We start from the raw sequence: 121,896 nt of genomic DNA, 5'->3' as shown, positions 1-121,896 counted from the left end.
GAGTCTCTCATAGCCCAGGCTTTCCTGGAATTCTAAATGTAGCAGGGAAGGACCTTGAACTTCTGATTCTCCTCCCTAAGTAGCCCAAGGGCTGTGGTTACAAGCCTGTGCTACCATGTCTGGCTTTAGACTAACTCCTGAGAAGCCGGAGTTGGGATTTTTTTATGTACAAGTTCCCACATTTAAATACTGATCATTAATTCAGAAAAGAGTTGAAGTATTATGTAGGTCAAACAAAGGTGTTTCTATCACCTCTTCAATAACAGCCGCAGGCGGCAGGTGAGGTACGGGGAGTTGCCCGTGGTCACATGACCAGTAGCTTCCAGCTTCCACTGTCCATCCTAGCACACCTCTGTCACCTCTCCAGTTCTCCAGGCCACAGTGCGGAGGCGGTGCACTTCTGACCTCAGAGGAGTAGCAAGCAGTGCATCAGACACCAGCGGCAGGCAGGAAGACCGTCTCCATTTATTGACCACTTGCTTAGAGTGTAAGGCTATCCTCCCCCCTCGTGGAAGTCACAAAAGCCGTGGAGTCTCAAGGGGTTTCAGAGTCCTGCTGAGGTAGTGGGTGGCCCAGTGGCCTGGCCTAATGTCCTGAAGTACCCATCCCTGAGCCCCTAGGCTTGGCTTCATACCTTATACCAGGAAAGAACAGATGAGCCTGAACTGTCCAGGATCAAACTAGCTCCTAAGCCTGGGCTGAAAGTCTTTGGAAGGGAGGGCTGCCTAATTAACAGAGGGGAGAACTGAGGCTCTTGCAGGAGGGGGCTTCATGCTGAGGCCTCGGTATGTCCCACAGCCCTGACCATTAGGCTACTGGGCCAGTCAGTGTTCTCCCATCCCAGCCCAGGGCATAAATATGCCCTGGCTTAGCTGCTCCAGATATTTTTATAAATGCTTTTGAAAAAGGTACTGAGCATTCAGCCCAGGGCTTCACACACGCTAGGCAAACACTCTACCACTAAGCTGTATCCCCAGCCCTTTTTGACCTTTTGAGACAGGCTCTTATTGAATTACCCAGGCTGGCCTTGAACTTGCCATCCCTCTGCCTCAGATTTCTAAACAGCTATGAGGCCTATACTATTAGCCTAGCTTTATGTTTTTTAAATAGTAATAAATTAGGTCTTGAACTTGCCTGTGGTCCCTTGGCAAGCTGAGTGTTATGTGATACGAACAGCATGTCATAGGTGGATTCCTGGTCCCATGTACTGCCATTTACAGTGCTAAGAGCCACTGACCAGGTGCCACACTACAAGTTCCATGTAATGCCACATATGACCCATTCTGTCACGAGTATGACCTTCCTACGTCGAGGTCCTAGCGCACCATAGCCTTCCCTGTCATATATCATACGTCATAGTACTCCCATTGTGCCAATGTCCCACTGGTAACACATGTCATGTATGATGTATGATCCTCTTTTGGTTAAACAAAGCACCCAGTCCCCAGGAAAGTTCTCCCTAAGGACTGTGACAAGACAAATTCCCTCTTCCCTCCTGGGGCATTCACAGGATGCTGGGCACCAACTGAAGTTCTTCTGAGCCCCCTTTCCCAGTGGGTGGTGTGGTCATCACTGGGCTGGACCCAAGAGTCTTGAGAGGTCCATCAGGTTCCTCAGAGAGCCCGGGGCTGCTGGTCAAAGAAGGAGAAGTCCATCCTGGGCTCCTGGCTCTGTAGACTCTGGGCCACATCGGCAGGAATGGGGTTGTTCCAGAGGCTGTGGGTATAGACATGGGCCTCAGCTCCAGAACTGTCCCCTCATCCTCTAGCTCTGCTCCTAACCTACCCACAGGGTCACAGATCAAGGCCTAAAGCTGAAGAGTCATCCATGTCACCCAGTGGAGGCAGTACACACCAGTGCAGCCGCCTGAGCATGATGCCCCCAACGGGGAGTCAGCTGTACCCCAGCTCTGTGCCCTATCCACTTTTTAGTCCTCACCACCCTCCCAGGCAGGGAAATTGGGGTTCAGAGACATGAAGTTACAGATGCCAAGTTAATGCAGTTGGCAGATAGCAGAGCTGGGATTTGATCCAGGTCCACTAGCTGCTAAATTCCTAGTGGAATAGTCTAAGTCTCCCTGGATAACCCTCAGCCCAGGCCCTGACCCTGCCCACAAGAGGCTGATTCAAACTGTGGGGTCTATATGGCCTTCCACCGCAAGGCCCAGCCCTTCATTACCGAATGACTGGAACACAGGAGCCCCGGGCCAGCCCGTGAGCCAGGAGTTGGGCTCCACATGCTGTTATCCGGTTCTTCTCCAAGCTGTGCAGTGGACAGTGGCAGGGGAAGAGGAGAAGAGAGGCAAGAATGAGGCTGGGGGCAGGGTTTCCTTCTCCATGTCCCATGCTAGCAAGACAAGGTCGCCTCCTCCCACACTGCCAGCACATGGCAGTGGACTCTGAGTCCTGGCAGGACAGTAGAAAGGCTGAGGACCTGAGCACGCGAAGAACTAAGATTGGCAGGGGCTTGGGACCAGCCAGAGTGCTCCAGGACACTGGACAGATTCCTGGGAGGCAAGGATAGCCCAGTAACCTCTGGGCTTATTTAGGAGGAGGGTCCCTTCTGCATTCCCCACCCAAGGGTGTCATACTCCACTCTCTTCAGCTGCCCCATCTGCGGCAGGACCTGGGCCAGCTCAGCAGCCACCTCATCACCAAGGAGGTTCCAGGACAGCCTGCAAAGTGGAAGAGGGGCAAATTCAGAGGCAGGAGGGCACCGAGGCAAAAGGACAGCAGGAGGTAGCACCAGGTGCCAGCAGCAGCAGGTACCAGAGATGTTACCCGCCAGGTGCTTCAGTACCTACCCCTGAAGAACTCTCAGGGCACAGGTGGTTCCTTCCTCCTACCTGCCCCCATCCTCTCCCCATTCCTGAGCAACATGTTCCTCAGAAACCACAACATGAAGAATGTGCACCAAGCAAGCACCTCGCTGCGATGTCTGCTTCCCACGTGATAGTGTGGGTCATATTTTTCAAACCTCCCCCACATTGTTTTTGCTTTAAGAAATTAATCTTCAATGGAAGCGTATGTCTCTACTGTCAGTGGAAGCTCCATGGAAAGGAAGGGAAAGTATTGAAGACAGTGGTGCTGAGGGCAGAATTTCCATTGGGGACCCAGGGTGCTCAGCCCCTTGCTCTGTTCCCACCGGTTAAAAGGGGAGGGTCAAAATCAGCGAGTGCTGACCTGTGGCATAGGGAGGAGGATTAAGAACTGAGGACCGTGAGGACTGAGGGTGTAGCTCAGTGGCATGGTTCTCATCTGACATGCATGAGTTCTGTCCCCAAGACAGAAAAACAAATGTCCCCAAACTCTTTAGGATGCCGATCTAGAAATCCTCTTGCATTCTGTGCCCTGTACTTGGGGAGTTAGAATTTTCTTCTTTTCAATGCCCAGGACCTCAAGTCTTGGCAGTGAGCTCTGACAACTTCACAGTGCTGCCGGAATCTGAGGTCTGAGGCAGTGGGATGGCCAAAGAGGTCACAGCCAGTGTGTTTTGTGTGTGTGTGTGTGTGTGTGTGTGTGTGTGTGTGTGTGTGTTTGTCCATCTGTCTGTCTGTCTACCAGCTTCTACTGTCTGCATTATCAACAGCTATTCACAAGCAGTCTCCATAAACCATGAAAAGTACCCACAAGGGAAGGTGAAAGACAAAAGCCCTTCGCAGACCATGTGGCCCACCTCCCTTCCACCCCACAGGTAGAGAGACTGGCAGGGGAGGTCTGGCAGGGGAGGTCCAGCGACTCTGTCCTGGGAGTGGTTCTGCACATGGGAGTAAGACTGGGGGAAGAAAGGGCTTCCCATCTGCAGAGCGGAGGACCAGCTGAGAGGCAGGGCCAGCCCCAGAGGCATCTGCTCGTCCCAACTCAGGGCCCTCCCAAGCACTCACAAGATTTCTTCCAGGGCTGGGCAGAACATGAGGCTGGTGGCCAGGTGCTTGGCAGCTTGGTCATCAATTTTGCAGGAAATCAGGCTGGGATGGAATGGTGACGGCCCTCTGAGACACGGGCCACCACCAGCAGGACCCCCTTTCCCGTAGTGAGAGCAGGAGGGACCAGAGTGGCCTGGCCAGGGCCAGGGGGTAAGTCTTAGAAAATCATCCTCCCACCCCCAGCCCTAAGTCCCATCTCTTCAATGACCCTCCTGGGCGTAAGACTTCCCTGAAAAAGAGCTGTGTTCTTTTTCAAAAGCAGGGCCCCAGACAACCAGGGAAGGCTACTTACTCAATTTTTCTGAGCCGTGGGAGACTCTTGCAGAAGTGTGGGACCTTTCCAGCCAAGTTATTCTCTGCCAAGCTGTGGGATAGGGTAGACACAAGTCAGAACTGCCCCAGACCCTCCCCAACCTGTGCCTCAGTCCAGGCAGGGCCCCACCTCACCTGAACTCTTCTATGTATGGACATTGCTCCAGGGCCTGGGCCAGGCACAGGGCCCCCCCTGGACCCAGATGGCTGGATGGCAGACTGGAAAGGAAAAGGTGAGAGGAGCCTGGGCCAGCTCTGGGGTTGGGAGCCTTCCCTAAGCCTCACGTTCTTAACTGTGCCTCAGACTATAGCAGCAACCTTTGACCCTGTCCCTGCCCACAAGGAACACAGTGGATGCCAAGGGCCCTCCCTGACCTAAGGGTCTGAGACGCTAAGTCCAAGCCTTGGCTTCATTGCGTGTTAGGAAGTCAAGTTTTCCATACTGTTCCTAGTCTTAGCTCTCTTCCCCAGGGCTTCATGGGAAGCCATGGACTTGACCTGTAGAGAATGGAACAATGCGCTTGTAGTTTTTGCGTGTGGCCTTTTACTGACATTTATCCGAACACCTTTAGAGACTTGCTTTCAGGCAGGACAGCTTGGCTTGGTGACATCTTTTTACAAATGAGGGAACTGAGGCTCAGAAGGGGCAGAAACATGACTAGAGGTTCACAGAGACAACGTGCAGGGTCAATAGCAAGTTTAATCTGGGAACGGGGAGGGGGTGGCAGCAGAGGGGCCATGCTGATCTCAGGCTGGGCTGCTCAACCCATGGCTTGCTTGGCTCCCACTTCTCCTGGGTCCTTTCTCCACTGCTTTGTATGCACAGTTGGCGGGAGGACACTTACCACAGTACCCTCAGTTGTGGAGGCAATCTCTGAGCCAGCCCCAGGGCTGTGGGATCCCCCAGAGCATTGCTGCCCAGTCTGAGAGAAGAAAGGGCGGAGTCATTGAGTATGGGCAGCCTGCTCAGGATCCCCACCCTGCCCTGTTCTGAAGGGACAAGTGGGCCGGGGGCCCGTGGGGTACCCCACCTGGGTAGATACTCACATGATCTCCTCCAAGCACTTGCAGTGGGTGAGAGACTTCGCCAGCGGCACTCCCCCAGCTGGGCCAATGCTGTTCCCTGACAGGCTGTGGAAGGCGAGGTTATTGGACCCTCTTCTCCCTCATCCCTCTACCCTACATTTGTACGAGAGATGCAGCCACGCCTCCCTCCTGATGGAACACCAAGACCCAGAGAACAGGTCCTAGGAGGTCACAGATTCCCCTCGTGGGCACCAAGGCTGGGAGAGATTCCCCTGTCCAGTGCTGGTCTGGGTCCCCTCGTGGGCACCAAGGCTGGGAGAGATTCCCCTGTCCAGTGCTGGTCTGGGTCAGGGGCCTGTGTCTCCCGTGTCTCCCGGGAGCATGGTGTGGTCCCTGCAGGTTCTTTTCAGTAGGGCCACAACTCACTCTAACTTCCTGAGGCCTGGAAGCCTCGGCAAGATGGCAGCCAGGTTCTGGGTACCCACGTCTCCAATCTGGTTGTGTCTCAAGCTTGGGGAGAAAAGCAAAGACGAAGAGCCATCAGCTTGCCGCCCATCCCACCTTGCCCACATCCCACCTTGCCCACATCCCTCCTGATCAAGACACACAGAGAAAGGCCGCAGTTTGTAGGAGTTTCATCACCCCACATTTGGATGGGATTCCCAATCCTTGGGTCTATTTAGGATAGTCCCTTGCTGTCGTCCTAAAATCTTTCCTGATACTCCTGCACACCGTCTTTGGGAGTCCAAGGCTCTCCCTGCAGTGTGGAAGTGTGTGAAGGGGACACACTAAGAGGTGAAGGGCTTTCTTGAAGAGATCCCTCTCCTCATCACTGTTCCCTGATGGGGGAAGGGCAGGCAATCCGTCCCAGCTCCTCCTTGCTGTCAGCAGCTCTGAAGTGATGGCGTCAGCCATCATCACCAATGCCATTCCTGCTCAGCCTGGAGACACAGAGCACAGGCCCAGCGGAGCACAAGGCCTTTCGCAGGTGCTGTGTGCAGAACTCTGCAGACTGCCAGGCCCGTACCGGAAGCTCACATGTCACTCATAAAGCCCCTGGAGGAAGCAAGCGGAGTGGCAGTGACGAGGCTCCCAGTGTCCCAGGTAAGAAACCGGGCTGCTAGAGGCTCCCAGTGACCGCAGGCAGGGGTGATGCTTTACAGCTCCTGGCCTGCAACAGACACTACACTCCTTGTTTGCCTTGTTTGCCTGGACCCCCTCAACAGAGTTCCCCAGGCGAGTCTGGCAGGATGGCAAGCTCATGGGAGTTCCCCTGTTAAAGGCATCTGAACTGAATGTGAGCTTTCTCTGATATCATTTCTGCCACCACCACCACCACCATTACCACCACCACCACCACCATTACCACCACCACCACACCACCACCACCACCACCACCATCACCACCACCACCACCACCATTACCACCACCACCATTACCACTACCACCACCACCACCACCACACCACCACCACCACCACCACCACCACCACCACCACCACCATTACCACCACCACCACCACCACACCACCACCACCACCACCACCACCACCACCACCACCATTACCACCACCACCACCACCACCACCACCACCACCACCACCATTACCACCACCACCACACCACCACCACCACCACCACCACCACCACCACCACACCACCATCATCATCACCACCACATCACCACCACCACCACCACACCACCATCATCATCACCACCACATCACCACCACCATCACCACACCACCACCACCACCACCACTACCACCACCACCACCACCACCACCACCATTACCACCACCACACCACCACCACCTCCACCACCACCACCACCACCACACCACCACCACACCACCACCACCACCACCACCACCATCATCATCATCATTGCTGCCTTTTCTGCACCTGGACTGGTCTTGCCTGTGTGAGAGGCAAGAGCTGAGCTAAACTAAATGTAAACTAAACTGCCCAGGGAAATGTTTTGCCCTCTTGTTATGAGGGCTGTTCTCTTTCATGCACTGAGCTTTAGCCAACTGCCTTGCAGTGGATTGATTTGGGATCCTGTGTGCCACATCCTTCTGCATGCTAACCGCAGGTCCTGCCAGAGCCAGGTGGTTCTGTGACAGAACCGAATGCCCGTGGCACAGCTGGGGTTTGTTTTAGTCACAAGAGTTTGTGTTTGGGGGAAACCATGTCGTAAGAGAGTGTGGCATTCTCTTGTCAAGGCAGCAGGGCCAGTGTCACAAGTGAGCTCTAGTCCAGCCCCTCACTTCACAAAGTGTGGTCTCTGGCTGTCATCACTACAGTGCTCGTTGGAAACAGTCTGGGCACCTGGACCTGTGCAGTTCCGACTCCCATCTTAACACAAATCTACAGAGAATCCTATGCACATGCAGGGCTTTTGTGGGGCTCCAAGCCCACCCTGCCAGGTCACCTTTGTATCCAGGAGGACTCTGGTGGCACTGGGAGGCAAGGACAATGAGCACTAACCCCAAAGAGCATAGGGATGACGTGACCCCAGAGGGAGTCAACCAGGTTCCAGAGGAGGTGCCCAGCATTTCCCTGGATGATGTCCCAACATAGCTGAGCAGTGGTCACTAATTACTCACCTCAGGTGCTGCAGTAAGGTCATGTGGCTTAGTCCTTGAATGAGCAAGGCCAGAGAGGAGGCTTCCAGTGGAAAGTGACTGAGGCTAGAAAGAGGAGGCCGGGTGAACTCAGCATCCCTGGGATGCAGACGGTAGGGTGAACTTAGCATCGGTGAACTCAGCATCCCTGGGATGCAGATGTCCAGGTGAACTCAGCATCCCTGGGATGCAGATGTCCAGGTGAACTCAGCATCCCTGGGATGCAGATGTCCAGGTGAACTCAGCATCCCTGGGATGCAGATGTCCAGGTGAACTTAGCATCCCTGGAATGCAGATGTCCAGGTGAACTCAGCATCCCTGGGGTGCAGATGGTCAGGTGAACTCAGCATCCCTGGGATGCAGACAGAGGCTCTGTCTAGACAGACTCGTGAGGCCTCCACACTTAGCATACCCACAGCCCTTCAATGTAAAGTGTGAAAAGCAAATGGCGCCCAGAAATTGTGCATGGATTACTGAGTCACATTGCCGGTGGTTCTGTGTTCTCAACCACATGCTTAGACTGAGCAATAACAGAGATCCCTCAACAGTGGCCAAAGACTGGGCTCGGGCCTTCTTGAAAGGTAGGTACACTACCATCCCCATTCTACAGATGAGAAGCACTGAGGCTCAGAGAGGAAGGGGGCCTACTCGGGGTCACAAGAGAAAGCAGCAGCAGCAGCAGCAGCAGCAGCAGCAAGAATAGAACCCCAGGACCCCTTTGGAGGGGCCCAGCCATGTGTTACCCACTGGCTGGTGATTCCAAGGTCTCCAGCCTGAGCGCGGAAGGGAAGAGTGATAGCGTTAGCCAGGCTTCCACCAAGCGAATGCAGCCAGCCTCTGCTCACAGCACTCAGCACGCATCATTTCACTTAATCCTCATGATCCCCGAAAATCAAAGCTCGGAAAGAGGACTTAGCCTAGAGAGGTGAAGAGCGTGCCCAAACCAGCATGGCAACGTGGCAGCGGGACTTGGCCGACTGCCTTGGTTTCCTAGAGCCAGGGTTATTAAGGACACATAATCGGTGCTGAAGCTGACAAGGCCTCAGCCAAAGAAGACAGTCAACAGTCTACTAAGAGCCTCTCCACCGTGCCTGATGGTGCGGCCCTGCCCAGGGTCCACTTAGAGCCTCTCCACCGTGCCTGATGGTGCGGTCCTGCCCAGGGTCCACTTAGAGCCTCTCCACCGTACCTGATGGTGTGGTCCTGCCCAGGGTCCACTTAGAGCCTATCCACCATACCTAGATGGTGTGGTCCTGCCCAGGGTCCACTTAGAGCCTATCCACCATACCTAGATGGTGTAGCCCTGCCCAGGGTCCACTTAGAGCCTACCCACCATACCTGGATGGTGTGGCTCTGTGCGGGGGTCCACTTAGAGCCTATCCACCATACCTGGATGGTGTGGCCCTGAGCAGGGTCCACTTAGAGCCTATCCACCGTACCTGGATGGTGTGGCCCTGCGCAAGGTCCACACCCCTAACCTGAGAAGGCAGTGAAGACCACTGGAAGAAGTTGGCTGGGTTTGAGGGGAGCTTCCAGTGGAAGAAGACATGGAACTGACAGATCTGTACATTGAGGACCCATCCCCTTCTTCCAGAGAATAAGGAAGGACATGGTAAGGAGAAGCCTGAGTGTCTGGCACTCAAGACCAAGGATGATGGGCAGGATGGTCCATCCTGCAGAACTATCAAACCCCTAGCCCTGGCCAAGGCTTCAGGGCCACACAGATGAGTGATCCAATGGGTGACCTTTAATCTTTAACCTTATTGGGTCTTTAACTCCTCAGATAAAGCTTCTGGAAGATTCCAGAAAGCTGAGCAATCAGAGAGGACCTGGGAAAAGCCAAAGCAATAGCTCCATGGAAAGATGGAGGTTCATGGTGGCGGGGCTTGGTTTCCTAATGGTCCAAAGTTTCCTAGTGTCTCCCATCCTCACCATTTTCCCCTGGATGAGCTAGGAGGGACAGGCTAGGGTCGTGTCATAGCTTGAGATGAAAGACGGGGGCTGTTTTTCAACTATGTGCAGCACATATGTGGAGAAAAGTCTGGAAAACAGTTCACAGACTGACTGTTCTGGGAAGTTTTCTGAAGGAGCTCATCTCCAGGGGATTTCACCCTCTTTGTTACATATTTTTGAAATTATGGAGCTTTTTATAACCAGGGTGTATTTTGGGTCATCAGAAAAACAGATTCAAAGCAGAAAATGGAGTTAAATGTGCTCACGAGATGCTGCCTAAGCCGGGTCTATGCGGGAGGGTCTATGCGGGATGGGCTTTGTGGGGGGGCTGTTTCTGGCATCTCTATGAATTTAATGATTGCAAATTACTAGGGAGAGTAAAAGTAGAAAGTTACTGTGGCTGGCAAGATGGCTCAGTAGGTAAAGGTGCTTGCTGCCAAGCCTGAGGACCGGAACTTGGTCCTTGAATCCCATGGCGGAAAGAGAGAGCTACTCCCTAAAGTTGTTCTTCAACCTCTGAACCTTCACCATGGCATATGAACATGCACACACACACACACACACACACACACACACACACACACACACACACACAATGTTGCAATGTTGGAGGGAAAGGAGGAAGGGAGGGAGGGAGGGAGGGAGGGAGGGAGGGAGGGAAGGAGGAGAGAAGGGAAGGACCGTGCTGATGCCGGGCACACAGGAAGGGGTCCTGCCGAGAGAGTTTTGCGTCCTCTCTTCTGTAACAGCATCTAAGTTATCACTCTTTCTAAGTCCAGAGGACAGGGCAGGCCTTAGATCTCATTTAGCCAATGAGTCAACTGAGAATTTAGAGGCAGGCATGTGACCTGAACTCACTCAATACATCTCCAACTGAGCACGGGGAGAAATGTGCTCCTTATCCACCAAGAGAAAAGAAGGATGTGGAGGGTGCTGCGTGGGACAACACAGACCAGTAACTGGCCAATGGATCCAGCTATGCCTCCAGCTAGTTGCCTTGTAGTTTTCTTAAAAAAAAAAAAAAAAAAAAAAAAGGAAGCCAGCCAACTCCTGCCTTGGCTGCTTTGGTTTGGGGATTTTGTTTCCAGAGACCAAACATCCCGATGACACTCAGCTGGGCAGGGAAGCAAAAGATGGGAGGATGTCATCCAGAGACTCACAGGTACATTCAGAGGGGAGGGGGCAGTGAGTCCTGAGCATGTTTCAGATACTCCTCTGCATGGACCCCACTCCTTCTCCTCCCCGTGAACTCCCTGAACTCCCATTCACTCTCCCCCCAGCCGACCTCCTTACCGCCATGTACTCCCCGTTTGCTCCTCTCCCAGCGCTCTCCACTCCCCCTCCTCCTCCCCCTCCTCCTCTTCCTCAGCTCCCCTCACTTACTGTAGCTTCTTTAGCCTGCAGGTCCCCTGAAGGGCTCCCATCAGTAGCTCGATGTTCTCCTCACAGAGATAGTTGTTAGAGAAGCTGTAGGGACCAAGCAGAAGGTTCCATTCAGTCAAGTGCCCTGGACAGGCACTTTACCCAGGCCTTGGAGAGACACTATTCTACCTGTTCCTTGCCCCGTGGCCCTGGGGAGGTTGATTGGGGTTGCAGATAATAGGCTAGGTTTTCTGTCGAGCCTCTACCCCAGGGGCATTCCTGCCCCCAAGGGCCGAGCTCTAGGGTCCCTGCAGGAGGGGTGGCAGTCCCAGCTGGATCGGATAAGGAGGATGCCAGGTGAAGGCTCCAGAGAGGATGGGGGACATGCAAACATACAAGGACTCTGCTGTCCCTCTCTGCTTCCTGCGCCCTGGCACTCATCACCAGCTGAGGCAGAGGCAGACTCAAGTCCCATTTTTGACAAATGCGCGGTCCCAACCCAGGGAGGAAGAAAAATCTAGGGTCCAGGGTAAAGGCAAGACCAGGAACACAATGTTCAGCCTGGGGACTGCTAGGCTTGGTCGGGGAGAGACAGGTGGAAGAGCCTCTGTCACCCTGCCAGAGGCAGAGCTGTCCTCTCAGTCCTGCCCGTGGCCAGCCATCCCGACTTACTCCAGCTCTTCCAGATGCTGGCAGTGCCCCAGACCAGATGCCAGGTGGGTGAGGCTCTCTGCGCTGACACAGCTGGAGGTCAGCCTGTTGGGGACCAAAGAGAGGCAGGTCAGGCAGAGCCCAGGCCTCCCGAGGTCTGCAACTGATGACAGAGGCTGGGAGTGGCTTTGGGGGCAGTGGGTAGGGGACACCTGTCCTCCATAAACCTCTCTGCCCTGGACTAATTAAGTCAGGACGTGCTGGAGGCAGTAGCGGGCTGTCCTCTAGTCCCCCTTAGCCACAGTTGGTTGCCATGGGAGTACCCAGCTGACACTGTACAGCTCTGCACCTTCCGGGGTCCAAGTCTGATAGCTCCAAAGAGGCTTTGTTTGTTTTTGCTTTTCTGGGACAGGGTCTCTCAATGGATGTCCTGAACTCACAGTGTAGACCAGGCTGGCCTCGAACTCACAAAGATCCACCTGCCTCGGCTTCCTGAGTGCTGGGATTAAAGGCGTAAGCCACAGAACTGAGCTCAAGTTCATGAGGGTTTTTTATTTGTTTTAAAATGTTCCTCCACTTAAAATGTTTTCATGTCATTCTATGTATTTATTTATAAAAATTTATTAGGGGACAGTAAGGACAACTCCTGAGAGTGGGGGAGACTCCAAGGGAGGAATACCAAGTTTCTCTATTATTTCAAAACTACGATTTTATTTATTTATTGAGTGTGTGGGTGTGTCTGTGTGTGTGCATGCACATGCCATGGTGTGTAAACATGTAAGTGAGAGGACAGTTTTGGGGAGTTCTTCCCTTCCTCCATGTGGCTCCTGGGCATTGAACTCAGGTCCTCAGGCTTGGCCTTTATGCACTGACCCGTCTCACCAGCTGAGAGTTTCTTGATGTACTCAGTTGCACTGAACACAAAAAACTCCATTTGAGTTGGGCATGGAGGCCTATTCTAGTGATCCTAGCAATCTGAGGCTGGGACAGGAGGATGGAGAGTTTGGGGCTAGCCTGGGTTACATATTGAGACCCTGTCTCAAAATCAAACCCAACCCAACCAGACCAAAGCTCCATTCTGCAGTCTTCATTCTGATAGTTAACTCAGGCAAGATTTACCAATGGAGGCTAAAATCTGTGGATGACAGTCTGGAGAACTGGATATTGATAGTCTGAAGTGATCTTTCTATAAGACGTGTGTCAATCCCAAAGAGAAACAGTAATTTTGCAAGTGAAGGAACATGGCAGACACCACCTTTACCAGGTGACACCGTTAGTGTCTGCAGTAAAAGGGCACATCCATTGTTTGCCTCCGATAAAAGGTGAAGAGGTGATGTTCCTGTGACCAATGCTCTAAAGCTAAGACACAGGCTTAAAGAGATTCCTGCCTGTAGATGTCAAAGACAGTGTCTAGAAAGACATGGTCAGTGGGAGGGACCACACACACACACACACACACACACACACACACACACACACACACACTTGTTTTTAGAAAGACTATAGTAGCTGGTATTCAGTGTTTAAATTCCTGAAGTTCATACTTTCACTAGATTACAGCAAATGATGCTCTCATTCTTGGGAGAGTCACTGAACCCCTTCTAATGGTTAAAAAGAAAAAGAGGATAAAAGGAGGAGGAGAGAGAAGGGAGAAGGAGGGAAGTGAACAATGTGGAAATATTAACAGAGATTTAGGGTAAATTCCCAACCCTATAACTTTCTTTTTGAGACAAGATTTCCAGGATGCCTCAGCCTTCTAAGTGCTCTGCAACCTTTTATTTGCAATTATTCCAGAAGGAAACAGAACAAAACAGAGTATGGAGAAGGGAGTACATTTTTAGGTGTATGGCTGTGTCCCTGAGGTCACATTTAGGACCTCATAGCCCTAGTATCGTGTCCAGGACCCTGGGGCCTGAGCACAGGGTGGGACCAGCATCCTCTGGGCCGGGAGCTTAGGATCAGGTGGGGTGGGCAGGCAGGGGGTAGAGGGGGGCGCTCAATGCAAGTACAAGTCCACATACCGGAAGCTCTTGAGCTCACAGCTACACAGCAGGAGGTTCTGTAGCAGCCTGGACCTGGTGTCGTCATCATCACTGAAGTTAACCTGAGACAAGCTGAAAAGGGCCAAGAATATTCCAGAAGACTGTAGGTTGGACACACTTTGAGGGTCCAACACTTCGAGGGAGAGAGAAGGACCTTCTAAGGGCTTTCCTGGACAACCCTGAGTCTCTGGCCCTTGGCCCAAGTATGAGTCCCAACCCCCGGGAAGTGAGAATATGGCCCGGAGAAGACATTGGAGTAACCAGTGAGCCTGAAGCCACCACAAGTGGTGGCAGTGCCAACCTGAGCTGTTGCAGTCTGGCACACGTCTCCATCAACTGTGTCATAAGAAGACTGTGGTCGGTCCCCAGGTCACAGTGAGCCAACCTGGAGGCAGAGAGGGCAGCTGCAGTTTCTGAGCTCCTGGCTCACGATGGGGTCCCATCCCTGCCTTCACGCTCATGGCGTAGGGTAAATACACGTTGATGAAAGAAAGTCCGAGTTTACTATCCAGCTATAATCACCCCTAGGAAGGATGGCCAGGTGGGCAGCTGGCATGCCCAAGCAGATTGTGGACTATAAGAGGGTGGGCGTGCGGACAAGTAGGTAACTTGGGGCTGAGATCCAGACATGCTCTAGTCCCCAGAATGTATGCATGCAGAGCTGTGTCCACTCAAAAGAGGTGGCACTTTAATTTCCAAAAATACGACATTTGGATGGAGAGGTCATAAATCCAGGCATCTCCGAGGGTGGAAAGCGGGAGGACTTGGCCAAGTCTTGGCTGTCAGGGGTCACGGTTGAGATGGGGCATTTAAGCTGAGATGTGAAGTATGAAAAAGCATAACCAGATAAGAGAGGAAGAAAGTAGGGTAAGGAAAAGCCATTCTGGATAGAAAGAAGAGCCTGTGCAAAGGGCCTGAGGTCAGAGAGGGCAAGGTGGTGTTGGAGGAATTGGAAGTTGATGGGGATAAGTTGGGTTGTTGGGTTGGAGTGGGGATGGAGAGTGAAGGAGCAGACCTCCCAGAACGTGGAAAGACCAAACATCAAAAAATGCTGAGCAGGGGCATGAGAAACACTGATCCCAAGCAGGGCCACCTCCTGCTCCTTGCCACCAGCCACTCCCTCGACGCTCCTGCTGCTGGGTCCCACCTGTTTGCCATGGCCTCAGATTTGTCTTCTTGGTGACGAAATTCCAGCTGGAGCCTCAGCTGCTGCTGGGTCTCAGAGAGGCTGAGGGAGAGAAAAGGGTGAGGTGAGACACATGGCAGCCTGTCTTGGCAGCTTGAATAGGCCTGCGCCTGCCTGCTCTCTGACTCGGATCGTGGTACAATGGACCCTCCAGCCTCAAACAAAGGCAAGAACACTTCGAAAATGGGAGATGATGCCGAGAGCAGCTGGCACCGTGGTGAAATCTGTTACCACACATGATCCAACCAAAACCTTGCTCCCATCACTGTTATCTATAGGACATGTTACTGCACCCCAGGACCACTTCTGGGTAACCAGTATGGATTCCCAGCCATGCCTGCCTGGACCTTTAACCCTGAGTTTTCTTCTTCTGCCATTGTGGCCTGCCTATAGCACAAGACTACACAAATATATACAAATATGTATATATAAATGTGTGTAGCTCTTCAGACATGCCCAGGAGTCTTTGCCAGTGACAAAGCTCTTGATCTACAGGACAAGACACCAGTGTCTAGAGGACTGAGGGTAAGGGAAGGGTGCAATAGCCATAGGAAGGTGAATTCCCAGGGCTCTTCTCGGGACTCACCTTAACTCAGTGAGACATCCTGAGGCCTGGGCACAGACTTCCATCACGTCTGGTAAGCTGACATGGCCCACCCAGGGTTCTTCCAACCTGTCATGGAAGGGACACAGACAAGGACCCGTGGGGTGAGCATCAATCTAAACCTGGGGAATACCTGGGGGGGAGGGTAGTGCCACGAGGAGCCTGGAGGAGTTTGCGTGTTCGAGAGAGAGAGAGAGAGAGAGAGTGTGTGTGTGTGTGTGTGTGTGTGTGTGTGTGTGTGTGTGATATTTTTAAATTATAAAGTCGGGACTGAGGATGTACTAAATTGGTAGAGTATCTGCTTAGAGTGCACAGGCCTTGGGTTCCGTCCCTAACACCACAAAAACTGGGCGTAGTGGTGCATATCTGTAATCTCACTACTCAGGTGGCAGAGGCAAGAGGATCAGGAGTTAAAGGTTATCCTGGGACACATAAAATGCTGTCTCAGAAAACTAAGCAAAACAAAAACCCCAGATAATGGGGGTATGAATATAATAAAAACATTATAAACATGTATGAACATGTCATAATGAAACCTATTGTTATAATAATTAATATATGCTAATAAAATATAAAATAAATTTATGCATTTAGTCACATGTGTTATGGGCCCTGCACGCTTCTACTGCACTGCTCTGCTAATGTCATCTGCATTAAAAGGGAGATTAATTTAAGAATTCTTTTTAAATTAATAATGATATTTTTCCTTTTGAGACATGGTCTTTTTATGGAAATCGGGTTGGACTCAAACCTGAAGCAATCTCCCTGTTTCAGCTTCCCAAGTGCTAGGATTATAGATGCTCGTCACCAGGCCCGGCTCAAAAATATTTGTTTATGAGCTTCTGTGTGTGTGTATGTGTGTGTGTGTGTGTGTGTGTGTGTGTGTGTGTGTGTGTGTGTGTGTTCTTGTGTTGTGAGCATGCCACAGTACATATCAGGGTGTGTGGAGGTCAGCAGATAACCTCAGGTGACAGTCCTCATCTTCTATATTGTGTGACACAGGACCTCTTTGGTGTTCCCCACTCCATGCGCCAGGCTAGCTGAGCGGAGCGCTCAGGGATGCTCCTGTCTCCAGCTCCCGTCTTCCTTAGGAAGGGATTTCAGGGATTGCAGAGGCACAGTACCAGCAGCCTTACACAGGTCTGGAGATCTGAATGCAGGTCCTCACATTTGCAAGCCATCTCCCCAGCCCAAGAATATTTTTTTGAAATAATATTTTTCAGATTTAACACAATTTGTTATGTGGGTAACGAAACCTAAACATACCTAAACTACAATTCCAATTTTGTATTTAAAAGAAGGAAAATGTGTATAAAGAGAAAGAAGTGGAGTTGGATACAAGGAAAATGTATGGACTATCCTTGGCATTTTCATGAGTTATTTTATTTCAATTTAGGTTTTCTTCTTTTTAAATGACTTATTTATTATTTTAATTTTATGTGCATTTGTGTTTTGCTTACATAATGTCTGTGTGAGGGCATCGAGTTCCCTGAACTGGAATTATAGACAGTTGTGAGCTGCCATATGGGTGCTGGGAATTGAACCCAGGTCCCACGGAAGAGCAGCCAGTGCTCTTAACCACTGAGGAATCTCTCCAGCCCTCGATTTTGGTTTTCTACATTTTTCTAAACTTTGTTGTTTGTTTTTTCAAGACAGGGTTTCTTTGTGTAGTCCTGGCTGTCCTGGAACTCACTTTGTAGACCAGGCTGGCTTTGAACTCAGAGAGAACTCACTTTGTAGACCAGGCTGGCTTTGAACTCAGAGATCCACCAGCCTCCACCTCCTGAGTGCTGGGACTAAAGGTGTGCACCACCACTGCCGGGATCATTTTCTAAACTTTGTACAAAATGCACAAATAAATTTAGTAGTATGGAAAAGAGTTGTTTAAAATATTCCTGCCAGGCAGCGGTGATGCATGCCTTTGATCCCAGCACTTGGGAAGCAGACCCAGGGGGATCTCTGTGGGTTCAAGGCCAGCCTGTTCTACAGAGGGAGATCCATGACAGGCACCAAAACTACACAGAGAAACCCTGTCTCAAAAAGCCAAAAAACCAAAAAACAAAAACAAAACAAAACAAAAAAAACAAAAGCAAAAAACAAACAAACAAAAATTCCTGTTTTACATTTCAGTTGCATTATTTTTTTTAAACATTGTTTTCCTTTATGCTAGTCTGGATTTTCTGCCAATTTTTAAAATGTTACTTTTGGGCTTGGAAAGTTTAATTTTAGGTGTTATTTGGGTGATCTAGAAAAGAACTGAACGCAGGGACACAAAGTCATATTTGTGCACCCACATCACAGCACTTGGCTGGAAGGCGGAAGCGCCCCAAGTGTCCATCAGCAGCTGAAGGAGTAAACTGTGGTAGACCCATAGGCTGGGCTACTGCTCAGTCTGAAAAGGAAGTTCTCACACCCAACAACATGGGAGAACCTGGAAGACACGCCCTGTGAAACGTGGCAGTCACAAAAGGGCAGATACAGAGGATTCTACCAACAAGAAGCAACTGGGAGAGTCCGTTTCACAGACTGTTCTTGCCAGAGGCTGGGGTAGGTGGAACATGAGGAACTGTTCACTGGAGACAGAACTTCAGTTTTGCAGGATGGAGACTGACATCAGGGCAAAAGTCTTTAATACTACTGAGCTGTCCACCTAACTGTGTTATGGTGGTTAATTTCTTTTTTACTTTTTTTTTTTTTTGGTATTTCACTTTTTCTATCTCTCTCTCTCTCTCTCTCTCTCTCTCTCTCTCTCTCTCTCTCTCTCTCTCTCTCTCTCTCTCTCTATTTAGAGACAGGGTCTCATGTAGACCAGGCTGGCTTCGAACACTCTAGGTAGTCAAGGCTGTCCTTGATCTTCTGATCCAGGGATTACAGACTCATGGCTGATTTTACTATAATTTTTAAGAAACATGATTTCTTTTTTTTTTTTTTTTTGGTTTTTCAAGACAGGGTTTCTCTGTGTAGCTTTGCGCCTTTCCTGGAACTCGCTTTGGAGACCAGGCTGGCCTTGAACTCACAGAGATCCGCCTGCCTCTGCCTCCCGAGTGCTGGGATTAAAGGTGTGCGCCACCACCGCCCGGCAATTTCTTAAATCTTAAAAAAAAAGATAAAGAGAATAATCAGCTCTTATGTGCCTTTCTTTGGGCTATAGTCAGTGTGGTGCAGTGCTGCCCATGAAGCCAGGCTTTGGGGTACAGATTTGTTAGTTCATCTCATGAACTCTTTTGACATAACTACCGCTTTAGGAAAGCTGGTGGTTGGCCCCAGGGCACATAAGGAAGTGGACAAGCACAGCCCTACCTGTGATGTGTAGTCGCAGCCCAGAGCCATGGACCAGGAGTGTCCAGGAGCCTGTGTGGACTTGGACCCCACAGTCAGCTGTGTAAGGACCATGTGTGAATTTCACATTAAACCAGATAATGCATGGTCCTAAGGATTGCCAGTAGACTCCTTAGGTGTCCTGGCTGACTACAGTCCTTGTTTACTTGTATATGTGTGTTTATGCCCTCTGTGTGGTGGCTTGGATGAGAAGAGTGTCTCCCATAGGCTCGGGCATTTGAACTCTCCAGCTGTCACTGTTTGGGAAGGTTTAGGAGGTATGACCTTGTTAGAGGATGTCACTGGAGGTGGGCTTTGAGAGGTCAAAGTTCTTGTCCTCTGCTTTGTGCTTGTGGTTTATGACGTGATATCTTAGCTTCCTGGAACTACCACATCTGTTGCCATGTGTCCCCGACATGATGAACTCTTTTTTTTTTTTCAGACAGGGTTTCTCTGTGTAGCCGTGGCTGTCCTGGAACTCATTCTGTTGACCAGGCTGGCCTTGAACTCACAGAGATCCACCTGCCTCTGCCTTCTGAGCGCTGGAATTAAAGGCATGTGCCACCATCACCTGGCTCATGATGAGCTCTTATTCCTCTGGAATCATGAGCCAAAATAAATTCTTTCTTCAAAGTTGCCTTTGGTCATTTTTTTTTTTGGTCATGTTTTATCACAGCAACAGGAAAAGTAACTAACACATGTGTGTTCATGTCCCAGTGTGTGCGTATTTGTGTGTAAGGGTGAGTGCATGTGCACATGAGCATACCGGCATTTGGAGACCAGAGGACAACCTTGATGCTGATCCTTAGGACCATCCATCTTGTTTTTAGAGGCAGGGTCTCACTGAAGCTTGCCCAGTAGGTTAGGCTGGCTGGCTAAGGAGCCCCAGGGTCCTCCCGTCTCCATCTCCTCAATGTCGGGATTGCACCCCTCTTTTCTTTCATGGGGTTTCAGTTCTGGGTTTGAACTCGGGTCTTTGTTCGGCAAGGCAAGCATTGCCCCGACTGAGCCACCTCCCAGCCCCTGACCCTTACTTTTAAAGAGATTCACAGTGAGATGTTTAGAAGAGGTATTTTTTTTTGAGATCTGTGTTTTACTTTAAAATACTTTAGCCAAACAAATGTGAAGTAAATATGGAAGAAAATGAGCAATTATCAGACCCAGAAAATGGAATGTGGGTTTTTGAAGATGACTCTCTCTCCTTTTTAGTGTGTTCTTTTTCTGAATGCTTTTACATTATGATGAACGTATAAGCATATTTATTTTATGTTCCATTAGGTGTCCTTCAGCACTTTCTTCAATTATTTTTAATTGATTTTAATTACTTCCTTTGTGGTGTTTGAGATGAAATCCAGGGCTTCATATATGCTGACAAGCACCCTATCAACTGAACTATACACAAAAAGCATGATTTATTTATTTTTTTTAAAACCCAAAGCACAGCCTTCCTCCCCTCAGGGACAGTGTCACTGTGTGCCTAGGATGGCTTTGGGGTGGAGACATGGGCTCTTGAGTACAGGGAATGGCCAGGCTGTGACTGTGGGGGCCCATCTTCCTCAGATTCCCCACTCCCCTTCCCAGTGATGGAGGGTACCTGAGGCCCAGCAACCCTGCTGGTCGATTCACCAGATTCAGGAGGTGGGTCAGCTGTGGCAGGTCCAAGTGGCACCTGGTCAGCCTGGGGACGGAGATCAGTTATTGGTATGGCTCAGGCAGGCAGGATGTCCCACCTATCCATGTCCCCACAGGCTGGGCTTGTCACTCACGAGAGCTCTGACAGGTGTCGGGCCTGGCTCAGGCTAGAAGCCAGTCTGGAGACGTGTTCTGGGCTGAAGCTGCACTCACACAGCCTGAGGGGAGAAGGCAGGGCAGATCTGAGGTTCCAGCTGCTGGCCTCCCCTCCCGCGCGTGCGCGCGCGCGCGCACACATACACACACACACACACACACACACACACACACACACACACACACACACACCGGCTCCCCAGAGGACACAGGCCTGGGTTGGGGCCTATGCAAACTGACAGGTGCTGGGTACTGCCTTAGGAGCTGGGAGTCAGTCACTTGTGGAGCTTGACTGCAGGCACACAGCGCCAGCCTCCAGGCACAGGGTGCCTGCCTGCTACGCAGCTCATTTAGATCTCATGGTACATTACAGGCAGCCACTGACTGGCCCCAGCACACAGCTGCTGGGTTATTTCTGGGGAGGAAAAGCTGGCTTTGGCAGGGTCAGCCTGACTCTGTGACTAACGGGGTAGTTCAGGCTCCCTGTGTGGAGGGTGAGCCTGGGCATGGGCTGTGGCCCTGTCCTCCACGGCTTACAGGTAAGCTAAGACTGTTGTCCCTGAAAAGGGACTGCAGGACTCCAAAAACATTCACTTTGATATCAGGCCACTGGTGCCTCAAGGGCCTCCAGGAGGGGCTGCCATGTAAGCTGGCCTTAAAGGGTTAGGAGAATGTTCTCTGAGAAGCAGCGGAAGAAGAGAATGCCAGACTCAGGGCCTGTCGTGAGCAGTACAGGAAGGCCTCATCGGGCAGGAAGTGCTGGTGGATGGAGAGAGAGCAAAGGCCGTGTGTGTGTGTGTGTGTGTGTGTGTGTGTGTGTGTGTGCATTGTATGAGAGTGTATATGTATGTAGTGTATATTTTGTGTGTAGAGTCTGTGTGATATGTGAGATAGTATGTGTAGGGTATGTGCATTTTGTGTATGTAGTACATGTGTGTACTTTCTGTGTTGTATAATATGGTATAATGGAGTTTCTGTGATGTTGGGGATGGGATGGGGACATCAGTGCTCATCAGGAGACCAAACCTGGGTTAAAAGTCAGAAGCAGGCCATCTTAGGAGAGAACCCAGTTGAGGAAGCCATGGGTTCCTCACAGATCAGAATCCCTGTCTTTGTCCGGCTCCACACCCCACCTAGGATTACCTCAGTGTTGTTCTGGCTTCTTCCTCTTTGGACATGCGTATCCGGAAGCTCTGTTTGGAGCCCAGACTGTGAGAAAAGAGGGCAGGGAGGCATCAGCTAGCGCTCTGGGCACCCAGGTCACCGAGCGGGGGCAGAAGAGACAGTGCAGGGAACAGGTCTTGGTCACACACTCTACGAGGAACAGGTTCTGTACACCTGGCCTTCTCCACCCTGTCGGCACCCCATTAGGGACAGGCTCAAAACTACACAACATAAAGCTGCAGTGTGGGGGGCTTGTACCCCCACCGTCAGTCAGTGGTTAGCAGCTTACCTCACAGAGATCTCACAGACACGAGGGCAGGAAGGCAGGGTCTCCAGCAGGCACAGGACCCCTCCCTGAGAGATACTGTTGTGACTGAGGCTAGGAGAGAAGCAAAGCTCAGCAGGGTCCCTGCCCCCTTGTCTCCCCCTCCATTTCTATGTCCAAGCACCCATTCTCCAGATGTTGACATTGAGAGAGAGAGAGAGAGAGAGAGAGAGAGAGAGAGAGAGAGAGAGAGACTGAGAGAGACTGAGAGAGAGAGAGAGAGAGAGAGAGAGAGAGAGAGAGAGAGAGAGAGACTGAGAGAGACTGAGAGAGAGAGAGAGAGAGAGAGAGAGAGAGAGAGAGAGAGACTGAGAGAGACTGAGAGAGACTGAGAGAGAGAGAGAGAGAGAGAGAGAGAGAGAGAGAGAGAGACTGAGAGAGACTGAGAGAGAGAGAGAGAGAGAGAGAGAGAGAGAGAGAGAGAGAGAGAGAGAGAGACCCAGAAGGGACACTACCCTGTACAGGAAAGGCACCTGGCCCTGAGTCCTCGAGAGCTGCCCCTACTGAGCCTGCTGTTCCTGTGGCGTGGGACACTGAGAAGCCTGATCAGGCACCCCATCCCTAGCAGGGCCAGAGACTCCCAGAGTACTAAATTCAGTTGCCTAGCAACAGGCTGTATGAGGAGACGGAGAGAGTGGATGACTTCCTGAGAACCCTCCCTTGCTGCAGGTCCTTTTCCAAACCTGTGCCCCACAGATGGAGTTAGAGGGGTTCTCAGGAGTGGGATAACTAGGAGCTGGCTGCTGCGGCCCCACCTCACTTGGTAGGCATGGACTTGCTTCCCATCTCAAGCTAGCTTGCTGCGGGGTACATGATGGAAGGGAAGGTCTACTTTACCACAAGCCCTAACTTATCTTGAGTGTCTGACACAGGATCTGCCCTTGGTGGGGATGAGAGAGGAGGTTGTCAGGGACAGGTCCAGGTAAGAGCCACCCCTTCCCATCACAGGCTCTTCTTCTCCAGTTCCCTTGAGGTGTTCTCTGAGGAGACTCACTTGGGCTCTCGTTGAAGGGGGATCCCCCTGGCTGTCTCAAGGCTCACTTACTCAAGCCATCCAGAGATGGGTAGCTGCGGCAGGCATTCCAGAAGGCACCTGAGCCCACTGTCATGCAGCAGGTTGGCCTGTGAGGCTACAAGAAGTAAGGAAGAGTGTTAATGATCCAAGCCCTAGCTCTGCCTCCTCCTCATGGTCCCCGTAGCCACTAAATTGGCTGCCACAGCTGCTCGTCATCACCATGGCACCAACAGCCCCACCACCGAAGCACCAGCACCACGCTGAGCTACCGTGCCCATCACCTCACTGTGAGCATCACACCAACAGCCCTACAATCCCCACGGGTCCCTTCTCCAGCACCACAGTAAACCTGTGTTCACTGTGTCCCCATCATTCCCTCCATTATCTGTGGCACTCACAGGGCTCAGCTTCCTCTAGCAGGCTTTTGGTAGTTAGAAAAAAACTGATGAGTTTTCCCCTCCCCCTCTCCACCACCGGCTGCTGCCAGCTAGAATCCACAATTTTCCAGCAAGAATGAGTAGAGGAAGGGACAACTGCTTGGAGGTTGCAGTCACCTAGTGGAGTTCCTCCTGTGATTTAGGAATGGGACATCACCAGAAACTACCTGCATACCATCCCTACTCCCTCTCCCGATGGCATCCTGGTCTCAGCCACAACTTCAGAAACATAACCATGGTGTCCTGAACATCTGATTTCCTATCTACATTTCTGACACTTAAAAAAAAAGATTAATTTATTTAATTTCTATTTAATGTGTGGGGGTGTTTGCTTACATGTATGTATGCCTACGACACGTGTGCCTGGTGTCTCTAGAGGGGCCAGATTCCCAGCCAACTGACAGCTGCCATGTGGTTTCTGGTAACACAATCCGGGTTCTCTGCAAGAGCAGCAAGTGCTCTTAACAACCATTGAGCCTAAATCCCTATCCAGCCCCATATCCCTGACACTTGTTTATCTGGAATTTTCTGGAGAATTTTCTTTTAAAAATTGCTTTGTAGAGGTCTGAGAGACGGTCCAGCAGTTAAGAGTACTTGTTGCTTTTGCAGAGGACCAGGGTTTGGTTCCTAGCACCCACATAGTTGGCTCAACCACCCATAACTCCATCTCCAGGAGATCCAGCACCTCTTTTCTTCCGGCCTCTGTGGGTATCCACGTGTGTGAGATGAGAGAGTATATGTGCACGAGCATGCACACACACACACACACACACACACACACACACACACACACACTCGCAAGGGGAAGGGAATTGATGGATTTTTAAAATCGCTTCGTTTCACAAAGCCAATTAATATAGTGACCTGCATTTGATTTTTATGGTACTTGAGTTTGAGTCTGGCTTTGTACATACTAGACAAGTACTCTAGCACTGAGCTGCACCTCCAGTTCTAAAATGACCTTTAAAACAAGACAAGTTTTCCTCTACCATGAAACAGTCTTCCTTCTTCTTAAAAAAAAAAAAAAACTGCTCATTTTTATTTTATTGGAATCTTGCCTATATGTATGCTTGTGTGAGGGTGCTGGAGGAGTTACAGATAGTTGTGAGCTGCCATATGGGTGCTGGGAATTGAACCCAGGTTCTCTGGAAAAGCAGTCATTGCCCTTAACTACTGAGCCATCTCTCCAGATCCACATTCTTCTTTCTTAAAACACATGTTCCCCGCCAGGCGGTGGTGGCACATGCCTTTAATCCTAGCACTTGGGAGGCAGACCCAGGCAGATCTCTGTGAGTTCGAGGCCACCCTGATCTACATGAGCGAGATCCAGGACAGGCACCAAAACTACACAGAGAAACCCTGTCTCAAAAAACCAAAACCAAAACCAAACAAAACAAAAAAACCAAAAACAAACAAACAAACAAAACCCTCCACATATTCCCATCAGCCACAGTTCTCCTCTGGCCAACACTTTCATTGAAATTTGTTTGTTTTAGTTGAGATAGAGTCTCATTATGTGACGCCTTGAACTTGCTTTGGTGTCCAGGCTCACTTGGAACTTGAAATCCTCCTGTCTCAGCTCCAAAGTGCTGAAATTATGTATCTGAGAAATTGCATATAAGAGAAATTTAAACTATGTAGTTATTATTTATTTATTTTTACAAGACTTCTTTATTTCCCAAAGGTTCTAGGTTGGACTGTCAACTGTACACGCTGGAGTAGCTGTGGGGTGCTGGCAGGTTCTTGAACTCTGTGCTCTGAGTTTCTTATCTACGAACAGGACAGTCACAGTAACCAGGCTTCTGAGAGGGTAACGAAAGCTCCTGAAGCGTTTACAATATGGAGGAGACTCTCATAGGCGTTCACTGCTGTTGTTTTCCTGCTGGGGGTGGGGGCTGTCCTGTTTGGACACTCAACAGAAGCCACAGACACGTCACTTCACAAGTCCCCACCCTGGCTGGCTCCAGGTTCTTCTTCAGCCTAGCCATTTGGTCTCTTTTACCACCAGCTGGGCCAAACAATGCTCCTCTCATTAGCCACCTGCCTTCCAACATCTACTGCAAGCTTGGATGCACTGGGCCACACCTGGCTGAGGGGGTCCTGGCAACCCCTCTGAAGAGCTGCCCAAGTTACAGAATGTGATGGTTAATCTTCATTGCTGACCTGACTGGATTTGGAATCACCTAGGAGGCACACCCCTGAGCATGTCTGTGATGGCATTTTCAGAGAGGCTTAACTGAGGAGAGAAGCTTCCTCACGCTCCCACCACACCACTGTGCCTTCTCCACCATGGTGGAATGTATCTCACTCAAGCCAGGAGCTGAGGCTAGGTGGGGGAGTGCCCACCTGTAACCCTAGCACCCTGGAGGTGGTGACAGGTGGATCCAAAGTTCACCACCATCCTTGGCTACATAGCAAGTTTGAGGCCAATCTGGGCTACATTGGACTTGGTCTTAAAAACTAAGCCAATCAACCACATGGCCCATAAGCCAAAATAGACCCTTTCTTTCCTTACGTTACTTCAGTTAGGTACTTGTCACACAGTGATGAGAAAAGGAACAAACTTGGCCTCAGTGGGAGTAGGGTAGAAGAGAAAACACAGACTGGGGAGACTCAGAGAGGAAACCCAGAGTCCCGCCCATCCCCCAACAGCTCGTCCCGAGTTCTGAAGTGGGGTGGGCACACGAGGGTGCCTGCTCTTAAGGACTCTCATGTTCTTGCACCAGCCCCATCCAGATGTGCTCCACTCCACCTCCTCCTCCCAACTTACTCAAGCTGGCTGAGGACTGTGCCCCTGCTCAGTGCACCACACAGTGGCTCCATGTGCTCGGGGCTGAGGCTGCATCCTGGAAACCTGCGTGTCCGATTGGGGACAAGAAAGAGATGAAACATTCAGATCCTCAGACCACTTCCAGATCAGCTTCTTCTGCATTTGGCCTCTGAGCTCCAGGGGTCCTTCCCAAAGCTGGAACCCTTTGAAAACACCCGGCACCCGTAGCTCCTGCTCCCTGCAGGCCCCTTTCGGTGCCTATGTACTCCTTCTGGGAAGGGCGCTTCTCCACCTGGTCCCTAACCAGTCACATCAGAATCACTCGGGAACTCGGAATGTGAATCCTGGGTCCCCCACCAAATCTGCAGATCAGAAACTCCAGACCAAGGTCAGGAGATCCCAACTCAAGTTCAAGACCTCCAAATCGTTTTAGTAACTGGACTCTCTCTCTCCAATAAGGAAACTCAGACTGAGGAGGGAGAATAAGGATGGCATCTGTTTTTGCAGAGGTGGGATGTGAAGTGACAGTTGGCCTGACTGTTTAAAAATGCCTACAGAGAAATTTCATAGTTAAATGAAAGGGCCATGGTCATCCAGCAATCTTTAAATACACACACATACACACAAACAAAAAAACAAGCTCTTAAGTCAGAGAGTTGATAAAATTGCTAGCTAATTTTTAAAAATCATTATTACTATCCTTAATTAAAACAAATCTTTTTTTTGTTTGTTTGTTTTTTGTTTTTTGTTTTTTGTTTTTTTAAGACAGGGTTTCTCTGTGTAGTTTTGGTGCCTGTCCTGGATCTCTCTCTATAGACCAGGCTGGCCTCGAACTCATAGAGATCCACCTGGCTCTGCCTCCTGAGTGCTGGGATTAAAGGCGTGTGCCACCGCTGCCCAGCAAAAAATTCTTTTTTTTAGATATGGATTTTCTATGTAGCCCAGGGGGACCTTGAACTCACGATCTTCCCACCTCTGTCTCCTGAGTGCTGGGATTACAGGCATGTGCTATCACGTGTGACCTCATTATTTACTATCTAGCCCTTTGCAGAAAGGCTGTGTCTGCCTCTGGGTTTGAAGCAGTCAGCAGCCAGAGCTCAGAGCCCGCCCCTTCTTCCCACTTTATGACTGCATTTGGGTGCCCAGCAAGTGCCAGCTAGTCACTGATTGTCATTTTACAGCAGAGAAGGTGGCAACCCAAAGGGATCCATCCAAGGTCTCGCAGAGAGCGAGCGGCATTCGGCTGCCTCTGCCTTCAAAGGCTGTCCTCCTGCCCTTCAGTACGGCAGGGTCAGCAAGGCAGGGTCACTGGTGTCTGGATATGCCTGATGCCTTACATGTAGGTTTGTGCCGCTTTGCAGATGTTCTGCAGTTCCATAGCTCCCTACTATGTCTGAGGAAGCCAAGAGTTAAAGGGTAAGCAGCTTGCCCAAGGCCCCAGGCCCTGGTGCCACTAGGTCGGATAGCAGGAATGGTGGGCAGGTTGTGAGGCCCTTTCTGCAGATCCAGCCTATTTGGACACAGGCTCTCTGTCAGCTTCTGGACCCAGCCCAGCCCTCTCTGGGCCTTTGATTCTCCCTGCTGGAGGAACTAGCTCACATTCGGCAGGAGGCATCCTGCACTCTCCCCTGGCCTCAGGACTTAGGTCTAATCCCCACGGATGTCCAGGATGGTTCAGGAGACTTACCCAAAGCACACACCCTCTTGCTCTTCCTTGGAGCCAAAGTGCAGGACAGCATGGCAGAGGGACCTGTAGTGTCAGTAAACACTCAGTCACCCTTGGCCATTGCCTCAGGGTGCCCCCAGACTTTGGCTAGGGTACTTCTGCTCACACACACCCTCCAAACACCAGGTTCCACCCTCCAAGACTAGCCCCAGGGCTCCCAGCATGATGCCCACCTGAGATTGACCTTCTGAACCCGTGGGCACAGGTTGAAGACGTCGGCTAGCAGGAAAGGGCTTCTTGAAGATAGGACGGTGTTGTTCAGCCTGAGAAAGAAAGGGGCGGGGCCAAGCAGGGCTACTGGTCAAGAAGCAGCTGTGCTGGAGGGGCAGGAAGAGGAGTATATCTTGGCTGCCAGCTCAGTAAGGTAATATGGAAGACAACAGGGACTCATGGAGGAGGGGGGAGGGGACAGGGGTGGGAGCAGGCTGACAAGGGTTTGCGTTCCAGTTCTCTTTGCTAGCGGTGTGACCTTGAGTAAGCCTCTGAGTCTCAGGCTCCTTATGGGGCAAACGAGACTAATTGTGGTATTCTTTCCTCTCCAGCAGGCACCCTGCCTGGCATGCAAGATTGTTGCTATGGTTTAAATTTTCTTTTAAAGATTTATTTGTGTTTATATGTCTCTGAGTGTGTGTCTGTGTGGGTGTATGTCACCTGTGTGTACGGAGGAGACAGGGTACCCAAAGTGTGCAGAAGAAGACATCAGATCCTCTGGAACTGGACTCACAGGTGGTTGTTAGCCATCTCATGTGCCACCCACCAAACTTGGTTCTTTGCCAGAGCAAGAAGTTCTCTTAACCACAGAGCCATCTCTAGGCCCTTACATTTATTTCTTCTTTTCTGTGTGTGGTGTTCATGCACGTGTATAGGCATGTTCTCAGGTGTGTGCATGTTCTTGTGTGTGGGTGCAGGTGTGTGTGTGTGTGTGTGTGTGTGTGTGTGTGTGTGCGCGCACGTGAGCACACTAAGATTGCTATCCCAAATCTTTGATCTCTCTCTCCCACAGTATTCTTTGAGGCAGAGTCTCTCCATTAAAGCCAGAACTCACCGATATGGCTGGTCTCACTAGTTAGCTAGGCCCCCTGTCTTCTTTCCACACAGATCACAAGCAGCAAGAAGTGAGGAGAGCCAGACATTCTAGTGACAACCCAAGGGACAAAATTACCACGTGCTGCAAACTTGGGCCTTAGAGACCTGGATGCGGGTGCGTCCTGAGTGGGGCACAGCCCCCTCTCTACCAGTTGCAGCTCTTGTCCCTGAGTCTCTCTCTACTCAGCAGCCATCCTTAGCTTTGGAAAATTCAAACCACTCATCTGTCTTTCAAATTCCTGGGAGTGAAAACCCAAACCCTCTCTCTGGCTCCCAGGTCCTGTGACCAGCCCTGACTTCTCCCTCCATCTTGCTTCCTGGCTTCTTCCTGTCAGCCTGTGGCTCTGTTCTCATGCGGATCCAGGCTGTTCCTGTAACCCATCAAGCTAATTGTGCTTCCAGGCTGCAGACATGCTGTTCCCCTTCTGGAATGTAGTTCCCTGCCCTTGACAAGCTCCCAAAGCCAGATCTCTGTCATCTTGGTTGTAGCTGTCCTGATTACGCCCACTGTGGTGTTTGAATGTAACTGGTCCCCATAACCTCACAAGGAGGGGCACTATTAGGAGGTGTGGCTTTGTTGGAGTAGACATGGCTTTGTTGGAGGAAGTGTGTCACTGTGGGGGCAGGTTTTGTGGTTTCCTATGCTCAGGATACTGTCCAGTGTCTCGGTTGACTTCCTGTTGCCTGCAAGATGTAGGACTCTCAGCTACTGCCGCCTGCAGGCTGCCATGCTCCCCATTGTGATGATAGTGAACCGAACCTCTGAAACTGTACGCGAGACACCCCAATTAAGTGTTTTCTTTATGAGTTGCCATGGTCATGGTGTCTCTTCACAGCAACAGAAACCCTGACTAAGACAACTACATCTGTGTTATCTGTGTTGGCTCTCCAGCTCCTTACCACCTAGAGAAGAGCACCTTGTCATTGATTACATCCACACATTGTTTGGTTTAATCCCCCCCCCCATCTCTGTCTGAGGCAGGGTTTCACTCTGTGGCCAGGCTAACCAAGAACTTGAGATCCTCTTGCCTCAGCCTCCCCAGGGCTCGGGTTCTGTCTGATGCCACCCGGTTGTATCATTTGATGTCACTGTGCTCCTTGCTTGGCAAACACCAAGAAGGCAAGGGCCTAGTCATTTGCTTTCACTTCCCGTGCCCATAGCTCCCCAGGCAGTGCCTAGTCAACAGCAGTGAGGGTGAGTCAAATGAAACAAGGGCCCAAAGGCAGAATCGGGGCCGACGCTGTGTGACTAATCATCCCGTCTCTGACCATCTCACATCTGCACGTCTCCCTCCCCACTCTGCACAGCATCAGAAGAGAAGCCAGGGCCCAGAGGCAATGTAAGCAGTCTTGGACATGTCCAGAGCTCAGCCTCGGTGCTCTTAGTGCCACTATTAATGCTATGATTTAATTTCCTGTTGTATTTTTCTTTTCCATCTCAGCTGTGGATGTTTCTCCCCCAACCCCCTCTGCTAGAAGCATATTTAAAGTAAATCCTTTTTAAATTCTAACCAGTCTGCACTGAAATTAGAAAACTGAGTTTTAAATACTTTGATGGATGCGGCTTAAATTCCTCCCTTTGACAGAGTTAGAGGGTGACCTTTAGAAACATGGCATGTGACATATACATGGCCTACATCTGCTTGGGCCCTTTGTAGGGGTAGGTGACCTTCCCATAGGCAGCAGATGCATGATGGACTCTTGGCCACACCCCTCCCATGCTTCATGAGCTTCTGAGCACATGGCCTATTTGATTCCCAACCTAGAGTAAGATCTGGGATGTGAACCCCATTGTCAGAACACAAAACTGAGATCCCCAGGAGACAAAGAACCAGGGTGATGCTGGATGATCTGGGTCTCAGATGTGAGGGGTGAATAGATGTAGTGGTGGGAGAGAGGAGGGGAGGAGGGGATAAGAAGGGCAGCCCTGTCACACAGAGCCTGGGGGACGTGCTCAGCTGGACAGAAGGACTGGAAATCCAGACTTACTGCAGCAGGCTGAGCTGGGGCAGCTTGGGCAGGCACTCTAGCAGGGTCTTCAGGCTTTCATCACTCAGGGTCTTGCAGGACAAGCTGTAAAGCAAAGGATTTGAATGAGGTGGGGGAACCTTCTAGAAAGTGGGCAGCAAAGCTTTACAGCCCGAACCCTCAAGAGATGAGATGACATGTGTTGCTGACAGCATCCTCTCTCAAGACTGGGTCAGGTCAAACACATCTTAGAAACATTAGATGGAGCAAATGAAATTGTTCTGTGTGGCTTTAACAAGCTGCTGGGCATTTTGGATTTCCAAGGGACTCCTGGTCTAGGAGACTCTCTCCACAAACTCCACGGACTAGCAGAGTTGTGAGTGGAGGGGTCATCAACTACCTCTACCACAGTGACAAAGCAGGTGGAACCTGTGAGTTGTCATCCCACTGGAGAGATGTGGGTTTCTGCGGCCCATCTAAACCCACCAATCACTGCATCGAGGGTACAGATAACGTGAGAGATCCAGCAGACACAGGAGACAGTCCAAGCACCTATCCTTGGGCCACTGTGTGTCCTGAATATGTGGAGAGTCCCAGGGCCCTCCACTAGGTCTGGAGTCACTTGCTGTCCCCAGAGCCCTTTGGGCTGTGTCTCCCTCCTGCCTTCACCCCTCTACCCAACCCTATACTCTCTCCTCTGTCCCTTTCCCTTTGTGCCTGAAGGCTTCTGGCCTCAATCCCACTGTACTCATTGGTTGGCTGGGAGGAGAGGGTAGGACAGCATTGATGTGGGTGAGGAGTGGAGGGGCAGGAGCAGCCTGTGGTCTGAAGCTGAGTACCTCTAACGGAGCCCGGCTTCAGGCTCAGACTAGCTCTTTCTGGCCTGGTCTAGCCAGAACCCAGGGCAGTGTCTGAGTGGGGCCTTCACTGAAGGAGCTCTTTGTACAGCACCTCCCCATGTGGGGCTTCCCCACATCCCTAGTCCACAGCCTCTGGGTCTACACACATTTTTAAAGCAATAGACACATGACCCATTCCAACTTATCACAGGTCCACCAGTAGGTAGAGAAGGAAGTGGGCCTGCAGCAGGGGAACTGATCACCTTTCCTGGCCTCTAAGGGAGTCCCAGGTCAGCCAATTGATGCTGGGGGAGGGAACCCTGAGATACTACTTATTCTCCGTACCCCCAGCTCTGCCTGTCTTTCTTATGAAGCATGGGCAAGGTCTGCAGCTCCTAGCCCTGTGTAACCCATGGCCTGGTATTCAGTAGGTGCTTAACAGGTACACAATGCTGAAGCGCTTTGGGAAGCATTGCTGTGACACCACAGGAATGCCTGGTATAGCCTGTCTGTACAAACCTGAATGGGTTTTCAGCATCCTGCTACAGACAGCCAAGGTGCAAAGGCATTGAGAGTCAAACACTCTGCACAAACACCCCAGGCAGGCCACTGAGTACTGAATGATGTATTTGATGATTGCAGGACATTATTATTAATATTTGAGGTTTGTTTGACAATATTTTTGTGGTTACATTAAAATAAGAGTGCAGGGCATGATGGGGCACACCTTTAATCCTAGCACTTGAGAGTGATTTCAAGGCCATTCTGGTCTACAAAGTGAGTTTCAGGCCAGCTAATGCTACACAGTAAGACTTTGTCTTAAAAAAGCTTAAGACTGGGCGGTGGTGGTGCAGGCCTTTAATCCCAGCACTCTCTGTGAGTTTGAGGCTAGCCTAGTCTACAGAGTGAGATCCAGGACAGGCACCAAAACTGTGCAGAGAAACCCTGTCTCAAAAAAACAAAAAACAAAAAACTTAAGTAAGTGCCGGGCAGTGGTGGTGCACGCCTTTACTCCCAGCACTCTGGAAGCAGAGGCAGGTGGATCTCTGTGAGTTTGAGGCCAGCCTGGGCTACAGAGTGAGTTCCAGGAAAGGCGCAAAGCTGCACAGAGAAACCCTGTCTTGAAAAACCCAAAAACAACAACAACAACAACAACAACAACAACAACAACAACAACAAAAAACCCAAACCCAAAACCAAACAAACAAACAAAAACAAAACAAAACCCTAAATATAAAAGAGTATTTACAAATAAAACTATAAAGTGTCTGGAAACTACTTCAAAATCATTGAGCATGTATGCATGTGTTTGTGCATGTATGCCTACATGTGTGTGCACCAGAATTTTTGTTGTTTTGTTTTGGGACAGGGTGCCATTGTGTAATCTTAACCGGTCTGGAGCCAGCTGTGCGGCCCGGTCTGGCCTTACGTTCCCAATACTCCTGCCTCAGTCCTGAGTGTTGGGATGGCAGGCAGGTACCACTGTGCTCAGCTGTGGGCTGTGGTGTATGGGGAGGGGGTAGGTTAGGAGCCTGTCACTCCTGGGAGAGGAGGGAGTACCTAAGTTCCTTCATTCTCTCTAATTTTATATATGCCCGCAGTCTCTAGAATAAAAGAGCTGTTTAAATGACAAAGTATCCTCACAGTGAGGAAGTGTGACAGACAGCCGTGGTCAGGTCGTCAAAGGGGATGAAAGCATGACAGCATGCCGCGCTAAAGCTATACCATGAAGTAGTTGGGCTGGTGGATGCTTTTCCCAAGTCCAGACCTGGAGAAAAACAGCCAAACTCAACCAGCAAATACCTGCCTGGGGGCCCTCCAAACCAAGGAGGACATGGAAAACAAAGAAAGAACTGCAAGCTTCCAGGGAGAGGGGAGACTGAGAAGCAACGCTGGACCGCACTGGGGGTGCAGAGTTCTGTCTCGGTGGAAAGAGCGATAAAACTCCAGTCAACAGCTGTCTGTCTCGGGTGGTTTCCTCACTGTGACCAACACTATGTAACAAGAGACGATGACTCTCTGCACTCTGCAACTTTTTTGCAACACAGTCTAAAATTATTCTAAAGGGGTTTGTTAACGAATTGAGGGCCAGTGAGATGGGAGATGGCTCCCTGGGAGCTACACCATGAGGCGAGAACTGGTAACTGTGAGCTGTGAGCTGCTCGGACTTCCACAGAAGCATCATGACATGCACACCCACATGTGTACACAAAATAAATACAATAACCTTTAAAAAATGAACCGAGGACTGGCAGGATGGCTCAGAGGGTAAGGCCCTTGTCATCATGCCTGAAATCAACCCCTGGGAATTGACTCCTGAAACTTCTGACCTCCACACACAGGCTGCAGCATGTATATACACTCCCGCCCCACATCATAAATGAACAAAATGTAATAAAATGTTTTTAATGAATTGGCCTCACATGACTTGACCCTCGGGGAAAGCCACACTGTCACTGTCACTGAACAGTAACTAGATGCAGGGAGATCTCGCATGCCCAGATCTCATCTTGTCAAACAATGCAAACCCCTCCGTCCCGGTGTTGGCCATGGAGAAGAGCATAGGAAACACACGCTGGGGTCTACATGGATTATCTTGCCCAAAGGGCTGATACCGCCAATTTGAGGTGGAGCCAGAGGTCAGGACATGAGACTGTTGCCAACTGGGAAGGCAGATGTGAGCCTGGTGTGACTGTAGGTAGGCTGCACCCGTCTAAGACTGCAGACCTAGGCAGAGTGGCCCTAATCTGAAAATCCAAAATCCAAACTCTGAAATAGTTTGAGCACTGACACCACACTGCAAGCGGAAAATTCCAGTCCTGACAGGTCCCAGCCCCCAAGTGCAGGCTCATTATAGACACTGAATTTGACTTGAAGGTTATGGGCATAGGGCTTACACGAAACAAATGAATTTGTGTTTAGACCCGATTCCCTTTTCCAAGGCACCTCGTTCTGCATATGCAAACATTCCAAAATCTAAAGAAAATTCCAAAATCCAAAGCCCTCCCAGACCCGAGCATCCTGGATAAAAACTATGCAATCAGAAAGTAAAAAACCGGAGCATACAGTGAGCAAGAAGAGGACTGGACTGTGACAAATGGCACCATGATTCAGAGAGGGGAGCGCTTGTTTAGTGAGGGGGCTCCAGCCTGGAGTCCTTTAAAGGTTATTTTTGTAGAAGAATCACAACACTGATTCTCAAGGGAAGGCTCACTGTCTGTTCCACGGAAGCAGAAACTGAGTGAGGCCCAGGGACTTAAAAGCCAGAGTCAGCTGGCTTCCGGCAGCTGAGTAACTCCTGGTTATGGGCTTGGTCTCTGGCCACAGACCTGGCTGCTCTGAAGTGGGTGAGCTAGTCCAGGGACAAGGGAGGGGCTCAAAGGTGATGAGTTTAGCCCTAGACGCAGGATGGGGGAGGGACTTGTGTGGGGCTCTGGAACAGGACCCCATGCATCCCAGTACTTGAGGCTAGGGCTCCTGGGAGATGGCTGACCTTCAGTGGGTCTCATAACTCCCGGCGTGGGGCTAATGGATCTGGTGAAAGAAGACCAGGAAAGATTCAAGTCCCCCCTGTAAGCCCTCTGCCGGGTTTCTGCACAGCAACCCACACTGTCCCTCAGGGATGGGTCTTGTCACTTACTGGACTTCCAGAGGCCCTGGGCACTTCTCCAGAGTGGCACAGAGGCAGGCAAGGCTCCCGGGTTCCAGCTGACACCCCTGAAGGCTGAGAAGGGACAGGGGACAGGGTAGAGGATTAGAGTATACCCTCCCCCAGAACTGCAGGCCTGAGGCTCCTCTCCTGTGCTCTGCAGGGCACACTCCCCTCCCCAAGCTCTCCTCCAGCCCCTTCCTGTGCCCACCATGATGACATCCACATTAAAGCTGCTCCATGTGGATCAAGGCCTTTCCATCCAGTGCCTGAGCCCAGACACCATTGTCACTCGCTTGGATCCCTTACTACCGCCTGGTTTCTACTCTTGATCTCATGATCCTTCATCACCCTCCAAAGGTCTCATCTTTCTAATGTGTTAAAATGTGTTTTGCCTGCATGTATATACATGCACCAAGTACATGCCTGGTGCCCATGGAAGAGGGTGTCGGATCCCCTAGAACTGCAGTTATTGATGGTTGTGAGCTGCCGTGTGGGCACTGGGAACCGAACCCAGGTCCTCTGCCAGAGCAGCAAGTGCTCTTAACTGCTGGGTCCTTTCTCCAGTCCATGTCTTATTTTCAACACTGCAGTCTCATGGGGCCTCTCCACTGCTTAAAACCTTCAGTGGCTCCCTAGTGTCCTTAAGCAAAAGACAAATGCCCTGCCCAGGCTCTCCTGCTGCGCTCACCGGATACACTGCAATGCTTCCCAACATGCCCTCACCCTGGCTTTTGCTCCTTGTCTCTCGTGCCTGGGGCATGACAACTTTTCTCTGAGTAGCTCTGTTGACGCCCACTTAGGTATCTCCTCGGGGAGAATGTCAGGGTTCAGAAGCGTCTTATAGCCCCTTGTGGTACAGTTGGGAGTTACCCAGACCATACTTTTCCCGGGTGTGAGGTAAACCTCCTTCTAGAAATGAAAGTCTCAAAAGCAGATGGCAAGCCAGGGTAGGGAATGGCTGGGTTTCCAGTGTGTTTCACAGGTATGACGTCCTCTGTAAGGAGAATTCAGGCCTTGGCCCCACTGAGGTGACCCAAAGGGCCCAGCAGCCCCCAGCGCTGGCCTCTGTATCTCGACTCTTTCTTTTCCCATTTCTCAAACTCTCCTCCCTCCACCTTAATTTATAGCCCTGACTTCCTGGCTCTGCCCATTCCTTAACCCCTGAACAAAAGTGGGATACAGTACCAGAAGCTCCTGGAGCTGTAGCGCGGACTGAACTCCAGTTCCGGGGCTCCAGCCGGGAACTCTGGTCCACATCTGCCAGCTAGGGCATCCCTTGGAGGGAGGAAACATAGCTTGAACCACACCCGAGTGACTCCCACACCCAGAGGCAGAACTGGACGGGATTCTGGAGATTTGACCCCAGCCAGGCCCCTCATTGCTCAGGTGGAGAGAAGCTAGAGCAAAGAAAATCAGCAGTTCACACCTCTCCAGGTCAGGCCGCAGCCAGGTAAGTGGAGGCAGAATAGAGTCCCTCCCCTGACCGCCAACTGGACAGGAGCATACATCTGCCTCCCTGTTTCTCAATTCTTTTGCCTTCAGATCCCAGAGGCTCTCCACAGAGATCTCAGTTTGGGAACCAAGAGCATCTAGCCTAGGACTAGCCTGGCTTCAGACTGCCTGGCACATGAGCTGTGGTGAGATCACTGCCCAGCCCCTCCTTAGGTCCCACTCCGAGGACAGCCCCCAAGGGTCAAGGCCATGACGCCTTTTACCACTAGGGGGCAGCTGGGAGCATCTGTGAAGTGCTAAATTAGTTTATTTTTAAGGAGTTAGCCTGGCTTCTCAGGGATTTGCAGATTAGATAGTGCGGCTGCCCCAGAGACCAAACCAGACCTGGGGGGGGGGGCGGGCATTCTTGGGCATGAGTGTGTGTGTCAGGATGGAGATGGGGCATCCACAGAAAGCGGGAATCAGAGCCACAGGCAAGCCCGACCACCCAGACTTCTCCTCACCTGTCAGTCCCAGCTCCTCGAAGGAGGATGTGGTCACTCTCAAGGCTGAAAGTGAAGAGGAGGCAGCCGGTTGAGAAAGGCGAAGGGTCCCCTCCCCAGAAGGGCTTAGGGACCTGGAGGTGGGATGCCACTCAGAATATAATAACAATGGATCAAATGACCGCTACGGTGATCCAAGACTCTTGCAGGTCTCAAGGACCATTATTTCGGCGCCCTCTGGTGGTGAACCGGGAGAGAAGACAGGCTTCAGCGTTTTATCCAAATGAGGCCTAAAGGCGCTAATGAGGACAGACACCAAGCTTGTCCACCTGCCACCACCTTTATTCTTAGGGTTCGCGTGGAAGGAGGAATGGGGCAAAGTGTTCCCGAGACTACGGGCTTTCTGCGTGGAGGGATTCGGGGCTGTGAGGTGGCTGATGCCTTCCTTCCCAGCTTCACCAGCTCTGGAGACGCCACAGTTAGGCTAGTTCCTGAGCCCCAAAGGCCACCAGCCAGCTCCCAGCTTGCTTAGGAGTGTCTAAGGGCCATCTGGAGAGTAAGCAAGAATTGAAAAACTTTTGTCCCAAGGAGAACCTGGAGAAATTTGATTGTTTCTGGGACCATGTGGTCACAATTTTCACTCTCACTCGCTCACTCATTCATTCATTCCATGCACTCACTCCTAGCACATGCTCACTGCACCTGGTATTACCTAAGACCCAGGGTGACCTGTAAAAGAGGGGCCTCAGTGGGAACTGATGAGGGGAGGGAGAAGGGAGGGGACAGGGCAGTCACTCACCTGACATCTAAGTGGAACACCCACGGAACGGAAGACATGCATGGGATTAAGTCAAACACAGCGTCCAGGGACACGCCGTTCCTGCTGAGGCTGAGGAGCATACAGGTGACAATGGTGAAGCCATCATGGACTCAGACATGCCCTCTGCATGTCAGAGCACAGGGCCAGGGATGGGAGTGTCTCTGACAGCAGACGACAGATCCTGTTGAGCCCCAGGTGACCAGCGAGTAACCCTCCAACTTCACCGCACAGCTGAGATGATCTAGACAGGCAGGAACTTGCTCAAGTGACAAGCTGCGTTGGTGACCGAGCTAAGATTGGAACCCAGAGCACCCCTGAGCTCTACTTCTCCACCCCTTAAAGGAAGGGTGGCTTTCAGGGTAAGATAAAAATGGGGAGGGGACTCCCATCCTGAAGCAAGAACAAAGATTTCTCTTCTCTCATAGTCTCTGTCCACCTGTCATGGGGTTTTTATTTGCCATGTAATGTCCCACTGGGACCCAGGGTGCTCCTCACAGGTACCTTGTCACCCAGGTTAAGGACACCCGCAAGAATCTGCCAGCAAATTCAACCTGCATGTCATTGTCTGCAAAAGAAAGGCCCCCTTCCTGCCTGTAAGCACCCCTAGCTGTCCCCCTCTCCCCAGGATCAGAGGCGACCTTCTTTCTCTGCCAGCCTCCTCAGAACACAGTATTCTAGCAAGAAAGGCCCTGGGCCACAGTTCTCATCCTAGAGATGATAGCCCCAGGCGGAGACTACAGCTGATTCATATGCATTTACTGACCCAACCAGGAGCTTCAGTTTATGCCATAACTTCCCAAGGCCACACAGCGCATGGGCAGCACAGAGAGCAAAAACCCAGGGCCTGCAGCTTCTTTCACGGGATCCTCTTATTTCTGCCCAAGAAAGCTTGGGAACAGGAGGGCGCTATGAGAGCCAAAAACGCCCGAGGCCTTTGTTCGGGAATGTGGTTGGCTGCAGGCAGTGTGTGTGGGATCTTGGCCTATTGCCAAGGTCTTCCTTCCACGCCGGATGCCTCGCACTTCCCTATCAAGTCATCAGAACACTTGGGCTGCCCTAGACACCTTGCTTGGTGTCTTCTCCAGCATAACTCCTCCCTGTCCACTAAGACCAAGTTTCATCAAGCCGCCTCTCTCCATAACCAGGTATAGAAAGGCTGCTGGCGGCTGTTCATCACTTAAGGCTTCCTCATGCTTTCACTATGCTTCCCATAGAAACCCATGATCCCCTCGTACTACAGGGGCCTGCATAGCCCAGGTGCCTTGGGAGCCCATGGAGAGACATGCTGACTTCGTGGAGAAGGCCGGAAGCAGAAGCTAGAGCACTGAGCTCCGTGGGGAGAGTCAGAGCTTAGTCAAGCCAGGGTGAGCAGAGCACGAGCTGGGCCCCTGCCGAGCATTTGCCTGTGTGGTGCTGGAGGAAAGGGGTTCGTATGCACTACCTGGTTACGTAAATCTTTACTGAACCCAGAACAAACCCTCCCACCGATGGCAACCCAGAGGCCTGGGGGGTGGTTAGTTGCTTACTTCAAGGACTGCAGGGGACTCAGTCCTGGGAGCAGCTGGGCTAGTAGGGCCACCCCTTCGTCCCCCAGAGAGTTGTCTGATAGGCTGGAAAGGAAGGAGAAGAGATTAGTGGAGGGTGGAGTAGGTTCTGCTTTCATAACAGTGTGGTCACCCAGCTGTTCTAAGGACCAGGGACCCCAATCTAAGCACTAGGTTAAGTTTTTGCACATTATACATGGGGCACACCACTCTCCCCTCCCCCCCAGTATTCTTTCCAAGATTTGTGGTCTTCTGGGAGCCAGGGAGGGTACAAAGGGTACCAGTGTGGGATGTATGCTTGGAGAGAAAGTCACTTTCCCCCGGGTCTCTGACGTTAGTGAAAAGGAAAGCTATGGACCAAATGCTTCAAAACAGGACACCTGTATTCTGTCCCCAACCAGCCTCTGCTGCCCCCCCCCCCCCCCGCCTTCCTGGATGCAGGTACTTACTCAAGGTGATCCAGGCGGTGGAGCTGGCAGTTGGCGCTCAGTGCCCCGCAGAGCCTGTCTGTGTGCTTGGCCAGGAAGCCACAGTGTGTCAGCCTACAAGGGACCAGACCCACAGCACTGCAGTGACCACTGGACACTGGACCCAGGGCAAAGCTGTCCCCAACCCCAGAGCCAGGCAGAGAGGTGGGTGGGCAGACGGGAGGGATTGTGGAACACGACATTGGGATAGACAGGAGGACTGAACCACAGCACGCCTGAAATAGCACAGCATAGGGCTGGGGATGAGAGGAAAAGAGAGAGAGAGAGAGATAAGTGGGGATAGTGATAGAGACAGTAGACAGAGACAGACAAGTAGAGATAGCAACAGAGATAGTTAGAGAGAGAGACACAGGCAGAGACAGAGACAGAGAGAGGCACAGACAAAGAGAAACAGTGACAGAGACAGAGACAGACAAAGCAAAGAGACAAATGAGAGATAAGATTCAGTGCTGTAGAGAGACAGACAGACAGACAGGCAGGCAGGCAGACAGACAGGCAGGCAGGCAGGCAGACAGACAGGAAGGCAGGCAGGCAGGCAGGCAGACAGACAGGCAGGCAGGCAGACAGGCAGACAGGCAGGCAGGCAGGCAGGCAGGCAGGAGAGCAAAAGGAAGACAGTGTAGGTGGGAACATGCAGGGCTGAGGTGAGCCCAGGCTGAGGCCCAGAATTGGGGACCAGAGGCTCATGGCTCCTCTTGTCTCCCTTCAGAGTCTCCCCAGCCCAGGGTTCAGGGAGCTATGGGGCGGGACTACCCAGACAGTGGGAGGTGGCAGAGGGGTGGGCTGTGTAGGGAACAAGAAGTTGCCAGGCCCGTAACTCCTTGACACAGCAAGTTGTGGTATCCTCCAGCAAGCCTGTGAGACAGGCTTGAGGCTTGGGGACAAGAAAAGCAGACTATTACCATACCTGATCCTTCGAGAGCTCTGGGACATCTCAGAGGCCACAGGAGACAAAAAGCTGGTAAACGGTGCATCTCTGGAGGACACATAGCAAGGCCAGGCTGAGCATCTTGCCTCTGGTTCCAGGATCCATCCCCAAACTCACTGTCCAGCTTTGAATCTCTGTGCTTCGCCGGGGTCGGTGGGACTTTAGCCTGATATATGACCTGGGACTGGCCTCTTTCTGGGACTAATTCGGCATGTGTGAGTTGTCTCAGTCTAGCACTTGCTGCACACATAAGGAAATGCTCAATTCACCTGGTTACTGTCACCATTAATATCATAACGTCATTATCATCATTGGAGACGGCGGAGCTCCTCCTACCAACCTTCCGAGTTCACACCCTATGCCATAGCTTGTGGGTAGACACACACGGTGCAGAGCGAAGCCTCTAGCCATGTCCTGGAAGTCACTTGAAGGAGGGATGCAGACACCCCTTTGAATGGTCTTTGTGCCAAAGGAAGACAGAAGTTCTGGCCATATCAGAGCTCTGCGCCAGGCTACTCTCCATATTTAGGCTAAAACCCCAAGCTTCCCATGAATAATTGTCTAGCTATCCCAGTCTAGCCTGGCATATCACCAGATCCGACATCACTGGGCTCCCAGTAGTCTGCCCTCTGCTCCTTCCTCGTCAGACTCATGTCTCCTGCCAAGGCTGCTCACGGCCTGACACTTGGTGAATTCTTTTTTCACTTTTTGAGATAGGGTCTCATGTATCTTAGGCGCCATGTGTGATTTGTGCCATGCTGGGAATTGAGCCCAGGGTCTCATGCAATATCAGACAAACACCACTATCTGAGCTACATCTCCAGCCCCACTTTGTGAGTTCTTGTCAAGGTCTCCCTGGGTCAGGGAGGACACCGTCCCATCCCAGAGAGGAATGCAGGGATGCTGGGTCCTTACCTCTTGCAGCTCCTTTCCTGCTCCCTTGGCTCCTGGGCAAATGTGAGTACCACGGTGTTGCTCAGCAGGCTATGGACAAGAGAGAAGCAAAGGACAGGAGGTTACAACCCTTGTCTAACCCTGACCTGGTGGGACCACCAAGACTCCACACCTGTGCAAGCGAAGCCCCTTCCTGTGACTTCCTCTGAGGCTATGAGGTGGGAAGCCTTCCTGCTACAGAGACCAGGTTCTCCTGCTCTGGTTTGTGTGGCAGGTTGTAGTATGCCCCTCTGCCTGCTCCGGTGGCATAGGGTGGGGGTTTCCTCTGGTGCTTGGAGTGCTTTGGAATATGGGTGCTGTCTCCCATGACATGCAGCACATCTCAGTGATCACAGTGAATGAGGACCCTAATCTACCTTGTGAGAGGTCTGGCTTCCCCCCAGCCCTTTGGGGAGGAGTACATAAAATAGAGACCCTCCATGTAGCTGAGAACCAAGAACGAGGCTCACAGCCAAGCGGGAACTGCACTGGCTTCCACTCACCCGCGTCCTCAGCTCCCCGTACTGATAGAAAATTGAGGTTGGACCAGAGCGACAGGAGGTCACATGTCACTTGGAAATTGTTCTCAGGAGAAGCTGGGAAGGGACTGAAGGAAGCTGGAAGCGGTAGGGCCCAGCCTGATCTCACAGGAGCTGGGCACAGAGGGCACTGCATAGTTTGCACCAACTGAAGCAAGGAGCTGGAGGGTTGTTCCCTTGTTTTCTGACACTGCCACTCCCAGCGGGCTCCACCAGCTCCAGGCGGCTCTCCAGAGGAGACCCACAGTACTGGCAGTGGCTGCACTACTGTGCCAGCTGGGCAGGGCCCAGGCAGCAGCTTCTGGGGGTCCCTAAGGCATGAGGCCACAAATAATACGGGGCGCTTCAGAAGGTATGATGATATGGCCCTGAACTAGGGGGTTCAGGGCTAAAGGGCAGTGACGGTGCCCTGTGGGGTGCCCACCTGATGTGCAGCTCTTCCAGGGTCCCACACGTGCTCATGGCTCTCAACACATAGGTCACCCCCGTCCTGGAGAGGCCATTGTCACTGAGGCTGTGGAGAGGAGAGGGAGGCAGTGTCAGCAGGCAGACAGCTCCTGCCCCCCAAATGGGTCCCCAAGCAGGGTCCCTCAAAGAGTTCTGGCCATGTGAGCCAAGGGATGTATGACACCCCCAGCCCCAAATACACACACTCAGAGAAACAAGTTCTCTGGCTTAACCCATAAGTACTGCCCCTGGGTTCTCCTCTCTCCGAGCCTCGGTTTTGTGGTATATGTAGTAACTGCAGTCTATGGAGAGCTGACTAGTAGGCTCTTTACCAAGGGTTTTCAGGCATACATGGTCTCCTTTAACTCCATTTTACAAATGGAGAAACTGAGACATTCTATTACTTTTCCAGGGTTTCAAAGTTATGGGGTGACACCCAAAGTTAGAGCTGAGACCCACACCACTTTCCCATACCTCGTCACTCCTTACCCAACCCAAATGACCCTAAGACGTAACACAACCCACCCGAATGCCATTTCTGCCCCAGGGCCACATCATTAGACACCCTGCTTTCTTGGCTCACCATTCCAACAACCCACGCCTACACCCTAAGCAAACACACCACTTTGTCCCCTAAAGCCTTGACCCAGTGGCAGAGTACTCACCCACTCAGTACCTTAGCACTGGCTCAGGGCAAGGCTCCTACCTCCTAGAGCTGTGGCAAGGACTATCTGGCATGTGAGCCAGATGTGCCATGGACATGCTGTCCATGTGCAGGGAGTTAGATGGTGAGGCCACTAGTGGTTCAGGGCAGAGGCAAGAGCAAGGTATAGTCAACAGCCCAACCTCGCTGGAGAGAGAGGAAGCTGGGCAGATCAGGGCTACTCTTGCTGACTGTGGACACAGAGAACTGGGACAGGCAGGGACCAGATGGGACTCTCCATGGCCCCTCTTGTTACCCAGCAGTGGGGGGTGCAACTCACTCCAGTTTCTTGGCAATTTGCAGCTGTGAAGCAGCTTCTGCCACAAATCGACAGCCTTCATCTTCCAGACGGTTCCCTGAAAGACTAAGATAGAGGCACGGTGGAGACACTCTCACAGTCCTCTCCAGCTCTAGTCAGAGCATCCTTCCCGTAAATGCACTTTATGAAAACTAAAGGGGATAGGCTGCCAGCTCCACATGTGCCCATGACGTTGGTACTTCCACACTTGTGGCACATTTCATACAATCTACGAAGCAGGGACGAGTATATCTTCATCTTACTACCGAGTAAACCAAGGCACAGAGTACTTAAGAGACCTGTTCAAGGTTGGGCTGGATTTGAACTCAGACAGCCTGATTGGAAGGTCCCATCTATGCCTGTTCCTGTATGCTACAACATGCATAATCGCTTCTTGTGATAACTTCCATAATTCCAGAATATCTGACCCAGTGTAGGGCCAGGGAGGCCTTCTTGTTGTTGTTGTTGTTGTTGTTGTTTTTTAACTACTTGCTGGAAATCCCAGGAGTTCCACAGGTAAGTGATCGGGGAGAGATTTGAGAAGATTGTTCCTAGCAGTGTGAATAGCACATTCAAAGACCCTGTGGCATGGCACATACTAGCATCCAGAGGAAGCCAGTGTTTAGATTGGAAACTGAGTTAGGGTATCAGGGTGAAAGGGGCTGGAGAGTTTGAGGCAGGCTTCTGGGTCCCATAGGGTTTGAGGATTTGGGCTTTACCCTGAGCAGAGGGAGGGAGTGAAGGGCGTAGGCAGTGTTGAAACACAGTCTACCCTACCAGGAAGAGAATGCCATGGTGGAAGCTGGGAAAACGGGGCCAGAAGCTAATGGGGTCACTAGGTGAAAAGTGGGAGGTTCTAACAGAGGAAGTGGATGAAGAGCTTGGAAAAGAAAGTGTCTAAGTTGGACTGGCAATGAGGGTGAGCCAGGTGGCTCAGAAGGGTTTATTCCTCTAACCCGGTGGGGTGGGGTTGTGTCGCAAGTGAGGACGCTAGGGAGGGGCAGGCTCAGTGGTGGCAAGAGGGTTGGAAATATCCCGTTGTGAATGTGTGTCTGTGTGAGTCTGCCGTGTGTGGGTCCCTTGGATGCCAGGAGGCTCTGGATCCCTCTGGAGTTACAGGCAGTTGCAAACTGCCAACATGGGTGCTGGAAACTGAAGACAAGTCCACTAGAAAGGCATCAAGTACTCAGCCCCTGAGCCATTTCTCCAGACCTTGTAGTCGTTTTTAAAAATTATGTTTATTTTTTGTAGTGGGGAGGGGCACACGTGGAGGTCAGAGGACAACTTGCAGGAGTTGATTTGCTCCTTCCGTCACGTGGGTCCTAGAGAGTGAACTCAGATGGCCAGACAGTGACAAGTGCATCTCCCTGTGAACTTGTCACTTACCTGCTGGGTCACCCTCATTTGCTATGCGTTAATCTTGTCCTTGAGTCTTCCAATGAAACAAGGTAATGGACCAACACTTGATCGCCCAGTCAACCCTCACCCTATGTACCACACCCCGAGGTGGGGCCAACTCACCCCTAAATACTTCATAGCACTCCACCATTTTTTTTCTTTTTTGGTTTTTCAAGATAGGGTTTCTCTGTGTATCCCTGACTGTTCTGGAACTCACTCTGTAGACCTGGCTGGCCTCTAACTTAGAGATCTGCCTGCCTCTGCCTCTGGAGTGCTGGGGTTAAAGGCAAGTGCCGCCACCACCACCTGGTGCACCCCACCATTCTGCCTTCACATCGTTTAGAGGACTTCCTGTGATTGTTGGGGGGGGGGCTCCCTTCCTATCACTAGGAAATGACCACCACCAGTTCTTCGGCCCTGCTCAGGAGCCAGGCATCATGAGAACTTTTTTAGCCTGTAAAGAATGGGTCATCCCCTGGCTACACTAGTGGAAGCCCATGAACTGTGGACTGGTGGCTGTGGACCCCCATGGGACTGGACTAGGCCCTCTGGATACAGAAGACGGTTGTTTGGCTCGAACTGTTTGGGGGGCACCCAGGCAGGGGGATCGGGATCTGTCCCTGGTCTATGGGCAGGCTTCTGGAACCCGGTGCCTGTGGTGTGACGCCTTGCACAGCCTTAGTGCAGTGGGAAGGGGCTTGGACCTGCCTAGGCTCAGTGTGCTGGGCTCTGCTGACTCCCCATGGGAGACCTCGATTTGGGGGATGTGGGGATGCGGGGTGGCTTGGGAAAGAGGGCTGAGGGGTGGGAGGAGGGAGGAGGGGGGACCTGTGGATAGTATGTGTAGTGAGTAGAAAATTTCTTAATAAAGAAAAATAAAGTCACGTAATCCATCAGACTTTTCCCAAGCGCAAGAGGAGTCCCACTCTGCAGATGGCTATGGAAGTAGTGGCAGGAATCATGAGGATGGGCTGGGAACCTCAGACTAGACTGTTCCTACCTGTTTGATCTTGAGCAAATTTACTCTGTGCCTTCATTTCCTTCTCTATAAAATGTGGTTACATCGTAGTGAGGAGGAGACGATAAAACACATGTCTAACAGCTCCTGGCTAAGCACTTGATACAGGACAGCACTACACAGCGGCAGATGTTCTGACTGTTGGGACGTCCCTAGACTCTTGAGCAGTCAGCCCACCATCACTACACCCCACCCCCACATGAAGGTGAGACCTTGTCTGCCCTGCCCAGCCTCCCTAGCTGTTCCTGCCCCCAGTCTCCCACTTTCCAGGGTACTCACTCCACTTCCTCCAGCCTGGGGCCTCTCTGGAATAGCTCCACCAGGGTTTCTGCATCATGGACCCTGAGCTGACATTTCTGAAGCCTAGAATGGAAATGGAGGAGATCAGGGAAAAATCATGGTCCTTCGTGTCCTGAGTTAGATGAGTCCTGAGGGTGCAGACCTGGGATCTGTGTACCTCTAAGTAGTGGGGTGATCTTGTCCAAGGCACTTACTCTGTCTGTGACTCAGTTTCTTTCTCTACCAAGTAGAGTGATGTGCATCATTCATGAGGGTCATCCTAAAAGGCTTCCCACAAAGCACCAGCCACTTCTGAGCACAGTGTTCCACATATAGTAAGGGTCCATTCGGCTGGAGCTCTTGTTGACACATTTGCTTATGCACGCCTTTCCCCTGTCTCTCCATCTGCTTTCCCTGTATTCCTTCCTGCCTGCTCCTCCTCCCTTGGGAAAGGACCCTTCCTCTATTACCATTTTCTGGAGGCAGTGGGCCCTGCTGAGGTACCTGAGTTCCAGGCTCCGGCTCTGTTCTTCTTTCTTCAGGCTATCTTTGTTCTGTAGGGTTGATGCTCTGAAAAGAACAGATTACACACTAGTTTGGGCTCAGGAGCCTGACCAGATGGACTGGACCTCTTTGCCAGGCATCTAGGGTCTGAAGACCCTGCAGCACCTCTCATGGTGAGCTTGTCCCAGAGAGAGTGCTGGAAGGCACTCAAGGTGCAGCTTGGAGAAGCAGCGGGAGCAAGGGCTTGAGGTCTAAGGGACACTTTATTCAAATGTGGTCTCCCCTACATGTGGCTGTGCAGTCTTTGGCAAGTCACATAATCCATCAGACTCTTCGGTTTCTATTTCCTAAGGTCACCATGATAGCATCCCTTTGTTGTGACCTTTGGTTCAGACGACAGGGATCATGCACTGCCATAGGCAGGTCCAGGCAGTGGGGAGCTACAGCCCTTTCAGACTGGAGAGGAGAGGAGAGGAGAGGGGAGGAGAATGCCAGAGACTGCAGAGAATCTTGGGCTATACCATAAGCCAATTTCCATACACTTATAGACTGGAATTGCCTAACAGAACCTTTTGTAATGGCAGAGGGTTCTTCCACTGTGTCATCTGCCACAGGAGCCACCTGTGGCCACTGCTGAGCCCTGGAAGGGTGGTACACGCAACGGATAGACTGAAAGTTACTTCATTTACATTATCATAGTGACTGATAATGACCACATTGGGTGTCAGAGCTTTAGACATCTTGGGGGTGGGCAGGGAGTGACATTGGCCCAACTGGGTCATGGTACAGAAGGGGAGATTCAAGCTGGGAGCTTAGTCAGGGAGGAGTGTGGGAAACGTGGGAGGGGCGTTTTCTTAGAAGGAGAGCTTCCACGTCTTCACATACCAATGGGGGGGGGGTCATGTGTAAATCCATATGTGGCCAGCATCTGAGTGCTGGTGGTGTGCCAGTGTTTGAAGCATGTTAGATGCATTTACTCCTTCCGTTCCCAAGGCAGCCCTAAGATGTAGGGACCATCACTGACCTCTCCATCATCTTTCTTTCAGTATGAGCATTTTTCAGTTTCAGTGCACGGTATCTTCACATTCCCTATGGATCTGGCCAATTCTGAGGCCCTGGGGATGCTCTCTAGCCAGGGGTCAGATGTAGTCCAGACACATGGGAGAAAGAGAGGACACTCTGCCGGCCCTGAGCAGGGATTCACACAGCAGTAAGGAGAGTCTTCCCATGTCAGCTCTCACTAGGTTCTCACCCTCACCTTCCCAGTCTAGATACCTTCTCAGGACTAGCTGGGGCCATGCCTCCTGAGCTACTTACCCTGATGGCTGTGCAGCTGTCTCTGTGACCGGGCACAGAAGGAAGATGAGGTCTGATTCCCTAGAGGGTCAGACACAAAGCCATGATATCCAGGAACGGGAAATCAGCACATCACCCCACTTGTACAGCTGTCACCCGCACCTACCCCAACCATCCAGGGAAAGAGTGCCCCAGCACAGGCTAGAAGTCCTCTGCCACTCAGTGAGCCTGCTTTTGTAAGGTCAGGAAGACAACGTAAGTGGGGTCTTTGTTTTGTTTTGGTTCTTTTTTTTTTTAATATATTTTTATTTTGTGTGCTTTTGCTTATGGGACTGGAACTGGAGTCAGACAGCTGTGAGCTGCCATGTGGTTGCTGGGAATTGAACTCAGGTCCTCTGGAATAGCAGTCAGTGCTCTTAACCGCTGAGCCATCTCTCCAGCCCCCAATTTTTTTTTTTTTTTTTTTTTAAGATAAGGTGTTATGTAAACCAGGCTGGCCTTGAACTCACTATGGGGCTGAAGCTAGCCTTGGACTCCTAATCCTCCTAAGTGCTGGTATTGCGGGTGTGCATCACCACGCAACCTGAGAGCTTTTAAAAATGAGAATTATAATTGTATTCAGATTAGGAAGCCTGCCGTCTAACCTGCAATGTGAGCCAATGAGGGACCACTGTTTCAGAACCACGGAGAGCGACACGCGGTCGGTTGGCTATGCCGGTGCTCCGCAGTGTTGTCCATCCATCCATCCATCCATCCATGCATCTTTACCTACTTACTAAGCACCAGACCTGAGCAAGAGTCTAGATGTGAATTAAGCTGACTCTGGCATGCACACACAGATCTCTGAAGGTAGGGACTTCCTCCTCACTCCCTGCCCCTTCCCTTTTCCCCAAGACCTTGAAGAGCTAGCTGCTCACCTGACCTGCAGCTTTCTGACAGTAGGACACGTGATGGCCACCTTCACCAAGGACAGTAGAGTTGACGTGGAGAAGCTGTTTCTGCTCAGGCTGCACAATGGTGACAAAGTGTCAGGGGTGGATGCCCTGGACACAGTCAGCAGAGAAAAGTGACTTGGGCCAGGAAAGGGGCTTGGTTGGGAGTAAAGATCACTTACTCAAGCTTCCGGAGCTTCGGCAGGCAAGGGAGCAGCTCCACAAGACTCAGCACTTCTGGGTCCTTGAGCTGGTTGCCGTGCAAACTGCAAGGAGACCAAGGCCCAACCCCTCAGGTGGGGGGATGGGTGCTAGGAAGCCCCAGGTGGTGGGTGACAGTCTTATGAAGTGAGGTGGGGTGATCCAGAGGCCTGCTCCCAGGGCTTAGATGTACAATGTGCCTGCATTCTGAGTTCACTGATGTCCCAGGGGACTAGTGAAGTCTCTCTAGGAGGCTGAAGACTCTACTTCTGGTCTCAGCTCTAGTCACAGCTCCCCAGAGCCCAGGACAACCTCTCTGACCTCACTGTCTCTACCTGGAATCCCAGATGGAGGGACAGATGGATCTATGGTGTGAGAATGGTTGAGAGCAACAGGGGAAATTAAAAATAAATAAATAAAAGAGGTGATGGGGGCTAAGATTAAAGATTAAAGTTACCCAATAATCGAGAAAGTGAGTTTTAATAAGATCAATGGTTTAAACCTTCATCTCAACCAGAGTGACCACTGCCCAAAAGCACTCATCAGTGGGAGCAGCAGGGGCTGGCCAGCTTGTGTTCCATCCTGTAAGTGCTGTATCCTACTTCCTGGGTGAGCCTGCTTAGATTCAGTGGTTGCCGTTCTGGATCTCAGGAAGGAGCTATCTAAGACTGTAGCAGACCAAGGATTTTGTTGAGACTGTGTCTCCTAGTAATGTCAGAAGATGTACCCATAAAGTTTCACCAACATGACTGCCTAAACATGATCTGAACAAGGACAGCATCAACAGACCTGTTCAAGTGGATGGGAGAAAGCCCACGACACCTCAACCCTACACCAAGAACTATAGGCAACTGAATGCTAAGAGGGAGAAATAGTCTTCCCCAGGGAAGAGCACATCAATTGGTTTTCCAATATGAAATGGTCAGCCCTAGAAACATACAATTAAGTAACATTTACTGAGTGGGTTGTGTATACAGTAACAATTAATGAAAAAAGAGGCCATGAATCTGAAAGAGATCAAGGAGGGGTGTATAGGAGAGTTTGGAGGGACAGAAGGGAAGAGAGAAATGATGTAATTATGTTATAATCTCAAAAGTAAAATAAAAAAATATTTTTAAAAAGATTGTAGCAGAGGGTCCCTGGCTCCACCTTTCCCTGAAGCAATCAATTCCAGACACAAGCAAGAGGTGTATTGTGCAGATGTGCTCAGCCAGTATGTGCTGCATCTCAGTGTACCTGTGTGTGCCACACATGTACCCATCTGTGAATAGGCATGTGACACACCCTTGAGTTAGATGAGCATGTACTTCTGTGCAAATGTGTACCCAAGTGTAGGAATGTGAAGTTGTACATTGTATGCATTAATGTGTCCCCATAATACATACCTTCTGCCTAGACACTGCAATCCCTTTTCCTAGAGTTACGGAATGAGAGGAGGGAGCCCAAAACTCATAATCCTCGAAGATAACCCCAAATGTGTGCCCTGTTGGAGTTTGGGAGGTGTTCTTTTGGATTTGGCTCACCTCATTCTTGGACTGATGGCTCTCTCTCTGGTAGTCCCCAATGGAATATGCAGGCCCCAGGGGTGTCCTAAGAGCTGGGAAGTGACCCTTCTCCCAGGCAAGATAGCCTTCTCAGAGATCACTCACCTGATTTCCTCCAGCTGGGAACAGAGGGGCAAAGCCTGTACCAGGTGGCTGATGCCTCGGGCTGTGATCTTACTTCCTGTTAACCTACAGGACAAGCAAAGATGGTAGAGGAATGGGAATGGAGAAGAGGGCTGGCCAGGAATCTGTCTGTTCATAACTAAGCAGGGAAAAGTGCGCCAGACATCCTTAGTTGCATATTTTGCTTGCAAGTCTTGGCTTACCCTAGGGTCTTCAGGCTCCCCATAGTAGGCAAGCTTCTGCCCAGAGCTTCTGCAAAGGCGTCCCCACACTTTCTGCTTTTAAAGCTGCAGGGGAGAAGCAAGTCAGTGCTGGGCAGGGCTTAGTGATTGGCATCATTGGCATCACTGGCAGTGTCCATGGGGACAGACGGGGCATCATAGTAGCACGAGTCATCATTGTGGCTGTTGGAGTAGTTGCTTACAGCGTTAGCTTCTTTATCTGCCAAATCAATTCTCCACTTCACCCATAGAAATATAGTCATATATAGTTCAAATCATGGCAAGAAAACATCATGCATGCTTTTGCTCATGTGCACATGTGGCAGCCAGAGGTCCTTATCACTTTGTTGTTTGTTTGTTTGTCTCCCACTGGTCCTGAAACTCACTGTAGCCTAGGGTAAGACAGTGAGCTCTGGGGATCCACCTGTCTCTGCCCCTCAACTGCTACAGACATGAGAAGACAGGCTCAGCTTTTATGTGGGTGCTGGGGACTTGAACTCAGGTCCTGTTGCTTTTAAAGCAAGCCCTCTTAGACACTGAGCTATCTTCCCAGACCCAAGAAACTTTCCTTAGAAAAAGAAACAGCCGGGCGGTGGTGGCGCACGCCTTTAATCCCAGCACTCGGGAGGCAGAGCCAGGAGGATCTCTGTGAGTTCGAGGCCAGCCTGGACTACCAAGTGAGTTCCAGGAAAGGCGCAAAGCTACACAGAGAAACCCTGTCTCGAAAAACCAAAAAAAAAAAAAAAAAAAAAAAAAAAAGAAAAAGAAACAACCACAAAGAGTTAATTATCAAAATGGGTAGAGACTTTAGTAGAGGTACAATTTCACCTCACAAATGGGTCTAAAAAAAATTCAATTTTCTATCATTTCAAAAACAAGATTGTCACCATTCCTTAGCCTCTTTCTTTAAAAATGAATGTTACCTGGTGTGCTTTTTTAATTGGGGGCGGGTATTCCTTTTACTTGATTATTTTGTTTTCTATGCTGTTCACGTTTCTATTTTGTGTTCAGTGTTTCAAATATGGTTTGTATTAAAAGATTTTAAGTGATAAAACTGTAACTCAGAGGGCTGGACTGCCTTGTTACAACGTTAATATTATATACTGAAATGTATAAAGTGTTTTCAGTCTATTGACACATATAACATGTTTGTAAATGAAACTTGGTGTTGATCTAAAGGAAGAGAACAAGAAATGGAGCTCTGGCAGGAAGTAGTTTACCAGCCAGAAGTGACATTTCCAGCTTCTCTTGCAGCCCAAAATGGCTGTGTGGCTATGTTCTCAGTGATGCAATGTGACTGCAAGGGATGTGTCCTATTTCCATGGTTACTTTTAAACACATTCCTCCATGGTCACCCTTTCCCTTCCAAGTCAGGGTACAGGGACACCCATGGTTCAGCATTGATCCTACAGCTAGGATGTCTGAGGGGATGCTGGAGGAAGGACTGGGGTCTCTGCATGACCACATGGGATAGAGCAAGCTACCGACTTGGACCACCTACTTCTGAGTTGTCCATCACAGAGACATATACTCCAACAGGACTGCCCCCATAGTATCCCAGGAGGCTTGCACTAGGACTACACCTTTGTTCTTTCTAGCTGATAGATACAGAGCTTTGGCTCTGGACCAGATGCCATATTGAGAAGCCTGTTGGGCATCATCCCATCTCATTCTCCCATATCCCCATGACTTGTGTACGCATTGCAAGTATGGAGAAGCACCCTCAAGGGAGGTAATATGTAGCTTGTCCAAGGTGAAACAGCCTTGAGCAGCATAACCCAGATTCAACACTCCAGTCCCTGACTGACAGAGAGATATGAGAGTCAAGGAACCACAGGCAAGAGACTCCAGAGGCCTGATCAAGGTGCATGGTTACCCTTCCAGCGTTACACACTGGATGAAGATAGGACATTCTTTTCGGACAGTCAAGACTTGAATCCAGTCTCTTGGGACTAGTTGGCCTCCTGCTTTCCCAAAGCACAGTGCTTCCCCCAACCTTCCCTACCTCCCTTCTGATTTGACTCACCTGAGATTCTCAACCTGCCCACACCCTATCAGAGCCTCTGGGCAGTGGGGCTCCAGTGGGCAGCCATCAAAATCCAGGTGAATGGGGGCAGCCTTGTGTTCCAAAACATTGGCCAGTGCAGCCAGGTCTGCACGGGTCAGTGGGAAATTGTGGAAGGAAAGTTGGAAGGGGAGGCTTTGGGCAATGAACCTCGCCAGGTCCAGCTCCTGGGTCTCAGCCACACAGTGACACAATTCTATCATCTTTGGCCCCGTAAGCTTTCGGCTAGCCAACTTCCTCAGCACCTGAACAACAGCAGCCTGCCTGGAGCCCACCCAGGCTTCGTCCTGCTGAGCCAGGTGGCAAAGGAATGTACGGCAAGTGTGGGATGCCAGGCCTGCCAGGAAGGTAGGGAGATGGTCGGAGAGGCCCAGCCTATCTTTGGTCCGCAGTACCCAGTGGGAATTGAGGGTGACATAGCAGATGAGCATGTCTTTGTCCACTGTGTCACTGGCCATCAGATACAGAGCAGCAAAGAACTCTTGCAGGCTTAGGTGGGCGAAGGCATAGCCTATTTTTTGGTGCTCAGGACTGGTACGGATACAGAAGGAGGTCAGGAGGCTGTGGACAGCTCCAAAAGCCATCAGGGGAGGAGGGATGTCTGCCATAGAGAAGACGACCTTCCCAGTGTCCAGTCCCCTAAGGGCCACCTTTCCAAGGTCCAACAAGGATGTGGCAGGCAGAGTCCCACTGGGGTTAAAAGTCTCCACCATCTGCAGGTACAGCTGGGTTACAGTGGATAGCAGGGCCGTAGATTGGCCTGGGGGGCTTCCTGGAAGCAGACGGCGGAGGCAGAAGCAGGCAACTCTGCACAGTGCAGGTACTGCACACATACCCCGGAGACGCTCGTTGCTTCTCACTTCTGCCAGGGCCAACTCCTGCGACGGCAGATCACTGAAGAAGTGGCTGACGTACCTCTCTACCCGCAGCCCATCAAAGCCCCACATGTACACCATGGCTGCCTCTGTGGGCACACAGGCAGGCAGTTTCCCAGGACGAGAGGTGGCCATCACCCAGCAGCCTGGCAGAAGGGTCCCACGGCAGAGGTCGGAGAAGAGGGTGAAGACCGAGCCTGCATTGTCGGAACCCACGGAACCGGCATGGAGTGCCTCATCCAGCCCATCAAAGATCAGTAGCACTTGATGGGCATTCTCCCCCAGGTACTGAAAAACAGCATCAGACTCTGACTCCGGGCTCAGGTACAGATCAAAAAGGAGCTGGGGCAGTGTCAGCAAATGTGTGATTGCGTTGAGGTGGCGGAACTCAAAAAGGAACAGAGCCTGGAAGCGGTCCAGCTGACCGTTAGCCCACTTCCAGCAGAGTCGATGGGCCAGAGTGGTCTTGCCCATCCCAGCCTTTCCCAGCAGTACTGTCACTCGAGGTCCCTTGTGGGCCCTGAAATTGAAGAGATCTTCGATGCTCACATCAACGTCATCTGCTGCCTCGGGGCATCCCATAGTGGCTCCCTCCTGAGCATCCAAGGGTGCTGTAGCCCGGCTCCACTGCAGAATTGGGGGTACGTAGGCCAGTGGGGAGGCCTGAGGATGCCCTGCTCCCGTGCATACACCACCATGGTACTGTTGGGCCGAGGTCTTTAGGAGTTTCAGGTACTTCTTAGCCAGCTCTGCAAGGGGCACAGTAACGGCATGAAGGCAGGATCTCTCACACTTGATACATGTCCTGGGACCCTGTGATCAGGCTGTTACTGTCTTTAGCCTCAGCCATGTGTGCATGGGGGCAAGTATCAAGGGCACGGTGAAGGTTCTTAGGCCATCCATACTCCCAGAAGGAGTGGTTGTACAGCAACATGGGCTCTGAAGCCACTTACCCAGGGAGGTGAGGATGGGCCCTGGGGTTACAACTCTCTCTTCCAGGGCAATGCAGGTGAGGTCTTTTTCAGTCAGCTAGGGGAGGTTGCTCGCTTTGCAACATCTATGGGGACCAGCTCTAAGATAGCAGAGGCAACTGCATCTTTCCCTTGAGAGTGAGTGGGAACCAACAAACCACAGACTTTGTACCTGCCAGTCAGACCATGGGAACTGGGCTCCCGCTATGCCAAGTGTTCCTTCCTTCCTTCCTGGGTCATTGGGAAGACTCAGCCTCCACCCCTGCTCCAAGGAGGACTGAAGTAGTGGCCTATTTTGCACAGATGTGAATTTTCTAGCTCTGCCCACGAGTGGTGGAGTGTACGTGCATGTGAGGGCTGGGCCAAGGACTATTCCAGATCACTGACAGAAGATGAAGGAAGTTTCCCCTCTCCTCTTCCCCTTGGCCTAGCCTCAGTGCCCTGTGTCTCCATGGACCTCCTGTCTGGGGGTTCTCCAAGGCACCTTCATCACCTCTATCCTCACTCACCCCCAACATGGCCACTGAGGGCTCAGGCCTGAGGTCACACTAGTTACCACCCTGGTGCTCCCACAACCTTGAGGACAGTCTGGAAAAGCCAAATGACGAACCCGTCCTTGAGATACCCTGTCTCCTCTCCTGTTCACTCAGGACCTTCAGTATTTCTCTCCTAGAGGCTTGGAAAACAAGCCACTGGGCCTCCGAAGCTTCTCATCTCTAGGGGCAAGGCCTAGAATCTGTCTGTGATCAACCTCAGGGCAACCCAGTCTTACGCGGGGTTCCCTACTCCCATGACCCACCTAGCTGCTGTTTCCTGCAGTGCTTCCGGCGGGGGGAGGACCCACAGCTCTGAGAAGGGCGCTTGACACCTGGAAAGAGAGAAGTAAGGACATGGGGGAGAAAATGGGGACCCAGGCAACAACTTTGGGGTGCTCTCTTCCACAAATGGGCCCAGGCAGAGAAGAACGAGACATCCTAGGATTACGAGAAGGCTATTTCCATAGCTTCACCAGCAAGCTTCAGGCTCTGGTCCAGGATGAAGCAAGTAGGCCCACAGCAGGGCATTCTAAACCCCATGTCCACCAGGGAAGGGGCAGGTTCTGTGAGAGTGAAGCTTTCAATTACTTGGTGAAGCCTGCAGCTGGTCCTTGTTAATACACATCAACACCATGACATGATACCTGCCTTCCTATAATTTCATGAAGTGGGGACAGGGACATGAGAACAGGCTTCCTGGGTGACACCTGACAGTGGATCTATAGGGCTGAGGCCAGCCACACTCAGTCTCTTCCGGGGCCCCAAACTAGATCCCTGGTAAAAGACAGTGGGGCAGGTCTTGAAAGTCACTGAGAAAGAGGAGGTGGGACTTGGTGCATGTGCTGAGGAAGAAATGGTGGTCACTAGCCAGTACTAGCTTAAGGTGAAGACTGAGCATATCAGCTGGCACCCCAAATCCCTATCAGCTGGCACCCCAAGCCCTAGCCCCAGATCTCACCATGGTGCAGCGGAGGTCCAGGCTGGCTGTCCTCACCGGCTCCTATCTGCTTAGAGAATTCTGTAAGACAGCAGAACGCATGCCGCTAGGGATGTGGGATACGGTGTCACGGTGGTGCCTGGGTAGCTCTGAGTGGTGTCTGCTCTGGGGACAGCCATAGGTTCCAGAGATTAAAAACTGACACCCAAGCCCATCTGCCAGGGAAGCAGGCGGTACACTCTGCATGCAGCAATGTGCAGATGTATACATGTATATATACAAGTGCACATGTCAGTGAGGATGTATGTCTGCACACATATCTGTGTGTGTATGTGTTCACATGCATGTATGTGCAGTCTGCTCATGTGTGCATGAGTATGTGTCCCCACCTCCACGCTGGTAGAGCTCATGGTTGAGTTTCCACTTTCTATCCAAGGGCCCCTCCTCAGTTCTATGCTCAAGAAGGGGCTGAATGGAATACTCAGCCCCCTGCTTATTAGTAGGGGCTGAGGTCTTCTGACTGAACTGTAGAAGGAAGCCTCTTGGTCATTGCAGGCATTTGGAATGTATGGCTCTTCTATGTCCTCTCTGTGTGATCAGATGGGTCACTGGGTGTGTGTGTGTGTGTGTGTGTGTGTGTGTGTGTGTGTGTGTGTGTGTGAAGCTCTGCAGGTCACAAGGCTGTGCTGGCAGCCTCGTACCTCCCATGTGGGCCCTTACCGTCTTTTTGGCCCCAGATGCTCAGCAGTGGTACCTCCAGGTCTAGAGGCACAGTAAGCTCCATGCACAGACTATAGATGAAGGACTGCCAGGTGGCCAGGCCCTGGGTGTACAGCCTCCTGAGCTGATGACGAATGATCTCAGGATCGGGGGCCTTGCTGCTGGAGTCCAGGTCCGTGGTCGAAAGGTAGAACCTAACCTGGGTGTCCAGCCATTCTGAGTTTTCACTCAGCAGCCTCACAAGCCAGGCCCACAGGTTCTCAGTGCCCAGTTGAAGGCTCTCAGGGTCCATCAGAAGCTGGCCCTGTGGAGATGCGGGGAAATGGTGAGCGTGAGGGTAGGAGAGTGGGGGGCAGGCAGGCTGGAGGGAGTGGTCTGTGATGATTTTGTTAACTGGCAACCTGACACAATTGAGAACCGTCTGGGAGATGAGCCTCTGGCCATACTTGTGGAGGATCATGTGCACTACATGAATTGATAGGGAGGATCCATCTCGACTGTGGATGGAACAATTCCCTGGGATCCTGGGCTGTCGAAAGTGAAGGGAGGGAGCCGAGCACTGGCATTGGTCACCCCCTGCTTCCTGACAGTGGATGCGACTGTAACCAACAACTTCACACTCCTGCCGCCCTGACTTTCCCACGTGATGGACTGTACCGTTGGGCTGTGAGTGTATTTTATCTCCGCTGTCAGTGTATTTTATCACAGCAACAGAAAGAAACCTGGCCTCTCCACGTTGTGCTGGTGTATCTGCTCACGATCAGCTTCAGAGACGGGCCTGCTTCTGCACCCTCCCACATCTGTAACTATACCCCGGCTAAGCAGGTCTACCAGCTCTTCAAAGTGTACAGGGCTCTAAGGATGCTGTTTCCATGGACCGTATGTGCTGTTCTCAGTCTGAATTAATTTCATGACGGAGATATCTAGCCATCGCTAATTCTGTTCTTTCTTCCTTTCTTAGTACTATAACTCCCAGCTGTTCCCTGATTATCCGGAATAGACTGGATCCCCCAGCCTCCCTAATAGTTAGACACAGCCACACCATGGGGGGTAGGGTTGGCCAGTGGGGTGCAAGTGGAACGTTACCTGCCTTCTTTTGCTTCTTCCTGGTGGCTGGAAGGTTAACAGGATGGCTAGACCTTGGGCAGCTATGTTGGGTCACAAGGTAGAAAAGCCAGTGCTAAGGAATGTGTGGGTAAAGTAGCTCACCTTCCCGGGACTCTGTGCCTTTAGCCCTCTATTATATGACTGAGAAATACATTTTTATTTGGTTCAAAATACTGTCACTTAAGGAATTCTGCGTATAGTGGACCCAAGTCTTAGCTACTACGAATCATCTGCTCTCTCTCTCGCTCTCTCTCTCTCTCTCTCTCTCTCTCTCTCTCTCTCTCTCTCTCTCTCTCTCTCTCTCTTTCTTTCAGCTAATTCTCTCTTTCCAAAGATTGAGTTTTATTTTTTATTTATGTGTCTGTGTCTGTGTGACTGTATGCCACATGTGTGTGGGCGCCTGCACAGGCCAGAAGAGGTCACTGGGTTCCTTGGATTACAAGCAGTTCCAAGCTGCCTGATGTGGGATTGAACCTGGGACTTGTGGAAGAGCAGCAAGAACTCTTAATTGATGAACCATCTCTCCAGCTCAATTTCCTCCATCTAGATGGAAGCTTACGAAAGCCTGCTGGGAAGAGCAGTTCCCATCGCAGGCAAAGGGCGTTTCCAAAGCAGAAACCTAAAATAATGAGCGATGGTTCTGATCTAGTAACTCCACACGCAGCAGGAAGCCATCATGGATACACAACTGTTTTTAAATTATAAAACTGTTCATGGCATGATTATTTATAATAATTAAAAATCAGAAGTATCATGAGTAGCAAACAGACGGGTTAATGAAATGTTGGTCTATATGTTGAAATAAGCTGTTTGGGGCATATTTCTCCATCAACACTTACAAAGTACATACTGTGTTAGGCATGGTATTCTCTGGATGTTACTACAGGTTAGCTAATCCTCACATCTGCAGAGATATCACCTCTAACTCTAGAAGGAGTGGGAGGCCCCCCAGGAGCTGGCCTTGCTACATCACTGTATATCCTGGGCACTTGCGGGGGGCTGGCTGGACATTCGTGCCAGCTCCTCCCAGGCTCCTCTCCTCCATTAGACCTGTATCACTTGTGCCAGAGCTTACAAGTCATGCAGTGTGCTCACATCCATGATCCTTAGGCTGAGACAACTGTCCCTGGAGGAGACTGGATGACTCAGGCCAAGGAAGAGAGGAGGTACCCAAGGCCAAACATCAAGTTCATGGCAGAGGCAGGATCAGAAAGAAGAGTTTTTGGCTCCCAGGTCAGTAAACTTCCAAAGCTTGGAGTCTCTGGTAGCAGGAGACAAGGGCTTTGTGTGATTTTGTCCTAAGGACATGTCCACACAAGAGTATGGCTTCCTTACTGGGCTATGGTATCCGGCAGCCATGCTGCCTGGGAAAGGATCACCCAGGGCAGTAGGTGACAGATGAAAAGGAGGTCTGGACAGGTGACGCTGGGGCAGTTCCTCATCCTCACATCAGCCTGACATGGAGCCTTTCTTTCGCTATAGGGGTCCCAGCTCTTGAGATAAGACACCAAGCTCTTTAAGCAACCTTGATGGGAAACAGGGCATATCTCACCATTATAGACATGGTGACTTCTGTGGGAAATGGCCTCTGGGACACGATTTCAGCCCAGAGATCCATGGTCCAGAGCCAGGAGATGATTACTGGCCCAGCTTACTACTAATTCTCCATGGTAGGCCTTGAGGGCACTTACAGATGTCCTGCTCCCCTCTTTCTGGGCCCTTGATGGTATCATAGGAAACCATCCCTTTGCATTTGGGTGTGGCTGTGAAACTCGATTTGTCTGGTAAAATATGTTAAAAATTAATAGGTCACATTTTGTACAGATGTTTCAAGAGCCAATATGTGACTCACCTTGATGTCTGCTCCCCTGTTCCATTTCAGATCATGGCTATTCCTTTAACCTGAGTCTGGGCTAGAGGACAATGTGGACCAGAGCTCCCCTCCATTCACAACAGCCAGAAAGCAAGGGTGGGAAATGCTGCTTTGGGGGCAAGTTACTTGTTACTGCAGCAGAACCTAGCTGACACACTCACATTGTGACTTTGATTTAGTTTCTTCTCTGTCTGTTGTGGGGAAGTGGAGGAAGCCTTGGGTGAATATGTATTATTGACATGAACATGGACATGGCAAGCACCCCAATCCTGAGACCTAGGGAAATGGCAAAGCCTTCCCTCCTGATGGGAGTATGAATGTTGATAGTGTGAAAGCATGGACTATACTTTCCTCCTGGATGTTTACAGACTCAGACAACACCCCTAGAGTGACCTCCTGCTAAGACTAGTTAACCTCTCCTTGTGCTATGCATTATAAACACAGACAAGTTTCTGGATTGCATAGTAGGTGCCCCCCTCAGAGCAAGCACAGCCCATCAGATCCTGACTTCTGTGTGTGTGTGTCTGTGGCTTCTTCATTCCTGCATTGCCTCAGGTTTCCAGGACCAAGCTGTGCAAGACATGGCAAAATGTGTGCCTCAGTCATACCATCTATAAATGGGTAGAATAGAAGCTCAAAGCTCATGTTCTATGCCAGTAATTTTCCATTCTCATGCTAAATAGTGCCCAAGGGCAAGTTTGTTGAGTCTGGATAACCCAGTTAAGACAGAAGTCAGTACTCAACTCTCCCTAAGGGTACTTGGCCAGGTGTTATACTTTATTAAGTATTGTGAGAATGTTAATGTTCAGCCTTTGGCGGTTGCGCACACCTTTAATCCTAGCGCTTGAGAGGCAGAGGCAAGTAGATCTCTGAGTTCAAGGCCAGCCTGGTCTACAGAGTGAGTTCCAGGACAGCCAGAGCTACACAGCACAGTGAAATCCTGTCTTGAAAACCAACCAAACAAAAAAAGAATAATAATGTTCAATAACTGAACAATGTGTAGAGAATGAGAGACTTGGAATACTTGGTCCTAGATGGAATGTTATCCTCAAACCTCTCCCCACAAGGCTCAGGGATCTATGCAGAAAGGGAGGGGGTGGAAAGATGGTAAGCGTCAGAGGTGGTGGATGACTCCAAGGAAACAGTGTCTTCCAGACACAACAGGACTGGTACTCATATGAACTCACAGAGACTGTGGCGGCATGCACAGGGCCTGCGCCGGCTCAAGCCAGACAAGGTCCCAGCACTGAGAGGGGAACTGGACACAGGCTCCCATCCCTAACCGAAAACTATCTCTAATTGGTGTCTGCTGGCAAAGGACGACTCCCTTGTCTCCCATGGAGTGTCACTGAGTGTATCCACCACATCTCAGGGCAGTTCTGTGCCTCAGCGTAGTTGGCCAGCTGAAAAGGAACTCTATGTTTTTTTAATGTGGGCTTTTGTTTTGTTTTTGCATTTTTTTTTTTTTGGTCTGATTGGTTTTTGCTTATTTTGATATTTTATTTGTGTGGGCTTTTTTTTTCTTTTTGAGAAAGAACACAAAGTTGCATGGGTAGTGAGGTGGGGAAGGTTTGGGGGGAACTGGGGGAGGGGAAAACGTGATCAAAATATATTACATGAAAAAAATTAAATTAAAAAAAAGGAGGGCCGGGCGGTGGTGGCGCACGCCTTTAATCCCAGCACTCGGGAGGCAGAGCCAGGCGGATCTCTGTGAGTTCGAGGCCGGCCTGGGCTACCAAGTGAGTTCCAGGACAGGCGCAAAGCTACACAGAGAAACCCTGTCTTGAAAAACCCAAAAAAAAAAAAAAAAAAAAAAAAAAAAAAAAAAAAAAAAAAAAAAAAGGGAGGGGAAAGGGATGTTAATGTTAAAAAAAAAATAAGCTGAGTGGATGGGGAGCCTTACTTGTCAGGCTCCTCCTCGGGCCTGGTTGCTTTGGGTGGGAACCTGTCTATTGAGCAGCCCTTTTCTTGGCAGCCAGCAGGATTGCCATCATGGAAGTCTGGTTGCTTGAAAACTCCCCAGACGCCTGGAGGACCGTGTAGTCCAGCTCCTGCTCCAGCCACAGCTGCTTCCACAGGCCTGTGTCATCTCTGCACCCTGCTGTCTCTGTCCCAGCCTCTGCCTGGGACTCTTCAGCAGCCTTCCCGACACTCCCATGTCACGTGCTGTCACTGGTGTCCACCAAGCCTGCAGCTGCTGCCACCTCCAAGTCTACCTGGCTGCCATATCTCCTCTCCTGCTACCGGCTCACATCCCTCTACCAAAGATAATGACCACCGTCGGCAAGAAAGGGTCGCTCTGGGGAAGCCTTTATTGAAGCCTAATGTTATGCCGGGGGCAGCATGAGATAGTGTCTCCCCTCTGGCTCAAAGTAAGTTTAACAAGCATCTCTAAACGGGTAGATTAGAAGCTGGAAGCTCCTCCGTATAGTCTGTGCCAACAATTTTCATTCTCATGCTCAATGGTGGCCAAGGGCAAGTTTGTTGGGTCTGGATTAATTGGGAATGCTAACACTGGCTGCCACTAAAGGCCGAGAGTCCGTATGTCTGAGGCTCAGGGGCTATATATAACATTACCGAAAGCCAGGTGACACTCTCAGAACTGTTAACACTGACACCAACTATACTTGCCCCCAGCTGCTGCTGAGGGCTGAGGGCTACACCAGCTGCCTGGCACCCAGCGCCCACGCCCAGAGCCAAAGCCTCTACTCTGAACACACAGGACTCGAAGTCTCTGGCTCCTCCTGCTCTAGTTCTCGGGGCCTGGAGCTGTAAGCCCTATGCCTGTCAGACCTGCCCAGAGATCTCCGGAGCCCTAGGGCCTGGGACTGCCCACGCTATCAGAACTCCTAGCCCACTCTTGGTTACCATCCACGGCAGCCAAAGGGTACAGCTGACTGTTGACACAGGGATGTGGGACATGACACTCTTGGCCACAGGAAAGGAGAGAAGGAATGGACAGAAGGGGAAAGGAGAGAAGAGGAGGAAAAACACCTACCTGACTTCCTGGATCATGATAGATGGTCTAGTGTCCCCACGCAGAGGGTCTCCGGAGTGTCTGTGCCTTGTCCTCTGCCCTTCCGTTTATAGCCTGTTTCCATAGTGCAGGTCCTAACGGGAGAGAAGACGTGGTGATCTCCTCCTCTTCCAAAGCCAAGAGGAACACTGCTGTGTCGAGGACTCCAGCCCCTGCCCCTGCCTTAGCGATATCTCTGAGGACATAGCCCACCAAGTCCCCAGGAGGTCAGCATTTGTACCCTTCTTTCTTCCTACTTTAAAGCGTTACTTTCACGGTTTTAATCATCAGAAAGTTCTGAGCATGGTGATGCGTGCATGTGTGTGGTCTTAGCACTTGCAAGGTGAAAGCAGCAGAGTTAGGAGTTCAAGACTATCCTCAGATACAGAGTGAGTTTAAGGTCAGCCTGGGTTATGTAAGACCCTGTCTAAAAGAGCGGGAGGGTGAAGCCTGAGTATGGTAGTACACCTTACTGTGATACAAAGTTAATGTTCTTCCCAATGCACAGGGTGCCATCAAAACACCAGTGCGGAGACTCAGAGATGGGGCTACTGAGATGTAAGGAGGTTGTGAGGTGGATCTTCAAGTGTCCCTGTAAGACGATGCAGGAAGCCACTGTCTCTTTCTTCCCCATGAAAACACAGCAAGGGGCTGGGAGCCCTCACCACACAGCAGATGTGCTGGCATGCAGATCGGGGTCTTCCCAGCTTCTGAGAGTGTGAGCAACAATTGACATCCAGACTGTGATATTCTGTTACAGCCACAGAAGTGACTAAGACACACCTGCCTGTAACCACAGAAAGTAGAAGGGAAAAAATCTCTACATTGACGTCAGGCAGAAGGCAACTTAAAGTCCATCTGGCCACCCCCGAGTCCTTGATGAGATGACAAGAACAGTCATTTGGGAAAAAAAAAAAAGGCAAACAGGATGTGTGGCTACAGTAAATGCAACAGTGCAAGGCATTTTCAGTTAGAATGGACAGTTCAGGGCTCAGGCTGCAGCTCTGTGTACAGCATGTGTGCATGGATTTAGCAACCACAAGATCCTGGAGTCAATTCACAGGAACACACAAGACTTAAGAAGAACTTAAGGCAATTTTATCAAAGGGCCACTTGGGGGATAGGCAGCCGGTATGTTGGGAAAGCTTCCAAATATAGTAAAGCATCTTCTAGAGTGGTCACCACTGTAAGGAACTTGGGTTAAAAATAGAAAACAATGACCAAAGGAATGGCATAGAGCCCAAATGAGCTTCATATTCACACAAAACTCACTAGTCAATGGTGTTTGCCACCACAGTCCATTAAAGAACAATGATTAAAGAGTTATTTTGCTTTTTATTTATCTGTCTGTGTGTGTGTGTGTGTGTGTGTGTGTGTGTGTGTGTGTGTGCACATGCATGTAGGGTGCTCTTGGATGTCAGAAAAGGGCTTCAGATCCCCTGGAGCTGGAGTTACAGGCATTAGTGAGCTTCCCAACATGAATTTTGGAAACTTAACTCAGATCCTCTACAAGAGCAACCAATGTTTTTAAACACTGAGCCCATTGTTAGCTCCTAAATAATTGTTTTTAATTAAGTGAATTTTAAATGTTTTGCTTAGGACTGGAGAGATGGCTCAGCAGGCAAAGGTGCTTGCTAAGTACCTGGGTTTGATTCCCAGAGCCCACGTAAAGGTGGAAAGAGAGAGTGACTCTGCAAAGTTGTCCTCTGAGCTCCTCTCTCTCCCTCCCTCTCTCTCTCTCTCTCTCTCTCTCTCTCTCTCTCTCTCTCTCTCTCTCTCTCTCTCTCTGTAATAATAAATAATAATTTAAGAAACTGCTTGGAGCTCACAAACCTGGGAATACAGCATTTCACACCCATATAGGCTGGCTGTAAGGAAAAAGATGGACTCTGTTGATACGGATTTGGAGAAACTGGAGCTCTCATATATTGCTGGCAGGAATGATACCACTACTTTGGAAACCAGTTTGGAAGTTTATCATAAACCCTGTTATGCCATTCCTAGGTCTAGACCCAAGAGATATGAAAATATTGCCAACACACACCTGGTCCCTGAATGCTCACAGCAGGACTGATTATTTTCATAATGAAGTGCTCCACACCTGAATAAAGTTACTGAAAACAATGTATACAAAAAAAATGTGTTACAATGAAACACTCTTTATCATCCACTAATTTTCTATTTGGGGAAAAATGTCAATGATAAAATGAAAGCAACACTCTGGAAAAGGTGTTACATATGAGAATCAGCTGATTTTCCTAATAGACCAATGACTCTAACAAAACATGGAAAAGACTAACAACTACACCAAGAATACCGCCAAGGACAAGCAATGACAGTATTTAGGGGAAAACAAACACATATATTGTTTTACGTTTGTGGATAGAGACCTATTAAAAGTACTCCAGGGAAAAGGTCTGTAAATTATCATTACATGTAAATTACCCCAGTCACATGGTCACAGGCCCCAGGGGTTACTGACACTCTCTGAAGTGGATGGCTGAGACAAACTTGCCTGTCCTCCATTGATGGGTGAGTCTGTGGTTCCTTTTTTTGGAGGATGTCCTAAAAACCCTGTGGCCCCTCCCAGGCCCCCCCTTCACCTTCATGTACTTGGTTCACATCTGACTACCTACACATGTGCCTCAGCTGGAGGCCAAGGGTTTAATTTGTTTCCTTAGGCAAAGGATGCTGAGAGTTGATGTGTAAACACCCAACTCCCTCCTCATTAGGCAGGCTCCCATTACCCATAGTGTGAACTTGACCAATGACAGGCCTCTGAGATGCCTGACCTCCCCTGCCTCCATTGCCTGTCCCCAGAGTGCTTGCTGGGACCACCTCCTAAGTGAATGAGCTGTGTTTATCTCCAGGTTTGCTCATGAAGGAATCCAAACCAGAACAGGAACTCGGCAACACGGACAGCCAAACTCTCTTCCACTTAGCGTTTACTTTGTAGCACTGTCAGTGTGTGTGGCAGAAAAATTAAAGTGTCATTAGTGACTTACACTTATTAGGAGGCAGTAGGGCACACAGGCTGTCCTGCAAAATGTTTGAACTATCCTTGGGACATAGCGACAGGACTTTCAGGGACAGGGACAGGGGATGCTCACCAGCCGGCCTTCACGGTGAGTATTCACAACGTGTTGTTCAGCTGGGAACAGAGAAATAAGCTAAATAGCTTGCCCCAATTCGAAAGGATTGGAATCCAGGTTGTCAGCATTCCAGTACACAACGACAAGAATGGTGATTGCTCTCCTGCTACTGCATCTGAGAACTGAGGGAAAGGCCAGGGTCCATCAACAGGAGATAGATTATGATGCACACACATGAAGCAGTGACCCGAAGGACATCGCTAGATAAGTCATGGCTGCTAAAGAAATACAAATTTTTAAAAAGCTTTGACCTCATGTATACTCTACTAAACCAGCATAATTCCTACCTGCATTCTAAATACTTCTCCTTATACCCACGGATGAGTGTAGCTGTCACCCGGAAAAGCTTCTCTTTGCAGCAGACAGAGACCATGACCTAGCTGGTCAAAATGTATAGAACAACTGATTGTACGGTGCCCAGACTTAATTGATACATCTGCAACACAACTCCCAACACAACTCTAAGGCTCTGGGAACATTGTGGAGGAAGGCTGTAGTGCTTTGAACGAGAACAGCCCCCCAGAGGCTTGTATGTTTGAATGTTTGGTCCCTAGATAGTGGAACTGTTTGGAAAGGATTACAAGGTGCAGCCTTGTTGGAGTATGTGTGCCATTGGGGTGGGGGGGGGTGAGTTTTATGTTTCAAAAGCCTATGCCAACCCCAGGCGCGCTCTCTCTCCCTCTCTCTCTCTCTCTCTCTCTCTCTCTCTCTCTCTCTCTCTCTGCCTGTAGTTCAGGATATAAAGCTCTCAGCTCCCACTCCAGCACCAGCAGCATGCTGGTCTGCTTCCCGCTATAATGATAACAGACTAACTCCCAGAAACTGGAGTTGCCTTGGTCACGGTGTGTCCTCACAGCAATAGAGCAGTAACTAAGCAGGAAGAAAGATTGTAAGAGACTGTGTCTCCTAGAAATGACAGGGAAGCTACAGCCATGGTACCTCAACAACATGGCTGCTAAACAAGACCTGATCAAGTTACACCACCAACAGGCATGCTAACGTGGAAGGGGGAATCTCACAGGGACGGAGACAAAGGATTGCCAGCAATTAAGAAATGCTGAGAGTTGGAGTGTGGTGGCTTGAATGAAAATGGCCTCCATAGGTTCATAGGAAGTGGCATTATTAGGAGGTGTGGCCTTGTTGGAGTAGGTGTGGCCTTGTTTGAGGAAGTGTGTCACTGTGGGTGGGCTTTAAGATTTCAAATGCTCAAGCCAGGCCCACTGTTACTCTCTCTTCCTGCTGCCTGAGGATCCAGATGTAGAACTCTCAGCTACCTCTCCAGCACCTTCTCTGCCTATATGCCACCATGCTTCCCACCATGATGATAATGGACTAAACCTCTGAACTGTAGCCTTGTCTATGTAGACCAGGCTGGCCTCAAACTCACAGAGGTCTGCCTGCCTTTGCCTCCCAAGTGCTGAGATTAAAGGCGTGCACCACCACTTCCATTGAGGCCATGAATTTGAGAGGAAGCAAGTGTGTGTGTGTGTGTGTGTGTGTGTGTGTGTGTGTGTGTGTATGGGAAGGGGACGTGTTTGGAGAGCTTGGCAAGAGGAGGGAAGGGGAAATAATGTAATTCTATTTAATTGAAACGTTTGGAAGAAAAAAGCTTTGACAATCAACTAATTGATTGAATTTGAAATAGGGTCCCCTTAAATAACTCAGGTTGCCTGGAACTTGCTATGCAGCACAGATAAGCTTTGAACTCACAACCTGCCTTCTGCATCCCAAGTGCTGGGATTATAGGTATGTGTATCATACCCAACAACAACTGTATTTTTCAAATGTGTCTGTATACATGGACAACTCTAGACAGCTACACAGGAAACTAGTGACAAATTATATATCTGACGATGGGACCTGAGGGACAACAGAGGGAAGACAGTCTTTTATTACACTGTACTCTTTTTTGTTTGTTTTAAGACATGTAGCCCACGCTGGCCTCTAACACTCTGTGTCGTTGAGGATGACTTTGAACTCCAGATCCTCCTGCCACCACTGCCCAGAAACTGGGATGCCAGACTGCACCCCCTTGCCTGGCTTCCACTGTACTTTTTTGGTCACTTTGCACCATTCATTTTATTTTGTTTTATTTAATCTTGTGTGTGTGTGTGTGTGTGTGTGTGTGTGTGTGTCCAAGTGCATGTCTGTACACCATATGCATGCAAGAAGCCACGGAGGTGAGAAGAGGGCATCGGATCCCCTGGAACTGGAGTTACAGGCAGTTGTCAGCCACTATGTGGGTGCTGGGAACCAAATCCAGATCTTCTGAAAGAGCAGTAAGAAATCTAAACCACTGAGGCAATTTTTCCAGCCTAGCCCCTACCCCCCCACCATTTTTGATATGTACCTCTTGATTTTAAAATCATATAATCATCAACATTAAAAAAAACTAGGGTATCAGCCAGGAGAGGTGGTGCATGCCTTTAATCCCAGCCCTCAGGAGGCGAAGGCAGGAGGATCTCTATGAGTTTGAGGCCAGCCGGGTCTACAGAGTGAGTTCCAGGACAAAAACCAAACAACAAACAGAAACAAAAGCTAGAATACTCATTTCCTCAATGCATAAAGAAGGGAAATGATGGTAAGCACAGGAAATAATGGGTGATGCTTATAAAAAATGAAAGTCCCCTAAACACTGAAGTCCTAAAATGCATACATGAAGGTAGTGGTGGAGATAAGAATTTGGACTGACTAGGAAGAAATATTTAAACTAAAAAATAATTCAAACCTATTGAGAAAATACTTTATTCTACTTGTAGTAGTAGTAGTGTGTGTGTGTGAGAGAGATAGAGACAGAGACAGAGAGACAGAGAGAGACAGAGAAATGAATGATACTACATTTTCCTTGAAAATGAGGTTAACAAATGTAAATAAACAACGTGGGAAATATTTGCTGAACACCAGGCAAATGTCCTTTGGGATTGCCTCTTTTAATTCTCAGTACTGCATTTAAAATTATTTACTTCTCATGAAGGTAATTTATTTTGAGTCTATCATTTACTTTGACCAGGAAAAGAAGTTCAGATGGCCAATAAGCATGTGACAAATTGTTCAACATCCTTAACCAGCAGAGAAATGCTAATTAAAACTACCCTGAAGCCAGGTGGTGCACGCCTTTAATCTCAGCACTGGGGAGGCAGAGGCAGGTGGATCTCTCTGAGTTCGAGGCCAGCCTTGGCTATAGAGCGAGATCCAGGACAGCCAGGGCTATGCAGAGAAACCCTGTTTTGAAAAACAAAAAGACAAAACAAAACAAAAAACCTACACCCTGGAGGCTGGAGAGATGGCTCAGTGGTTAAGCACACTGGTTACTCTTCCATGGGACCTGGGTTCAATTCCCAGTGCCCTCTGCAGGTGGCTCACACTCACCTGCAACCCCAGTTTTTAATGATTCAGCACCCTCTAACCAGGATACAGATGCACCACTCAGACACACACATATACACACAATAAAATAAACACACCAATCTTTTAAAAAATGTCTCTCATTGTATTGGTTGTCTTCCACTTACTTTTAATTAATGTCTAGCAATTTCTGTTTTTTTTTTTAATAATTGCTCATTTTTTTCAGGATATTTAAATTAGTATAGTACACAGTTGTATGTGATATTTTCTCGAAATTTTGCTTTTTCTTTTATTTAGTTAGCTTTTTTGTTTTGTTTTGTTTGAGACATTCTCATTAAGAAGCTCCTCACATTCACAATCCTCCTGCCTCAGCCTTCTAAGCTGATGGCTCCTGTGAGTCTAAATCACTTCAAGCCTTCACATTTAACGCAGTGAACTTTACTGTGTTCTTTTCTCATTGTGGTGGTACTTGCTATTTCTTACGTATATATAGATAATCTTTCATTGTTATTTTGATTATTCATATTATGCTATACGATTTGATCTTTTGATACTGGCCTGGACTTCTGTCTGGTGGGCACCAGCTGTGAGACTTAGTTACTCAGCTTCTTGGAATCTCAATGTCTTATTCTGCAAACTGGGGGATGTTATTGGTTAGATTCCTAGAAGCAGAGCCCAAGACAGGTCCTTATGGAAGTTGTTTATGAAGGGACGAGGTAAACAGGATGGGGCGGTCACAAAAGCTAGGCAACACAGTGAGAGAAAGCCTGACTCTGTATCAGGGTGTGGGTGACTGCTCCTGCCGGGAGACACAGGCTCGTGGACATCCAGGTCAGCCACGGTTTCTGGCCAGGCCTATTAAGGGAAGGCAAGGCATCAGGTCTCTCTAGTGAGGTGAGACCATCAGGCAAGGGTCACCTTTTGGAGACAGATACAGACACGAGCAGCCCAGCGCCATGGATGTGGCAGGCGTGGGCAGTGGTTTCTGTCGCTGGGTTACGGTTCCAGGCTCTTGGTCAGGCTGCTGTGAGGTACGTCCTGTCCGACATGGTACCTGCCGTGTGAGAATAATTGCTCCTGCTAACTGGTCTCACCGCGAGCATTGTTGCTGTTTCCTTGGTACCGCCCCACCCCCAGCCCAGGGCGGGGGTTTGAAGAAGAAAGGGAGGGACGTGAGAGGAGACAGGTGTGCATCACAGACTGCTGGCTACAATTCCACTGACTTCTCTCTTGCCTCAGGCCCTAGGGTTGGGAAACAGAACCTTGCGTCCTCATTTGATTAAGGGGGTTTCCACCTTCCTTCTTTCTGCTAAGGGCCCGCTTGAGAGGGCCAAGATGAGAAGCTCTGACCCTGTGGTACCTGCTGGAGAGAGGACGTGGGAATAGACCATGACAAGGAGGGTAGATAAAAGGGCATGGAACGCTAACCTCAGGAACAGGAAGAATGTGGCCCCGGGGAGACCAGAAAGCCACCTCTAGTCATGGCTACAGTCACTTGGACAGAAGTACCTCAGCAAAGGAAGTGTTGCTGGGGTTAGTTTCTCAAGACTGGGTAGACAAGTCAGGGTCTGGGGACCCAGACATGAACTCAAGTCACAGAGGCCAGAGGGTCCCCTCAGAACCCCTCACATCAAGCTCAGCTCACAAAAAGTCAAGACAGAGAACCAGAGTTTCTGCCTTCCCCCAAGGGTGGCTAATGCTGTCGGACATTGGAGCATCAAAGGGGTGACGGAACTGGAGGTGCCCTGGCTGTGAGGGGCACAGATGGGTAAGTGGGTCCTAAGAGGGGAAGGCAATGTTGGTACAATGGGGCCAGGCCTGGTCCACAAGACTCTCCCTCCTTCGTGGTCCCTGTGGTGAAGGGTGCCTTGGGGGATGTCAGCAATCCTTTTCCCTTTATTCACAGAAGCTAGAAGAGCAGGTAAGAAACATCTTTGATCCATACACTTTGGTAGGGTAATGATAATGTGTGTAGGAGTGTGAATGTTCGCTTTAGAAAAGTTACCTCAAGCCAGGCAAGGAGCCCGAGGCAGAAAAAGGAGTTCGAAGACAGGGCTGGAGATGTAGCTGCCACTGAGTGCTTGCCTAGCATGCTTGAGGCCTTGGGATCAACCCTTAGGGGTTGGAAGAGAAGGAGGGAGGGGAGGAGGGAGGGGAGGAGGGAAGGAGGGAGAGAGAAAGAACAACCTAAGCTACATAGTAATACACTAAATAAATAAAACCAAAACCCCCGAATCAACCTACCAAGAAAACCCTGCAGGTAAACCATGTGGTCACAGTGCTTTACAGAGGAGGGAATGGAAACCTCATCTCCAAAGAAAGGACCCCTCAGGCTTGTGCCTCAGAGCTGTAAGCAAGGGGCACTTCTCAACTCACAATGCTCTGGATAGCTGTCGCCATCTAGAGACAGGTTCTGCACCCCCTCCAGACCTGGGCTTCAATCTAACATTTCCATCAATAAAGGCCTGGGAATCTGACTCCCAGCTCAGCACATGTCATGGGGCTGCATCCTTCTCAAGGATCAGACTCCCCACTGAGGCCCATAGGGAATCCAAATGAGCCTTCCTTTGGGACCAGGGTGCTGGCCCAGCAGATAACTGGGGAGGGAAGGTCTCTACCACGCAGCCCTGGGTTCTTGGTCCCATCATCCAGAGGAGAGGCCCCACATGTGTCTGGGTGCTGTAACCCTCTCCCTGCGCTCTCCAGGCCAGAGGCCTGCACTTGTCTGCACATCTGAATTATGCAGGGGCGGGGTGAACTATTAGCATAGTCTCAAGGGTGGAGTTCATGCAGTGGAAAGTCCCCGGGTGGCTGCTACATCAACTATCTAGGGACCAAAGCCAGACCATGATGACACCAGTTCTCCATTCCTGGGAAGAAACTGGTTCTTTATGCATATGTCTAACGCTGTTCCTCCAGCAATCCAAGTCCTGATTATGCCAACCTTCTGTGAGGCTCCAAAGGCCCTGGGGACTGCAAGGTCACATGGGCAGCTATGTCCACGTAAAGACCCCAAGGGGGTGTCTCCAAGGGAGATGCCCACCTTAGCCTCTCTTCTTTCACACCTTAGGTTCCCCCAGGGTGGCTCTGTCAGGTTCTATCCTGCAGGCAGGGCCCAGAATGCCACACACAAACAAGAATGAAACTAAAGTGTGGAAATCTTAGCTCCCAGGGCAGGGAGTTAGCTTGCCTGGAAGAATCCAGTCCTGCAGTGGGAGGCTAAGCAGAGAGCAAGGAACGGGTCAGATGTGAGAGAAAGAGGGGTAAATTCCCAGGTGAGGTTCATCCACAGGATCGCTTGCTCACTTTAACATCCAGGCACACGTCCATTCTAGGACCTCGCCACTCCACTTGGCAGAAAGTGAGACAATGCCAACGGCTAGAGCACGTGGGACTACGAACGCAGTATTTCCATCATCCCCCAAGTCATATGTTGAAACCCTAACCCCCAATGGTTTGGGGTGGATGTGGGGGAGGAGTAGGGCTTGTTCCTTATTGAAATGCCCAGCATGCTCTATAGTACTCTTTCTATCATACAAGCATACAAACATAAGTTGGCAGTATGCAGCTCAGAGAAGGGACCCCTGGAACATACCATGTTAGCATCATAACCTTAGACTTTAGCCTCTTGAACAGTGATAAATACATTCTTGTAGCATATAAAGCCATTTGGGCTATGGAACCAACTCGGGCACCTGATTCTGGGGTAGGGAGATTCCTGCAGTCGTGTTTGAACAACCCAGACACCCACAATAAGTTGTTACCATATGGTGGCATTCGGGGTGTGAAGGTGGTTGATTATGGATGGACACAGCTATATTGGTAGAATGCTGCCCCACCACCAATGAGCTATGCTGTATAAAAACGCACATGGCATGCCAGCCAGCTCCTGGTTCAATTAAAAAAAATAATAATAATAGAGACTAGGCCTTGGGATGAACCTGGGGCTGTGCCCAAATGGAAACACAATGGTCTTCTCTTAAAATGAAATGCTTGTTTCAGCAGATTTATATTACTTTCTGCTTACAGACAAAGCCTCAGTCACTTGGAAGGTTCTAAGAATTGCAGAAATAAGCCACAGGATGTTCCTCCACAGGCTGCTCTTCAAGGATGTGTGCAATTTCCTAGATTTTTTTTTTTTTTACCCATTTGTCATATGAAGACTACCTGGTATGACAACCAGAGCATCACTTCCCAAAGTTTTGGAAACCATCTCCCTTTTAACCTTATTTTCTTAAAGTATTACTCACCAAGGACTGAAGAAATTCCCTAAAAGAACCCCCGAGCAGCAAACCAGATGAGGTTGTAGAACTGGAGCTGGTGTTGCTCCCAGCTCCGACCTGAGGTCTGGCCCCCCTCATGACTGGGCTGATCCTTCCGAATGTAGCGCTTCCCAGACACCTGACACCCGGCTGGGAGGTTTCTCTGTGACTAAGAAGGACATAGGACACAGGAACCGAAAAGAGAACAACGAACGTTTCCCTTTACGATTTGACTTAACCTGAAGCCCCATCCCCGAGCCTCCTAAGCTCACTGGGTGGACACCTCCTGCGTGAGTCCTTAGCTAGAGGATGTCTGACCTGTCCATGTCAGCGAGAGGACGGAAAACAGTCAGTGGTTTCTTTCCCAGCACAAGACCTTGAGACCACTAATGCCGACTGGGGTGGGATTGGATATCTTTCTGCCCATAAGATGGGCCTCTGGGCTACTCACAGCAGCCATCCATTAATACAGTTTTCAGGATTTAGCAACACGGTTTCAAGCATTTTAAAAATAAAGGCACCGACCGCCTTTAATTCCAGCACTCGGGAGGCAGAGCCAGGCAGATCTCTGTGAGTTCGAGGCCAGCCTGGTCTACAGAGTAAGATGCAGGACAGGCACCAAAACTACACAGAGAAACCTTGTCTTGAAAAACCAAAAAATAAAAATAAAATAAAATAAAATAATAAATAAAGGCCAACCTCTTCCTTGAGAAGTCTACCTTTAGAACGAGCCTGAGGAAGCAATGCAGCATCGGAGCAGAGCTCTGGCTGCCAGGAATGTTCACAGCAACCACATCTATGCCTGGATGTCAGCAGGGTGCATCTGCCTTTTCTGAGAGGGAGAATGCACTGGGACGCCAAGCCTCCAGCCACACTACCACTCTGAGGAAGCTGTGGCCTCCCCGCAGGGCTCTGGAACCCCTGTGGGGAGGGGTGGTGACATTACCCAGCTCTGCTTCTCATTTTACCACTGGCTTTGCCTCCTTCCCTCATCCTCCAGTTACCACGGTTCACAGCTCCTTGCTTCTCCTCTCCCAAATCCTCTCCCAAAGTGTCCCTCACGAGAAGGTGATATCCAGCTTTTCTCCCAAACACAGACTTCCTCGGGTCTTTCAGTAACTAAAAAAATTAGATTCACCAGCCAAGAGCATAGGCAATACACTCACAAAAATCGAACACTCTAGAAGCTGGGGGAGAAATGTCCAAAGGAAAGCCCACAATCAGATTAATGCTGCTGTCAGCCTGGGTCAAAGGAACTCCATCTTTACAGTGGTCAGTGGTGACCACAGACACTCGCTGGTCAAAGCACTGAGGACAAATGGATGGTGAGTGCCCAGCCATAAACAGGACATCTATACTTGCACTGGAAGGCTTAGGGAGCATTGTGAAAGCAAAGGTGGAAAGAATGTATGAGTCAGAGGAAGCAGGGGGTGAAGAAGTGGTGTTGATGGGGCCCCGCCCCTCCCTGAGTTAATGGCAGATGGGGTGGGGAAGATACTTTCTTCAGAGGCATAGACACTGATAAGTGCTGCCATACAAAGCCCTCACGAGTGCTCCTGTAAACAACCCTAATGAAACTCACTGGGACACACACCAGTAGAAAGGCTAATTGGGAAGAAGAACGTGATTAATGGGTAGAAGGGAGATAAAGGATAACGTGTGTGTGGATATGACCACTATATAAATGTATGAATATGTCCTAATGAAATTCATTATTATGTATAATTACTATAGACTAATAAAAATATTTTTAAAAGAAATAGAGCCAGCAAGATGTCTGAAAGGCACTTGCTGCACAAGTCTGATGAACTGAGTTTGATTCTCAAAATCCACATAACAGTGGAAGGAAAGAACCAGTTCCACAAAGCTGTCCTCTGACCTCCACACACGTGCTGTGGCATGCACCCACACATGCATCATATGCACACACAATTATAATAAATAAAGGGATTTTTTTTAAAGAAAATATGCCCAAAAAAAGTCAAAGCAGAAAATCTAGGAAGCTAGATGGTCATTCAGGTAGACACACCTCCCCACATCGTACTATAGTTAAAACAGTGAGTGTAGAGGCCCAAACAAACAAACAAACAACCCAAAACAACATTGAAAGCCACAGAGAGTATCATCAAGTCATATAAAAAGGCAAACCATGAGAATAACAACAGATTTCTGAACAGAAACTCTAAAAGCCAGGAGGATATGGAAAGATGTAGTTCCAGCTTTGCAAGACAACTCCTACCAATCCAGATTATTATATCCTGCAAAACTATCCTTCAAAATCGATGGAGAAACACAAAGAAAAACCTTGTATAACAAATACTAAAGGAATTTATGAACACCATACAAGCACTACAGAAGACACTTGAGGGAATTCTCAACACTCGGAGGGGAGTAAACACATTCATGAGACCACGGAAAAGAATAAACTGTGTTAGAAAAGTGGATTAGGGGACTGGAGAGATGGCTCCGTGGGTAAAAGCACCCAGTGCTCTTGCAGAGGACCTGAGTTCAGTTCCCAGTACCCTGTAGGCTGTCTCACACTTGGAACTCTAGCTCTAAGAGATCTGATGCCCTCTTCTGGATCCCAAGGGCATCTGTGCTCATGTGGTATGCACATGAGTGCATATGCTTGCACATGCACCAACACACACAAATTATAACAACAATAATAACATTCTGTCCACCAAAGAGTCATAAAAATTAAATACACAAAGCAAATATGAAATAATATATTTTATTAAAGTTGCTCATCTGAAAAAAAAAAGCCACAGACTCAGAGGGATTTACTGCTGAGTCTACCAGACCTTTAAAGAAGAACGAACATCAACACTCCTCAAAATACTCCATAAAACAGCCAGGGGAAGAATAAACAAAATATTGCATGAGACTGGGCTGTAGATCAGTGGCAGAGAACTTGCTTAGCATAGATGAGGACCATTTCCCAGTACCAAAACAAAACAAACAAATAGAAACCTTAGACCCTGTCTCAAAATATAAAACCAAAAGCCAGTACTACTTGGATATCAAACCCATATAAACATAGAACTGTTGTAGAATATTATTTTATTTTACATTTGTTTGTGCCGTGGAACATTGGTTTAATGATGCAAAGATGTGTTGCCTTCTTTTATGTTGCATTTGTTTAGCTCTGTGAAGCTGTGTTACTGTGCCTGTCTAAAACACCTGATGGTCTAATAAAGAGCTGAACAGGAGAAAGGATAGGCAGAAGAAAGAATAGGCAGGACAGGCAGGCAGAGAGAATAAATAGGAGGAGAAATCTGGGAAGAAGAGATCGAGAAGCAAGAAAAGGAGGAGGACTCCAGGGGCCAGCCACCCAGCTACACAGGAAGCCACGGAGTAAGAAGTAAAGAAAGGTATACAGAAATAGAGAAAGGTAAAAGCCCAGAGGCAAAAGATAGATGAGATAATTTTTAAAAAGCTGGCCAGAAATAAACCAAGCTAAGGCAGAACATTCGTAATAAGTCTCCTCTGTGTGATTATTTGGGAACTGGGTGGTGGGCCCACCAAAAAGAGTTTTTAAAAAAAAAGCCAACAACATTTACTACACAGAACAAAAAAGAAAAAAGAAAATTATGGGCTAATCTCTGTAATGAACATAGGTGCAAAAGATCTCAACAAATACTAGCGAGCCACAGTTATCAACACATCAAACAGTCCATTCACCATGATCAAGCTGTCTTCACTCACGTATGCAGCAATGGCTCAGCAAGTGCATTCAACACATTTAACACAGCCACAGTCTCAAGGACAGAAATTGCAGGATTCTATCAACACAGAGAAAAAGCCTTGGACAGATCCAACATCTCTTCATGATAAAAACCACGAAGAAATTAGGAATGAAAGGAACATATCTCAGCATAATAAAGCCGTCTACGACAAACCTACAGTCAACCTGATACGACAAATTAAAAATACTTCTGCTAAAGCCAGGAACAGAATAACGGCGTCTACTTTCTAGAACCACTCTTAATCCACATAGTACTGGACGTCTTGGCTGGAACAATAAGACAAGAGAAAGAAAAAAAAAAAAGCATGCAGATCAGAAAGAAGTAAAACTATCCCAATTTGAAGATGACATGATCTCATGTATGAGCCCTCGTGAATGCATCCAAAAGCCCTTAGAACCCATGAATACTGGGCGGAGGGGCAGGAGGCAAATGACACAGAAGTCAGCCGACTTTGTATCCAATAATGAACATACTGAGGAAGAAAGTTTTTAAAAATCCATTCACAATAGCTTTAAAAAATAAAACTTTAGACTAAATCTAACCAAGACAGTAGAATAAGACTTCTACACTGCTAATTTTAAAATATCAAAGAAAGAAATCAAAGATACTAGAATATGGAAAAACTTCCTTTGCTCATGGATTGGTAGACTTAATATTGGAAACTGGCTATATTACTGAGAGTAATCTATAGCTTCAGTGCAATCCTCATCAAAATTCTGCTAACATTCTTCACAAAACTAAAAAAAATTATAAAACTTTGGAAGTACAAAAGATCCCTAAGAGCCAAAGCAACCCTGAGCAAAAAGAATGAGCTAAAAGCATCACAAACCTGATTTCAATATACACTATGGAGCCATAGTAACAAAAACAGCATGTTACTGGTACGTACACACACACACACACACACACACACACACACACACACAGTGATAAAACAGAGGATCCAGAAATAAACACACACAACAATGGCTACCTGATTTTTGACAAAGATACATTCTATAAACATACATTGGAATGAAAACAGCCTCGTGAACAAATGGTGCTGGATATCCACATAGAGAAGAATGAAACTGGGTAGTTATCTCTTCCCTCGCACAGAAATCAATTAACATTGGAACGAAGACTTTAATGAAAGACCTGAATTCTGAAATGACTAGAGAAAACACAAACCAAACACTTCAAGATACAGCTTTAGGCAAAGGCTTCTTTAGGAAAAGAATTCTGGTAGCATGGGAATCAATACTAGCAACTGAAAAACAGGCTCATACGAAATGTAAAAGCCTCTGTGCAACCAAAGAAACAATTAAGTAAAAACAAACAAACAAACAAAACCCAAACCTGACAGAACAGGAGACAAGCTTTCTCACCCGTACTTGTGGCAGCAGATTAATAGCTAGATTATATAAAGAACTCAAAATACTAAATACTAGAAAACCAAACAACACGATCAACAAACGAAGAAAATGAGCACAGCTCCAGAAGCTGAAGTACCAAAGGCCAACGGGCATTCAAGGAAGGTTCGATTCCTCAGCCACCAGAATTCACACCGAAACAACAATGAATCCCATCTCACCCCAGTCAGAATGGCTCTCGTTCAGAAAACATCAAGTCCTTTGAGGATTCAAGAATAAAGGAGTGTGTGTGTGTGTGTGTGTGTGTGTGTGTGTGTGTGTGTGTAGTCACTGGGAGTATAAATTAGCTTAACCAGCATAGAAATTAATACAGAGGTGCTTCAGAAAAAAAAAAAAAAAGCTAACCAAAAAAAAAAAAAAATAGAATTACCATATGACCCAGCTGTACCACTTCCTGAATACCTGAAGGACTCCAAACCCATACACCCCAGAGATACTTGCATATCCATGTTAGGGCAGCATCTCACAATAGTCAAGTTGTGGAATCAGCTTGGGTGTTCTGTCAACAGAGGAATGGATAAAGAAAACGTAGTACACACACACACACATATATACATACATACACACACATACAAACATACACACATACACATACAAAATGGTATTTTGTTCACCAATAAAAAAAGTAAATGATGGTGTTTGCAAGAAAATAGACACAACTAGAGATCAGCAAATTAAGTGAACACAAGACAGACTCAAAAAGACAAATACTGCCAGGCGGTGGTGGCGCACGCCTTTAATCCCAGCACTCGGGAGGCAGAGCCAGGCGGATCTCTGTGAGTTCGAGGCCAGCCTGGGCTACCAAGTGAGTTCCAGGAAAAGGCACAAAGCTACGTAGAGAAACCCTGTCTCGAAAAACAAAAAACAAAAAAACAAAACAAACAAACAAACAAACAAACAAACGACAAATACTGAATGTTTTCTTTCATTTGTGGATCTTGGATTTTTATATAGATGTATAAAACAATATACATATTACTTTATGCATTTATTATATCGATATGGTCAAAGTACAGGATATACTTGCATAAACAGGTCTCTCTATTCACAGAGTATACATCCATAAAGAGGGCTGGAAACATGACTCAGTAGAAAAACACTCACTTGTCATGCTCAAGGCCCTGTGTTTGATCCCTAGCACCAAAATAATAAATATATAGAGAAAATAAAAATTATTTATTGCATTAAACAACAAAAAAAACCCTTGTGTGCCCACCATACAGTACACTCTCATCATAAGAGAGGGAATACATGTATGTATATGTACATATGGGTATGGAACACATATGTACATGTCTGTTTATTTGTATACATATATATGTGCATAATCTAAAGTCTATTTAATGAAACTAACTGTGCAGGGAAAACACTAGATACCCTTGACTATAAAGGCCTAGTTAGACTCTGGAAGAAGACACAGGAACCCAATGACACTGGGTGACTAGATGAATATATTAATTACTTAACTAAATTAAATGATTTATTTAAAAGATTTGGAGACTGAGTCTCACCGCATAGGTTACACTGGGCCCTACCTCTCATAAGCCTTCTGCCTCAGCCTCCTAAGTACTGGGTGTGTGTCACCACGCCTGGGACTTGGTTTTGTTTTAATGTTGTCCATACTATTTAGTTTAACAAGTGAGACTATTTTTTTTTTTAAAGTATCTAAGCCCATTAAAATATGGGTACATACTTGGGACAACCTAGTGCTAGAGGGCCTCCGCATATCCGCTCCATGTGGTTCCCTTCACCAGCGATGGGTGCCAGACGGAGGGTGGTCAAAGCCCCTGTGGGGAAGAGCCCGTGGAGGAGATACAGAGGAGTGATCAGAAGCAGCACCTGGGATGTTGTTTAGTCTGGCTTCAACAGGAAGAACCAGTTAAATCAGGTTTCCTCCGGCCTCCAACCCAGAGACACCGGTATGTCCTTGGCTCAAGACAACGTCTGTGACAGAGAGGAGGAAGATTCTGCAGTCACAGGTGACCAGAAAAACTGAGCCCACCACCCTCATCTCCAAGACCCACAGAAAGGAAGACTCAGGGCTCCCCTACAGAGAAGAATGGGGGCTACAACAACTCTGCCAGCTTTCGGGGACCTAGAGACCGAAGCTAACATGCCAGTTACACAATCACACCCATTTATGGGTGACAAGTCCCACAACAGTGGAGGTACCTGCTTCCCGCTTCCGCCTGTCTTACACAGGATTCTCTGAGGGCCTGTCAAGGCCAGAGGTCCTGCTCTCAGAGCCTCTTGCCCCAGCAGCCCGTGGGATCTATTCTGGTTTGCTTCTAAATTATGTTTCTTCCACAGAATTAGTTCCAGCCAAACAGGGTTTAGACTATCAACTACACTCACAGGAACAGATCTGGCGAAGAGAGACCATGCTTTGCACCCCGAGAACACCTACAAAGAGGTTTTTGCTTGTCTTCTGTGGTAAGGATAGAACCCAAATCTTCTGCAAGCCGGGCAAACTCTTGACTTCTAAGCCACACCCCTCCCCTGAAATTTCTTAAGTGTTGCACTTCCTCGCCCAGTTCTCTGTAGGTGATTGAGGGGTGATGCTGAGATGATGTGGTAACAGTCCCCTCAAGAACTGACGGAAACAGAGTGCTTGGCTCTCTGCTGGCTGCAACCTGGAAGTCTGCACCCAGGAGTGGGCAGAGGCCCCTCACAGCACTAGAAAAGGAGCCCTCCTTCTTCCAACTGGGGTGGCTGCTGGGATTTTGGACATTTCTCGTCTGGGGCCTGCAGTCCTTGCCTCCCCAAGATGGCTGCCTGCCCCAAGGTGTCTGTTTTGACATGCTGCTCTCCTCTATTACCAGGCAGAAGCTGTGCTGGGCCCCTACCACTACCTCATCTTAACTGTCTGCAGCCACCTTATGTCCAAATAAGGTCTCATTCAGAGGCAGTGGAGGTCAGGACTTCATATCTTCCTTAGGGGACCCAACGCACAGCCCAATACATGGGAGAAGACGTTCTCCAAAGTTTTGCTGGGTTCTCTTCAGAGGAGAGAAGGAGGTGTGCTGGGGTACAAGGACACTGGCCAAGCCCTGCTCTCCAGCTAGCCTGGGACAAGCCTAAGCAAACTTTCCCATCCAAGTGCTACCTAGGCCTGATCACATTAGCTTCTGAGGCCAGGTCGACCTGTGTCTTGGGGGCAGTCAGGACCTTAGGCCAAGCAGACGGGGGCATCCCCTAAGCTTCTGCATTTGTCCTATCAGGACCTAAAGCTCGTTGATCTTGTGGCCAAGCACTATTTCTACTTTGTCTCATTCAATCCAGGAGACAAAATTTGAACTCTCCATTATGCCGATATTATAGATGGGAACTCAAGCTTCCAAGAGATGTAATTGTTAGCTCATGGTCATCCAGCAAGAGCACAGTGCTGAGGGCCCTAGGAGGTCCCTACTCCAGGACAGGTGGGGGCTGGTTCTGGAGACAGAGCAGGCAGGCATAAACTCTGGAGACTGGTCTGAAGGAAGTATCCAGCAGGAGCCTTATGAAGGTCACCGGCTGCCACCCTGCTCTGATCTCCGGTGGGAGGTCAGGCCTGGTGCATTATTTTTGCGGTGGTGAGAACTCAACCCAGGGTCTGACCTACCACTGGGCTAGAAGCTGGCGGTTTTCCAGGATTCCTTGTCCTTTAGAGAGAAAGAAAGTGACTCGGAAAGAGGACGTTCCAGATATGGCTACACCCATCTTTTACCATTCCCTGGCCTTCCTCCCAATCATGGGAAGTCAGTTTTCAAAAGGCCTTTTATATACAAAGCCCCCCACACCACCTTTTCAGAAGAATCCCAGCAACACACGCAAACAGTCCTGAAGACCCGGGGTTCTGCAGGACCGTCCCAAATGGCCGCTCCCTGCAGCTGCCACTCCGGCTTTTCTGAGTGAGAAAATGGTTTGAAACCCACATGGCAGCGTGGGAGGCCAGAACAAAAGACTACCCCTTGTGATGGTGGGTTTCAACGATCATTAGAAATAGACATGATGATGTTAAAGAAGAGCTGGGGGTTTTAAACGCAATATTCTCTCTATATATAATATATATACATATACATATATTATATATATATTAAAGATCCCTGTCTTTTGGTGCACTCTGAGATATTTCTGTTGAGATTCTCTGTCTGGCATTTGTTTCAAAACAAAGCCGCTAGTGTAAAACCTGAGGTTGGCGACTGTTGGAAGATTGATAGCAGGAGGAGACATCCTTCTATAAAAACAGCAAGTTGTCAAGGCTCAGCCGAACTCTCTTCTGTATAATAAAAGGGTTGTTGTTGTTGTTGTTGTTTTGGGCTGAAAATTCGGAGTCGTGTGTAACAAACAGGGGACTTCTGTGATCATTAATAAGGCAATGGAAGTTGAAAAGGAAAAGAAAAAAAAAAATCAAGAAAGGACGGCTCCAGAGGATGGACCGGTGCGGCACCAGGAGCAGGGGCGCACAGACAAATAGCACATTCCCCAAACGGAGTCACTCCCCAATTTGCCACTTTCTGTGGCCCCCAAACTGCAGAGTGGCTGACTGCATTTTGCTAAGCCACCAGTGCCCACCCGCCCATCTGTCCAGGTGTCCATACGCCCGGCCCCTGGCACAACCCCCCCCCCCTCGGCGCAGAATCCGAACCCGCAATCTCCATCCGCGCCCCCACCTGGGCAGGTAACTCACCGACTCCGCTCCTGCTGCGCCGCGCTCTGCACGAAACTGAAAGTGGCCACTGGGCGCTGTTGGCTTGTTCGTGGAACCCGCCGCCGCTGCCGAGAAATCACGTGGATTCTAAGTGCCAGCCCCAAGGCACGCGGGGAGGGTGCCCGGAACCCGCGGCCGCTTGGCAAAGGCAGACGGAGACGCTGGGGCGGGCCTCTGTGCCTGCCAGTAAGGCAGGGTAAGGTGGGCATCTGCCCGGAGGAGGGTGGGTCCAGGGCGCCGCAGGACCCGCACAGGCTTTCTTTCCCCGCCTCCTCATCAAGAGGAAGGCAGGAGGAGCCACTGAGCAAAACTTCGTGGAGTTGGGTCCCGGGTCCTGACTCCTGGCTCCCGCGTGCTGCAGGATGACAACTGTTCATCACCTGAGCCCTGACCTGGACAAGCACGGTCTCCAGCTGTGTCTCCGCCAGATACTGAGGAGCCAAAAGACCCAGGTGAAAGGGTTGCCTAGATAGTCTACAGAAGAAAGCTGGGGCGCAGAGCTGAGGGGGCGTGGGAAGAGGTGGGCGGTGAGGAAGGGATTCGAAGGCCAGGATCAGTCCTGGAAACCACTGGCCTTGGCTCTGTTTCAAGTTCTACATGCTGCCCTGCCCCTTGTCCTTGTCCCAGAACAGGAGGCCAGGCTCCTGCTGGGGATGGCTCTGGCTTCCATACAGGGGATCCCTGTGACATCCCACAATGAAGCAACTCGCCCATGAATGCTCTGGGGAGGAGTGGAGAGACAAGGGTGCCTCGTGAGCACGGACGGCAGTCAGGAGCACAACCATGACCCCGACACCCCAGGCTCAAGTCCTCTTTAAGTGCTGGTTACATCACCCCAGACCAGTGGGTCTCCACCTTCCTAATGCTGCGACCCTCTAATACAGTTCCTCATGTTGTGGTGACCCCAAACTATAAAATTATTTTTGTTGCTACTTCATAACTGTATTTTTGCCACTGTTATGAATCAAATGCAAATATCTGATATGCAGGATATCTGATATGTGAACTCTGTGAAAGGACCATTCAACCCCAATGGGTCGAGACCCATACGTTGAGAACCACTCTCCTAGACCGAAAACCCTGACTGCCCGAGTCTCAGCTCCGGCATCTGTCTTGTGGCAGACAATGACCGTAGCACCTTCCCATTCCTCCATGAGGATGCAGGACCAGAAGTTACAGCCGATGTAGCCTGTGCCAGAAACGCTTAAGAAACCCATCTACTTCTGTTCTCTTCTTTGGGTCTTGAATTCCTGTGACCTCTAACCTCCTCCCTCCCAGGACCAAACCAGGAATGTAGAAAGTTCTTGACAGGCAGACGCAGGTGGCATTATTTTTGCGTTGACTACTTGGCTGTGACTCCCAATTTTCCCACCCCTGCTGGTTCACCTCTTAACACACGCCTTGATTTTAGCCAGACTCCATTTCCTGTTGTCAGGTGGTGGAGTCCCCGCCTGTGGTAGAGGGTGGGATGTCAGCTGTGTGTGCGAAAGGAATTACAGTCCAACAGTAGGACTCAGCTCACATTTCTCCAACCGTTATGTGTGGCTGGATCTACACCTTTCCATGCCGGCAGAGGGGTGTCAGTGGATACAGACAATGAGCTGCCACCCAGAAAGACAAGCACAGGCCATATTTAGATGCACTTAAACCCACAAAGCCCGAAGAGGGGGCAGGACAGAGGTTAACATCTCGTTAGGCACAAGGAAAAGATCCAGAGAGGTCGAGAGTCAAAGGTCATGTGGCAATGAGAACTGGATCTTGTGGAACCAGCCTGCCAAGAAGGGTTCTGGGAGAACTGTTTTCCCAGACTCACCATTGTTCTCTGTCTGTGTTATAAGCCATTATCCTGTGAGCCAAAGTGCTACCATCTTCATGAGATCAGAAGGACCCCAGGAGGGTCACTGGACCTTCACCCGAGTTTCCGGCCACTCCTCCCAGGCAACTCTGCCCTAATTGCATAAGGTCTCTAGCAAGGGCAAGAGTATACAGACTGTGGAGGACTGGGGAGGGCGGCTTCCCTATGCAGCTACGGGGGGCCATCATCCATGCTGGGTGAAGACGTTCCAGTGCAGCTGCTTTGGGGTCACCAGTGAGCGCTCTGTAAGTAAGCCCAGTAAACTCACTGGTTCCCCAGGGTGAACCGTAGTGAAACAGTATTTCGGTTTGTGTCGGGACCTTGGGAGGAAGGGACAGATGTTCTCATCTCCCCAGGGAAAGACTTTTCACAACAGCCCAACCAATGGCCCGAAGCCTCCATCAACACCAGGTTCCTTTGGCCAAAGTGCACACGGTCCTTCTCTGGTGAAGCTTACATGGTTATCTGCTTTGGAAAGCCGGGGGTCCTTGTGTATGAGAACTGGCCCAAGGTGCTAGGAGACCGAAGAAAGGTGAACAGACCCAGGCCTGGACAGAGTACAGTTTACTGGGGACTTATGGATGAAAGTATTCCGGGGGTAGGGGTGGGGGCTGGAGAGGTGACTCTGCTCTTCCAGAGGTTCTGAGTTCAATTCCCAGCAACCACATGGTGGCTCACAACCATCTATAGTGGGATCTGATGCCCTCCTCTGGCATAAAGTTGTAATGCAGATAGTGCACTCATATACATGAAATAAATAAATCCTAAAAAAAAAAAAAAGCATCCCTTGGATGACTATAAAACAAATGGTTCTCCACACTCCAAGGAGGTGGGAAGGGTTCCTTCTTTGGCAAAAACGTCCCACTCATCTTCCTAAGGCCTTGTCCCAACTCACCCTAGTGCCAACAGCTGTGGTGGCAAGATATCCTCTCAGGGCCCTGGCCGGGGGAAGCACTGTTTGCTGTCTGGATAGAGCAGAAGGCTCAGCCTCCAGGCAGTGGACTCTAATCAGGTCTGCCAGCATCTGGCCTGGGCCATGGTTGTCCTGATCTTTAGAGATCAGCCCACGCAGAGCTTCTGAGCTGGGAGTGGGGGGTGGGGTGGGGAGCAGGTTTCTGAGAGAGTCTGGCTGTTTGCTTCTGTTCTAAGAAGCCCCTCTGCTCTCTGAGCTGCCATAGGTCCTGCTACATGCTCTCCTGGCACCTTTTGGTGACCTGTAAGTGCCCCCCCCCCCCACTGTCACAGGCCTGGAGACCTGTTCTACAGTGACAGAGAAGGTTACTGGGGGGCTACATCTGCTTTCCATTATGGCTCAAGGATTCGTTCCAGGGTCCCAGCTAGGGTGACACTCTGGAGGACTTCTCAGAATGCCCTTGGTGATGCAAGAATTTCTGGGCAGGGGAGGGGAGCCGCCTGGGTGGCAAGCTCTCCCGTTTTTGCTCTGTGGCATTAAGGGAAGGCCTTAGGCTTTGGGGCCCCTTAAGGGAGAAGTTTTGGTTCACCGTGGCTTCTAACTAGTTTCGCTGCCCTAGAAGACAACAGTGTAAATAAAGCCTGGAATTCCCTGTTGGACATCTGGGGCTGGTGCACGCTTTCCTTTTCTTAAGATTTATGTTAATTTTATGTGTAGGAGTGCTTTGCCTGTATGTATGTATATATGTATGCTACATGCATGCCTGGTGCCCTCAGAGACCAGAAGATGGCATTGGATCCCCTAGAATTGGAGTTAGGGGCAGCTGTGAGCCACCATGCAGATGCTTAGAGCCAAACCTGGGCCCTCTGCTAGAGCAGCAAGTGCTCTTAATGGCTGAGCCATCTCTCCAGCCCCTAGAAAGCATTTTTGCAGGGGGCCTTTCAAGAACCGTCCCCATGTTCCTGGCTGCTTCTGGTCTCAGACTCTCGCTCTGAGATCGAAGGGCAGAAGAGAACAGGGATACTGTGGGCTCAGGCTGTGAAAAAGAGGGAGGATGCCAGGGGCTTACTGCCAAACAGTCTAGCCTAACTGGTGAGTTCCAGGCCAGTGAGAGACCTGGTCAAAAAGAGATAGACAGCTTTTCTGTAGACAAGTGAGTTCACCCTCTGGCCTCTACATGCAGGCACACACACACACACACACACACACACACACATACACACACACACACACCTGCACACATATAGATTCATGAATGCATATACATGCGGGTTTTTTTTGTTGTTTTTTTTTGGTTTTTCGAGACAGGGTTTCTCTGTGTAGCTTTGCGCCTTTTCCTGGAACTTGGTAGCCCAGGCTGGCCTCGAACTCACAGAGATCCACCTGGCTCTGCCTCCCGAGTGCTGGGATTAAAGGCATGCACCACCAACGCCCGGCTATATACATGTGTTTTTAAAAAGTCAAGTTTATGGGGCTGGAGAGATGGCTCAGCGGTTAAGAGCACTGGTTGTTCTTCCAGAGGTCCTGAGTTCAATTCCCAGCAACCACATGGTGGCTCACAACCATCTACAATGAGATCTGGTGCCCTCTTCTGGACTGCAGGCTGATCACTCACTGTATACATAATTAATAAATAAATCTTTTTTAAAAAAAGTCAAGTTTACTTTGCTCACGGTAAACTTAATAGCCTTTTCTAGAGGCTGGAAAGCCCTAGAGCAGTGGTTCTCAGCCTTGCTAATGCTGCAGCCCTTTAATACAGTGTGTGGTGACCCCAACCTTAAAATTATTTTGTTGTGCTGGGCGGCGGTGGTGGCGCATACCTTTAATCCCAGCATTTGGGAGACAGAGCCAGGCATATCTCTGTGAGTTCAAGTCCAGCCTGGTCTAAGAGCGAGATCCAGCACAGGCACCAAAACTACACAGAGAGACTCTGTCTCGAAAAACAAAAAACAAACAAACAAAAATTTATTTGTTGTTCCTTCATCATTGTAGTTTGCTACTGAGTGGTTTCTCAGTTCCTAAAACCACGAGAAAGACCACAGATTGAGAACTGCTGTTTTTGAGTACGGCTTTAAAGAAGGCATCACACTGTTCCAACTCCCAGTAGAAAAAACAGGCACAGAGGCACAGATGGAGGGGGCAGAAGGCAAGGGTGGCCCAGCTTTCTAACAGTCTGCTCTGGGAGTCACCAATGCACTCCTGATTGATCAGGAGCTCACGACCCCTCAGCCGAGTCTCTGAAAACCGCATGAATTCTTCTCAAACAGCCAGTCACTTCTCAATACTGCCGCAATGTGTGTTCTGAGGGGTGGGAGACGGCAGGACAAACCACCCCACTGGGCCAGTGTAGTGGTCATGCCTGGAGAACACCTTCCAAGATTGAGATGGAAGAACCCTTTGTGCTGGAGCCTAGGGGTGGGGAGGACGGTGGGGAGGGGGGGGGCTAGAAGTCTGCCAAGAGGACCTTCTCTTCGGCGTTAAAGTTGAGTTGACTTGCCTATTCAGGGCCCTATCTTTCTCTTCCGTGGAAAGCCAGACCTCTACGAGGCCCTTAGGCTCCCTACCCACCTCGGAGTCTCCCATGCTCTTCACTTCCTGCCTCCCTCACCCTGCAGGGTGGGAACCATAAGGGACGGGATGAATCAGATACTCCATTTGGACTCAGGCAGGAAGCTAGTCAGAGGAGGGGATGGGAACTTCAATGAACAAAATGATTAGTGTGTCACCAAGTTAGGGAGTGACATTTCCGGACCCCACATGTCCGCTCTGGCTCTAGCATCTTTTCTCATATGGCTGCTTAGTAAATTCCTACTCAGCCTTTAAAATGTGACTTAAATAGCCCCTGTCCCTGGCTACTAGAAGATGAAGGTGTGTGTTCAGATACGGCTTCCACCCTGGCCGTGATCTTCCCTGGTATGAAAGCCTTCTGTCCATCAAAGTAGCTGAGTCAGGATTTGGGCATTAGGACTTCACCCAGGCTTAGCCATTTAGGACTTTGTACTCTGTAGGGGGAGTGGACACCTGCTGGAATGGAGTATTCCTTCTGTGACATCTGATGACATCTCAGGTGTGTGGGGGGTCCCTGCTGCTTGGGCAGCACCCCAGGATATCACTGTGACAAGTCTGCCACTGTGGTATTCTGCTCAGCCAGTCTCTGAACTACTCACAATCCCCAGCAGTTGCCTTTTCTACTCTGTATCCAGATTAGAGTATGTGCCTTGCTCCTGAGGAAATGCATGGATGGGTTCTGTGTGTCTTGGCCACTTGGTGTCCCTCAGGCTTCCAGTCTGAATCAAGGCCCTTGAGTGGTGCACATATGTTATGTGAGTTAGGAAAGCAGTTGCTAGAGGTTGGGGGTGATGTCCATAGATTCCACAGCGGATGGCCCTGGAGGGTCGTAAGTAGGGATGCCCACCAGAGGGGCATTGTTACAGATTGATTCAGCACATGGGCATGGTGGATAAGACGTGTCCCTCCCATGCTCTGTCCCCTTGTTCCCCTTCCTAAGAAGGACATTCCCAGATCCTGGACAGAACATTTAATGGCAGCAGGACTTAAAAATTGGGAAGGCAGGGAGCACTCCATCTCCTTGCTCCCACTCTGAGCCACACACAAGAGATGCCAGCATTCGGATGGTCCTGTTCCATTGTGAGCTGGATGCATGCCTTTGGTCCCAGCCCCACTGGCCTCATTTCTTAACGCCTCCTAGCTCAGGCTCTGCAGGAAGTCCACCAGCAGGTGCTCTGGGAAGCCGAAGTCCATCTGCAGCATCAGGAAGCCCTGCAGGAGACAGGGGCAGGCTAGGCTGGCTCCTGGGCCCCCAGGAGAGAGCTGCTTTCTGGTAGCTACCGATCACTCCAAGGTGGCTATCTAGTTGACACAGTCTAGAGTCGCCTGAGAGAAACCTCAACCAGGAATGGCCCAGATCAGATTAGCATGTGGACATGTCTGGGTGGGGGTGGGAGGCTGTCTTGACTGTTAATTAATGTAAGTTGGCCCAGCACAGTGTGGGCAGCACCATTTCCTGGGTGGATTGTCTTGGGCTATATAAGACAGTTATCTAAGTAAGCATGAGCCTGAGTGACCCAGCGAGCGGCATTCCTCCACAGTTTCTGTCTCAAGTTCCCGCCCTGACTCCTACAGTTATAGACTATGACCTGAAAGCTGAAATGAACCTCTCCTCCTCTGAGTTGCTTTTGGCCAGAGTGTTTCATCACAGCACAGAAACCAAACGTGAACAGCTCTCTGACTGCCCAAGAGATGGGGCTAGGGATGACTTCATACTCACATCACGAGTGATGATCTCGGGGTTGATGATGTCGAAAAGGTCCAGGCCTTTGCTGTTCATGAGGGTTGTCAATGCCACCTCCAGCCCTAGGCAGGGGAGGGAGCCAAGTCAGCTCATGTTAGGGAGCAGGGCCAAGCCCCAGGCCCTGGTTGGAGCACCTGGGCAGCCCCAGAGGGAAATGTTGGAATTGATGGCGTTCAGTGAGCCTCTCTTAGCCAGCTGCTGCAGCTCTCACTCCCTAGTGGTCCACGCCTCACACCCAGAGCTTCTCAGTGCTCTTTGCGGTCACACAGAAAATCTCCTTATCCATCTACTTCACCATCTGTAGTATTCATTTGTTTAGTTTTTATAGTATACCAGTGTTTGAACCTGGGGTCTCACAATACTACTCTCTCTCTCTCTCTCTCTCTCTCTCTCTCTCTCTCTCTCTCTCTCTCTCCCCTAGGTCTTGCTAAGTTGCCCAGGTAATGCCTAAACTGAACTTGCTCCATAACTCAGACAAGGGTTTGCTCTTGTGATCCTCCTGCCTCAGCCTCCCAAATAGATGTCTTTTATTTTATTTTATTTATTTACCTTATGTATGAGTGCTTTGTCTGCATGTACACCTTTATGCCAGAAGAGGGCATCAGATCTCCCTACAGATGGTTGTGAGCCACCATATGGTTGCTGGGAATTGAACTCAGGACCTCTGGAAGAGCAGTCAGTGCTCTTAACCACTGAGCCATCTCTCCAGCCCCCCAAATAGATGTCTTTATAGGCTGGCACCAGCAGACCCAGTTTCCTTATAGCTTTAGCATCATCATATTGATGGGGGAAACTGAGGCTGAGCGAGACCAAGACACACAGTCAGTTTCTCTTCTTTCTGTGTCTTACCAAAGCCATGCAGGTATTCAAAATGAAGGTGCAGCCAACTAAATATCCCTGTGTGGAAGGGAACACAGTTCCTCACAGGCTCTCTTTAGAGTGTCCTCTGCACACCCCTGTGTAACATGCTGCCAGTGGAGTGGCTACATATGGACAGAGACCCTACAATGTCAAGGTTCACAGGGAATCTGGAGATCAGTAAATCTGATGCTCTCGTTTTGTAGGAAGTTTTGGAAACTGAGGCTTGTCCTAGGCTCCCACTGAGTGGCTGCCTCCAGCTGTCAGGATTTTTTCTGACATATCCAGTTGCCATTGGGAGACCTGTGTCCTTATTTTTATTTTATTATTTTATTTTTTTAGACAGGGTCTCTCTATATATTCCTGGTTGTCCTGGAACTCATTTTGCAGACCAGGCTGACCTTGAACCCACGGAGACCTACCTGCTTCTGCCTTCCTAGCACTGAGAATAAAGGTGTGCACCACCACACCTGGCTGAGACCTGGGTTCCTAAAGGGGGTTTAGACAGCAGTGAGGTGGCAGATCCAATGCTTTCCGTGTGAGCCAGAATCAGGGGTCTGTGTACCTGATCACCGTTGTTACACATTGCCAGCTGGGAAGAGACTGGGGACACCCAGCTGGCTTGAGCACCAGAGCTACTTCAGGCTCTGCTTGGGAGGGGGCCTCTGCAATGAACAATCTGGAGGTGGGGACAAGGTAAAGCCAGACACCCACCCTGTCCTTTCCTGGGGCCCACACTTACGGGACATGACCTCAGGGATGCCTACTGTGGTGATCAGCAACTGCAGGAAGCGCTGGATGGACTCGGAGCTCTGTCAAGCAGAGGCCCATGGTGAGTGCTCTTCAGATCACAGAAGTGACCCATGAGGCAGACGGCCACAAAGCTTTGACAAGCACTCATCATTCACATGCCATAAGAATGTACATCTGAACCCAGACCCTCTGCTCCTTCCCAGAGGTCCCTTCTAGGCTAGGGTTGTTGTCCCATTCCACAGAAGGGAAACTGGTGTCCAGGGAGAGGCTACCCATCCATTATCCCCTGCCTTCTCATTTAAGTTTACCCTGATCCCATTTCTGCAAAAACAATGTTTCATCTGTCAGAGAGCAGAAGAAAAGTTATATAAGATACCCAGGAGGGTCCTGTTGCCCCATTTCTTTTCCAGCCTCTGCCTGCTTTTCCCCAGAACTTAGCTCTTCTAAGACTACCTACCTCAGCCATGTTGGAGGTAGTCTTTGGTTTAATCCTGAAATAAGATCAGAGAAGAAAAAGGGAGTTAGAACAGCTCCATCTTAGCCAAACATGCTGCCATATACCCGTAACCTAGTCCTCTTGAGGCTCAGGCAAAAAGATCACAAGTTCCTGGCCAGCTTGAAGTATACCGTGAGATCCTGTCTCAAAAAAGCAATGGCTTGAAGCATAACTCCTCAGTAGAACACTTGCCTAGCAAATGAAAGGCCCTCAGCTTCATCCTCAGCACCCAACCACATACACGAAGAAAAGAGGGGAGGTGGGTGTGGAAATCTAGCCCTGCTTTGGGCTCCAACCCACAACATCCTCCTTTCTCAGAGCTCTTCTCTTATGCCCAAGGCCTCCACCCTCCAGAACCTTCTCTCTATATTTGCCTTTGCACAGGTCAGGCCAGGCTCACTCTCCATGCTGATGCCTCTTCCTCCCAGTGCCGACACTAAGGAGGGCTCTTCTCTCCCTGCAGATATTCCCAAGTTCTCAAAAGAACTGGCCACAGACCCCCACCCGGGTCCCAGCACCGTGCTTGACCCTACAGGCCAAAGACCTTTTCGAGTCCACCCACCCTCTTCCCCGAAACCATAAGACATACTGGAAATCCACCAGGCTTAAGAAGAGCTTTTTCTTGGAATAGGAGGCCTGGACGGTAGCGACAATATCCTGGGGAGAGAAGCCAGATGCCGTGAGCAGAGCCCTCCTGGAAGCAGAGCTCTCTGCCCTCTGCACTGAACAGAAAGGCGTAAGGAACAGTGGGGTCTGGGGAATTCTAGGAGCAGGCTGAGCTACTGGTCTTCTGAAAATTACTGGAAGGTTGGAGACACAGTTAGTGATAGAGTGCTTTACTAAGCATGCCCCAGGTTCCATCCTCAGCACTACAAATGGAAATAAAAAACAAACGTGAGTCATAAAACAACAACAACAAAAACAACCCACATTAATTTGCAGGCTAAAAATCCAGTAATGGTATTCAGCTAGCAGGAAAAGACTTCTAAGAAAAGAATCAAAAGGAGCTATGTTAGAGAATTAAGTGACAGCAAGGTGACAATATGCGACATCTTGCATCAAATACATCCTATGAAGCAACTGTATTTAAAAAAAAAAAAAAAAAAAGGGCCGGCGGTGGTGGCGCACGCCTTTAATCCCAACACACGGGAGACAGAGCCAGGCGGATCTCTGTGAGTTCAAGGCCAGCCTGGGCTACCAAGTGAGTTCTAGGAGAGGCGCAAAACTACACAGAGAAACCCTGTCTCGAAAAACCAAAAAAAAAAAAAAAAAAAAAAAAAAAAAAAAAAGAAAGAAAGAAAGAAAAGCTGGGGATGCTGGGGAGAGGGCTCAGTTGGCAAAGTGCCTGGCGTGCAAACCTGAGGGGCAGGGGTTGGTCCTTAGCACCCGCATTAACAGCAGGGCCTGAAGCCAGGCGGGGGTGGCACACACCTTTAATCCCAGCACTTGGGAGGCAGAGCTAAGAGAATCTGGGGCTAGCTATTTTTGTGAGCTCTAGATCCAATGAGAGACCCTGTCTCAGAAAATAAGATACAAGCCAGGTGTGGTGGCTCACACTTTTAACCCCAGTGCTCAGGAGGCAGAGGCAGGTGGGTCTCTGAGTTCTAGACCAGCCAGGGCTATAGAGTGTGACTCTTTTCTCAAAAACAAAAACAAACCACCCAAAGAAAAGAAGGGAGGGAAGGAAGGAAAGAAGAAAGGAAGGAAATGGTACAGAGCAGTAGAGAAAATACCGGATGTCAACCTCTAGCACCTAGGTACACACACGTGTGCAACCAGGAGCACATATACATGAGTATACCACATACACACAGATGAAGCGAGGTGGGGGGATGATAGGGCTAGAGTAGTTCTGTGATGGGGCACCTGCCGAGGACACACAGGTCCTGAGTTCCACAGCAGAGGCGGGGTGGGAGGGTGGGGATTGAAAAGACAAAACTGAAGAATGTTCCCAGCACCTGCAGCTTTGGACTTAGGACCCTGGTCCTGTCCACATACTCAACTGCTTCTTCCTGGTAGGTCTGAAATGACCAATGACCAGGACTTGGGCAAATCGCTTCCATCCTCCACCTCCAAAGCAAATCCACCCTTCAGGAGTGCCGAGGCGTCCTCTGCTGGTAGCTGGACATGTTTGCATTTCCACACTCAGATCCAGGATCCTGGAGAGCGGCATCTCCAGGACTGTTCCCATGGTCAGAAGCACCAGGAACGAGGAGTGTGTTGGGAATGCACGTTCCTGGGCCCTGCCTAATGGTTATGAGCCAGACACTCTGGAGATGGGCCCAGAAATCTGTGCCCTGCCAGCCTCCCTGGGTCATGCTCAAAACATGTCAACCTGTAAGACCCAGGTACCAAATGGTCTTCAAATAACCTTGATGTTGAGTCAAAGTTACCTAAGCACCTTTATTGGGCATACTTTTCAATTTTATAGCTCCAGGCAAAAATTTAAAAGCTACTCCCACCAGAACTCATTTTAATGTCCCCTCAATCTACCCAGCATACAGTGCCAGCCATGTAGTCTCCTCCCACCCCACCCAATAGCCTTCTGTGCCTCAACTTCCTCCTTTGTCCTCTGGGCCTACGAACACAGTCTCAGCCTACCTCCAGCCTCATCTGCAACTCTCACTCACCCCAAACACCCACCCTGGGATGTCTCACACCACCAAGACACCAGCCTGTAGACCCTGAGGCTCTAACTAGCTCAGTTTTCTGAAAGCTTTCCCATCCAACGTACTGGGTAACAGCAGTTCATGAAGGCCGCTAATGTGCATAGCCAAGTTCATAAACAAGAGGGGCGTCCAGGAGTGGAGAGGGAGAAAGGGACCGGGGAGTCGGGGGAGGAGGATAAAGAGTGACATCTGGGGGGCGGGGGGCTTGATAGGTGCCTCCCATGCTCTGACCAAAGGTCGTGGCTTGGCCGAACTTCAGTCACGTTCCCAAACATCCTCTTAGAACCATGGCATACCCTCAGTATCAGGCCACCCTCCTATCTGACCAGGGGACTCATCCTCCACCTGCTCCTATGAGGGTGATACCCTGGCCACCGTCAGCAAGAATCCTGTTAGGTCAGTTCCATCACACTCTTCCCTGACTCCCTGCCCTTACCCTTGGCTGTCAATTCCCACTTGGCCAAACCTTATTTGGAGTTGAGCCCAGTACCCATGTCTACTACCCGCTTCCTTAAAGATACACTGTAGTGGCCCCTGTCCTTGTGGACACTGGCCTCTTCCAGCATTAACAAATGTCATTGAATAATTTTTTTTCTTCAATGACTACTCTGAACTTCTCGGGTTCTTAAAGACACAAAAAGGTTAAATAAACAGACCAAGACAAAAACCTGAGGACTTTTCAAATGTCTGAAGGCCATATGCTCTGTGGACTGGATCTTGCTTGGCACAGAAGGAGATCAGTAAGGAAAATGGATAAGGTTCAGATGAAGTCTAGAGCTAGCCACTAAGGGCTCAGCCATGATGATCTCTTCATCATGACGAACAGAGCCCATTTATGGAAAGATTAACATTGTACAAGCAGGGCTGCGGCTGTGGAACACTTTGTCCTAGCTTGGCAACTTTTGTTCAAATCTGAAGTTATCAGAAAAAAAAAATAAGGAGTTTGGGCTGGCAAGATGGATCAGTGTGTAAATGTGTCTCTCACCGAGCCTGACACCTGAGTTCAATCCCTAGGATCCACATGGTGAAAGGAGAGACCCAGCTCCTAAAAGCTGCTCTCTGACTCCAGATGTAGACTGCTCACTCGTGTGTGTGTGTGTGTGTGTGTGTGTGTGTGTGTGTGTATACACACGCACGCACACATGTGCACATGTGCACAAGTTCACCAAATGTTCAACGTTTCATTACGTTTTTATTTACTTGGTGTGTGTCCATCCATGTGCACACCGTGGTGAGTGTGTAGAGGTCAGAGAGCAAATTCCGGGAGTTGATTTTCTCCTTCCACCTCGTGGGTCTCAGGAATTGAACTTGGTCATCTCTCTGGCCTAATTAAAATATTCTGAAGAAGTTAAAATGTGAAACTAAGGAGTTGGTTTGTTGTTTTTAAGGGACTTGTCTGAAGGAAACCTATCCGCGCTCCTTGTGAGGTGGGGTGCGACCCTGGGCACTGGTCTGTCGGTCACTGTGCTTCCTTCAAATGGCAGCATTTCTTGATAGGCTTCACTGCTTTTGCCTTTAGGATTGGGGGGGGGGGTTATTTGGGGTATGGATTTTTTTCAGACAGGGTTCCCTGTGTAGCCCAGGATTACTTTTAACCCACAGCCCTCCTGCCTAGCTTTCCAAAATTGAGATTGTAGGAGTAGATGTCATGCTTGCTCTCTTTAGAGCCTGAGGTACTAAAAAGCATTGAGGAGATCTTGAAGAGCCTTGGAAACCAGACTGACCCTCGGCTCCTTCATTACAACTGCCCCAGCATCTAAGCTCGTGTTTCTGAGTTGATGAAACCTAGCCCCTCAGAGGGGGTCAGTCCTGGCCTTGCTTCATGTGGCTATGACACAGGAGAAATGCCAGTGTGTGCTTGATCCTGGGTGCCACCCCAGACCCTACATGGGACTCTCAGCGACAAGTCTAGTGCACACACACACACACACACACACACACACACACACACAATGCTTCTTTCCTAAAACCCACAACATGGGGGAACTGGAAATTCATATGGTCCTAGAGGATGTGGACAGAGGCAGATGGTGACAGTGTTTTAGACCTAAGTGACAAATTTCTGTGTGCCAACACTCCACGTAGGAGGACATTAGTAAAGCTGAGGCATCTTATGGACACCTCCTGGCTCACATCCCATAATTGTGAGGAACAGGAGCCATGGGTAGGAAACAATGGATTCCCGCAGACAGGGTGAAAAGAATGGATAGATTTTGACGGCCACCAGTGCTCCAAACCCCGGCACCTATCTCACCTCTTCGAAAGTGTGAGCCGCGGAATCCTGCCCATCCTTATGTGGGAAGAGAAAGTCCACCACGACAGGAGAACTGACCACCACACCCTTGTTCTGGCAGGAGATTGTGGGCCTCCTCGGGCAGTAGACAGTGACTCGGCCTGGGCTGCTGAGGAAGCCACGGAACAGCTGTGGAGAGACAGGGATCCCGTGACTGGAACAGGGGCCATCAGAAGGGCTGTGGCCACTGCCCTCAGAGACTGGAGGTCAGACTGACTGGAGTCCCGGGTGGGTAAAAACAGCCTGGGGCAGTGGCTCAGGCTCTGGGCTATTCCTCAGCACTAACAGTGCCACAGCAAGACGTTAGGACTCGGGCTGGAGGGGCGGCCCAGCAGTTAAGAGTGCTCACAACAGTCTGTAATTCCATGCCAGGGGATCTGACGTCCTCTTCTGAAGTCCGAGGGCACCAGGCACACATATGTGCACATACACACATGCAGACAAAACATTCATATACATAAAATTAAGTAAATAAACAAAAAATTTAAAAATAAGTTAAGACTCTTGCCCCCCTCGGGCCCTGAGTTTTGTCATCTGTATGGGGGAGAGCAGAAGCTCTTTTTTCCCTGCCCATCCCCAGGGGCATGGGAGGGCCGCAGTCACTTAGGTTTGTGGCCTCACTTTCCTGGTCTGTGAAATGGGGGTAACAGCAGTGAGGAATATGTGAGAACACCCACACACAGAGCCGAGAGCTAGTCCTACTGGGGACCCAGTAGGGGTGATGGAAAGAATAGAGTTTTGTTGTTGTTCCTAAAGCCGGACATGGTGGCGCGTGCCTTTAATCCCAGCACTCAAGAGGCAGAGGCAGGTGAATCTCTGAGTTTGAGGCCAGCCTGGGCTACAGAGCAAGTTCCAGGACAGCCAGGGCTACACAGGGAAACCCTGTCTTGAAAACACACACACACACACACACACACACACACACACACACACACACACACCACGCACGAGAGAGAGAGAGAGAGAGAGAGAGAGAGAGAGAGAGAGAGAGAGATTTGACAGCCTGCTGATGCTTCTAAATCTGTGGGGATCTTACTAACTTCAGCTCTGACCAGGAGCTGGATTCACCAGAAAGCCAAACACACATGGTCTGCCAGCAAAGCCCGACACTGGTTAGAGAATCCCCAAACAAAGTGTACAATTGCAAGCAAAGAGTGTGTGAAAGGAGAGAGGGACCAGGCCGGGGTACAAGTCTGTGACTTAGACCAGGAGGTAGGAGAGGCTACCCTGTAGATGGAAAAGAATCAGATGCGAAGGGGGTGGGGAGCACTGGTGGACAGAAGAGCTAGCAGAGGCCCTGTGGGTGGAGCTTAGTCCACACAAGGAAGGAAGTCGAGCAGGTCAGCTGGGCAGAGCTACAGGACCTGCAGCCTGTGGGACTGGGCCAGCAGCTTCTCCTAAATGCACCACTCAGCCAGTGAGCGCGCCCAGATAAAAGCTTTACTTAACATATAGCTGAGCTCAAAATAAAGGGACGATCCTAGGTTCTGGAGACAGGCTTTGTGGGGAGTCAGCTGAGAGGGGAAACTGTACGCAGCGAAGCCCTGAGACACCAGAGAGGATGTGGCACTGGGGTAGGGGCATGTCTCTGGGCTTTGATGCCCTCAGAAATCGGTGAGATGTACAGCTCAGAGTAAGACATTTCCTGTCTGTGGAAAGAACACTGAAAAGTACCCTCACCAAAGGAAGCCACAGGGAGGGTCAGGCAGGGTGGATGGTGTAGATTAAAGGCTCAGGCATGGTGGAGAACACTTGCAATCCCAGGCTGTAGCAAGATAAAAGTTGGAGAGCAGCCTGGGCTACATGTAGAATTTGAGGCTAGTGTGAGCCATGCATATGGTGAAGCCCTGTCTCCAAACAGCAGCAGCAACACAAAAAGTAACCCGAGCAAAGAGCATCCGTGAACACCGGGACTAAAGGATACATTTGTAACTGAGTCTGGCAAGGTGCAGGACTTCCTGAGCGGAACATTTAATGCAAAAATACACCTCATCATGATTTTTTTTCCTCTCAATCTATAGAACCAAGTCGTGTCTGATCTGTATTTAGCTTACTTTGTTCCTCAAGGAGATGTATGTACGCTTTGTTTTGCACATGGGACTGAGTTAATTATCAGCAGAATAGTTTTCATCAAATTGTGCCACGCTTCAATACGCAAAAAATAAACCCTCAGGGTTGGACTCCAGAAGTGTGAAGCAACATCGACCACTGAGTTGTGTTGACCATCTCTCTGCAGCCTTTGAGGTCGCAGAGACCCCCATAGTAGCTGGGTCTGGGGTTGGGAATGGAAACAGGGAGAAGTGGACAGACTTTATAGTGGTGTGGACATCACGGTGGCCCTCGGTGTGAGGATGAGGAGGACAAGTCGGAGGTGTGGATATCATGATGGCCCTCAGTGTGGGGATGAGGAGGACAAGTCGGAGGTGTGGACATCACGGTGGCCCTCAGTGTGGGGATGAGGAGGACAAGTCGGAGGTGTGGACATCATGATGGCCCTCAGTGTGGGGATGAGGAGGACAAGTCGGAGGTGTGGACATCATGATGACTGTCAATGTGGTGATAAGGGAGGACAAATCAGAGGTTTGCCTATGTTCTGAGTTGCATCTCTGGAAGGAGGAAGCAGTCTAGGCTGGGAAGGGAAGGCAGGAATTTCAGAAGGGAAGGGCCATCACTGCTAGGCCAGGAATACTCCCCCCTTCTCCAAGGAGGAGCAGGCGGGGGTGAGTGGGTCCTGCAGCAGAGGGGAGCTCTGTCGGGGCCACTCTGGGAGAAGCAGGTGCATAGAGTTACTGAGTTTGTGGGAAGCGGGGTGGTGCGAAGCTGGGAGAGCACCTGGAGAATTTAGAGTGGTATGAAAATACCCAAGCAGCCACCACAGTGGGTGGAGGATGAGTCCATCAGGAGGCTGGAGGAGTTCACCCAGAAAGGGCAATGGTCCCTTCAAGACTAGAACCTCACCTTGAGAAACAGGTTTACAGACATCATCACCACTTAGCAGAGGAGAAGCTGTGACATCCGGAAAGCCCATCTGAGGCTGGGTTCAGGGTCAATGGTGAGTAGTGACAGCCTGTTGTCTAGGCCCTCTGAGAGAGCCTGGGGCTAATCCTGGGGTTCCATCCCCCCAGACCCTATGGACTTGGTATGGAACAGGGGTGTGGGGAATAATCTTCAGAGTCATCATGGCTGCCTCAAAGGTAGCGCTGCCATTCACTAGGCTGCCCCGTGTTAGACTGGCACTCAGAACAGTGTCTGGCCCTCGGGCTTATACAAAGTTCCAAATGAGATAATCGGCAGAACGCTTTAGCTCGGGCTGGATACCCAGGAGCTCGTTTTTGTGCATATACATGTCCCCACTGCTGAGACTGGCTGGGGACCGGAGAGCTCCTGAAGCAGGGGCAGAATCGAGGTGCATAAACTAAACTCCAGGTGACAAGAACTTACCTCCGGAATGCTTTCCTGGTTAGGGTGGAAGTGCCAAGTCTCTAGAAGTGCCTACAAGAGAAAGGGTGAGTGTGGGTGCGGTTACTCCTCAGAAAGACACGGCCGGTGTGGGTGCAATGTCGTGGACTGGACCCCTCCCTGAAACACAACCCCCAGAGAAGATCTGGGAAGGGTATAGTATAAGAAACCCTGACCTAGCTGGAGGCTTGGGACGCCCAGGCTGCGGGACCTTGCAGTCTTCCCTCTAGGAGCCCAGTTTCCCCTATTAATTCACCAGAAAGTGTGGACTGTAAGCCGGCTAAGCGGCTGTGGAAGGTGCTGGCTGTGGGTCACCTCTCCTAATCTGAGCTGTCTAGGACAAGCTACCTATCCTCCCAGGCTTCTTGTATTCCTTATTTTTGGTTGAACGCTTTTGCATATTGACAGTGGCAACACTACTCACCTACAGCCGGTGCGACAAAAATGCATCAGCACCGATGTTAAAAGCAGGCAATCTGCATAGTTACCATGTGCCAAAAATATCTGCAATTAATCTGTCTGTCTATTGTTTCATCGATCGGTGACTCTTACACACTACACGTAGTGGGCACCAATAACTGCTAGAATTTAATATTATGGCTGCAGCTTCAGTGGTTCATGGCTCCTTTGACCGACACCCAGACCATCACACACGTGGTTGTCCCAGAAGCCCACCCTGCCCCTTACCCTGAACTCTGCCTCTTCCAGGCTGAGCTGGAGGCGGCCATCCTGGAAGGCGACCTTGGCTAAGGAGTCGAGGACTTGCTCAGAGAACCAGAAGTAGAGCATTCGGGCGTCCCCCAGCAGCGAGGGCGAGAAGGCAGGGAGAGGGAGCACCTCGGAGATGTTCTTGTAGATGAAATGACCCTGGAAGAAACTGGTGTACTGGATGCCCTTCTCCTTAGCCCTGCTGGGCTCAGGAGCCAGCCTCAGGGAGAAGAGTAGAGCTTTGGAAAGCAAAGTGTCTAGTTGAAGACAGATGGGGAAACTGAGGAACAGTCGCACTCAATTTCCTCCCAGCCAGACATCCATTCATTCAGTGAATACAGCTAAAGTGCCTGATGTGCTCCGAGCACAGTGTGAGGCGAGCCAGGTGGGCTTGATCACCACTTCCCAGGCTGACGCTCCAGAGGTGGCAATCAGAGCAGCTGGACCATGGTTCTCCATGCTCCCACCCTGGCCACCAGCCCTGCACCTTCAGGGAGCTAGCCAACAGTCAGTGGCCACCAGTCCCAGCCAACAGAGTGAGGAAGACAAGCCACTCTTAGTTCCTTGCCCACTGACAATGGCCACCTACATGTTTTAGAGGGTCTTCACTGGCATCCACACCCTCCTGAAGTATTCCTTTTGGTCACTTTCCTAGGGACAAGCCCCATTGAAGAGATAATGGGTGGCGCTCTCTCTCTCTCTCTCTCTCTCTCTCTCTCTCTCTCTCTCTCTCTCTCTCTCTCTCTCTCTCTCTCTTTCTCTCTCTCTGAGTTCCATAACACCGAGGTCTTAGCTGGACTCACAGTTTCATGGAATAACCTTCTCAGCTAGGTGACCATGTGATAGAGGCCAGGCCAGTGGGGTGTGAGAAGAGTGGGTGTGGCGTTTAGGTCACAGTACGGTTGTGTTGTGCACACTAACACTGCATCGGCCAGATTCCCCAGGCCGTTCCCCAAGAAAGCTGAACTGCTGTGGGCTTCAAGCTGTTCTCGAGGGTCTCTTAGTTACAGTTGTTCAACCCATGTCTCAGGTGATAGGGGGTCCAGGGCTTTCTCCAGATCCTACAAGAGGGCGTGGCTACCCTGAGTGACTGCTGTTGAGGAGGACAGAAGGGAAAGAAGCATTTGTAATGGAGCCATTGCTGGACAGGGTGTGGGGTACCCTAGCACCTGCACAGGGCATGAGCACATGAACTGAGATCCTGCTTTCTGTTCACATCATAAAATGCCTTACAGAGGTGTGGTGAGGGATTACTTGGCTTCCGTTGGATAAAAGTTAGGGGTAGGGAGTAGAGGGTAAGGGCCAAACCCAAGAGAACAGCAGGAAAAGTCCTGCTCCCTCCTAACACGCCTACCTTATGATGGGACTCAAGGTAGGTGGCCGTGATGACAGGTGATCTTGTCAAGGAAATGTCCACCTCGATGTCTCCATCTGAGAGGATGTTGGCTGTGGGGAAGCAAAGTTCAAATGTGGATGGGGCTGGCCCTGGTTGAGGGGTTCTTTGCTCCAAATGCTCCAGAGAAGAGCTCCTGTCTGTGGAACAGGGCTAAGGGTGGACACTGTTTTACTCTCTTTTCTCAGCTACTGTCTGTCTGGGCAGCTCCATGCTGAGGGAGATCTTGTGGGAGAAGGGTTCGGAGTCCAAGTCCAAGCTGTAATCCCAGATCCAAACTGTGAATGGCAACAGCAGATGATGACATGACCTGACCTCCTTAAGGACACTTGTCCTCACCTCCGAGGACAACATCTACCTCAGGGCTGTGTTCATTTAATTTGTCTGTGCAAAAGCATGAGAGAGCCGGGCGGTGGTGGCGCACGCCTTTAATCCCAGCACTCAGGAGGCAGAGGCAGGCGGATCTTTGTGAGTTCCAGGCCAGCCTGGTCTACAGAGTGAGATCCAGGAAAGGCGCAAAGCTACACAGAGAAACCCTGTCTTGGGAAAAAAAAAAAAAAAGCATGAGAGTGAGCTCGCAACACTGTGAGCAAGTCTACTAATCTTTCTTCCCAGTCTTCTCCCAGGTCCAACAGGGGGCTACATTCATCTCCCACAAAGGAGTAGACAGCAAATGCTTGCACCTCTGCAGCCCCCAAGGGCTCTGTAGCCACTAGTCCTACTAGTTGGTGTGGGCTCAGAGGTAGGTATGAGACCCAGCCCAGTTGAGTTCTGTCTCTATCCCACCTCCAGCCTGTGGGCTCTCACTCCACTCCCTGATGGACAGGCCTCCTCATGTTCCCCCAGAAGCACAAAGGTTCCTAATCCAGGTTTCCCCAGTGGTGGCAGTGTTGGGGAAGGCAGCTGACTGTCCCACACTGTGTAGCTACTCTGCATCCTGGACAGACGGCTAGGATGCTGCCAGGGGTACCTGGGGCGGTGTGGAGGTCTCCCCTCCTAGCTCATCCTGCAGAGGTCCCCAAGGCTCTTGCCCTGGAGCTTCATTGCTCTTCTTTGCCCTTCTTCAGGGAGCAAGGACTAGGCGGCCAGGTCCAGTGCTCAGCGGCTAAAGGACCAGTTGTTTGAATCCTTCCTTCCATTTCTTGTTTGGAGTGTGGGGAGTGTCCTGTCAGCTTATAAACTAGTCGTCATTAGTAAAACGGGGCTAGGAGGACTGCCTAGCTAGAAGCCAACTGTTGGGTGAGTAGTAGGTCAATCAACGGTGACTCTGTCCATTAGTACCAGACAGGACAGGACCGCCCACTCCTCACAGCACCCAATCCTCTCTCTGTGTTCCTCCCAGTGACACAGGAATGTCCTTACTGGACAACACAGTCCAGATGGTTCCTTCCACACAGTGCACAGGCTCCTGGGAACTCCCCCTTAGCTCAAGGCCTGATGGGAAGTAGGGATGAGATTGCAGCCCCCCTCAGGGAGGTCTCCATCTCCTCATCCATCCATTTGCTGTTGAATATGTAGTTGCTGCTGGGCTTAGCAGCAGGAGAATGGGATGCTGAGAAATCTAGGTGTGAAAATAAGCGCTGGCGATGGCCCAGCTACTGTCTTACATTTTTTACATTTCCACCTGTTTTTCAGTCAATTTTCTTGCTACCCTGTGGGGTACGGTGCCGTTATCACCTCTATATTACCAACAGGGAAACTGAGGTTCAGGGGTTCAATGTCTAACCCAAGGTCAGCTTAAAAAGCTGCATCTCCAAGAGGAGATGACTCTCAGGTTAGTAAAAGCCACATAAGGGAGTGGCTGTCCCAATGGCACACAATAAAACCATGAAGACAGAACTCACCAGCCCTTGTCTGGACAAAGTCGGCCATAATGTTGGAGATGACGTTGATTTCCTTGCAGACCTGGAGTAGACAGCTCAAGCTGTTTATCAGGCAGGCAAGGAGGCCAGATAAGAGGCAGGTGATGCCTCTGTCTAGCTGTGTCTGAATGGCTACACTGGGAATGGGTACAGAGGAGGAAGAGACAGGGGATGAGGAAGCCTGGTTCCCGGGCGTGACTCTGGTCTGGCTTCACCTACCTGTCCCTTCAGGACCAGCTTCAGGGTGAAGGAGATGATATTTGTGAACAGCTGCTTAATCCACCCAGGCCTGAAGGGACCAAGCATCACAGTGGGTCTCCACGTAGTCGTGTGCATGCATTGAGTACCTACTGCATGCTAAGCAGCCTTCAGGGTTCCTCTGCCCTCAGAATCCTCCAAGAGTCCAGGAAGCAGACATTAGCATCCCACCTCACAGCAGAGAGCACTGAACTCAGGAGGCCTGGAACCCATGTCAACCACATTGCTACCTTAGGCTTTCCCCAGAGGGCCCACTTCCTGTCACACTTTTATTTTCCATGCATGTGACATGCTGGAGTCTGCATCCATGCATGAACCCACTTGCTGAAGGGCTGAGAGATGGCTCTCTGCAGTTCCCAGACTCCAGCTGCCCCCTGCTATCCACATTTGTCATTGACTATGTTCCTGGAGCTTCTCTGAACCTTACGATCCTCTCTGTGCAGTGAGATTAGAACACTCTTTGTAATCACATAGTGTATTCTCAGTAATGGAGCTGTTGTTGCTGTTGCTGAGTTTTAAGGGTTCACTAATGGGAAGGGGCTGGGAATGACCCCTCGGAGGAGGGAGCACACTAACAGGCCTGGGGTATAAGAAGGAGTTCTCAGAGGTGGTGACTTACTCACGCTCCCCGTGGAGGTGCAGGAGCAGCTTATGGAAGGAGATGGAGCAGTCAGGGGCGTCAGTCCGTACATTGCCAGAGTCACAGGCTGTAAGAGCCCAGCACCCATCAGGGCAGCCTGGGCTACAAGGCAGCACCCATGGGCAGCCCAGCCGGAAGCGTGGCCAGCTCTGGCCTTCCTGTCCTGCAAGCTTGCCCAGCTTGCCCCACCAGAGGCCTCAGAACACCCATGTACTCGGTCTTCCATCCCTGTAGCCTGGCCTCCCACCGTCCCAGAGGAGCCAACTTACTCAGCTGCGTATTAATCTGGAGGTCAATGGCCGCCTCAATCTCAAAGTCCACAGACTGTTCAATGTTCAACCTGCAAAAAGCCAAGTCCCAACACCCTCACTAAACTGTCCCTGTGTTCCTTCGTAGTCGCTGAGAGGCCAGCAGGTGGGCTCCACAGCTAATGGGTATGCTCACCCCCAGGCGCCCTTGTAGCCATAGTTCAGGGTCCCCTTGAAGATCGCAGATGCGTTCTGAATGGAGACATCAACAGATTTGGCCTCCACCAGCTCAACCTGGCTGCTGGCAATGGACAGGTGGCTGATCTGGATGCTGTGAGGACAGACGGTAGGTAGTAAGGGGCACTAGGGGCAGGGAGGGGCTATGGCTGCCTCTCCACATGCTCCAGAGGCCCCGCCCTGTCTGCCATCCTGGGGGTAAATGCACCCTGGAGTCACCCCCAGGAACCACATGCTCCAGAGGCCCCGCCCTGTCTGCCATCCTGGGGGTAAATGCACCCTGGAGTCACCCCCAGGAACCACATGCTCCAGAGGCCCCGCCCTGTCTGCCATCCTGGGGGTAAATGCACCCTGGAGTCACCCCCAGGAACCACATGCTCCAGAGGCCCCGCCCTGTCTGCCATCCTGGGGGTAAATGCACCCTGGAGTCACCCCCAGGAACCTGGGTCGCCCAGAAAGCACCTAAAGCTGCCTAAGGGGCTGGGGAGGGTATTAGACAGGACACCGACCCCCACCTGAAATGTTCACCTCCTAATCCACAGAGGGGACCATGCAGGTGTGGGGATAGGAAAGTGGAGGAGATCTAAGTCACCGGGTGGATGTAAGTTTATTACAAGCCCCACAGTTGGACTGTGGGAAGGGGAGGCAAGGGCAGACATGTGACCAGGGAAGATGGGCAAGGATGTAGGCTTGCAGGTCTCAGAGAGAGAGAGGGGTCAGAAGCCCGGGCTGGGGTGGCCTCTAGAAACTGACAAGGCAGGGTACCTCATGTCCCCTATGACCTCAGGAGGGTCCCTGACAGCACTTTAAATGTAGCCTAGTGACACCTGCCCTACAACTATAGATAATAAGCTTAAGGCCACCAGACTTACACTGTTTGTTATGATGGCAAATAGGGAATGAACACAGGAGCTTCCTGGATGTCACACTAGTGGAGTGGCTAGGGGGACCTGCTCTTTGTGAGGGGAACCTTGTGGCCCGCCTGCTGTCACAGGTGTGGAGTGTGCTTTGAGGGGAAGAACCTGCTGAGCATCTGTGTGTGTCTCCTGGCTTCATCCTGATAGCCACGCCAGGAAGTGGTCACTGCTGTTGCAGTACCAAACTGAGGTAGATTGGCCCAGAGAATTTGGGCGACTTCATAAGGCTTTATGGAGCTGGAATTTTATCTTTGGCCTGCCCCACCTCAAAGCCTGCATTATATAAGTCTCTGTGATAGATGCTAGCAGTGAAAAGCCAAGTATTAAAGCTTGGCCTTTTGGTGTTCCCTCTCTCTCTCTCTCTCTCTCTCCCTCCTTCCCTCCTCCGCCCCCTCTCGGTGTTCTCTCTGTCTGGGGTGTGTGTGTATGTGTGTGTGTGTGTGTGTGTGTGTGTGTGTGTGTGAGAGAGAGAGAGAGAGAGAGAGAGAGAGAGAGAGAGAGAGAGAGGGAGGGAGGGGGGAGGCTGTGTGTCTCTGTGTGTGTTCCTGTGTATACCGGTGCATACGTACACATGTATGAATGTGGGGACTAGAAGACAACCTCTGGTGCCATCTGCCTGTTTTTGTTGTTGGTTTGAGACAGAGTCTCTCGCTGGTCAAGAACTGGCCACCTAGGCTAGGCTGGCTGACCACTGAGCCTCGGGATCTTCCTATCTTCATTACAAATGTGTGCCACCACACTGGTGTGTGTGTGTGTGTGTGTGTGTGTGTGTGTGTGTGTGTGTGTGTGTTCATGTGGGTGTATGCATATATGCATGTGTGCGCATGTGTGGAGGCCAGAGATCAATGTCAGGTGTCTTCTTTGGTCATTCTCAACATTGTTTAGAAGACAGGGTCTCTCTCTAAACCTGGAACTCAACGATTGTCTAGACTAGTTGGCCAATGAGCTCCGGCCAGTGAGCTCCAGGGGTCTGCCTGACCCTCCTCCAGTGCTGCAGTTACAGGTTGTACTGGCTAGTTCTGCGGTTACAGGTTGTACTGGCTAGTTCTGCGGTTACAGGTTGTACTGGCTAGTTCTGCGGTTACAGGTTGTACTGGCTAGTTCTGTGGTTACAGGTTGTACTGGCTAGTTCTGCGGTTACAGGTTGTACTGGCTAGTTCTGTGGTTACAGGTTGTACTGGCTAGTTCTGCGGTTACAGGTTGTACTGGCTAGTTCTGCGGTTACAGGTTGTACTGGCTAGTTCTGCGGTTACAGGTTGTACTGGCTAGTTCTGCGGTTACAGGTTGTACTGGCCAGTTCTGTGGTTACAGGTTGTACTGGCTAGTTTTATGTTAACACACGCTAAAAAGTCATCAGAGAGGAGGGAGCCTCAGTTGAGAAAAATAAGATCGGGCTGTATAGGACAGCCGAGGCTACACAAAGAAACCCTGTCTGGAAAAACAAAAACAAACAAACAAACAAAAAGGTCAGGCTGTATGCAAGCCCATATGGCATTTTCATAATTAGTCATTGATAAGGGAGGGCCCAGCCCATTGTGGGTGGGGCCACCCCTGGGCTGGTGGTCCTGGGTTCTGTAAGAAAGCAGGGTGAGCAAGCCATGAGGAGCAAGCCAGTAAGCAGCACCCCTCCAGGACCTCTGCATGAGCTCCTGCCTCCGTGTTCCTGTCCTGTTTGAGATCCTGTCCTGACTTTCTTTGATGATGGGCTGTGATGCAGAAGTGTAGGCTAGATAGGCCCCTTCCTCTCCGGACTGCTTTTGGCCATGGTGTTTCATCATTGCGATAGTAACCCTGACTAAGACACAGGCACGTGCCGCCATGCTCAGCTTTTGCTTGAGTGCTGGCGATCTGAACTCAGGTCCTCTTGCATGTGTGGTAGGCTCTTTACAGACTGAACCATCTCCCCAGACCTTTCTTTCCCATCACATTTTATTCTGCTCCTTTCGTAGACAATGGGGTAAAGAATCCCCATTGTACGCAGTGATTTCTGTCACAGCCAATCCCCGGTCCCTAGTTGTCTAGCCATGGTAGTGTGGGTGACACTTACATTGAAATGAAATCTATTCTCGGGCAATCTGGTCTGGACTGCTGCTAATCTGTTAAAGGCTCGCTCTCTCTCTCTCTCTCTCTCTCTCTCTCTCTCTCTCTCTCTCTCCAAAGTTTCTCTGTGTAGCCTTGACTGTCCTGGAACTCGCTCTGTAGACCAGGCTGGCCTGGAGCTCACAGAGATCCGCCTGCCTCTGCCTCCTGAGTGCTGGGATTAAAGGCGTGCGCCACCACACCTGGTAAAGTCACGTCTCTTTTAACAATTCCCAGGACAGTTTCGCAGTGTCTGGCCTGTTGTGACATAGGACATGGATGTCATTATCCTCATTATACAGAAAGAAAAACTGACACTCAAGATCAAACAGAGCCCTGGCTGCCTCCACGCCCCTCTCCACCAGTAGTAACTGTCCTCAGGGAGGCATTCCAGCACCAGCAGTGCCCCCTAGTGGCTCTAAAGAGGGACAGGCCACTCTCCTGGGTCTGCTTTAGGGGTCTGGGGAAGAGAATGTTGGTTTTAAAACAAAGATAAGGTCTAAGAACAGTTTCCTCCCTGGGTTTGGGGCCTGAGACACACAGAAAGTTGAGTCCCGGGAGCTGAACTTACGGCTGGGACGTGCCTGCTGCGCAGTGTGACCTCTAAACAGCCTAACCTGCGCACTCTCCTCTCTATTTGTTAAGCTGGGCCCTCAGGGAGATGCAATAATGAAAACGTAAAACACAGCTTAAAAAGCACCGGGCCCACAGCCTGATCTTGGGCCTGACCACGATCCCAATCAAGTCAGGAGAACCGTTTGGCCAAGAAATCTCAGCATACTGCCTCTCTTTGCCTCATCTTCCCAGCCCAGATGAAAGAGGTCCCCGAGGCCCGACTCCTACAGAGGCTGCTGTGGAGGCGAGTACAGGTCAGTCACTCTGGGGTCCCCTACACTTGGACGGATTGAAAGCAGGGGAAGGCACATCAGGTCGGGGCCTCGATCCCGCTGTGCCCCCTCCCTGGGTCCACAGTACGTCCCAAGTCCCTCCCCTCCAGCCCCAGCCCCGCCACTCACTTGTGCAGACCATACTTGACTCGGCCAAGGAGCATCATGGACCTCTCACCCTTGATGTCTGGGTAGGAGGCTCTCTGGAAGGCCGTCTGGATGACCTTGCCTGTCTCCTGGTTCACTGGAAGGAGAGCTGAGTGGTCGGGGGCTGTACACTGGGCAAACCTCACCTTCCACTAGCCGAGTCTGGACCACTCACTGTCCAGCCTCTCTGGGATGAGCCCCCCACCAAAAGGCCTCTGGGTGGGGGCGGGGTGGGGTAGTCCTCAGGAAACACAGAACCTCTTCCACAGACCCTGCTCATATTCCAGGCTATACTTCCCAACACTTAGGAACTTCATGATTCTAGTCAAAATGATATCCCCCAGCTCCAGCCGCACCCAGACCCCTGGCTCCCAGTATGAATAATATGGAATATTCTGTGTAGATAACACAACTTAACCTCCACATATCATCCTCAGGCTGAGTCACAGAGAAAGCAGGAGAGCTAAGGTCACACAGCAGTTGGTGACAGATGCCTGACTCTGGCCATAGGTTGGCTTCTATCACCAAGGACACATAATCCCTACCTTTGTCCCTAACCTGATTCCCTCAGGTTACAGGGATTGTAACTACAGATTGACTCAGGGTCCTCCGCAAACCTGACTATTTGAAATCTAGCAGGCACCAACAACCTTGATCTTGAATGTGTAGTGGGAGGAGAAAGACTGCCTCTCACCTCACTATCACAGCTCATCTCTCTCTCCCTCTCTTCCTCTTTCCTTCTCTCCCTCTCTTCCTCCCCCACCTCTCTCCACCCTTGGCCCCAAGCTGCCAGGGTGCAGCCCTGCTCCAAGGCTGGCTTCGGACCACAGCAGACGTCCCTAGAGAAAGCCTCGCTGGACAGAGATAGGCAGGCACTTACACACCAGAAGGGCAGACTTGGTGATTCGGCACACAATGCCCGCCTCATACAGGGCGCTGGTGGAGCAGGCGCAGGTGCTTCCTAGCAGGGCCAGGCTCAGGAGCGTGACAGCTATCATGATGCTCCAGCGGCGGTGGCCAGTGGCCTGGCTGGACACCTACACTCCTATATATGTGTTTGCCCAGCCCCCACGAGGTTCTTCTGGCTCCACGGGTCCAACTCCTTCCTGCCCAGTCCCTCTGACCTCCTCTGGGGTCAGTGCCGGCCGTATGACCAGGGTGCCCCACCCTCCGCTCATCCGCCCTCAAGCACCCGCATCCTCCTGTTGTACACTTCCTTTAATTTATCCCCCCTCCATCCTTAAATAAGCACGCCTAAACTTTATCTCTCGCTTGTCATAAATAAAGAAATCAAAGTGCAATGGTCTTTAAATAATGGCATCCAGCTCTTGCCGGATCCTGCTGCCCCACAGTGACCTAAGCTGGAGGCTTGCTGCTGCATGCCAAAGGGGCAGAGGCCTGTCTGGTAGGGACCTGAATCCCAGTCTTTGCTTTGCTGTCTTCTGAAAGGACAAGAACCTCTGATAGTCGGACAGGAGCTTCCTGGAGCATTCAACCCATACCTCGGTACCATTACAGCACCTTCCACCTCCAGCCGCCTGTACAGCCTGCCCTTTGGGGTGCTCCTGTTAGAGAACACTGAGTTCAGTTGCTTACACCCTTATTGTCTTGAGGAAGAGAGGGAGGGGAGCTGGCCCAGGTCACATGCAGTTGGTGGCAGCTTTGTCTAGACGTTCAGGTCCTGGGTCCACATCTTTAAGGGTTTTGAAAACCCCCATTATCTGTTCCTGAGGTGCTAGAGCACACCCTAGGCCCCCATGCTGGCCCCCCACTCAAGATCTCCTTGCTATTACTGTTCCTGGAATCAAATTTTTCTGGATTCTGAATCATTAGGGCTGTGAAGCTTTCATGTCCTCAGCTCTAGATGCCAGAGAAGGAACGAGAGAGAACATCATCAGACCCAGGCTCATGCCAACTGTCCTGGAAGCCCCAAAGAGTCCCCACGAGGCAAAGAAGAAGTTCTGTGCCCAGTGGAACATAGCTTCAGAATGCCTACTCCAAGGGACAGGGAGCCAGGGGACCCAAGGTTCAGTGCCTGCCTGCCCACTTAAACTCGGCTCCACATGCTCTGGGATAGTAGCAGAGCCTGGCAGCTGCAGTGGGGGCTGGGAGTGCCCAGATCTCAGCTACTGCAGCAGTGGTTCCTATGATCAGGGCCCACTCTGGCCTCCCTCCCTCCTTTGCCAGTCACTTGACACAACATTATTCATCTCGGGTGAGTTCTGATGCTTCCGAAAAGGTTTCATATTCATCATATTATTTTAAAAATATAAAATGGGAGCTGGGTGGTGGTGGTGCACACCTTTAATCCCAGCACTCAAAAGGCAGAGGCAGATGGATCTCTGTGAGTTTGAGGCCAGCCTGGTCTACAGAGCGAGTTCCAGAACAGCCAGGACAGTTACACAGAGAAACCCTATAATGGGGGCCCTGCAAATGTGGCTCAGGGTTTGATCCTTAGGATCTGCATAAAACCGGTGTGATGGCACATGCTTGTAACCACTTGTGTGCAGAGTCGAGAGGATTAGAAAGTCAAGGCTGTTCGTAGGCTGTGTAGCAAGCTTAGGACCAGCCAGTGTTACATGAAACCTTGTCTGTCTATCTATCTATCTATCTATCTATCTATCTATCTATCTATCTATCTATCTGTCTGTCTGTCTGTCTGTCTGTCTGTCTGTCTGTCTATCTATCTATCTATCTATCTATCTACCTATCTATCTATCTATCTATCTATCTATCTATCTATCTATCTACCATCTATTCATCCATCCATCTATCATCTACCTGGGTGTCCTTGTATATCTGTACATATATAGGATTTATGTAGTAGAGAAGATGTAGAGGGGAAAAATGTCAATTCACTTGGGGCTGAAAAGACGGCTCAGTGCTTAAAAAGGCATACTGCTCTCGCTGAAGACCCGTGTTTGACTTCCAGCACTCATGTCAAGAGGCTTATAACTAACTGCCTGTAAATCCAGCTCCAAGGAATCTCATGCCTCTAGTTTCTGTGAGCACCAACACATGCACATACCTAGACATACAGACACATACCCACAGACACACACAGATACACATGGGCATACATACACACACACACACACACACACACACACACACACACATACAGACACATACCCACAGACACACACAGATACACATGGGCATACACACACACACAGACACACATGGACACACACACACACACACACACACACATACAGACACATACCCACAGACACACACAGATACACATGGGCATACACACACACACACACACACACACACACAGAGACACACATGGACACACACACACACACACATACAGACACATACCCACAGATACACACAGATACACATGGGCACACACACACACAAATACCCACAGTCACACACAGATACACATGGGCACGCACACACACACACACACATACCCACAGACACACACAGATACACATGGGCACACACACAAATACACAGACACAGACACACATGGACACACACACACACAGACAGACACAGACACACACAGATACACATGAGCACACAAACAAATACACAGACACAGACACACATGGACATGCCCATGGACACACACACAGACACACACACAGAGATACACATGTGGACACACACACAGATACACACACAGACACACACAAATTAAAAAATATCTTTCTTTAAGAAAAGAGATCAATTTATTTGCTAATCCTTCCATGCCAAAACCAACTTATTGGGTAGGGGTGTGTGTGACAAGCCTTCAGTGTCTCTGAACATTTATTCAACGGATGAATATCCCTAATCATCCACTGTAAGCAGGTCCGGAATGAGAGACGGGAAACAAGACAGCTTGACCTTCTCTCCTGGACCCTGAGGTTCACACGCAGAGGTACTGTTTCCACCTCTCAGACCCAGGCAGTCACGTGATTGCTGACCATATAACTCCCCACTGCTCTGAGAGATCTTGCTAAAAGCCCCTGCTAAGCGGTCAGCATATGCATCTGAGATCATAGCTGAGGTGTGCTTCACACAGTAGGATCTCATAGTAAATGCCAGTTGAATTGGGTATGAACTGGCAAGCATGGGAACTCTCTCTTCATACATGTCTTATTCCATTCTCATGATAACTGTGAGTAATTACCTCTGATTCTCCATTCCCATCCAACAGTCTGAGTGCAGCAAAATTCCTCCGGGTAACACAGCTGAAGGACATTATAGGGCTTTAAACCCCAAAGGCCACATTCTGCAGCCTTCTATAAAGTGCCAGAGACAGTCATCCTCGTCTTCCAAGAGCAGCCACCAGGTCTCTGGCACACTGTACGCACTGAGACGGGCTGCTCGCACCCTCCCACGCTCCCATCCAGCTCTCCCTGGTGGCAGGCAAGACTGACCACTAGCAAAGAGCCTGCTGACCGTGTAGTGCCACATTCTCCCCAGCACAGGCCGCCACACGTCTCTGACTCCGGAGAAAGGGAGAGCCGAGGCACTAGTGACAGGGTCTGTGTGGCCACTGTGAGCCTCCGCTTCTTCATCTGTCAACTGAGATGGCCCTCTGCCTTTTGTTCTGTAGGACCAAAGGGGCAGGCTTCTGTAAAGAGCCCAACAGACAGTCTCTGGGACGTTTGAATTTCAAGTGCTGTGGGTGTGTTAACTTTCCAGCATATGACATCTGATCCACAGGGGCCAAGGACTCCCCTGTTTTCACTGGAACCACCTCATTGATTGCTGCCACTCACAGCCCCTGGGAAGGAGCCAGGGATGCAGGGACTTGGAAAGGGACAGCCCATAAGGAAGGCCCAAAGAAATGGAGGGTAGGAGTAGACTCACTTGGCACTGTCTCAAGAGTCACTCCAGCGTCAAGAGTTCAAAGCTGCTCAGGAACAGGAGCAAGCCAAGCCTCACAGTTACCAAGATTCAGAGAGGCCAGTCTGCTGCTCCTGGGCACACTACCCTCAAGATTCATACCCACAGCCACTCCCACAGGGAGTGAGGACCCCCTCAGCTGAGAGGGTGGGTGAGTGGAATGTAGCCTTTAACCCAGACATCCCTTCCTGGGTATCCCACCCACACAGGAGCCTCCAGTGTTAGGGACATGAGGACTTCCTGGGGCTATTGTCCTCGCTGCTGTTTGTGTACAACTCCAGGGCAACAGAGGGCAATGACCCAGAGTGCCCCATCAGGGTACTAGCGGTCATTGGACTAAAGAGAGAGGCAAACTCCACACTCTAGTACAAGGGCCTCACACCAGTGAAGTAGTGTGATGGGGAGGCTAATGGATAAAAATAAAACAAAACAAACCATTCAAACCCATAAACGCCTACCCTTCAAGTTGGGAGACTATCTCAGTCCTTAAAACTGAAGGTCAGGCAAGCCAGCGTATATGCCTGTACCACCAGTACCTGGGAAGCAGAGGCAGGAATTCTAGGCTATCATCAGCTGCATAGTAAATTTGAGGCCAGCCTTGGCTACGTGAGCCTTTGCCTTAAAAACAAACAAACAAAAACAAAAAAACAAAAAAACCCTCAATCAGACATCCCTGCTTCAGCTGTTTGTGTAGCTCGCTGGTGGCCCTTCACCTTTGAGCAGGATCAGGGGCAGCAAAATTGGCATCATGGTCACCTGTGGTAGTCTGGGACTTCTGATGGGTCTCCAGGGCCCTTTCTCCTCTCCCCTGAGGCTAGTCCTGCTGCTTTTCAACTGGGGCCCTTCTGGATCAGCAGCAGACAGCTGCAGCCACAGCACCGGTCCTGATGCTCCAGGACTTCTCCTGGAGTATGTGAGAAGATGTCTATTCCCTCTTCATAGGGCCAAAGAAATGATTCCAGCCAAGTCTAGGTTGTTGAACCCATGAGTTGGGGAGGAGGAAGGGGTTTACTTACAGGAGCATGAATGACTCAAAGGCTTCCGTATCACTTAAAAGCCCACGCCAGGACTCCCATGGGACTCTTCCAAGCCCAGGACACCTCAGTGACTGACAGAGAGCTGGCAAGGTCACAAGGCCCTGGCAAAGGCCCCTTTCACTCTTCATCAGAGAAGCCCCTCTTTGCAGTGAATGATAATAAATACAGAGACTGTAACTCCTTAAAGTGTTGGTAGTCAGTGCTCAGCCCTAAACACGACATTCATACTGTCCCTCTAAAACTCGGAAAACACCGAGGGGTGGGGGCAGAAAAAAACCCAAGAGCCAGAATAAGGAGAAGGCTACAAAATGCCATCTTCTGGGTAAGACACAACTGTAATCACAAACGCAGACCAGCTGGGGCTGCCTGCCAATTGTCAGGCATGGATGGGGAGAGGCTCAGGGTCCACACCCTTGCCTGAACTTCTGGCTCCGGGTAGAGTCTGGGAGGCAGGGAGTTATTATCTGAGTTGTCTTTCCACCAGAGCCTACCCGAGTCCCATGAATAACTTCAAATCAATACTCAACAGATGGCCTTGGTTAAAGCGTCTCTCACAAATAAAGAAGGGTCTTGTGGGGAGGAGGCAGGGGGTTGATAGGGATGGTAGAGAGATAAGAGACAGTGTGTGGGGAAAATAATCAGAATGCCTTAGGTACATATACAAAATGGTCATAAAATAAACTTAACTAAACAGAAATAATCATGATAAATAAATAAGCATTTTTTAGAGTTAAAAAGATACCCCAGTGGAGAGCAGAGCAACTTGCTCTATGCACTAAATCACGTCAGTAATATTGCCTCCTTCTTTGAAAGAACTTGACTTTGAGAACATGGTACCACTCTGCCTGCAGGGACCGGAAGTTTATATATTACATTTTGTTACAAGAACTCTGATATATGAAACTGTGAGGAATCCTTAAAGCCTGCATATCCACTGTGAAATTTTATTCATCTTACCTGGAAAAAAAACAAAAAATCCTGGATAATTTATTACATTTTACTAATGCTGTCAGAGTGAGGGGGCGGGGATGGGGGCGGAGATGGGGATAGGGGCGGGGACGGGGGCAGAGATGGGGGCTGAGATGGGCATAGGGGCGGGGACGGGGGCTGGGATGGGGCGGGTACAGGGGCAGGGGGCGGGGATGGGGGCGGGGGCCAGGGCAGGGACAAGGATGGGGAGAAGGGGGGTGTGGGCTGAGGGTGAGGGCAAGGGCAGCCTAACCCAGCATGGACAGTGACTTACAAAAGCAGCCTCCCTGGAGCTCCCTGCCCAGCTCACAGGCCTCCTACCCCTAATACAACCTTGAAGAGAGGCTTCGGAAATTTCATGAGTTTTCACTCCCTCTGCAGCCTTAATAATATTCGAGACCAGGGGCCCAGAAGAGAAGCTATCAACGGCGAGAATTATTTTTGGGAAAAGAATCTAAGTGCACCAAGCTCTTTGTCCGTCCACTTTATTCCTCTGGGATAAAATTCTGTCTACACAGCTTCAGGTCTGTTCTCGTACCTATTTCCTTTTTTGCCTGATTTCTCTCTACATTTATCTGCTGTCCCCTCTAAATTCTATCTTAATTCTCTCATCTTAATTCTGCCTCATCTAGGTTCTTCTCATCTCCTTCTTACCCATCTAGTACTTTCCCATCTGGCTCCTCCTCATCTTCCATCTCATTCTTCTAGTTTAACATCTAGTTTGTTCTCCAGTCAAAATCCTCAAAAATCCTAATTCTCTGAGGTTTATGGGTATACACCCATGCAATAGCAGTGCTCTAGCTAAAGCAAGGTCACCAGGCTTGAATTCCTACAGGGTCATAAAGGCAGGTAAGAGTTTTCCTCAGGCAGTGACTCTCAGGCTTTCTTTTACAGCCTAAAAAGGGAGTGGTAAAGGAGGAGGTCAACTGAGAGCTAAAATTGGTTAGTATATCAAAAAGAGAATTTATGTGCTCAGTCTACATTCCTAGAAGTGGTTAGGTAAGAAGTTAGGAGTCTATAATGTTAGTAAGGCTGTATAAGAAAGGAGGGTCTCAGCTTAAATTGTACAAGAAATAAAGCTATCCTGACCTAGGAGACAGGCGTTGTTTCCATAAGGGTGTTACCTTAGTTTAGATCATTTGGCCTTGGATGCTTGGTAGGTATTTTTAGATAACTACACTGTTAGGAGTTCTTGGAAGTACATAGCATACAAGAAAACCATTGTAGGAACCAGCTAATATGTGTGTGTGTGTGTGTGTGTGTGTGTGTGTGTGTGTGTGTGTGTGTGCTAAAATATCACCAAGACTTCTTAAGCCATAGCTTGACTTTGGAAAAGTCCTTGACTTTTCCAAGTAGTAGCTTTTGTGATAGTAGCTGGATTCCATTACATTTTCCCGAAGCTTGCCCCACTCTGGGTCTTGTAAGTTTCGTGACCTTTTGTTTTCTTAGTCTTATAAACCTCCCTCCTCACTGCAGAAGGAAATGTTTCAATTTGGAGGAAACTCTACACTCCACTCCACCCCTTCCTCCTGTCCTTACATGTGTTCTCTTGTCTTCAGCAATGCTCCCTGGGCCCTGGAGGGAAGAGGGTAAGGTAAGTGTCTGACTCTTTTCTTCCATTTGTAGCTGAGCATTGGGTCACTCCACCACAGCAACAATCATTTATCCTCAGCAGCTTGACCAGTTACAGGTCTCCACAGCATCCACTGTCCTCTAGAAAAAAGAAGTCACTCCCTGTGCAGAGGCTGACAGCAGTATTCCATGGGCACAAACATAAATGTTTGGAAGACAGTTTAACAAGCATCCCAGATAAATACCAACAATGGACCAAAGCAAACTGCCCCCCAAGCCCAGCTTTGTGGATCAATGAGTTTATTGGAGTCACTTACAGGATCATGGACAACTGGAAGGGAAGTCCACCCGTGTTGGGCCCACTGATCCCAAGCTCCTCCTCCATCTATTCAGTGATACAAAAATCACAGTCCTAGAATGTAAACCCAGAAGGAGGAATCTGCAGCATATCTGGACCCAGAATCCAGGAAGAAAATTCTCATCCCACTAACTCAGATGCCCAGTGATCTTACATGGTTGATATCAGCCAATGACAGTAAGAAGAACTAGTAATGAAGGGAAATCACTCAGTTGGTTAAAAGGCTTTACCTTACAAGCAAGAAGACCTGGTTTGATCCCCTGAACCCACGTGAAAATGCTGGACATGGTGGTGTGTGCCTGTGATCCCAGTGCTAGGGAGGTGGAGACAGGAGAATCCATGGGGCTTGCTGTCCAGCCAGTCTAGCCTAATTGTATGCTTCAGGTTAATTAATGAAAGACTGTCCCAAAAGAGGTGGAACTGGCCATGGTGGTGTATGTCTTTAATCCTAGCACTTGAAAGGTAAAAACAAGCAGGTCTCTGTAAGCTCAAGACCAGCCTGGTCTACACAGTGAGTTCGAGGTCAGTCAGAACTGCACGAAGGAAGAGACCTTGTCTCAAAGTTATACACAAATCAAAGGAGGTGGTTTTCCTTAAGATGACAGCTGAGGTTGTCCTCTGGCCTCCAAATGCTTCCATACATCCACATGTAAAGAAATAAAAAATAAATTTGGAAAAAAAAAGAGCTAGTAATGAATTTCCTTCCTAAAATAAAAGTTGACTGTGGGAGAAGAATGTGGACATCAGGAAGGAGCAAGACCGGGCATCAGGGAAGAGCAAGAGCAGGCACCAGGGAGGAGGGAGAGCAGGCATCAGGGAGGAGGGAGAACAAGCATCAGGGAGGAGGGAGAACAAGCATCAGGGAGGAGGGAGAGCAGGCATCAGGAAGGAGGGAGAACAAGCATCAGGGAGGAGGGAGAGCAGGCATCAGGAAGGAGGGAGAACAAGCATCAGGGAGGAGGGAGAACAGGCATCAGGGAGGAGGGAGAACAAGCATCAGGGAGGAGGGAGAACAAGCATCAGGGAGGAGGGAGAGCAGGCACCAGGGAGGAGGGAGAGCAGGCATCAGGGAGGAGGGAGAATGAGCATCAGGGAGGAGGGAGAGCAGGCATCAGGAGGAAAATAAACCAAGACACTGGGGAAAGAGTGATGTCATTGTTTACTGGCAGATGGGGCACTTTGTGTCCATTGCTCTAGGATGCCAGGCCTGTACCCCATGACTGGAGGGAGCTTAGATTAAAAGTAGCAATGGCCTGAAGTGGGTGACATTTAGTGTCCCATTCTAGGAGACTGTTGTAATGACCTCTGATGGGAATCATGAACCTATCTTACAGGAATATCCATGGAGGTTTGAATAAGGTCTGTCCCTTCTGAAACCATGTTAGGGTCTAACCCCCAGCATGGGCTATTAATACAGCAAGGTGGAGCCTCTGCAGAATTAGAATTGGATCAAATCATCAGAATAGAAACCATGTGACTGAAT

At 50.0% G+C, this 121,896-nt stretch overlaps 2 protein-coding genes across 2 annotated transcripts; both read right to left on the bottom strand.

Moving 5' to 3' along the window:
* Positions 1–442: 442 nt before the first annotated feature.
* Positions 443–58,328, bottom strand: Nlrc5 (NLR family CARD domain containing 5). Its single transcript, XM_059264572.1, has 47 exons — positions 58,031–58,328; positions 57,332–57,391; positions 56,637–56,705; positions 53,953–55,615; positions 51,909–51,992; positions 51,688–51,771; positions 50,020–50,103; positions 49,823–49,912; positions 48,927–48,986; positions 47,610–47,675; positions 47,106–47,189; positions 44,393–44,476; positions 43,387–43,476; positions 42,406–42,474; positions 41,470–41,538; positions 40,524–40,616; positions 40,057–40,140; positions 38,510–38,599; positions 37,732–37,776; positions 36,962–37,051; positions 35,765–35,848; positions 31,307–31,390; positions 28,405–28,494; positions 28,193–28,255; positions 26,506–26,589; positions 25,940–25,966; positions 23,329–23,385; positions 22,248–22,337; positions 21,938–22,003; positions 20,773–20,856; positions 20,601–20,684; positions 15,671–15,757; positions 15,046–15,126; positions 14,200–14,283; positions 13,878–13,970; positions 11,878–11,961; positions 11,227–11,310; positions 7,873–7,956; positions 5,690–5,773; positions 5,285–5,368; positions 5,083–5,160; positions 4,373–4,456; positions 4,218–4,289; positions 3,884–3,967; positions 2,591–2,674; positions 2,179–2,262; positions 443–1,716 (listed from the first exon to the last, which is right to left on the bottom strand). Exons 1-47 carry the CDS (start codon positions 58,320–58,322, stop codon positions 1,614–1,616), a joined length of 5,517 nt encoding a protein of 1,838 aa, XP_059120555.1. The 5' UTR covers positions 58,323–58,328; the 3' UTR covers positions 443–1,613.
* A 32,631-nt stretch (positions 58,329–90,959) lies between these two features.
* On the bottom strand, positions 90,960–112,637 carry Cetp (cholesteryl ester transfer protein). The gene is made up of 16 exons (XM_059262700.1): positions 112,501–112,637; positions 111,603–111,717; positions 107,550–107,684; positions 107,375–107,445; positions 107,085–107,172; positions 106,427–106,496; positions 106,190–106,250; positions 104,307–104,398; positions 102,932–103,111; positions 102,227–102,277; positions 98,747–98,914; positions 94,413–94,480; positions 93,785–93,818; positions 93,317–93,386; positions 91,693–91,778; positions 90,960–91,184 (listed from the first exon to the last, which is right to left on the bottom strand). Exons 1-16 carry the CDS (start codon positions 112,616–112,618, stop codon positions 91,110–91,112), a joined length of 1,482 nt encoding a protein of 493 aa, XP_059118683.1. The 5' UTR covers positions 112,619–112,637; the 3' UTR covers positions 90,960–91,109.
* Positions 112,638–121,896: the final 9,259 nt, after the last annotated feature.

Source organism: Peromyscus eremicus, chromosome 5 (genome assembly GCF_949786415.1).
Source record: "Peromyscus eremicus chromosome 5, PerEre_H2_v1, whole genome shotgun sequence".
In the NCBI taxonomy this organism is placed as follows: Eukaryota; Metazoa; Chordata; class Mammalia; order Rodentia; family Cricetidae; genus Peromyscus; species Peromyscus eremicus.
The sequence above is the reverse complement of the archived record's forward strand: the minus strand, read 5'-3'. Positions and strand labels throughout refer to the sequence as shown.

What these genes read in the sequence shown, in the direction of transcription:
- Nlrc5 (XM_059264572.1), bottom strand. Translation starts at nt 58,322, where the DNA reads ATGGACCCTGAGAGCCTTCAACTGGGCACTGAGAACCTGTGGGCCTGG. An exon ending in ACAGCTGCACAGCCATCAGG is followed by an intron (nt 47,676 to 48,926) that starts GTAAGTAGCTCA and finishes TGTTCTTTTCAG; the next exon opens with AGCATCAACCCTACAGAACA. An exon ending in AGCCGGAGCCTGGAACTCAG is followed by an intron (nt 47,190 to 47,609) that starts GTACCTCAGCAG and finishes TTTCCATTCTAG; the next exon opens with GCTTCAGAAATGTCAGCTCA.
- Cetp (XM_059262700.1), bottom strand. Translation starts at nt 112,618, where the DNA reads ATGATAGCTGTCACGCTCCTGAGCCTGGCCCTGCTAGGAAGCACCTGC. An exon ending in ACCTTGAGTCCCATCATAAG is followed by an intron (nt 103,112 to 104,306) that starts GTAGGCGTGTTA and finishes AGTTTCTTCCAG; the next exon opens with GGTCATTTCATCTACAAGAA. An exon ending in CGGCTCACACTTTCGAAGAG is followed by an intron (nt 94,481 to 98,746) that starts GTGAGATAGGTG and finishes TTCTCTCCCCAG; the next exon opens with GATATTGTCGCTACCGTCCA.